The sequence below is a fragment of the Festucalex cinctus genome, chromosome 8, assembly GCF_051991245.1.
Source record: "Festucalex cinctus isolate MCC-2025b chromosome 8, RoL_Fcin_1.0, whole genome shotgun sequence".
Lineage (NCBI taxonomy): Eukaryota > Metazoa > Chordata > Actinopteri > Syngnathiformes > Syngnathidae > Festucalex > Festucalex cinctus.
The window spans coordinates 15,170,983-15,315,161 of record NC_135418.1 but is presented as its reverse complement, the minus strand read 5'-3'; the positions used below and the strand labels follow the sequence as shown (position 1 = coordinate 15,315,161).

Genomic DNA, 144,179 nt, shown 5'->3' with positions numbered 1-144,179 from the left:
AGAGAAAATGTGGTCACCTGCTTGCTTTTTACATCTCAAAAATAGTTCTGAATTTAGGTCCATGTTATCTCATTCCAAATAAAAAATGCTTATTCATTTATTCATTCAACCTTACATGATAGTGATATTTATCGAAGTGCTTACCTGAGTCCACCATGATATCCTCATCCTCTCCCGACCCATCTTCGTCCCTGAACACCACCTGCTTGCCCTGACGGAACACCGTTCTGCTTCCAGAAAGGCCCTCTACCTTCTGAACCTTGACCACTCCTTCTTCCAGGTCCCGTCCATCCCATTGGCTCCGCTCCTCCTGTCGCTCCTCTTTGCACTGGGACGTGCTTGTGACGCGCTGTGGATGGAGCGGGATGCTGAAGTCGTCATCCGGCTCCTCTTTTATAGGCAAGTCGCCGAAGGGGAATGGAGGCGGCAGTGACGACTCGGGCGACTTGGCTAGCCCATGTTCCTCGCCGGCCTGAAACTCCCTCTCCTTTCTTCTCTTTTTCTTCTTCAGCTTCTCGGCTTTCCTACGATCCTCTGGATGCAGGCCGGTGAACGTGTGCTACACGAAAGATCAATTTGGTCAAATTTAGAGGACATGCAGACATGGAGCAATACAGTGATCGAGCTAGCTATGTAGCTATCTAGCTATGTAGATACTAGCTAGCTAGTTATGTAGATAGCTACAGCTACATAGCAAGCAATGTATCTAGCTAGCTCTGTAGCTAGCTAGCTAAGAGCAAAAAGGTTCCCCATCCCTGTTTTACACTACAAGCTCAACTCACATCTTTCTTAATGTGACTGGACAGTGTGGCCCCCAGCTCTGGATGGTTTCTGCTCCTGTCCAGGGGGACCATGAAGGGGTGTTGGGGACAAGACGGCGATGGCCCCGGGGTCCAGCCATCGCTATCAACTGTGCTTCCGGTGCTGTTGGGAGGGCTGGAAGTACTGCGCAGTGAAGAGTTCTGTAAACAATAAAACACTTGGATGATTTTTTTTCTTTTCCGAGTAGGTACAGGGGCCCCTTGGTTAGCAACGGTCCTGAAATACAAGTTTGTGCAGCAGCGTAGGAATACAGGATTTCATTCCATGACTAAGCTTCTAACTCGATTGAGTCATATCAGATCAATTTGCCCTAATGAAATAAACAGAAATGTCATTAATCCATTCTAGCCATGTTGCTGTGAAGACTGAATTACACTATTAAATACACTAGAATAAGACTTACCTCTTGGGGGTATGGGATGTAACCAGCATATGCCAAAACAAATGTACAAAACTGGTTAAAATCTTCCACTGTCCTTTTCCTCTTCCTGTAGGGTGGACTGAAACCCTGGAACACAGAAACATGAGTTAGCTCCAGTGGTGAGAAGTAATTCACTTACAGGCAGTGTGGTGGCCTCGTTATCAAGTTTTCATGCGCTTGTGTTTTGTCATCATTATCCTTTTTCAACAGCTGCATAAGTTATTAAGTTGCATAATAAAAAAATAAATTTAAAAAAAGATTTACAGAGACAGGTAATATCAACTGCGGTTGAAATCTTGGATCTTCTGAGGCAGAAAAACAGCGTCAGCAGCGATATGGAGGAATGTGAACCAGGGAACAATAACAATGACAGCAACAGATTTGTGCAATTAAGATAAATGTGTAGCGTCTTCTGACAGCCTAAACACCCTAAGTTTCACAAATTCTCAGTTTAATTTGAAGGTGAGGGGAAAAAAAATCATACAAGGTGAATTTCTTCAGTGATCACTAGCCAATTTAACATTTTTACTCTGTTTACAACATTGCGAAAGTTGAGCTTTTATTTTGGAGAGCAATATTTAAATTATTATTTTTATGTTTTAGAAATTGTTCCATCTCAGCTATTTTATTGTTCGACATTTCAAGTTGAAAGTGGGTATAGCACAATGGTTGACTGTACAAAACCATTTTAACTTGTGTGAAAATGCAATACATTCTGTACTTTTTTTTTTTTTTTTTTTAATTCAAGAGCGAATCGGTGCTTCTACTTTTTTTCTTTTTCTTATTTTGAAGTTCTGCATTGGTAGAGTGCGGGTACTATGGTTAGTCTGGTTGCTCCGATCTACAATTTCTGAGGTTCCACTATACTACCTCTCATCAAGCTCCTTGGTCTTGAATGTGCGCGAGACACTTGTGAGAATGAACATTTGAGCAACAGTCATCCGAAAAGATAAGACAACATGACGACAACGTGCTTTGGTTGAACATAAATGTACCGTTGGGGGTAAATCGGGTTTATTTGCCTTTTAAGTGTCTTACGATCAGTGCTTCCAACCCCCCCACTTACAAACGTAACTGTCAGAGAAAACAAATGCGGGCTAGCAATGGACGGTCAGCAGTTAACAGACGGCTGTGCAGCCTAGCTACGGCTAGTAAGTAACGGTGGAGAGTCAAGCGTAACAAAGCAATGTTGGAGGATTTTTTTTCTTCCCAAAAAGTATCACATTCACATTGGCTGTCGAAACAAGTAGCGATCGTTTGTTTTCGAAAACACTTTCTAATCGGGTGTCGCTACCATTACGTTTTGCTAGCATACATTAGCATGTTAGCAATGATGATGATGATGATGATGATGGAATGTTTTCGAATCGATTGAACGTTAACAATCTGTCCAGAGTATTTTCAGGAGTAAAATGGGGTTTGTCGCGCGTATACAAAGACGCACTTACAAGTGTTAAAGTCGACGGACGTTGGGTGCGAATGCAGAAATCACCGTCAGCAAGTTATCACATTCATGTTACTACGTTATTTCAGAGAATTTACAGGCTAGCAGTGCGGTGACAAGCAACCAGCAAGTTGACAATCGCTTGCGTCGTTAGCGATAAAGCAAAAACAACCCGACAGACCAACGATGACTTATTGAGATAATCTGTCACTTACCTCCGACTGGAAAGCAGGAGACGTCGACGGCTTTATGTCGCCCATCTTCTCGGAGTGTTGTTAGGACTATTGACAGGCGACGCTGCTGTGGCGTACAGAGTCGGTGCCACTGTTTAATCGCCGAAGCTAACGTAACGTACGTTACTTTGGAAAAGCTCGAAGCCTACGTGAATGCTCGAATGGGACCCGGGCCAGATAAACGTTTAAAATCGTTCCCTAAGCACAATACAGTGTGCCCATGGACGCGTCCCGTAATGTCTTCTTCTTATCAGTTAAAATGAAATGTGGAGGGGGGAGCGGTTCGGTTCGCCTTGCGGCTGTCACCAGCAGCAGCCTACTCGCCTGCCCCCTGCACGCTCTTCTTCGCTTCATTTCAGGAAACGTGTTGGTTGGTTGTTAAACGGCGTGACTCACGGGCGCCCTCTTTAGTACAGTACCGTATTAGGCATTCCAACATGATGATGAAGATGTGTCGGCCCAGTTAAGACGCTCCAGCGTTAATTGGATTATATATCTAAGTTACTTTCTCAGCTTCCCTAAGTATTGGTCAAACCCCTCTTTAGCCCCAGGAGAGAGAGAAAAAAAAATCCTGGAGCCATTCCTGCTTATTTCACTGAGGGTCAGAGACAGAAACATGGAAGACATTTGCTCACCACAAATCAATCTATGTATCAGTTACTGTTTTTATTTTCACTGGCAATTAAAAAAAACAAAAAACAAAAAAAATCACCCACACACACCCACACAAGTAGGTGAATATGACTAGGTTTAGAATCCTTCTGTAAACAGAGAATGCTCCTTTAACCCCTGCAAAGATATTACTTGGGGCCTTCAGTGTGACCATTGTTATAATTGAACAGACCATTAACTAGGGTGATTCCACCTGACCCAACTGTCAGTGGCAAGCAGAGGCCTTTCCATTTGACTGTTGTCATGCACCCCAAGAGGGATCCGCAAAATCAAAGTATGGGACTTTTAAAAATGTTTCGCGGGCAACAATATGGTTTTGTTGTTGTTGCTTGTAACGGCCATCCTGCATATCAATCGGTCATTCACTCATCTTTTGGCAAATCAGCATGTTTAGGGTCACTCTTCCTGTGGAATGAGGTGATCTTTGGGAGGAGAGGTCAGGACATTGTGAAGTCAGACAGTGGGTGATGCCTCAAATATCTGTAGAGAATGCTTTTTTACAGTTGTTTGACATCCCCCCATCTCTTATAAATCTCATTACACTACATTGCGTAAACCTCTTGGGATTTTGTACTTGGGGTGAACCAGTTTTTATTAATCCTGAATCAATTGTGAATAGAAAATTGATTCAGGATTAATAACCAGATCCTGAAAAAAGGCTTTTCTAGACGAAGAGCACTAATGTTTCTTGAAGTGATGTTGATCAATCATTTATTTTTCATATTGTGTGATTCGTATCTATTTAGCTACGTTGCTTCCAATCATGACAGAAGAATCATTATTTATACATGTTCATGATGATAGTACCACAAGGCAAATTGCGTTCAAACAATTGTATAATGGCCATATACAATCAAAAGTACTAGTTAATACAAAGTGCCACGCGATCTGTATAGTTTGGGCTGTAAAATGACTGGTATACAGACCCACATCATGTGGTATCGTCATCGATGCTCCGTTTCCACATCCAATATGGCGGCGATATAAACGTACGAGTGTACACTAAAAGAGGTGCTTATTCATGTTTGTTTATAGTCTCGCATTTACAAATTTGAAGCAGATGTATGAAAACATCACAAAGGTGCATATTACAGATGTATGAAAACATCACAAAGGTGCATATTAAAGCGCCTTTTCATTAATTATATAAACCAACAAACATTTAAAAAAAAAAATCAGAATGACCAACCGGAAATATAAGGACTTCCTTTTTCCGGTTTAGCTTTCTCTTCTTCTCCGTTCTTTTTGTCGACGTTGCTTGCTGTCAGTGTAAAAATATATAATAATAATGCAAATGTCATAGTTATATATTTCATTGTTCCGTTCCGACATGTCGTCTGTCGGTCTCCTGCACTCGTTTCAGAGCCGAATAACCGAACGCTTCACCAGCGTCGCCATGGAGATATTTCAAGAAGTGGCGCATGTTGTAAAAGGATACCAAGAGGAAAACGACCGTCTGCGATCCTTACTGAACAATGTGATAAACGCGCAGATGAATTCACCCAAGATTGGTTTGTAAAACTCTACTCACAAATTACTCGCAATACTTTAATTTAGACAGCGTTTATACATTCGTTTATAACAATTGTGTGCGGATTTTCATGAAAATTAATTTGTACATGTTTGTAATGTGTTGTGTATCTTAATTTTAAAGGGGAAATGAAAATGTTACTGTATGAAAAGCAGTGTAGGGATTTTAAAAACAATGGACTAATTATGACTATCTCCATCATATCCAGTCATCCAATCAGCAGGAGATGTTTTATTTGTTGTTACCAATATTCAGTCAAACCAGATACAATTTAGAAAATACAGTGGGGGGCATCCATTTGGTACCTTGGCATAATCTGGAGTCGTTCAGAATCAAAATGTATCCAATAACATGACAAAAACATTCCATATTTGAGTGAAATAAACCAGAGAAGCTGATTAAATGTATTAATGTGTGCAGATAGTTACAGACATGTTGTGCTAGCCCAGGTTGGCTGTACAAAGTCTTGCTTTCCAATGAAGAGGACAGAACAATTTGATGTCATCGAGGGCTTACTTGAGTTTCCTTTGGATGACACATTTTAAATCTGACTGGTTAAAGAAATAGTCCCATTGTTAGTATATTTCAATTTATATTGACCAGATTTACTAATTCAGATGGCTCTGAGTATCTTCGATTGACATGGCAACACATAAAGGCTAGAGTAGAGTGTTGGGAATAAAGTAAACTAATTTAAAGGAACAACTATTATAATTTAGGCTGTAAATGTAGTTCAATCCTTCTGATAGTGTTTAGACCAGTGTTTAGAAGGCCTATCTGGCCATCATGTCCAACACTGACTTAAATATATATATATATATATATATATATATATATATATATATATATATATGTATATATATATATATATATATATATATATATATATGTATATGTATATATGTATGTATGTTTTCTGTCCCTCAATAGATCACGGACGATTCACTAGACCAACTACAGCTCTCAGAGAACAGGCAGCTGGGCTGAACACTCCTATGGAAACAGAATTACAACAATTTGCAAAAGTACAAAAAATGGAACAAACTGAGGTACTGGAGCCAATGGCCAATATACATGAAGAAGACAAAAAATATATGTCAGAACTACTGGCAAATACACCAAAAGAGGAGCAAACGGAAATATCAGTGTCCTATGCAATGGAAGTATCAGAGCGGCTGGCCAATGAACAAGAAATTGATTATACTGGACGGTTGGCAGCGGAACAAGACAGCAGACTGGAAAATGGCATCACAATGGATTGTCTTAAATGTGATTCCAAAGAAGGAGGCACTGGAAGGCATGACGTCGCTACGTCACTCCAGGATGAAGGAATCACAAACCGAGGCCTGGGATTTCACGAATCTCTAAAACACTCATACAAAAAGGTAAACTTGGCTTTATTCAGCTCCTTTTCCATTACAAAATAGTTGCTCCATATTTGGCATGGGAGAAAACAAATTGCTGTTTGCATGTATTTTCTGATATGATATTAAGTTGAAGTGTTGTCTTTTTGTGTTATTCACATCCTAAATGTCAACACAGAAGTGCATCCGGGAAGACAAGCCAAAGAGGAAAAACGTCATGACGACCATCGCATTGAAAAAGGAACTTATCGCCAAGTGGGAGTGTGGTACACGTGTCTCTGATTTGGCTGTTCAGTACAATATGGCCAAGTCGACGATATCAACTATATTGAAGAGGAAAGAAGCCATCAAAGCTGCGGATGTGGCAAAAGGGGTAAAGACACTTAGCAGCAGAAGAACCGATAAAGTGGAAGAAGTGGAAAAAGTTCTGCTTGAGTGGATTACCCATAAACAATTGCGGGGCGACACTGTGTCAGAGACCCTAATTTGTGACAAGGCAAGGGAGCTCCATAATGCCCTCACCCGAGACAACCCTGGGGGAAGTGCGGAGGAATTCAAGGCTAGCAAGGGATGGTTTTGCAAATTTAAAAAGAGAAGTGGAATCCACGGGGTGCTAAGACCTAGGGAGGCGGCCAGGGCTGGAAAAGAAGACACCGAGAGATTTGAGGATGAATTTCAAAACTCTTGCGGTAGCCAGGGTTTTCTCCCCTAGCAAGTGTTTGCGAACAGACCTGAATCTCAAATAGGAGCGACATCGTATGGGAGAAAACACCTCTCCAGGACACAAGCCGATGGACGTTGGGCTAACTGCTGCTCTGGCGTGATGACAGTTGGAACTGCAAAATCAAACCACCGCTTTTGTAACATTGCAAAAACCTAAGAAATATAATTAGTGAACAAAAATGATTGGTGTCATATTGAGACCAGATCCCAAAGCTTGAGTTGCCAGGTAGCTCTTTAAGGAGAACATGAACATCTTCACTTTTCACTTCCACTTTGTGTTGATCTCAGGTAGAAACATAACTCTTTAAGGCCAAATACAATATTGCTCAGGATGCATTTAAACTGATACTAGTATCGATGACTGCGCCAATACTGTATTTCCTTCACTCATACTTGTAAAAAATGTTTTCATACTACAACATCGTGTCAGTCATGTGGCGGTACTGTATGACAACACTTTTAGCTGACTGGAAATTCAAGAAAATGAATGTTGAGGTGGACAAAGACGACGTTGAGAATTGGATGACGAGCACCAACAAACTGCAGGGTCTTGGAAGGAAGCAGCTGAGAGAAGTGTAAGAAGATGAGGATGCAGAACTCAAGGAGATGTTGGGGTACTACTGTATATTTGGTCTTTTTATTTATTTATTTATTTATTTTTTTGGTGCACCCTTACGTTGTTGTTGCACCTCTCTGTGCACCGTTATCACTCTTCAGAGTTGAAGGTTACATTCTTCACATTTAGACTGTTTCAGGGTAACAAAGTATATTTAATAACTTAATATAAGTTAAAATTGGTGGTGCACGTGCCTCTCTTTACGGAGGTACAACACTGTGATTTCAACATGGATTGATAGGTAATAAATGAAAAGTTTGACTGCATATGTAATACATTGAGCTTTGAGAACGGGTTGGTAACGTTAGTATCACTATACACATATACAACTTGCTGCATCAAGTAATCATTTCCCTCAATTTTCTTTGTCTTTCACATGCATTATTACAAAAACAAAAACCCCATGGTAAGAATGGTGCAAAATGGATCCAGCACAGCAGACATAAAAGTGTTTTTCCTCATGTTTTTAACCACGTGGACTGTTTTCTTTCAGGATGAAGCCCTACAACTCTTGTTGCTGCAACACCTAAGGAGGATAAAATGGTTGCCTGCCCAACTTTCTGGACTGGTGCATGTCAGCTGTTCCAGTCTTCAGAGCTTCCTAGACTGTTTTCTCCTAAAAACAAAATCATATTACCGGTAGGTTAATTTACAGCTAGTTTGTGCTGACCCAAGATCTGGATTTGCTCTCTGTGTTAAAAAGTTGTTGGGCACTGCTCCTCAAGAATGGGTGAACACATTTTGCTGTAAATTGGACATAAGAAAAACTAAGTAGCTACATGACCTTTCTTCATGTACATAATTTATATATACTGTGTATGCACATAACAGTATATATCCAAGAGTTAATTTACCAGGATGAAATGTTTTTTTATATGTTGTTTTGCACTATTTAGTACTACCAGTTATCGGCAGTTGGATTAGCATGTTTGCTAAATATTTAGTTCAGCCCGAAAAAAAACAAAAACAGACATTTGTATTTGTATGTAAGATGTATGTTGATATTTTAATATTTAACTTTATTTAGCATTTAGAGTCAACATTTATATTTAGATATATATTGACCATGTACGTGTAAAATACAATATTTGGATGTACTGTTTAAGTTGACAAATATTTCATGTAAATGTGCAAAACAGCAAGGACGGCGCTACACTGGTGCGAGGGAGTACCAAAGCTCAGTCAGAAATCTGTGTAGCCACAGTTAAGCCTCTCCAGCTTTTTCATTTTATATTTTAAAACTTAAAACACTATTTATTGATTTTAGTTAAAACAAAAAACAATGTAACGTTCACAAGTACCAAATCTGTTCCAATCCCCGCTTGTGTGTTTGTGCTGTCCGGCCTGTAACTTTGCCAGTCATTGCCATGTAGCGTATATTACTAATTTCCACTATTAATAATTTAAGTGATTTTGTCATTATATGAAACCATATTGGATTAGGATGCCTTTATTATCATTATGATACACAGGTACAACACAATTGTGGACGTTTGTTGTACTTTTGTATAATGACAATATAGGCATCCTCATCCAATATGGTTTCATATGACAGAGTTGGCAGTGCATAGTTGTTTTTGTTAATTATGCTTATCGAATAAATACACTTTCCTGTTTTGGTTGTATTTGGTTAATGTTAGGCACATGGGCATCTGACCTTTGCATGGGACATTTTTACCATTGCCTTAGGGCAGTGCTTCACAAATTGTGCGCCACCCCACCCCTCGCCCCCAGGGTGGCGCGAGGCTTCGTCTAGGGGGGCGCGTTTGACCTCGGGGAAACACGCTTTTTTATTTTATTTTATTTTTTTACTGTCTGAGAATAAAGTGGTGCAATTGCACCTCCACTACGTTAGGGGGCAGTGGCGCTCTAATTGGCAGAATGTGCGCAGGAAGCATTCGCTCGGTGGTGTAGGGGTTTTGTTTGCACTGAGCATACGCGCTTTGCACACAGCATAGAGTACGAGTACGAGTACGAAGTGTAGGCACAAAGTGTAGCAGACCCTCAAGTGACACCATGAAAAAATATTTAACAGGGATGAGAAGACAGGCTGAGAGAGATGGACATAAAGAGACAAACGAAAGTCGCCCGAAAGCTAAGACGAGAAAATTTGACGAAGTGTAGGGGGGGGGGGGGTGAAAATAATTGAGAAGCACTGCCTTAGAGTCACTTAGGCTGAACTATTTTGTTGAATATTGGCCAAATGCAGTTCTCTGTGTACCCTGCGATTGGCTGGCAACCAGTCCAGGGTGTCCCCCGCCTACTGCCCAGAGCCAGCTGAGATCCAGAGCCAACTGAGATGGGCGCCAGCTCCCCCCGCGACCCTTGTGAGGAATAAGCGGTCAAGAAGATGATTGAATGAACGATATGGAATGTTCATGTTTTGCTTTTCCCTCACTAACAGGCTACGAAAATCTGCACTTGTATATTTTAACTAGAAAACATTTTTTTTTTAATTATCACTTTTTTTTTCATTTTCTTATTTGTTTTGGTTTATGTTTGTATATGCTATCCATCCATCTAATCTCTGTACCGCTCAATAATAATAATAAATTAAAATGATATTGACACTAGGTGTTAATTTTTTTTTTTAGCTTCTCCTAAAACTGTCACATCTTTTGAGCATGTTATTTTTGGTTATTTTGTAAAAAGTGGTAAAGAGGACAAAGAACGTTTTGTGGTAAATCGCGGGGGTCGTGCAGGGAATACAAGGCTACTTAACCGGAAATGGGGGTCGTTCCTTTTCCGGGTTCTCTTTTCGTTTCGTGTCGTCGTCGATGTTGTTCTAGCTCTGTGGATGCAAAACGATAAACAGTTGTTGTTGTATTGCATTTCATTGCTCCGACATGTCGACCACCGTCAACCAAATGCAAGCCTTCCAGATCCATTTAACCAAACGTTTTGCTAGCTTCGCCATGGAGATATTTCAAGAAGTGGCGCACATTGTGAAAGGATACCAAGAGGAGAACGAATGTCTGCGGTCCTTACTGAACGATGAGATCAAACCACCACGGTGGAATATAGGTTTGTAACTTCACTTTTAACAGTCACATTAAGCTTTTGAATAATTGAACGAATATTATTAACTATAATAGTCCAGAAAGTGATCGTTTTTCAAATTTCTAATCAATGTTTGTAAACCCAAAAACAGTATTATAAATCACGAAGTAAAAACATGAACTTTGAAAATATGTGCAAATGCTGCATTCGATGATGTTCAGAAGCCGGATTTATCCGAGTTGTTTTTCCCAGTTTTGACCTGCAAGCCTATGAGGTGAAAGTAAACAACCAAATTGGGTGGTAGTGATAAACTGTTTTTTATTTTGGTCCTAAAACTCATTTTGACCTCCAGCAAACTCGCTTTCTTGCAATTTTGCTTCATTTATTGTTTTTATCTCATTTCATAAGCATTTCATTAAAGGTCAGTAGTTCACCGTATAATGCTGCGTTCGAGGATGGTTGGAGACTTTTCCCAGTTCAAACCAGGACGTGTGTACGGGAACGCTCCCCCTGAACTCGGAAATTCCACTTGCGAAGTCGGAAAAAAACGACCCCGACCTCACCGACGGACTATAATGTGACGTCACTCTGAATGGCAAAACACAATTTACTCGAGCTAGAGTATAAAACTAGATAGCTTTCTTCGTTTTGTTTTTTGTAATCACTCACTCACTCACTCACTCACTCAAGCTTACATCTCGTAAGCCACACATGGTCTCCCAGGCGGAGAAGTGAACCCACAGGTCCTACACCAACCGGCACCGCAGGAAAGTGAGGGTTCAACTCCTCCACCTGGAGCCCAGCTTTTTTCATTCATAAATATTCGACATAACTCCACTTAACTGCCAGTATTGCCGCTATCTCTCTGCATGAAATTATACGGTCAACTACTATGTAATGTAGTAACTATGTAACTATGTAATGCTTATGAAATAAGATTACAACAATAAATGAAGCAAAATTGCAAAAAGGTAAGTTTTCTGGAGGTCAAAATGAGTGTTGAGGACTAAAATAAAAAACAATTTATCACTATCCGCCATTTTGGTTGTTTACTTTCGCCTGGAACGCTTTCACGTCGGAACTGGGAAAAAACAACTCTGATATATGCGACTTCCGACCATCGTCGAATGCAGCATTTTTTTCACGACTTCTCAAGTGTCCGAGTTCAAGGGGGCGTTCACGTACACGCTTCCTGGTTTGAGCTCAGAAAAGTTCGACTTCCCGACCATCCTCGAATGCAGCATATACACGGTACACCCCATGGACCAGAACATTACCTATGTCTGCACAATCTTGGGGTCCAAATACAATAAATAATTGTATCAAATTTTACATGTTCAACTACACAGTCTAATACATTGAATCTATTAGGAAATCATGAATTGTATCAAAATTCTAATGCTCAGATTTTATAATAGTTTAAATTAAAAAAAATAATAATAATCTCTTTTATGACACCTGAAAGAATACACTCAAGTCACATCTTGCAGCTCTGTTGTGATGGTGCTTGAAATGCAAAATCATAATACAATTAAGTGATAGAAGACTAGTGAAATAATCAGTTATTAAAGTAAACATTTACAGCATTACAGAATCTGTATTTTCATTTGAGTTCACCTCATTAACAAGATTTTGAATTGCTTGTCAATTAGTGTGCAGATCAGTGCATGTGTGCATATGCAAAAGACACAAAAAGACAATTAAACAAGAATGCCACTTATCAGAAGCTATCACTGATAGCTAATGCTGACTCATTGCAGCTTTGCTTACCTTTTGTCTCAGACATAATTTCAGACAGTGTAGTCTATATAAAAGTGACAGATCGTTTCCTATCCTGCCAAGCCACAGGGAGTGAACTTGGGCATTTGTTTTTATTTTTGGACAGCACCATTACCAAAATTCAGATTGGCTCACTCACACAAAATAGGCAACTCACACTTCTTTATTTTCACACGTGATGAGGTGGGCAGGCACTCCAGGGACCCAACTACATACAAGCAATTTAGAAAGTCCCCCCCCACCCCACCCCCGCCCACACGCATATGTTGTGTATTTGAAATGATAACTTTTGTGTGTCTGTTTTTTTTTTTATTTACTTTGTAATGGTCCAAATGTAAAGTGATATGTTTTCTTTTTCCCAAAAGATCACAATAGGTTGGCACAAATAGCTACGGCTGCCAGAGAACAAGCACCTGAGGTGAACATTCCTGTGGTGATGGGAGCAGAGCCAAGCGCCAAAAGGTCTGAAATGGAGGATACTCAGCTACTGGCTAGTGTGAGTGAAGAGTCTGTTTTGCAGCCATTTGATAATACAACTAAAGAGGAAAAAACGGAAGTGTCCGTGTCATCGGCAATGGAAGTATCAGAGCCATTGGCTGGGATGGAGCAAACAGGAGTGTCGGAGCCGCCTGCATTTAAACGAGCTATGCCATTGCCTGATAGACCGAGACACAAGCAAACAAAAGTGTCACAACCAGTGGCCAATGAAGCTAATGAGCAGCAAATAGAACACAATCGAAGCTTGGCACTCGAACAAGAGAGCGGAACAGACGATGGCTTCATGAATTCGGATTGTCCAAAAAGTGAACTAGAAGAACCAGACACGATTGCACTTCAGACTTTGCCTTTTGTTGACTTCTATCAAGCCAAGGAATTTTCTCAGCCAAGCACTAGTTGGGAAATCACAAACCAAGACTTTCCACTTCAAGAGCGTCCGAAAGTATCCCCCAAAAAGGTAAACTTTCAAAACTTTCAGTTTGTTTTTGAGATTACTTAAAACAAGAATGTAAGTTTTGTACGGATTTCAAATGTGAAAAAAAAAAAAAGTCTTAAAATGAAAAAAATGAACACATTTAACTACTGTACATCAGACATATTTCCATCCTTCAAATGGTCTTAAGCACAAAGAAGTGGTTTGCTCACACTTTCCCCGCACTCTTTCCGACATACAGTGGATATAAAAAGTCTACACACCCTTTGCACAAATGCCAGGTTTTTCTTTCTGATATTTAAAATGAAACCAAGATATAGCAGTTGAAAACTTTCAACACTAAGGTGAAAAGAATATTTTGAAGAGGTGAAGTTAAAATGAACATCTGAAATAATGTGGTTGTACACACTCTTGTAACTGGGATGCGGCTGTGTTAGAATCAACCAGTCACATTCAAATGTATGCCATCAAACATTCTGAAAACGACAACGTCCCAGTTAAGAGGTGTGCACACTTGTACAACCTACTTTATCGTAGTTGTTCTTTTTTTTTTTTAAATCTGCCAATTGAGTAGCCAGAAAGGATGAGGTCTTTTGAATAACAGGCAGGACCAGTAGTGCAAGATATGTCACAGCTTCATTGGCCACTTCTACAAGGAGGGGTAGACAACTCAAACAAGCTGCTGCATTTCCGGTCAGGAGAATGATTCAGTGGCCACTTATGATATTTCATTTTATATGTTGCTGGATGTCTCGGCTTGTAAAGCATCTATTCAAGGCAGGTGTTGCAGATTTGAAACAACTAAATGCGAATCGCCAAATTAATCCACATTCATATTTATTTATTTTTTAAGCCGTTTTCTTTACTCAGAAGTACCAATGCAGATCTTTGTTGTGCATTGGCAACAAACCGTTTCCCACTAGCTCACGTGATGGCGAGCTCTCTCACTTTCAGCATGCCTGCTTTGGTTTCACTGAAATGGATTTTCTCTGCATCAGTTTCATGTAAGTATCACGACCAATCTCCTTTATATTGAATCCAATACTGCATAAGATAAATAATGAATCATGAAAATATAGAGATACAGTATAGGCCAATTTGTAGATTGTCTCTCTAGGTTTTCCTCCAGGGGAAGTTCTATTTCATCGTTGCAGATCTGCAACACATGGCCGGACATGTACTAATAGATGCCACATGCTTTATCTACTAGTTTGCCTGTATTTTGAGCAACAGTCTATACTAGGGTTATTTTCCTACAAGCAGTTTTTCTATTACTTTGAGGTGTAATTGAGGATATTTCTATTCTGGAAAATGACACAATTTGGAGTGAAGTTATACACTATCAGAGGCATATTTTATCAACCGCTATGGCATAATACGATGTTCATTTCACTGTGCTGTTAGCAAAACTGATTAGCCTAAATTACATGGCACATAGCACAATATATTAGTATAGATTTTTGTTGGACTGAAAACCTTTTTAGAAAACTATCTCAATACTGTCTTTGCAGGATGTGCGGTGAGTTATGGCGGGCCGACGAAGATTTTATTCAGTCAAGGAAGCCACTGAAATGGTTTGCCTTCCGGATGGGGCTTTATCTGAGACATAATCCATTTTAGACAATGAAATTGGTGATCCAGATTTGAGGAAACTCCTAAAGGATACGAGTTTGACTTAAGCCTTGATGATGATGAGCCCCTTGTTGCAAGAGCTAATCCAAACAACCTTGATGTTGAAATTCGGAACATAAATGCAGACAACTGAAGTCCCAGATTATGATAAAAGTCAGCTAAATTCAACAAAGAGTTTTCTTGGAGGCAGAAAAAAAACCCAGCAGCTGACATAGACTCTTCATTTCAAGGACATGCATTCTCACCTCCACCAGACGAAATACCAAGTCCAAAGTGATGTTTTGATCAGTTCATGGATGAATCCGTGTTTGAACTTATTTCTTACCCTGAACTTATTGTGTAACTGAAGAAAATTGGCATTCTAACAGTTGCTACCACCAATCGTAATCGACTCCGTGGGTGTAGGCTCAAAAGTGACAAGGAACTTTTCAAAGGCTGGGTGTGGTGCGTATGAAGTGAAATATGAAATGACAGGTATGATGACAAGGCAGTGTTATTGGCATCATCCTTCATTGGCCCTGATAGATGCAGAAGGTGGTTGAAAGAGAAGGAGGAGTATGTGGAAGTGGACAGACCCCACATTGTCAGTGTGTACAACAACAACATGGGAGGAGTTGACTTGGCGGCCATGTTTGCACCTCTCTCTCACATTGGAATCCACCCACATTGTTGGTATCTGCACATTTTGTAGTACTGGATCGACCTATCACTGGTCAATGCCTACCGCCGTCATCTCACTCAGAAACGGGAGAAGAAATATATGTTGGTGCTTGACTTCCGTGCTCAAGTTGCAGATGCCCTCATCTAGGTTGGCAAACGGGCCGACTTGTACAGCAAGAAAAGGGGACGATTGTCATTGGAAAATACACCAGAACGGTGTCAAGCTGCCCCACATTCACTTCAAAGGATCATTACGCCATCGGTTGACGTCACACTAGACCGATTTGAAGGACAAAAATTGTTTTTGCACTGCAACATATATTTGTATGCAGTGAACCCACACTAATTGCATGGGATAGGACTGCAAATAGTGAAACTGCACGTAACTTGAAATGCACAATTTTGATGCTGTATATGTGCCGAAACACAGAAAAAGCTGGATGAATGGGGATAGATAAATTGATTGATTGAAGGAATTGCTAGTTTCATGGGGTAAGCTGCTCACCCCAGACAGCTATAGACAGACAACATTGACACAAGTAATATTTGCAGCAGGAGCTTCAAGGGGTGTGCCAAAAAATCGATTCATAAAAGAATCGAGATTCTCATTTATTAAGATTCAGAATTGATGTTCAATATCCAGAAATTGATTTTATTTAAATTAGAAATGAAGAAGGGAAAAGGCAGTTGTAGCCCACATGCTGTTTTTGTGGAAAAAGGCACTTAACAATACAAAATTAATAAATGTTGAAACAAAAAAAGACACTTTAATGTCTCTATTTGTCATTTTGTCTTGCAAAGCAGACTGGAGTAAATCATGACAATTGTTTTTGTATATCTAAATTGAAACAAATCATTTTTAAATCAAATAGTTTTGAATCGAAAATCATTTGAATCGAGAATCGATTCCGAATCGAATCATAGACCCAAAAATCATAATCGAATCGTTAGACAGTCAAAGTTTCCCAGCCCTAGTAGCTTCACAAAAACACACGCACGCACATGGTAAAAGGACTGCTTTTTATATAGTGCTTTAACTACACCATATGGTGAACAAAGCGCTGCCAGGTCCACTGGGAGCAAATCAGGGTTCAGTGCCTTGCTCAAGGACACTTCGACATGGTCACCAGGGATGAGGATCGAACCCACAAGCTCATGAATGGGAGACGGCCACTCAACCATTAAGCCATGCTGCCACATACTAAACTACACGCAAAAACTGTCCTAGTGACGTATGCTAGTTACAATTTAACCATTTTTATTGTTAATGTGGCGTTTAAATATAGTATTTTCACGACTATAAGGCGCCCTTAAAAAATGGAGAGCGCGCCTGATAATGAGGTACGCCTTTTGTGTGCACTGAGTTCCAAAATCTGCTGTTGCTGTTGTTGTTGTAATTGGGTAAGCGCTCTGCTTGACTGGCTGTGTGGGAGTATTTCCCTCCGCACTTAATGTATCCATTGTAAGGTGTCTGTGTGTCCAGAAAATTGCTTTATAAATCTGATGCATTATTAATATTATTAATATTATTATATACAGGAAGAGTGGACCAGGCTGAGGACATGTGGACATTATGAGAACGAGTCACCTGAAAGAGGACAGTATGCAGACGCTCAAGACATGCCCCAAGTAGGTATTTAGTGTCCGTATGTGCATTGTGCAAAACATCGGTTTGGTTAACGATCCTTAAAAATGGCACCTACACTGCAAAAAAGCCATACTAAAAATAAGCAAAAATGTCTTCAAAATGTTTCACGATATGCACATGAAATTTTATTGTTGCATGGCTGGGTAATAATGTGAAATGTGCTTGGAAACAAAAACAGCTGTTTTCAAACTTTAATTAGCATCTTATTACCTAATTTCTCAATTGACAAGTTGTGTAATTGGTTATCCTCTTAATATTAGCTGCAATGTGTTAGTAAGAAAAGAGATATTTTTCTTAATTTTAGATACATTTTCTAATGCAGTCTTTTTCAAGATTTTTCATGATGGGAAAAAAATGTGTTTTTTTTTATTTTTTATTTTTTATTTTACTTTCTTAAAAATCATTAATCTTTTTTTTTTTTTTTCCAGTGTATGAAGAGACACGCTTATGAAGCACAGTTTAAACTGGAAGCTATCAGTTACGCGGATGAACATGGGAATCGAGCAGCCGCGAGACAATTCAAGGTCAACGAATCCATGGTTCGCAAGTGGAGGAAACTGGAAAGCGAGCTTCGCCAAACAAAGAAGACAAAGCTGAGTTTCCGCGGAAACAAGGCGAGATGGCCTGTGTTGGAAAACCAACTCAAGCAATGGATTCATGATCAAAGAACAGCTGGCAAAAGAGTCTCTGCAGTCAACATTCGACTGAGGGCAATAATGCTGGCCAACGAACTGAAAATCGAACATTTTAAAGGAGGCCCGTCTTGGTGCTTTCGCTTTATGAGACGGCACCATATAACCATCAGAGCAAAGACTAAGCAGCAACTTCCGGAGGATTACAAGGAGAAGCTGGCTATCTTCCGCTCCAACTGCAGGAAAACGATTGCCAAGAAACACATCCAGCCCAAACATATCATCAACATGGACGAGGTGCCGCTCATGTTCGACATCCCGGTGAAACACACTCTAAAGATGGAGACCAGCACGGTAGAGATATGCACAACAGGGCACAAGAAGACTGCTTTTACTGTTGTGCTTGGTTGCCATGCTAATGGACAAAAACTGCCACCTATGGTGATTTTTAAGAGGAAGTCACAGCCTAAAGAAAAATTTCCAGCCGGAGTCATTGTTAAGGCCAATGAAAAAGGCTGGATGGATGAGGAGAAAATGAAAGAGTGGCTGAGTGAGGTGTATATAAAGATACCGGATAGGTTTCCCCAATCATTACCGTCCCTGTTGATCTGTGACTCCATGCGTGCCCATCTCACAGCCGTTGTGAAAAACCAAGTGCGGAAAATGAACTCGGATCTTGTCATCATTCCGGAAGGCTCGGGGAAGGAAATCCAACCGCTGGACATCGGGGTAAACAGGGCTTTCAAAGTGAAGTTTCGAGCGGCGTGGGAGCGCTGGATGACAGATGGCGACAACAGCAAGACTGTGGGCCAGCGCCGAGTGACTTATGCCACCATTTGTGAATGGATTGTGGATGCTTGGGCTGACGTGTCTGCTTGCACTATCGTTCGAGCTTTCGCAAAAGCCGGCATCATATCTGAGGAGCCGCAAGTCAGTGAGACTGACTCTGACAATGACGAGAGGGAACCTGGCTTGTTTGATGAAGAATTTTCCCAGCTGCTTATTTCGGATACAGAAGATGAGAACTTTGAGGGATTTATGGATGAGGATTGATCAAAAGTAACAAGTACATTGTTAAATACTTCAAGAAAGTACAACCGAACTCACTGTTTACATTGTTAAATACTTCAATAAAATTCAACTGAACTCAGTTTTGCTCCCTCTGCCTTTTTTTGAAAACGTAAGCTAGAATGCATGCTAGCATATATTTTAGTGTGAAAGCATGCTACGGTAGGTTTTTAGCTAGCGTATGTTTTACCATGCCTACGCCCAATAATATGTATACTTAAGTATGTGTTAAACGCAGAAATAGCACCCGTAACTGAGACTGCGCCATTTAATACGATGCACCTTATGGTCGAGAAAATAAGGCAGTAAAACTATAAGGTGGTTTGTGACTGGAGGGGTAACAATTGACTTATGTTGGCCAGGAAGGTAGCGTGACCATACGTCCCCACTTTATCGGATCTCTAAGATTCATATAGGACACATATTTTGGTTTCTAAACAGCGTATATCGCCAAACGCTTCCCACGGCACCTACAAAATAAGCGTATCTCAAAAAAAAGGTAATTGGACAGGGGTGTGTAGACTCATATCTGCTGTATGACCCACTGTGTGATATGCCTGGCACATGCACATGAAAGGGTGTGACAAAAGATAAATACCTTTACATAATTGTGCAGAATCTTTCAGCCTTTGTATCTGTCAGGTCATGGCAGCTTAGAAATAAAAGAGGAGGGTGTCTTGGAATATGAAGATAATTTACAAATCAATTTGGAATACAGGATTCTGGTTCTGAAAGTGAAATTTGAAGATTCACTCGGCTTTCACTTGGAACGTACGCCACAAGGAGCACCAAAGCCCAAGAGCCAGTCATTGGAATGATCTCATCTTCATTCCACTCACTTCCTAACAACACAGATGTTCTTGGATGTGCAAAATTTGTCTTGATGGTCAAGCGATCAAGTTATCGTTTGACTAATGGTTGGACTACTGAATCTGGGTATGACCAGTCATAAGTTTTTGATAAAGCAGTAAAAAGAGAAGAACAGTATGTATTTTGTATGCCAATTTTGGCAACCTCATGCATGTTGGTGTCTACAAGCCAAGAAGAGCATTTTCATTTGATAAGATGACCATGAATCAAGGCAGGGGACAAGTTGGCAACAATATGCACTTTGTGGGACCATTGGTTATATGCCCTCAAAACAGGAAGCTATGGCATCAAAATCTGAGCTCCCTTTGATGACTTGCAGTATACCAATTATACAGGGAAGCCATAAGGACGAGGCGTTTTGAAAACGGGACACTGCTAGTGCAAGATATGTCAAGGATTTGCTGGCAATTTGTACGACCTGGGACAGGAGCTTCTCAAAATAAATTTGGATATGGTTGAAAATCTTGGGTGTGAAGAAAAGGCCAGTATATTCCTCCAACTTTATGTTCAGAGCCAACACTGTCCTAGTTGTAGAGGTCATACTTGACTACATGACCGAGAGAAGAGACATGCATAGACATGCTAGCATGCTAATTCCTTTAAAAGAAGACATCTCGGATGCCACTTTTTTTTCTGGATGTCTTGTCTTGTAAAGCATATACAGTCTGGATGGGAAATAACCAAGACTGGAACCAAAGGAAGCTCCAAAGAAGAATCCTTTTCATTGAGGAGCTAGAACACCACACTTTGAAAGCCTAGCACCTCTAGCCACAGTGAAGCAATTGGTAAAGACTGCACGCCTCAAATTTCTGACGTAAGTGTTGCGGTTGCGTTTTGTGTGTATGTGTGCGTGTGTTGGGGGGTCAGAAGTAAATTTGAAAAAATCCTGATCTGTCCTTATCTTTTTTAATTCTAGGTTGCAGCCGTCGGAAAGAGGAAACGCTGCGAGGTGTGTGGACCACTAAAGGACACAAAGACACAAACCACATGCAGAAACTGCCAAAAGTACATCTGTGGTGCACATACGGCCAAATTTTGTGATGAATGTGTTTTTCTGCATATCATAACATAAAGTGGTTGATTGCTGTATTTCAAGTTGATAAATCAGACAATAAATCTTAAATTAATTGACATTGTCTAACTTCATTCCCCCCTCCAACCCCATAGAATGGATTTTTATTTTTTTTTAAACATCAATGGTAATTTTTTAAACAACAGAACAATTAGATTGTAAAAGTCAACCCAAAGATGTTCCATGCACTCCCACTAGTCTAAACATGTCATTCAGATTAATATTTTGTTTGTGGAATATGAACTAGGCAGCAAAATTCACCCCTTTTTTTTCTCCCCGATGGTGGCCATTTTGCTACTTGTCTACAGAAAATGACATCACAGCTGCTCAAAGGTCAGGTAATGATAGATAGATAGATACTTTATTAATCCCCGTAAGGGGAAATTTAGTTGTCAGCAATAGCATCAGGAAAATAAATAATAAAAAATAAACTATATAATAATAATAATTATAAATATATTATAATTTTAATAATTATTATAAATATAATCATTATAATTATATATAATTATTATAATAATTAATATAATAATTAATAATAATTATAATTATAAATAATACTAAAAATAAACAATAAAAACATGACCAATCAGGGCTCAGCTTGAGAAATGTCACATGACCGAACTCAAACAGTTGTGCCGTGATTGGTTGTTACCTGAGCCCTCATGAGCTGTGATGCCATTTTCAGCCAACAGTAAGGGGCAAAATTGACACGTTTTGGGTTGACTTCCTTAAATACATTTTCCAAGGGCTCTAAAAAACACAGCGTACTCTTTGAAGTCCAATTTACGGGGTCAATAAACTAAGTATACAAGTTGAAGGTTGGACAAAAATCCAAAAACCTCACTGTTTACTTGCATGCCCAAATATACTGAGGTATGACCTCGTTTCATTGACCACCTTAAGGATAAATACTAAAAAAAAAAAAAAATTGTTGGTTTTCTTTTCATGATCTTTTTGTGTGTGATACCTATCTCACATGTCAGGATGACAAGCCAAAGAGGAAAACTGTGATGACAACCATAGCACTGAAAAAGGAACTTATTGCCAAGTGGGAGAGAGGTGCACGCGTGTCTGACCTGGCTGTTCAGTACAATATGGCCAAGTCGACGGTATCAACCATATTGAAGAGAAAAGAAGCCATCAAAGCTGCTGATGTGGCAAAAGGGGTGAAAACACTTAGTAGCAGAAGAACTGATAAGGTGGAAGAAGTGGAAAAAGTTCTCCTTGAGTGGATTACTCATAAACAGTTGAGGGGCGACACTGTGTCAGAGACTCTCATTTGTGACAAGGCAAGGGAGCTCCATAATGCCCTCACCCGAGACAACCCTGGGGGAAGTGCGGAGGAATTCAAGGCAAGTAAGGGATGGTTTGTCAATTTTAAGGAGAGAAGTGGCATTCATGGGGTGTTAAGACCTCGGGAGGCGGCCAGGGCTGGAAAGGAAGACACCAAGAGATTTGAGGATCAATTTCAAAACACTGTAGACATCCAGGCTTTTCTCCCCTAACGAGTGTTTGTGAAAAGACCAGAAAGAGCATTTTTGGATCACCTACTGTTTGAGCATTATAGAAAAAGTCTTGACAAATATGAAGAACAGAATATCATCTTCCTGGAGAAAATATGGCCAGCCTCTGTGGCACCAAGAGCTCTCGAAGACTTTTGACACTTGAGCATGTTCTGTAGTGGAAGAGATTCCGTCACTGGGGCAATTCATGGACGTAGAGGTGGACAACAATGTTGACGGGTTGGAACTTTGTGAGGATGCATAGAAAGGATGAAAGTGCAACATTCCCACTGCAGATATCAAAGGACTGTGGAACCCTTGCACCTTCCTGTATCCCATCATCATTCCTCAAACTTGAGGTTGAGTACATTTTTCTGTTTTTACGTTTGACCATTTACTGTTAATCTTGACTCAAGTTTAAATGTTTGCCTCACTATAGGGGCACTAGAATGATGTCATTTCTCCTATCCAATCAACAAAAGGTAGATAAGTTATACTTGTTATGAAATTGCATTATACAATTGTGTCATTAATGCTCACTGTTTTGAAAACATAAGAATACTTGAATTGTATGACAAATTTTCCGGTAAAAATTTAGATGCTTGAATTATCTCAAATGATGTTACGAGATGCATACTGTATACTGCACAAAATTAAAACATTGGTGGTTAGTAAATAAATCTTAATTATTCTATGATGGCTAAATTTGCTCCTCTGTGAATTTATTTCTTATGGAAAAATTACCTTGAAATCCCAAATTTACAGATTGCCCATTGCACAAAAAAATAAATCAATATATATATATATATATATATATATATATATATATATATATATATATATATATATATATATATATATATATATATATATATATATATATATATATATATATATATATATATAAATGATATGCTGCAATTATTGGTTGGCGACCAGTTCAGGGTGTACCCCGCCTACTGCCCAGTAGTTTTTTTGTTTTGTTTTTTGCTCAGATGAGACGTGCCTGGGAACCTACATGATTTGTTTCGTTTTCCTACACTTACCGGACAGGGTCAGTTGTACCAACTTCGCCCAGATAATAAGCTAATGACTCTTGCTATCCCTAACTAGCATCTGTTCATTTGTAATTGTGTCCATCACCTGAGGAATGTGAGGATCTGATAAGGGTGTGCATGAGAGATTAGTGAATAGGTAGGCTAATGACATGTATTTCAAAATGCAAAAAGTGCAATGCACCAAAGAGGCGGGATTAGTTAGCATTCTTCACTCTATTGTCGCTATTGTTCTGTAAATGCAGCTCTTCACTGAACTGCTTTGCAGTGTCAAGGGCCTGTTCAGGATATCATTGATGATCTATACATCTATGGGGTGTGTCTATATGCCACGGAAGAGGCGGGACTGTTTTTGCACATCAGTTTATTTCCGGTTCGGTTTGCGACGTGTGGGCTGCGTCAAAAATACTTGTGCTTCCGACTTTGTGCCCCTCGGTTGCGCGTTCGCAACCTGGTCCGGAAACAAACTGATGTGCAAAATCACGTCCCGCCTCTTCCGTGGCATATACCCCATAGAAAACTTGATCCAGACTTTTCTAAAGAGCAGAGGCTTTCCAATGTAGCACAATATGGCTGCTCAAAATTACAGGTCTAAAGTGGTCAAAAGGGGGAAACAGCTGGTGACCATGGAAATTCGCAGTACTGTGTATGTATATTTATGGGGCTAGTTCAGGATACACTTGATACTCAGTCAAATGAATTTTGGAAAAAAAACAACCTTACAAATTTAACTTTGACCTATACAAAGTGAGCACTTGAGTCGACTGAGTTCCACGTGTAACAATTTTTATCATTTGTAATTTCACTCTATTTTTCTGGCATGGTAGATAATTCCAAGTTTACTGGCAAAAACTTTTATTTCCAAATAGTGTTACATATGCATTTTTACTTTTCATATCTTTGCAAGTGTGCAGCTGTAGAAAGTGCAAAGTCACTTTCAATTTTGTTTTCACAATTTTTCACTTTTTGTTTTAGGTTAATGTCCAACCAGCCAATCAGGTGGCAGCACAAGATGGTGATGAATGGGGCCATCAAATTAGCAAGCCAATAATTGTCTGCCTGAATCGTCCAAGTGCCAATTTGCATGTCAACTCGGGTACTCGTTGACATAACAAAAGCGCCTGAGTTTCGGGTCAACTGACCATCTCTGGTGTAAGTACCATCGGGCCCATCCTCGGTAGACCTGGTTTAACTCTATAAAGCCTGAACCATGAAATAGATTAGAACAATTCTGATTATTATTTAAGTATTTATTGGTCCTTTTGGGGAAAGAAAGTTTTTTTGAAAATCAACTTCCACATATGATTTCTGATTTGTGTCATATTTGATACAGCTGGTCACAATGCTTTGGATTTGTACATTTATAACTGTCAAAAATATAATAATAAACAGACACATCAAACATTAGTATTTCCAAAAATCAGAAAGAACATTTCCCACTATTACCAATAGGTGTCTCCTTTCTCAATTGGCGTGATCTTGCAAGGTCATTGGAAAAGCCGTCAGCTGGGTGATACTGCCCTCTAATGGATTATCCTTGCAATGCATGTCAGTTCATATACGTCAGGGTTTTCATGGGGAAAAATATGTAGCTACTCATGAAATAGAGGGTTCAAAATGTCTTGTATTTAATATACGTTTTGGTTTTATAGGGTTATCACATAATAGCAAAGTTCGGCCTGCAGCCCATATGTTTGACTGGCCCTCGCAGACTTTATCAAGTCAAAATAAAGTATGCATTACTTTTATTTTGATATGTGTATGTGCGTGGACAGTAGAGGGAAGAAGCAAATTTGTCTCGTTAATGATTCGGGAGTCCGAAGAGTGACTGAGTTAATGATTTGTGCAATGTCAACACACTTTAAAATACAGTACAGTACAGGTGAAAAAACACAAGAGGTTCTTTTTTTATGTTAAAATTTGTAGATATATCATTTTAATGTAACCGAGTTTTTAAGTTTTTTTTTTTTTTTTTAAATTAAATACCTTTTTATTTCGTAGTTGTAACACCATAGCACAACACATACACGAATAGCAGCTCAATAAAACAAACAATTGCTTTGTAAAAAGTCAAACTCATGTTTAACACAATTGATTTTAGGATGTTGGTGTCGTTCTAAACAACAGTTTGTTTCCTCACATGGCAATTTATTTCCCATGAATCCACACTGGATAGAAAATCACTCTTGGAGGGAAGGTTTCTCTTTTTTTTTTTTTCTTTTTTTTTTTTTTAACTGGCGGCAATGGGCTTCCATACCATAGTCATAAGACATAGGCGCAAAAACATATATTTTTGGCACTCATGGAACCCCATATGAAACCTCACAAACAGCTCATAAATCTAGTTTTAATCCAACATGATGGAAAGGTGAGTCACGAGTGAGTCATGATTTTATTAGTTCACAATTTTACAAGATAATAGGTGTATTTTTCCAAGAAACAAATAGTTTACATATTTTTAAAGCTAAATTACCTGATAAGAAAAATAATATAACATAAATGATTTAAATAAATAAATAAATATTGTAGTTTCTAAATCTGCTACTGTGACTAAAACTCATATAACAATACAGTATATTATCCTGATGTTAAAGATATGCACTTTACGCTGTTTCAAGTGGGATTACATTGTATTTAAAATCAACAGCAATATTGTTACATTTGCAGATGCAAATAAATAAATAATCTAAATAGTTAATTCTATTTTTTAATCAAGGTAATTGCACACCCCAAATACGAGACGTTATTGTTATTGTGAACAGTTTTTTTTTCCCTCCCACCCGGAAGTACCAAGGGAAGTGAAAACGTGAGTGGAAATGATTCTCCCAATGATGGCGTTTCCCTTATACTCCCCAGGAGGTCGCTGCACTGCACAAGCAAAAGTCGGTTGATTTGTCCAGAATCAGGTGACGCAAAGCGGACACGATCTATTTGAGAGTGGCCACAAGATAAACAGCTTTGCCAGGATCCTTTTCGTGTATGACAGGCTGACAGCAACAGTGCCACTTTTTTTTTTTTTTTTTTTTTTTTTGCGCCTGTGCACCCTGAGTAGCGGTTGTTTTGAAACAGCCCACGCTCTTCAACTCGTTAGCTTTCCTTTTTATTTTTCAATTTATGTTTTAATGTAATTTCAACACTTGTTTTTGTCATAATGGCTGTAAACAAAACGTACCTGAGTGTCGGCTATGCTTCGTTCGGGTTGCTGATAGGGGTGTCTGCATTTCTAGTGTGGAACGTCGTGTACAGACAGCCGTGGACAGCAGCCATGGGAGGACTGTCAGGTAAAGTGGAGCGGTGAACCTTTGCCACGAGAAGCGTGCTCGTTCCAAGTCAACAAACGGACTTCTTCCGTGTTTTACATACCAAGAAACCTGAGCCATGAATGAATTTCTGCTCCATAAATGTTTACCATACTACTCATATGCACGTAACCGAGCGCGCACACGTATATTTAAATTATGAGACCACAAATTTGTCATTTTTTCCCCTAACAATTTAATCCTGGGGTGAATTTAAATTTTCATCAAGCAAAACCTGCTGTTCCTACTAAAATATCTTACGGATTTAACAATATCTAAAGCTCACGGTTCAGCTTTATCACGGTATTGATCTCAAGGTATATGATAATTATTTAATTATTAATTTTCAAGTCAAGCAAGACGTCATAACAGAGAGACATGCTTCTTTTTTTTTAATCAATTTGATAAATTTAAGTTGGTGGAAAACAATATAGGCTAATTCATTAATTGATTTAATATTTATGGAAGTTTTTTTTAACTGATGTATATTTTAAAAATAAATGTTATCAATATTTGTTAAAATATGCTGTTTTTTTTATTTGGGTTGCTGTTTTTCATATAAAATTGATTTAGGTAAAACAACTGTAGTAGGTCACGATAGGCGCAACCACTTCGAAGTCATTTTGTTTGCACAGGTGAATGCATGAATGGCACCTTTTGAGCTTTTAGATTAGGTTTATAAATGCTTCGCTGAAAATTCTGCTATCTACATGTAATAGGCGTCACTGTGGTGTAATCCACTTCACTTAATGTATCATTTCTGTATCTTTTAACCCTTCCCCCAAGAAAAACCGTGAGCCCTAGATTTGGCAAAGCCTCACAGTAAATAAAAAAGAAGTGTGCTTAACTGACTCAACTTGTGGAAACCTGTTGAGTCATGGTGTGATCAAGGGTGAAAAATCTCCAAATCTTGCTGCTCTTATGCAAGAGCAGTTAAAAAGCTGTGTCTTCAGTTTGTCCTACTATTGTACAGCACTGTTGATTTTATCCTATCATAGCCACTTCAGTAATGAAATTTCGCAAAACACGATGTCGCCATTGGACTTTTTGTTTATCACAAACCTTCAAATGTGCTTTTCAATAGAGCTACTGTAAGGAACTAATTACTCGGAACGACTCATTTCGCTAGATTGCATGGCACTTATTGCTGACTCATTGTGTGGGGAAGCAATCGAGGCAAAAACTGATTGTATAACTTGGCTGCAACCTGCAATGATGCTTTTGATTCAGTCAAGAGACAAAATGGACACCACCTGACTAGCAGCAAAGAATGGTATCATCAAAAGTTAAAATGAACTGATAGATATTTATTATAAATATAGAGTGCTGTGATTAATAGATTTTTGCACTTACAGAGAAGGGGGAAAAAAATCGTCAGTGTTGCCAAATAAGCAAGATTATCAATGCCGCTCATCACTATTAACAGTTGAACTCCTGCTATTCACATTAGTTAAGGACTAAGACCTGCTATAAATTAATTTCACCCCCAACAAGTGTTTGCACTTGCATATCGATGCCACAAGATGGCAGCAACTACTTAATTCATGCACATAATCATACGCCTGTTACATGAATTAGCTTGAGCTAATTGATCGTCAATATAGTATTATAGTATATAGCCTAAATAACCTGCTAGCACTTGAAAGGTAATGACCAATCACAACTCATCTTGCAAATGTCAAATGAACAAACTCAGAAAACAGGTGACGCGTGATTGGTCGTTATCTGAGCCCTGACCAACTGCTATGTCATTTTCAGTCCACAACAAGTGACAAAATGGCCGCCCCCTGCGATGGACTTTTCATTTTGTATTTGTGTGTTTCGTTTCCTGTCCTCCAGGTGTTCTGGCACTGTGGACCCTAATCACCCACATCATGTACCTGCAGGACCACTGGCGGACCTGGCTGAAAGGACTCAAGTTGTTCTTTTTCATCGGCATATTCTTCTCTGTGCTCGCCGTCATTGCTTTTATCACCTTCCTGTCAATTGCCATCCGTAACGAGGAGTGTGAGTACGCAATTGTTGTTCATGTAGTGAAGGAGGATAGTGGAGTATGTAATGTGCCTCTCACCTGCAGCCCTGACGGACCCTCGCAGTCTCTACCTGTCTTGCGTTTGGAGCTTCATGAGCCTCAAGTGGTCCTCCCTTCTCGCTCTGTCGTCCCACCGTTACCGCAAAGAGTTCGCCGATATCAGTATCCTCAACGACTTCTGAAGGCCGTTAACACGCTTCCATCTTCTTATCCTGGTGGGCCGATGTGATGGATAGCTTTTTTTTAAGGAGTTACCCAGGGTATAGATCAACTTTAACTCCAGTTCACTTGTTCCTTTTTAAAAAATAAGGCTGTTGAGAATAAATTAAAACAATGTCATGTAATAAATATTATAAATTTAGGCAAGTGTAGGTCAGTGCTTCATATAGTTCCCATGCTGACCTTGATGACTGATCACTAATGTATAGACAGACATACAATTTTGACATAATACATCCAGTGTGTCTATCAACTGAGTCTCCTCAGCACGTTAACTGTAATTGCAGTTTCACGTGATGGCCAGTAGGGGGCCTTACCACTCCAGCAATACTTTTGATATGCTAACTTGCTGATATGTGTATTTGTGGAGGTCATTTTCGTGTTGTTTCATAATCAAATGATAAATGAGGTATGCCAAGACATTTTCTTTACATTTTCCCCAGATTTGTTTTATTATGTGGCTTAACCTATATGACATATAATGACATTGGACTATGACTGCTGTGTCATGTAAGAGCTGGGCATGTTTTTTTTGTTTTTTTAAATGATTTATTTCATAGGTTCCTTATTATATATAGCTAATATAAAATGAACATGATCGTTGCTGATAATTAGAGATTAGAGATTATTTTGCTCTTTTCACCATGTGAAAATGTACGTATGTGTTTGAAGGATGCATTAATAAAATGCTTTTTGTAAACAAGACCTCTGTGTGAAATCTGAAACACAAACAATAAAACACTTCCCCTTTTTACTCACAGGGAATATTTCACAGTTTCTGTTCCTGCAAAATATTTCACTGCTGTGTACTTTAGCAAAGGACTAAAATTTATTTTGGAAGGGGTAGAGGAGTCAGCTGTAAGCAAAGGTCACTTTTGGGTATTAGCAGCGGGATTTGCACCAATGAGACTGTTTGCCCAGCGGCCTGAAAAACATTTCTGAACAAAAACAACCCACAGCATCGCGGAAGCAACAATAAATGCAGGCCAATAACCTGCGCTTTGAAGTCAGCCAATTATGCCATCCATATTTTGATTGTGTCCCTCAAAGGGGAGCTGCCGGCAGCTTGCTGCTTTTTCCTTTGCAGCTACTTTTTTTTGTAGTTGATGTGAAAAAGATGCCTTCACTGTGTGACAATACGTATGTCCACTGTTTGTTTGTGATAAACATTCTTGATTCTTCACTATGTTTTTTTGTCCTAATTGCATTCAACTAGCGTGTCTGTCAGCTCCCACAGGCTGCTTGCATCTTGGTAATTGCAATGTTGTGGTCAAATCACCATAGTAACATTTTTAGCTGAGTCTTATAAACTTCGACATTAGGAAACTGAAAAACTACCCGTCTCAGTTTCCACTGAGTGAGATGGGGGTTTGGAACCAAATGAGCCCTATTAACTTTATATACTAGCCTGTAAAGTGTGTGCGTGTGTAGATGTCATGTAAAGAGGGGAGGGGTCTCATTTTATTCAATTATGGGACCCCTTTCTACACAAATCAGAGAAGGAAGTAGTCTCAAAGTATTAAATGCAGTCTGGCAGAGTGTGGTGAGACTGGGTGTTTATAGTTTAGACTTTCAAATATCTTAAATATCCTGTACATTAAAAAGCTGTTAAGGTACGGCTTTTTAACAACAGGCAAAAATATTGTTTTGCAGACCAAGTACACAGCTGCAGGATGTACTTAAGTACTGTACACGCACTTCCACATTCAAGACAGGAGAACGGTCCATACACTACACAGCAGGGGTCCTCCGAGGACCATGGTACATTGATCGCATGGAATTATATACGATATATGAGATTAAAATACAAATTATGAGCATCTGTGTTTTTTTTTATATAATTTTCTCTGAGGTTGTATTTGTTTATATAATTGGATATACTGTACAGCCCATGTGATGAAGTTTCTAAAAACAAAAGAACAATTGTAAAAAGCACCAAAACATGAAACCCTCCAGTGCTCATAATTGCCATGTCCTCGAAAGACTTGAAATGGTAGGAAAAAGGTTTCACAGTGTTGCATTAGATGAATGAAACACATCAATCAAGTTCCCTCCCAAGTCTAGTACGTCTTAACTTAACTGGGATTCAGAAGTTGATGCTACGAGTGAAAGGTTCGCTTATTATGTGATCATTGAAAGCAAAAAATCCAAAAACCCAAAACAAAAATAAAGGAAGAAGACAGATTTAAAAAAAAAAAAAAAAAAAAAAAAAAGAATGAAAAAAAGAGGAAGAAAGAAAGAAAAGCTCACATCTTGAACTGTTAGAGAACCAGATGGCCTCTTTGACATAAAGAAACTGCTTTGGCATTTTAAGACAGTGGTCCCGGAATGATTTCCGAGGAACTTCCGGAGATTGAGGTGGAGAGCCAGCAGATAGGGGCCTCAAATTTACTGTATGTTTGCAGATCTTTGTGTCGCTTATGACCAGTGATGGGAAGTAATTGGGAAGTAACCAAGTACAACTACTTTGTTACTGTACTTGAGCAGATTTTTACCATTGCATAAAAGCCTAATCACATGCTTTGTAGTTATGCTGTTCTTTGAAAGTTAACAACCTTGAGAATCACTCCTTTATCTAATGTAAAAACTCACATATGGGTAAGTTGTATCTTTACATTTTTTGTTAGTCAGCCCACAACATAAGCAAAGCATGGGAAAATGTTTTGTTAGCATAAAAGGCTAAGCTAATGCTAGCTAGTTATAGTTTTTTCGGACGTGCAGTATTAAAGTTAACAACTTTTATCACTCCTTTATCTAATCTGAAAACTCACATTATGGGTAAGAGATGTATTTTTATATTTTTTTGTTAGTCAGTCCACAACATTAGCAAAGCATGGGAACATGTTTTGATAGCATAAAGGCCTAAGCTAATGCGAGCTAGTTATAGTTTTTTAGTACGAGCAGTATGAAAGGTAACTTTTATCAGTTCTTTATCTAATCTGAAAACTCACATACCAGTAAGGTGTATTTTATTTTATTTTTTAGATTTCTTTTTATTTGTTAGTCAGTTCACAACATTACTAAGATATGGCAACAAATTGCTTTTAAAAGTATGAGCTAGCGCCAGCTAGTTATATTTTCTAAGTATGAGCACTAAAAAGATAAATCTTTTGTGTGCTGAGAAGTTTTCACTTTTTAAGTTATCAAAATGTGTATTGTACATAACTGGCATTAAAAATGATTTTGTATTTATGTAATCTGTCCCATGTAGCTGGGACTCGGCCCTCTTTGTCATCGTCTCTACTGCGTCTGAATGCTTTGCCTTTGGGACCATGGCGCGCTTGCATCTGAAACATTTTAGGGAGACACATATTTGCCGTTTGCAGCGAATACAAAGGGATCTGCCATGACAGGGTGCGTTTGATGTGGCTTCACAGGGGGAACCAGAACCAGAGCGAGGGATTCGAAAAGCCATGAAGAAATGTTAGCGCTATGTAACTTTGGTAAGATCACCTAATCTAATGGAAGTAGGGATTGATTCGATGTGAAGGCGAACTCCTTTGAAGCGGGGCCGCCGAGCTCTGTTGACGTTCCTAATGCAATGGCTCTGTTGTAGAAACGCGGCATTCCTCTGCAGCTCGCACACAAGACGCTGTTTGACTGTACGTCTGAGTCAGGGAGGATGCGTGACAGTGTCAGATCCTGCAGATCCCAAGTGGACGTTGATTCCCTTCACTTGTATTTGAAGTGTGAGATTACAGATATTGCTCACGTGGAGTTGGGGTCTGGGGTTCCCAACAAAGGTTTTTCATCACCCCATGAAAGCAAGATATCGAGATAGAAGATCATCCCATATTTTTTATTTGTTAAAAAAGGAAGTTAAAAAGTGAATCATGTGTAAGATCTTTTCTCTTTGAGGCTGCAGAATTGGGTTTATGTGAATCATGGCATCAATCAAAACATGGGAACATTTGGAGCGTGGAGATTATGTTTTTGTGGCTGTAGTCAGCGATGAGGTCACCAAGGGCCTCAGTACAGTGTAATCTCAAAATTTGAAGAGCCCTGAGGTCACACACTTAAAAAAAAAAAAAAGTCTAAAGTTGAAAGAAATTGAGCTTTGTCTTCACGTTTTATGGTCATCATAACGTGCAAGAATTAAGCACAGTAACTCCTCTTTTGCTTTTACGTTGGCTTGTTTGTGTGTTTATTTGTGTGATTTTTTTGTGCACCACTGATTGTACATTTTGAAAAAACAAAATTTCAATTAGTATCCTCCTCTAAAATGGAAAGGAAAGGTGAAAAGTCAGTTTTGTATGTCATATTTCACACAGAAAGTAACTCAATGTGCTTCACATTTCGCTGACATCTGGCCAAAACCTCCTAAGTCACAATTTGGCTTTTTTTTTCTTTTCTTTAATCTATATTGATGGTCAGCCTACACGTGTGGGTGTTATTTTAACAAATTGTTGACTAATCTAAAGTGTTGAGAATGGCTTGCTTTCTTTGATGATGTAATGTTAATTGTTGAACAAACATGACGTTTTTGGGGTCTCCTGAAGGCTTCGGCGCGACGCCAACGATTTACAGAACACCATTTCAAGGCAAAATACAGCAACTAAAGGCAAAATAATGACATTTAAAAAAAAGATTAATTTAAATAATTAAGAAGAAAAGTAGCAAAATAAAAAGTAATTTACTAAAATTGCTAAAGAATGTACTGTACAGGGCCAAAGCATGATTTTGGATAAAATAATTATAAAAAGACCTTTGTCATAGGTATGGGGGGGAGGGGGAGGGGGGCGTTTTAAAGTATTTACAGTACATCTAGGGCTAAGTTTAGTTCTGTTGGCAGTTTATTCAATTTGCATGCAGCATAACAGCTAAATGCTGATGCACCATGTTTGTTTGAATTCTGTGCCTTACTGGGTTTAAAATGTACATTTTGTTTATGTATTATTTATTTTTTTAATGGCAAGTGAGATATAGGGTGGCCATAAAGGTTTAAAAAGAAAACATTTTTTTGTGTCGAACATGAACTTCAAGCCAGTTAATTACTAATTTCTCATATGTTTCAACTGTCATGTTGACGATGTTAGCAAAACGAGTAGTGAGCATACATGAAAAATCAGTTTTGTTTTTCATTCATTATTTCAAATGAATGAAAAAAAAAGTACACAGGCCTGGACGTTTTCACTGTTTTACATCAGGCATCATGAACTTACATTACACCTGTTATGCAATGTGACATATTATTTTCAAGATTTTTCTAAAGCAACAATGTAGAGACCTGAAAACGCACACAGAGGCCATATGGTCACCGTGTCTGCTGACTCATTGCAAGCTTTTGAACAGAAATTGAACAGACTGCAATGAATTTCAGCTGCTGACTCAGCGGTGAGAATGACTTTCGTATGCTGACATGCTATAAATAGTCGTGCTTCACGCCTGATGTGCAAAAACATTTTTGTTTTGCACCTTTGTCCTCTTTGTATGTCAACATGAGCAACTAAGATGTCGATACAAATTCTGATGTTCATTTATCTCTCGTTTCAACCCACAATGACTAATTTTCAAGAATTCGGGTCACTTGAAGGTTCCTATCAACACTCGGAGCTCGTATGTGTTTCACATTAGCACATGCACACAAAGACCATATGACCTCGTGGTTACACATGTGGACATGATGCAGCATGTCCACGCAACCTTCTTCCTGGTCACGCTCTCTTTGATAGCCACGTAAACAGAATCATTTTCCATCCTTGTTTAATTAGGCTTTTATTATTGATCATTGGACATTTCCATTCAATTGTCAATTCAAATTTTTATTTCACTCTTTAAAAGAAAAAGAAAGGAAAGGAAGGAAAAAAGTAAAACTTGTGATATCTGTCCTTGGTCAACACACACACAAAAAAAGATCAACACAAAACGACTGACAAAATGTAACAATTCTACAAAATAATTCAACAGCATGTAGTTGTGCTGTACATATTTTTTTCCAGTAACTGTGCTTTTATATTTAAAAAAAAAAATACAAATAGACTGAGATGATTTTGTTATACACTCCAGATTTTCCAAAAACTGACACATTGAGCTCAAATACATCTTTGTTTTTATTTTGTTCTATAAGTAGTTTTGGAAAAAATATCTTCCTGTTAATTTGTACTCACTTTCCCTTTTTTTTTTTTTTTTTTTTTTTTTTTATTTGAATTGCATGTTAAGTTGTAAAATTTCATGATGGGCGTTATACATTATTTTGAGGCGGTTGAACTCCATCAATTCATTAAAGTTGAACTATTTTAGCTGTATAAATATTGGATTAGTGTGGTCTCTGTATCCACATCCGAAAACGACACAAATAGCACGTTTCTGTCGAAGAAAGATGGGTTGATGTAGGTTTTGCCAGCACAACCCCACACTACAATGCAATAGGTCTGGTATGGAACAATCCAATAAATAAATAAATTAATTAATTAATAATAATAATAATAATAATAATAATAATAATAATAATAATAATAATAATAATAATAATAATAATTAATAATACTTGCAATTGGCTGGCCACCAGTCAAGGGTGTCCCCCGCCTACTGCCCAGAGCCAGCTGAGATAGGCTCCAGCACCCCCGTGACCCTTGTGAGGAATAAGCGGTCAAGAAAATGGATGGATGGATGGATAATAATAATAATAATAATAATAATAATAAGAAGAAGAATGCATCAGATGTATTTCGTTTTAGAATAAAAATAATATTTTTAAAAAGTTATTTTATTTGTAGTGTATGTGGCGGCAAGATGGATGATTGGTTAGCCCTTTTTGCTATTTTTTTTGGGTTAAAATTGTATTTTTTTTTCCCCACAATGCATTTCAATAGCCGTCAATTATATGCGGGTCTCTCGCCCTGGGTGCTATCCCGTCCACTGTTTTACATTTTTTAAGTGCCCAATCAGGAAAACACAGCCGTTGCTTGGATGTTATCCATCCCTGTGCTAGACGGCATCTTATCTGGATTTTTGCTTTGACATACGGCGATCCATTCTTTGCATTACTTTAGGTGTAACGATACATGATGATCAGCGGTGACTTTCGCAACTTTACTTCCAAGTGAAACTTGCAGCTAAAACTTGCCCACAATGGATTTCCACTTGTCACCATCATGCAGTCTAAAAATGTCCAAAAGTGTGTCATGGATTCGACCCCAGCCCGGCCCGACGCAGCATGCCGCGGTTCTGTCTCAGCTGTGAGCTCCAGCGGGACGGACCCCTGAACTTAAACAGTGTAATCAGAGCCGGGGCAGGATATTAGCTAAATTACACATGAAAGCTGGGATATTTGAAGGAAGCCTGTGCACTAAATATTATGATAAATTATAGCCTAATGCAAGAAGATAAGGCGCAGCTACAGAAGAATAATATAGGCAGGCAGGCAGCAGGGGAGCAGGCTGTTTTTTGAAGAGATGCTGCGACTCTATACATGAGAATAACGTCGACAAACATTTGTGAAAGCAATCTCACCTCAGGGTCCACTTGGTGGCTGCCTTGGAGCTTGTGATCTTATCGCATGATTCTCAACAGATGGAGCGTTGCTGATGTTTTTCACTCAATTGTCACTGTTAGACTATACAACAGTTGAATTTTATTTTTTTAATTTCTTGAAAACAATGATGCATACCAATACATCCTAATAGGTAAACATTACTTAAATATGTAAAATTCATCCCCAGCCCTTGTTACCGGACTACTGGTCAATTAATTTATCGTTGTTTGATGGCTCTCTGCATCATTTGCACAGCTGTCATTTGGTTGGTACTACAGCACAAATAAATGGTACACTTACATTCCATAAAGTCACTCTAAGTCCTTGTGGGTTTTACATACTTGGCCAATTAAGATGCTTTTGCTATTGATTGTGACTTTGTCGAAGTGTTCTTGAGCAAGACGCTGAACCAAAGTTGGACCTGATGCTGTGTCATCAGTAAGTACCGGTAAATGAAAAGGCAAAAGGCAGTGTTGAAGCTAACCATTTTTTGCTAATGAATATTTAGGAATCTTCAATCGATACCACTCTTTTACAGACCGATATGAGTATGAGTACTGAACTCTTGCATATTCACTGATACCGATACCAAATACCGATACCACTATGACTTTTCATACATAAACCCCGCCCCCCAAATACAATAATAGATAATTTTACAGAAAGACCTTAGAATTGTAAACAATTAACAACAAATTTCTATTCTTCTAACTTCTAATTTCTAGTTCCTGATCGTAAAATGGCCATAAAGGCCCTCGTGAGTAACGATACCTGGTACTTGGTAGCAGTACTCACCCATCCCTATTAATTTTGAGTAATGATTATTAAGCAAACTTTATTCACTTGTGTTAATGAAGCAATAAATATCTAAGTTGTTATGAGGGCAAATAACATATCCATTTAATATATAAGTTGTATGAGTTTCTGTACATTTAAATGAATCACTGTAAATGGCTTCCTCAAGCCGCTTGAGTTGAACTAACTCAGCATCTTTTAAAGTGCAGAAAAATGACATTCTGAGACTTTCGTTGATCCAACTTCAGCTTTAGGTGAGTATTTATTTATACTTTTAATTTTAATTTCTACTTTGTATTGTTAATGGAAGTTGTCATGTGTAGTGGTAATTGGAGCTGGTTGTTCCCAATTCAAGTGGACTGTAACATGTAAATAGGGGTTGAGTAGACTTAATACCCTTGCACCGACATTATTATTATTATTATTTTTTTACAAGTTTGAAGTTTACTCATTACTAAGCGCTTGTTTTTTTAAATCTTGTGTTCCAACCTGACATTTCACAGTAAATTCTGGAGAGTAAATTTTACTCTCTATAGAGTCTATTTGGTCCCACTCAGAGTAATTTTTACTCTAATTATTTTTAGTGTGTACGAGAGGATTTGCTTATCCTCTGAAAAAAAAACTATTAAAGATTTTTCACTCAGAAATTCAAAGTACATTTTGTAAGGGGAGATTTTGTCAAAATTTACTAGTGTGTTTACTAAGAAAAGAATAAACGAGGGATGAGGAACAAACTCGCGACTTTCAGCTTGGGAGACCACTCTACCACCTGAGCTATGCCACACTGTTTGCTTATATCTAAAATCTTGGAGTTACCAAGATTCCAGCTGACACGAGCAATATACTAACACATTAGGAGCTACATAGCTCAGGGAGTAGATTGGTTGTCGCCCAACCTGAAGTTGTGGGTTTCTTCCTCAACTCTTGAGTTTATTTTTTGTTTTTGTCTTTTAACTCTCTTCCAGGTGTAAATATCACGCTGTTAAGAGTAAAATGTACTCTATGAGAATTTACTGTGCAAGACTTCGGACCCGGATTATAACAAACACTCTGTGGAGTAGCAAAATGTCCAGCCAACAACAGTCTTCGTATTTTTTTGCATATTTCAGTTTGATAACCATGACTGAGCAGTATGCTAATCTTCTTACAACTTTTTGTTTTTGCACCTTTTAAACGAAAATTGATTTGATAAATCTTTGTCTTCAGCCACACTCAGCATTGACTCAACCTGTTTATCACCCACACCTCCCGTCCTCATTATTAGTTTGCAACAACCCCCCCCCGCCATCCCCCACTTACACTGCACCCTCAGCCTCCCCCACCCGCCATCCTCCTCCCCAGCCACTCTAAGTGGATACCCCACAGGAAGGGCTTCTCCAGGGGGGAAATGGGTACCAGATGTGTGCCTTTGTGCCACTATAGGCTCCTCAGGAGGGATGGAGCCATGGAAGGATGGGTGTGTGGCTGCGAAGGGGTGCGGGGGGGGAGGAGGGCGCGTGTGTGCGCAAACATCAATAACAGCAGCCGAGAGGGCGAAGACTCCCAGCGTGAAGTCAAGGGGGGAGCTTTAGTATCGGTTCCTTTTGGTTGAGGCTGTATGGATTTCTAAACACATCACTTAGGATTGGTCACAGTGTTGCACACCTTCTCTCCGCAATCTCCGACCTTTCGCCATATGATGGTAATTGAATTGACTGCATTATGAACGTAAAGAAAACTGCTTTTCTCTTTTATTTCCCCGGAGTTCTTCAAACGCTTCACCACGGCCGTATTTCATTTCAGAGTCAACCATATGGTGGAGAGCCCAACAGACAATACATATCTCGGCCTTCTTTGATACCTAAGCCCCCCCTGTGTGCATGTGGAAGCCTATATATACACTGATATATATCAATATACCTGTGATCTATTCTCAGCCACAGAAAGGGTTAATTATGACCACTGTGGAAATAAAACAAAGACAAAAGCAGGGCCCAAGTGTTTAGTGAAACATTATGTCAAGGCTCTGACAAGAAAATGAAATGTGCAACATCAATCAGCCGATGAGGACTGAGATCAAACGGGCCTCCACACTCCTGCATCTGGTTCTGTTTGGACAGCCCCCCCCGCCTTTCTTTCCCCATTTTCTCCTTCTCCTCCCGCAAATCTGCGACATTCCTGCTTGGCCCCCTCGCTTTGTTCACTCATGTTTTCCATCACGGTGGCACGACGCCACGCTTTTGCCTTTTGCTAAAAAGGTAAGCGGCGGCAACAATGGCTTTCCGGTCCCGCCACTGTCTCCAGCAGGGCTCCCAATAAAGCCGAATCTAAAAGCAGTTAATCCAAGAGTGGACCAGGCCTGTTTTGTAGCATGTAGCCTCATATAGTTGACTGTCGCTCTGTTTTTGGAGGCCGTGCGAGTTTCAAGTTGATTAAACCCAAATGGGGGCGAGCTTCTTTCCGTTGAATGAAATGTAAACCGGCGCAATCATGGGGCTCATCAAAGATCCTCACACACAATCACACCCGCACTATCGAGGTCCACTTTGAACCCCTTCTGCTCAGATGTCTCTGAGGTCACGTCGGCTTACTTCAACTCAGTTCGGGAAACATGCAAGTGGATGGTGAAGGTGTTGAAATCTCAACGTGCAGTCATTCCATGTTAGTCACTCCGGTTATGACGCAGGAACGTTTAATTGTCATGTAGGGTTGCAAAATTTCTGGGAATTTTCAAATAGGAGTTGATGGGAATTAATCGGAATTTATGGGAATGATTGCAAGTATAGTGTTTCCTCGCTTCAGTCTATCATGGGGTTTTCGTTTGTGACTATAACTTCACGTTTTGCGGGTTTTCTTACTATTTTTCTGTGTGTTGATTTTTTGGAGGGAAAATGTGCTTTACAAAAACCAAGAGCATGTACATTAAAGCGTTTTGCCCTCAAAAAAAGTTCCCAAATTCCATGGGTGTGTTGGGGAATACATTCACTTCTTCACTTAGACCGGCCAGAGGTGCCCTGCGTCACACAGTAAATAGTTGAAGCACCAGACGCTGATTATATAGTCTGTATTCAGAAATTAACGTGAGCCTCTGGCAGCACACGAGGATGACAAAATGTAAACGTTAAAGTTTTTCTTCTTTAGTTTAAAAGCTAGTTGTCATGACTTCTTCTTCTTCTTCTTCTTCTTCTTCTTCTTCTTCTTCTTCTTCTTCTTCTTCTTCTTCTTCTTCTTCTTCTTCTTCTTCTTCTTCTCCTCTTTCTCCTCTTTCTCCTCGTAGAAAAGTCAAACAAAATGTTGGAGTCTAAAACAGCGCTGGCAGCAAATCTCAGGAAGCATGTACACAAGTAAGAGCTTTTTTAGTGGCTTTTTTCTGTTCTAGTTGTCCAATATAATTAATTAAATACACAAATGAATTTTTAATTGAACATCAGTTTCTTATAAATTCCATTCCATCCTCAAGATGACATGTATACACAGTGTATTTGCTCCTTAATTCATGTTCTATCTCCATTATGTATCTGACGGGCATCTTCAAATAATACTTTTGTTATTAAGTGGTTAACTTCTCCTTACACATTCCAGAATGTTTTCAGCCATTCATCAATTTCTCCCCAACTCTGTATCCTTATGACAATGATGGGAAACGGTTGAGGCCTCAAAGCTTTCCATCCATCCATCCATCCATCCATCCATCCATCCATCCATCCATCCATCCATCCATCCATCCATCCATCCATCCATCCATCCATCCATCCATCCATCTAGCCTATCCCAAAACTGGAGCTGAGATTCAAAAACCCAGAGCCATTTGACTGCAAGGCAGATTTGGTTAGCAAATGTTCCACCCTTCCACCATTACACAACATGTTGTCACAGAATGAAGCGGCACTTTGCGTGACCGCCGCCAGTTTGTTAAAAAAAAGTGTCTGCGGATCCACATATTTTTGTTTCTCAAAAGGAGGAAGAGAAACATGTGTTGACTTGAGCCCGAGGACATGGATAGCACAATTAGGTGCTCTCTCACCTCTGCAGTCTCAGGTCATTGGGCCATGGCGGGGTCAAAGGTTGTTCTGTCACTGAGCAGCACAGCTGAGGCGTTGGGTCATCAGTGAAACAAGCACTGCTCAGGTGTTGGAGGTTTTATGGTTCAGCATCTCCAGAGAGGGAATCCTAATGCCAAAAAAGACTTCGGGGAAACTGATTTCTTATTTGCAGGGCGTCATGGTCTGTCATTGTGATATAGCACCAAAAAATTGATCATAACACGCAATGTCTTGTAAATCATGAGTCAGTTTTGCAGTATAGCCAAGGAAATTTAGTTTCAAAACATCATGAGATTCTGACTTGAGTTGCGTTTTTTCCGACTGTTTCTCAAATTCTCAAGAATGTGAGTTTTTCTTGATCCCAAATGTTGGCTTGAAAGTCTTCCCTTCAGTTGACTTTTTGTGTGATCGTGAATGAGACGAGAGCATGCATGTGGACCCAATCTGGAAACCATAAAGCCTCCGTCATCGCTGCAGCATTAAGTCGGGAGTTCTGATTGGCCGAGAGGACCACTTACCCCCATCCACTCGCTGCCCGCCCAGCCGACGCGAACTTCCTGTTTCCCTGCCCTGACCCATCCCCTGGAAGTGTGTTGAGCCAATGAAATGTGCCCGCAGGCCCCAAGTCAGCATTTGGTTATAAAAAGGGCGACGGCAGGGTGGCCTGTCAGATGGTTTGTTGTCGTTCTGTCTGCCAGGTTGCGAAGGGAATGCAAGAGTTGAACAAGCGGGAATTCAAGAACGGCCACCGATGGAGAATCGCTCGTAGGACAAGAAGAAGTTGATTTTGTTTTTTTACAGTTGTCCAAAAGAGAGAAGACAGAGGTTTTTGGAAGGTGGAAGATGAGAGAAGAGGTGTCCTGCACGAACTCCCCTGAAGGAGGTCTGGGGGCCAGCGAAGAAGAACTGGAAAGGGGCTCCAAGAAGAGTCAGCAGTCAGGCCACCGAAAGCGATCGCCTCATCCCAAGAAAGAAAATCTGGCTCAGACGGAGGACAGCGCCGCCGGCAGTCCCACCGGTCTCCTGCCATCCGGGCCCAAGAGGGTGAAAAAGAGCCCCTCGGCCGTTGTGAGCCTGGCCCCGGCCTCGCTGGGCCCGCGACCCGACCAGCCCTTCGAGGACCTCCACTCCCAGCGGGTGATCGCCAACGTGCGGGAGCGCCAGCGCACCCAGTCCCTCAACGACGCCTTCGCCTCGCTGCGCAAGATCATCCCCACGCTGCCTTCGGACAAGCTGAGCAAGATCCAGATCCTGAAACTGGCGTCGCGCTACATCGACTTCCTCTACCAGGTGTTGCAGAGCGACGAGATGGACGCTAAGCTGGCCAGTTGCAACTACCTGGCCCACGAGAGGCTGAGCTACGCCTTCTCCGTCTGGAGGATGGAGGGCGCCTGGGCCATGTCCGCCAGCCACTAGGATCCCCTCACTCCCGTTTTTAGCTTCTCCCTCTCTCTCTCTCTCTCTGTCTCTCTCTCTTGTAAATTTCTTATTTAAATCTTCCTGTCTGACCTCACGTCCTCCATCAATCTGACCCTTTTCACCTTTCCAATCACCGTTGCTTCTACTGCTCCCCTCCTGTTCGTCCCACAGTTTAGGAAGACGCTCCTTTGCTAACCCTCAGGTATAAACACACACACGCAAACGAATCCTCTATGACATCAGTGTACAGGCCCGCATGTTTACGTCTACTTTGTAAACAGCACACAACCGCTTTGGTACGCCAAATTAGTCTTTGAGCTGAACAAATAAATAACGAGGCAGGAAGGAAACGTTTTTTTATTTACGCGTGTTCTGTTTGGGTGAAGCAATCAGTCGCACACATGCGTTTACGTATGCTTGTGTGGTTAGTTTAAGCCTTCAAAGGGGAGACTTTGTATTTACAATCAGAAATCAACTAAAATGTTAGTTTTAGTTTGTCTTCATCAGTCATTAAAAAATCAAAACAATAGTGAGAAATTTGTTACATTTTAGCAAAATGTCATTTGTGGCTTGGTGAATTAAAATAAGCATCTAAAACACGTGGCTTTTCTTTAATCTTTGATTTCAAAAACTACTAAAGGCACACAATTGAAATCAGTATTTTGAACACCATTTTATTTCTCAATATTGATAAGGAAACTATGAAACAAAAGCATAACATCTGGGTCTTTTTTTTTTGTCTGTTTAAATGTATACATTTTTTTGTGATTTGCACCCAAAACTAACTGAAAGTAACTGCTAGAATGGATTAAAACATTGGACCAAAATTAAGGAATTCACAAAAAAAGAAAAAGCACTTTATTATTATTCCATTAACTGCAGATCATCTTCAAATCGCTTGCTTGTCATACAGTTAAAGCACGCGAATGTAAGAGTTCTGCATGCCCCTTTGCCCCTCGCGGGGGATTCAGCATGTCCCATGTTGCGTGTTGTATGTTGTATCCAGTGTCGTGCAATCAGGCGGCGGCGCTCAGGGCCCAGACAAGCAGGAACCTTTAGATTGGAAACACTTGTGAGCTATTTGGAAGGTGTGTGGACTCGGGTGAGGGTCATGCGTGCATGTGCGCTTGTGTGTGTTTGTTGTCAGCTTGCATTAGCAGCGAGAGTGCAGCAACGAGTGTGTGCGGAATTTGTAAACACAGATTGCCTTGTGTATAACGGTGATCAGCAATGTCAATGAAAACACACAAACGTTGATGGATTTGACTGAAGCAAAAAAAAAAAAAAAAAAGCACATGCTTTGAAGCATCAACATGAGAAAAACGCATACTAGCAGACAGTTAGCGCACATGACGATGTCCAGACACAAACGAGCAACCATGTGCTCACTGCAGGTGTTCCCTCACTTATTACCAAATCTCGACGGGCCTCGGCGGCGCGAGAGGAAAGCCGAGGCCGAGCGTCCTTGAACGCAACGCGGTAGTCATTACGATCCACTTTGCCGGCTCTGCTTGCTATCATCCGCTCGGCCTTCACAGACCACCTCGCGACATCGTGGGCCGCAACGGGCCAAATCGTCTCGTCTTGACCTCAGGGCCCACGCGATGGAGCAGATGTGGCTCCAAGCTTATGTTGATCTGACTTGATAAATTGAAGAGAAAATATGCTGGATTCTGAAAGTTTACATTGCAAATGATTGCCTTATGAAGTCTTTAGAAGTTATTAATCTACATCAACACCATCAACGATTGTAGTTTCTTGATTTGACCAGTAGAATCTTTTATCATTTATGACCAAATCTAAAAATGTAGCTAATGTGATCTTAGTCAACCTTACATCGCAAGGATCCATATCTTCAACTGGTTGAGTTCAAATGGACACAACGTGCCCCCTTATAAGGCAGTTGAAGCATGTGATGACTCCCAGCCAATCAGTGCAAAACGAATGCTAATGATGGAAAATGGGGGGAAATATATGACCCGAAAGCAGGGGTCAACGACCTTTTTGAAACTGAGCTCGTTCTTGTTTAGATTAATGCCAAGGGCTACCAGTTTCATACACACGTCTAAAAAAAAACCAGAAGAAGATATATTTAATGATAATTAATTAGACCTATATTTATCAATGTGAAGAAACTGATCATGCGAATTATCATTCAAATGATTACTCACAATAATAATCAACAATAATTTCACAGATAAATATCAACATGCTTAACAATTTATCAATTTATTTATATTTATTTATAATTTATGAGTGTCTAGGAAATCAGAATTGCTCATCTCCGGTGAGCTATATTTAGAACAGGCACCATGTTGGTGACCTCTGCACTCATGGACCACTATGAATATGATGCTAATGATTTAAAAAAAAAAAAAAGTAATGTAATTCATTACAATAATTTTCTGTGATTAATATTGTGTTTCCTAATTTTTCCAATGAGTGAAGTACTACAAAGTTAATAATGCAGCACAAATCATAAATATTGTTGCATTATATTATTTATTTATCAATGTTTTTAGATTGTTTGAATGTTTGAACTGTACACTTGCTTGCAAGAAAAACAGTAAAGCCACAAATTTCATTGTTTTGTTAAGTTTTGGTTTGACAACTTGAGTATGATTTATATTATCCTTGAAGTTAATTGTTTAAAATGAATTTGCATCAAAAACTTCTCACATTTAATTTTTGTCGTCAAAATCTGTATTTACTGAACTATTTTGTTTTGTTGTTTTAAAGTGCGCCAAATTTCTAGGACATCTTTGTCACTCGTCAAAGTAAAGACAACATGGATTCATCCTGATGAGCAAAATGATAGCCTGCATTTTGACGCTGAGTGTGCCTCACTATAATTAAACCGAACTCGGCAGTTTATGGTACACTCACGCACACACATAAGGGCCAGAGCCAGAGGAGATAGAAGCGAAGAGCATTTTGATGATAGTTTATACAGAACGAGGACGATTGTTTTTTTTCCTTCACAAACATCTCATTTTCCAAGTGTCACACTGTGCATGTTGTGTGTGCGGGAGTGCGCACGTGTGTAATGTACAGTTTGGCCCGAGCTGTTGGACGCTCTTCAGTTCATCATAAATCTCTGGTTGCTCCTTTGGGCTGATCTGAGAGCAGCTGTGGCTCATTTTTAAAAGCTTCATGCGCAACTTGCGGTTTCTGATACTGCCCTTTATTTTTAGACACACACTCAAAATGGTAAATTTGTGTGTTGACTACACACATGCCGCTATCCAGAAGTGTCGTGTGTGTTTTGTTGTGTGCATGCAGCTGTAGGGATGGTGACGCATGTCCGCTTGTTTGACACGTTGGCACGCAAACGCCACGTCAGTGAAGACGTATTATTGTTTGTCACATCAGGGTCTCTATCTGTCTATCTTTCTATCTATCTATCTATCTATCTATCTATCTATCTATCTATCTATCTATCTATCTATCTATCTATCTATCTATCTATCTATCTATCTATCTATCTATCTATCTATCTATCTATCTTTCTGGCTAGCTAGCTAGCTAGCTAGCTACATAGCTACTATTCAGCTATCTATCTGTAAGGTCAGTTGGTCTGTTGACTTGTCTCTCTAATGATTAAATACAAAAAGTAGCTTCACTTAAGTTCACATGTACTCTGCTGAAATAATGTTTGGTATTATTCATAATTTGTCTTCTATTATCTCAATTATTATTATTATTTAAGAACAATGTCCATCAGTGTGAAATTGACATTTTTTGAAATTGTTTGAAAAATTATCACTATGTGCCAAGACACATAGTGATAACCCTATTTAAGAATGAATAAATGGCTTAAATAAAATATGAATTTAAGCAAGTTGATAAAATTTCAAGTGTTTATTTCCAGTGATTAATTGTATCAGTATTAAACCTTTCTGACAAAGTGTATAAAAATTAATAATAAGTTGCTAAAATCTGTTATAAAAACATGAATTTAAAAGTAAAATAAAAATACAAATTGAAAACCAAAAATATTTCCTCTCCCATGTGCATGTCCCTTGCTTTACAAAATGATACCTGTCAAAAAAGGAATTAGGACAAAAGTCTTGTTGTGGGTTGTTGAAGATGTTATTTAGGAAGAAGTGGAAACGTCTCGATTAAGTGTGTAAAAGTGCAGCACACAAAGTGCAAATAAATTACGTGTTCAATATGTTGACATCACCGAGTATGTTGAGCCGTCTCTCTATTTCTCTGCAGAAAGCCAACAAGTGGAAAATTCTGTCTGACAACGATGCAATGTTCCCGCTTCAACCGTCATCCTAACTTTCTTTTGGGGTCAATTTTTCCCCCTCCATTGGAGCTGTGCTTGACATGTGACACTGAGACGTACTTCTCCAACTTGACTCTGAACTGAGGAGACGTGACAGTCCAGAAGTGGATGCTTTTCCAAATGATGGTTTCAGCCACAAACAGCTGGCCTGCAGTGACAATCAAACAAGATGGCTGCCCGTAAGCGCTTCTGACGCGGGCACGGCTGATGAATGTTTACAGCTAAAATGCTAATAAGCTAATTACTTTGGCTCTCAAGGGCCTCGCTCACGGGAAGAGTCAAATCTGATTTGGCTCCTCAGTCATTGGACCACTTTTCGCATCTGATTTTCCTTTGTAAATACTATGAACTGCTTCCAACTTTTACACATGCAGAAGCATTTCTTCTTCTGTAGATGCTGTGCTGCGTTATACTGTAATGCAAGAACATATGAGTGATGTATTTCTGGCATTTCTTGAGGCAAACGTGTTGTAAAATGTGTGTTGATCAGGAATCACTGCGAAAGTGCAGAAGTTGCTCTTCAATTTGTGGAGTTTTGCATCTGCGAGTGATAATCTTTGTTGTCTCAGCTCCTGTGGCCAATAAACCTTTTTTTGTAGAGACTGCTGCATCTGTTGGTGTATATCGTCTTTCGGGGAAAATAAGTTCTAATTTTGTTTACATTTATCTTTTTAAAAGTCATTAACCTAGCCAGCTAAAATTGAATACTTGTTTATGTAACACTATTTGTAATGGATAGCAAAGTATGGTGGTTAGTCTCACTGAGAGGTTCTGGGTTTGAATTCTGAATTAATTAAAATACATTTTTTTTGGAAGATTTAATTTTACTAAAACTTTTTTTGGGATTGCTGAATACTGTGTATACAGATGACGGATGTTGAGGTGCTAAAATAAATCAAAGGTGAATGTATTATCCAAAATACTAATTATCACATTCACCTCACAAAATGTTTATTTTAGAACTTTTTTTTCTTTTTTTTTTTAATGATTGCTGCATAATTATATGAATAGATGTAAATAACAGATATCGTCAAACGGAGATCTTCTTCTTGACCCCTGATTAGTGCAAAGGACCACCAGTTTGACCAAAAGTTTTGACATAAAGTTTCTAAGTTTTTAAAATGGTAAATGATTAAGAATACCTAATATTAATATATGTGCAGACACTTATAATGTTAATGATTATCAATAATTATGATTAAACAATGCACAAAACAGGTATGTATAGCTTTATTTCTATCAATCTCTGCAATTGATTGTTTCTAGAACATTCCAAGGAAATTCCAATGTCACATCACTGTTGAGTTATTTCTATTTTTAGGCTACTTATGTGGTCCTCGGGGACCACCTGGTGCTTGCGGGCACCACACTGGCGACTACTGTAAATTAAATTAATATATCTTATTTATTACTATATATAAATTATCATATTGATTAATATTTTTAATTCATTTTGTTATTAATTAAAATACAATTAAAAAGTGGTTCTTTGAAAGGATTTAGCAGAGATCAAGGACACAAAAAGACACAATTTTTTAAAATGAATATAATTCTTTTTTCAACAGTTAAAGATGAAAAATGAGACAATCAAAAAGGCATCATGGCAACGTGTCTTTCACGTAGCTTGGTCAGATATTTCATTTCAACATTTGGTCTCTTTAAGTAAGCACATGGGGGAGTTTTTTTTTTTTTTCTTTTCGTCATGTACAAAAATAAGCTTTCATTAAGACAACAGGTGAGTAAGATATGTCAGATGCAAAGTACAAGGTCAACATCATTGATCGGCCAGCTCGCCGTTGTTTGTTTTCACATTAGTGATGGCTTGACAGCTTTCTTGGCTGCATTGAACTACCAGATATTATAATAAAGGGCAAACGCAAGGTATAAAAAAAACAAACATTGCGCAGTCACATACAAGAGCACCTCAAAGAATGTTATGTATAAATAAAAACAATTACAAAGCCCTTTCTTTGAGTTGGGATTTTCTTTTTTTTTCTTTTTTTTCAACATTTCGGGGATGTTAAAAATTAAAGACGACATTCAAAAAATTCATGTGCTCAACTTGAGTAACAAGGTTCAGTTGCGAGCATGAGTCAGTTGAATCACAAAGGCCTTCTGTGCCATCGTTAGTGAGGGTATTAAGTACATATTTCAAAATACAGCAGGAATGCTCATCCACAGGTACAAAAAAAAAACAAAGTTCCACTTGACAACATCAAGTCCTTGTGACCCCCGTCCAGGAGGGAATGTGCACTGTGGACTCCTGACAACATGACATCAATCATCTTCAATTGGTCATGCCGCTCTGAGGCTTGTCTCGTGTCTAAAGAAGTCCTTGCAGATTATGATGCAATAAAAAAAAAAAGAAAAGAAAAATCACCTTTGTCATAAAATAAGCTGTCTGAATATCTGAGTACAAACAGACTCGAACTGTCCACATGCGACAGTATATAGTGCAAAATGAATCATTTCTTTTGGTTAGTCATCGTAAGTGGATGTCTGCTCTCCTTCACAGGCACATTTATGTGAGTGTGCTTCCATTAAGGAACGTGAGAAGGTCGTCCGCTTCCAAAGATTCCCTCTTCATGTGGAATGACTTTTCTCTGGCGTTTTTGCTGCATTTTTCCTGATTTAACAAGAAAAAATGTTGAGTCATTTGATTCAGCACACTACAAACTAGCACAGTGAACAACCACCTAGTTTACAACTACAGTATTCTCACAAAAACTAACCTACTTGCATTTATTTGCGTATTTTTGTGTTCTTACTGTAGTGCCATAAAATGGCATCCAAACAGATACAAACAGCGGCGTGAGTTAAGATTTAAGTACAGATCCAAAAGGCAAACGAGACAACTTGTGGAGTTCACATTGGAGAAAGTAGGATGGTAAACATCTCAAGATGATGCAGAGAAAGGTCCAGATCGCTTTGGCAGAAGTAAAAGTTAACAGCTGAACAGCTGGTAAACTGCTTATATTAAGTAACTACAGTCGTTTTTGTGATCTTTGCACTACTGAGTCAAAAATTAGTGTGTCAAGTCTTTTTTTTTTTCTTTTTTTTTTCTTTTTTTTTTTTAACAAGCTGGAAAAATGTTAAACTTAAAACCATAAATTAGTTAAAAGAAATGCGATATTTTATCAACATAAGTATAGTATCCTCCTACATTCTAGGCCAGCCGAGTGCATCTTCCCGTCACATGTTGTTTGACTAAGTGGTAAGTGGATATGTGGCAAATGTCTTAACTTCTACCTCTCAATATCAACACATTATTATAATTTAGCAGGGTTCATTTCTGTTGAATTTAACCATACGTCACTGTTCAGGTTTTTAGCTAGGCATTAGCTATTTTATTTTATTTTTTTTGAGCTAGGAAACATTAACTCATTTGCTCCCAAAAACGTATAAATATGTTTATTTAAATGTTTCAAGTGTCCAAAAGACGTATTTATACGTTTTTTTTCTGTTTTGTTTTGTTTTTTTTAATGCAAAGGTTCAACACACATACACACACACACACACACACACACACACACACACACACACACACACACACACACATTTCTTTTACTTGCGCATGCGCAAGTCAATACCATGTTTTTAGCATTTAGCCTACAAGTACTTTTGAACATATTTGGAAATAATTATCCATCCATCTATCCATCCATTTTCTTGACCGCTTATTCCTCACAAGGGTCGCGGGGGGTGCTGGAGCCTATCTCAAGCTGGCTTTGGGGAGTACGCGGGGTACACCCTGGACTGGTCGCCAGCCAATCGCAGAGCACGGAAATAATTATGTACATTTAAACTTTTAGGCCAGTGGTGGGCAAACACGGTCCTCAAGCGTCAGAGTCCTGCGGGTTTTGGATGTTGCCCTTCTCCAACACAGCTGGTATATGATAAGCTCATCAGCAAACTCTGCATAAGCCTGAAGAGGGAAACCTCCAAAACCTGCAGGACTCCATCACTCGAGGAATGAGTTTGCCCAGCCCTGGTATAGGCTATGCAAGTACTTATGTAAGTACGTTCAAACATATTTGCTTATTTCCGGAAGTTCTGTGAACATTTGGCGAACCTGTCAGAGGCGCCGACTCCCATGGAAAGCGAGGCGATGGCGTCGACGGCGTCGCTGTCCGAGTCTCGCCTCAGCCACCGCCTCTGTGCCTGCAGGTAGGACAGCTCCACGCTGGCGGCCGAGTCCTTCACGCTCTGCCAGTAGTCACCTGACGGGGAGGGGAGGGGGAGCAAGATGAACGTCGTGTTGGCGGCGAAGGCTGTCATCTGCTGTTTAATGTCACGCCATCAAAACAGCCCGCGGTCTAAATATCCTTGTTGATAACATCAGAAATGTAAACTGAAAGGGCGTGTGACACACATTGAGAGGAAGTTTCAATCAGGCCAATGTGTTGCGAGAATACAACTCCCATATATTTCTCCGCAGGCCGAAATCATAGGCTTAACATTCTTGTGGCTTTGCAAATATTTTTAATTAATCTAATTTGCTTGGGATAACATTTGTGCGCAATCAGGAGGGGATGTTGCGAAGGTCGTGTGCCAGAGAAGTGTTTGAAGATAATTGGAGCCAGGGCGGCCTTGTGTGTGCGTGGGTGCGTGCGTGTGTGTGGGATGGCTGGAGGGATGAGCGCCGGGGGTGTAAAGGAGGAGAGGTGACCAGAGAGCAGCATTGATGAGGAGGAAGAAAAAGAAGGTGAGCACCTCCAAAGGTTCAATTACAGACTATCAAAATGGAACTACGCCGGGATGCTTTTCCACCTTTTATTTGTTCAATTTCCCAAAGGAAATAACGGAAATGAATCCATTCCTGGCTTAAACTGTTACCATTATAAAATGGTCTACAAGCTGTACATACAGGAAATGTTTGATGTAACATTTCCACATTATAAAATGTTACACAAGTGAAAAAAAAATTGTAATTGTGACTGTATTGAAGTAGATGAGTAATATGTTGTGTCAAAAAAAAATTAGCCATCACTGGCCATATATTGTACGTCTAGATTGATTTTAAATTTCCACTGCAACCCAAGGAATATCAACCAATCAGAGAAAATGTTTTTATTGTCTTTACGGGCACTTTCAGCTTTTTCCACACTCCCTTAGCTTCAACCTTGGGTCGTCATGGTAATGTAATCCAACATTTTGGCCCAGTATTACCGAATATCCTGTTGATCAGTTGCATGACATTAGCAAAACGAGAAATGGGGATTGGAAGATAAATAAACATACAGTGATCTATTTATTTATGTTATTATTCACAATATTATATAAGGATGGGCAAGTATCAATACCAGTTATTATTATTATTATTATTTACTTATTTATTGTTGTCAAGGAATGATCAGGAATGAGAAATGAGAAGAATAAAATATTAATTAATTTCATGCAATTTTAAGGAACAATTCTATATTGAGAGATATAGATCTCACTCTAAAATAATCTCGGTGGCTACTCAAGATTTGAGTACTACTTATACTGTTATATCAATCTGGAAAAAAAAGTGGTATCGAATATATATATTTTTATTATTATTATTATTATTAATATTATTATTATATTGATAGTGTTAATTGAGTCCTAACGATATTATATTTATAACATGTATAATGCATTAAGCTAATTAAAAAATAAAAATAAAATCTGAATAGACTGTTTTCTTCCATGCCCCACTTAAAGGTGCATAAACATGCTCAACATAACTTTGGGAAACTTTTTAAAACTGCATTTAGCTATTAGTATATTCCAAAATGAGGGGAAAAAATGAAAATGAATGCTGTACAAAAACAGGAAGTGTCTTTGTTTCCCCTGTCGATGCTCCCAGCTGCGTTGTGTTGTCATTTTTGCTCACCTTGAACTTGGATGACACTCAGTAGTGACTGCACAGCGTTATCGCAAGGCTTTTGGTCCAATACGGATTGGGACAAAGGCTCCACCTGAGGTCCAACAAGGAGGCAGAGGTGAGATGATGGTACGTGGAGGCACATATACGCACACGTGCTCACCTCCATTCCCAGCAATGCGCTGACGCAGGCTTCAGATGCGTCACAGATGGCCTTGAGGTCTTGGCCCCCCTCCAGAGCCAGAACCACGCGACCCCCAGCTAGTGACATCAGCTGTCGAGTAAGGAACCCAAAACCTGGTAGGACCCAAGCACACACACAAAGTTGAAATTCAGATCACGTTCGTGCTTCCGTCATGGTGAACGCACGGCCGACGGAGTCTTACACTTAGCTGTGACCTTGTAGCCTCCCAATGGCGGCGAGTGGCCTTCGACTGCATCGAATCCGGCCGAGACCAGCACCACGTCAGGGGAAAACTCGTGGCCGATGGGCATCACCACCGATCTGGTAAACAGAAACATGATGACTTCATATGTACCTTCAGTGAGCCTGCTTGGAGTTACAATGAACACCTGAAATCTTAGTTTCTTTAATAAAATACGAGCTGCCATTGTGAAGACAAGGAGGCTAACGTTTGCTAAAGCTAACATTCAGCCCTGACTGCCTGCAATGTAGTGCAGCGTGGAATTTTGGACGATTTTGACGCTATATTAGTTTTGTTCGGTCTTCGGTCTTTGTTAGTTGAAAGACAGACTATTGTTAGGCAGGTTCTGACAGGTCCGTCACGTTTCTCAATGTCTGATAAAAGGTGTGACTTTTTTTTTTCAATTTTTTTTTACACATAAAACATGAACATTTGTGCTCATAGTGTAAAACAAGGGCGCACAAGCAATAGCAAGCATTGTATTCTAAAGCTACGGTTACACTATGTGCGGTGAGCAGGGCTATAATTGTTTTTGATTGATTTTTCATTATTTGTCTTTTTTGTTCGTTTTAACTTTTGTTTTTTAAAATTCAATCATTTTTAGTTAGTTTTTAGAGAAATTTTGTTTTATTTTTATTTTTTCAAAAAAGCTTTGTATTAGTTAATTTTTATTAGTGTGTGTGGGGAGCAGGACTATAACTGTTTTGGATTTTTCATTATTTAGTCTTTTTTGTTCATTTTGACTTTTGTTTTTTAAAATTCAATTAGATTTATTTATTTATTTATTTATTATTTTTATTTTTTTAGAAAAAGTGTGGTTTTAGTTCATTTTTATTAGTTTTAGTATTAGTTATATATTTTTTTAATACATGGAGAGGAAGATAACAAAAAAGGTCACAAGTGTGATAAAGTAAACTGCAATTCTCAAATGACTTTTTGACCTCAGAGGTGACGCAGAATTGCTAACTGCACTTTCACCATGAGAATTAATATTTGAAAATGTGACTTGGAAGGTGCATCAATCCTCATTCGTCAAAGTTAAAGAAATGTATTTTATTTATTTATTTATTTTTTTATATGTTTGACACTGGAACATATTTCTACTTCCTTCATTTCCTATGGGAGAATATGTTTTCAATTTTGAAAAACAAAATCTGTTGTTGCCAGCAGCCCAGATCTGATAGTGTTGGACCTTTGAGATTTCACTCTACATGACAAACTCAACAAACATGAAAAACAATAGTGATGATAAAATGCAACTGAGCTCCATGGATAAAGCATCTGACATTTCACTGCACAATGTGTCAATTTGAAAACACAGTTTCATGATAGAAATTTGACAAGTGTCATATGTTTTGAATGGACTGGTGGTTCCGGGTGAGAGCACGTGCAAACAGAGCACAAGTGAAAACAACGTGCGAGCGAAGGTCTGTGTCACAAACAGGTAGAAATGAGACACCCGGTGCACTCCAGGGAGAACACTTTCCTTGGTTCCTACTTCCTTTCCTCGTCGGTTGCCAAAGCGCACATGCCGCGTTTGATTCTCTCCCTCTTTCGGCGGCAGTTCAAAGGCGTTTGTGTACGTCTGGTTCCTATTAGGAGCTCGTCCCTCTTCTCACGTCACTGACAGCCACCCATCTGGGATCCATTGGGCCTAATTACGCCGCCTTTGGATTCTCTAACAATTGCGCCCCCCACTTCTTCTCCCTCTCTCCTCCTCTGTATTCTTCTCTCCTCCACCACACTTTGGGATGTCAGTAGCCCGGGAAAGATGAACACGCAGCGCTACTGGCCAGTAGAATGACCTTAAATATGGACCACCGTCGTGATCCGCCAAACATACACAACACATCATGACACCTCACCTCAGTGCAACTGAGCTTTTGCTTGATTGCACTTGAGTCTCAGCACCACTGGGAACCACAAGCCTGTCACATACAAGCAGCCAAAAACAGACACACATCACCAGCGACCCGAGTCTGGCTCGCTTTTCCCTCCATCCTGAGGAGAGTCCGGAACACGCTGTCATCCAAACAATGGATTCAAATTAAACTACGCAAACTGGCAGCGCACCGACAGCATAAACAGGAACTTATGATGCATTAAATTGTGTCCATTTCGTGCGTTATGCCTTTCGTTGCACTAATCACCTAATGAGAACAAATGCAGAGAGACATTAAGCAATTTAGCAGGATTTACTCTTTGAAGTTTGTGAAGAATGTCTAATGTTGCCCACTTCTTGTCTTAATTACAAATGTTAAAATGACTGTAATCATGATGCTGTTCCAGCACAATTGAATGTAGGTAAGTTACAGTAATTGATCAACTGATTGACTGCAGCCAGCAGTGAGCTAGCTAGGTAGCTCGCTATCAATCTATCTAGCTTAGTTTTTGCCATGTGTCTGTCAATCACACAGTTGTCATAGTGATTCATACGGTAAAACGATCAAAAATTTAACTGTTAAATTTAACTGTTAAATGATTTCCTCTTTACTTCCAAATTCACATTTGCATTCTCATTCACATCTAATCAGTAGCAGGCAATAGACATTGACCGGAACTAGAACTACTTCTTGCTTTTGCATCTAATAATCATGGGAAATGTAGTCCCACTGTGGTCACCACTCGCCGGTCAGACAACGCAAGTTGAGCTTTCTAGCTGTATATGGTCCATGCTCCATGCTCCATGAAGCAGCCCTGTCCCAAGATGGCCACTGACGTTTCTTGACATTGGCACACAGTGTGGACAAGACATCAACTGTTTATATATATGTCCATGACCCTCAACAGGACAAGTGGTATGGATGGATGGATGGATGGATGGATGGATGGAAAGAAATACGTTCCAGATAGCTAGCTAGCTAGTTAATGCTAAATGCTATGTTGGTTGACAGTTGCACTGTCAATGCACTCACCATTATCCAAACTTTTTTGCTTTGTCCCTACAGCAATTGCAAGCTGGCTGTGCTGTGCTCGCACCGGTCACGCATTGTAACATTGGAGATATCCCCTTGGCGTTATTTGTCCATTTTCTGGCTTTTCTATTTTTCATCAAAGAAAAAGCATTGGGGAAAAATACTAGGGAGATGACACGAATTTGGTGATTGTTAAAACATGTAGAGACAAAATGGCACCATCCTGAGGTTTCTAGATTAGTGTAAATGAGAGATTGAGATTTAAACTAAACTCTTGTGATTGTGCCATTTTTGGACTCATAGACACCCACTATAATTCGTAATTTTTGATGCACTGTACACTTGATGTGTTATCATGCAATTCCCATGTTTACCCAATTTATCCTTTCAGTAGGACCTAAACTAAAGGTGGAAAATGTAAAATGTGAGTTGAGAGTCATAAAAGCCATAATCCACCAGGTGGCCCTAGAGAGCTAATTATCATGTTTGCTTGAGCTGACTTTGCCACGTGACATATCTTTTTATTGCAGTAATCCAATGAAGAAAATTGAATATGTAGGTTGGCTATTGCCAACTTAAAAAGGACGTTGACCAGGCTTCCACCTTGACTCCTTCTAGCAGTATTCTGCACAATTACAACACTAGTTTAAAACATTCAGAAACATCAGTTTAAACATAATAATTTGATTAAAATTTAATCAAAATATTGATGGTTGTGTACCCAATTCAGACCACTATACACTCATATTTTAGTGGTACATGGCACAATATCTTTCATATTGATGGTGCCTGCCACTGGTCCTCTCTCCAATGCTGATCCAAAGACATAAATGTGGCTGAGTTGCGTCAGACAATTCAACTGGCGTAAAAATTGTGTCAAACAAATCATGCGAGGGACTCACTAATGTGGCAAACTTGGATAGGAGGAGCCGATATAGCAATATAGACAGAAATATCCATCGCTATTAGGCAATGAATGCATATTTGCCTGTCAGAGAAAACCCAGTATGTTGACCAGTGCAAACAACAATTGGTTTGGAATGCTATTACTGTTTTGATTGTGAGCAACTACCACATGTACAAAGGATTTATTGTATATACATGTATGTGTTTGCTTTTTTTAATTTTTTAATTTTATTTTATTTTTTTTAGCCATTATAACGTTTTCATGAAAAGCATGGCCAAATGGTTGGAAATGGTGTCATGTAAAGTTCCCCAGAGGCTCTGGTACAGCCACCAGGAAACTTTCCTCCCATAGAATCACATAAAAGTGCAAATACTGTAAAGATTGTGGTTAGCAAAGGAAGTTTTACACATGAAAACGCTTCTCGTTTCCCGATACTGGGTGAAAAACCAAAACCAAAAGGCTGCTCCGGAAAGAACCACCAGTTGTTCCTTAATTACCATTCTAAACTCTAGTAAACACTGGACTTAGTGTTTCAAAGCCGGCATACCAGGCCTATGGCTTCTTCTTCTTTTTTTTTTTTTTTTTTTTTTAAATCATTACGGGTAACCTCATTAGCATTTTCCCTTGACGAGGGGCCCACCCACCAAGTGAGCGGGATGTTGATCTGAAATACGGTTTCATCATCTGGTGGTGAGCCACTAGTGGAAACATTTCACTGTATTGAGCTGAACAAACAAAATTATTACAGGAAAAATAAAATAAATCAAAGAAAATAGGAGGTGAGTGACAGCCAAAAACTTATCGTATAACGTATATCACGTATATACGTTTTATAGTGTGTTATATGCTATAAGATATGTACTTTTTATTAAATAAAATTTGTATCTACCAACATCTTTTGGTGAAATGACCAAAAGTCTTTTCATGGCCATGAATACATTTATAGAATTGTATTTATTTATTTATTTATTTATTTATAACACCATTTAGAATGTACATGCAGTACATTTTTGTCATAAAAGCTCAAGTGGACTGGGCATCTTTAATGTATGAATAATTTTCTAATCTGTGGTCATTCATTTTCTGCACCACTTATCCTTACTAGAGTTGAAGTAAAATAATTATAAATTAATATAAATTAATGTAAATTATACAATAATTTATAAGAAAGAGTAAAATTAATTTCAACTATACCACAAATATTTTCAATCCAGACACTATTTTATAGTTGACAAATGCATGCATAACATTTAAAAAATATATAAGATAATAAACAATGTGGCAAAAAAAAAATACTGATAAGCTCTATTCCAAGGCTTATGTAAAGCATTGATGGAGTCAATAGTTATTTTTACCTGAATGCCGCCAAGTACTCCGCATCACCCATGGGAGGGTTCAAACCACCTGTCCAGCCAATGTTCACATTGAAACCCTCGCCTGCCCCTTCACCAACCTGGAATAGCAAAAGGAGGGCAAATATTCATTCAAATGTGCACTTTCCATTGCTGCATCCTCCAACATTACAGTTAAGGGAGCTCCTTTGACCTCACATATTAAGGGGGACTGAAAGGGAACTGAGGCCCAGTTTTGGAAAGAAGGTCTACGGATTCCTCGTTCTCTTTGTAGTCCTGCTAACAGCCATTTAGCCCTCCTCTCAGCCTTTTGCCCATCAGTCAATGTGTCAGTTTGAAGGGAGCGTGCGGAGGCTGATTGACACCCTCCTGGCAACAAGGCGTGGCAATGTGTGTGCGTGCGTACGGCCGCAAGAGGAAGAAAGAATGCTGATGAGCGTTGCAGAGCGCCTGACTCCATTCTTCTCTCAGAGGACGGGATGTTCACAGGGCAAACACAAAACACATGAGGCCGTCCATCCTCTGCCAACTGGTAATGTACTCGCTTGCGCGCGCACGCACGCACACACGCACGCGCCCAGTCGCGCAATTCCTACTATTGCTGCAAGTATCTTGTGCACTCGTCTGTTCTGTCTTCCTTTCATGTTGAAAGGGTTGCTGGAATCGATTAGGACTTTGCTGGTTACTGTGTGGTACACGGCACTCTGCGTTATGACGATGACATCACAACCTTACCCCATGGTGAGTTATATACCTACACGGGGGGACAGTGAGACTCCAGCGGTTTACCGCACAGCTAAACAGAGGTTGAAGGGCCACTTAAGGCGAAACCACATCCAAGTCAACCGATTGTTTTATGTACCGTCCTCGTCAGGGGAATTTATGGGAAAACATTGACCATTTACCCTCATTATTAGGGCGGGGGATGGGTGAAAAAGATGAAGGAATGTGTGGGATTTCATGGGTTGTGAATCATGGGTACATTGGGACATGTCTAATCGCTATGCTTGAGTTTGGGGAAGACCACAGGCAGATTTCAAGGTGTCTCCATCTCTTGTACACTCGAAAAACACTTGGGTAAAAAAAAACAAAAAAAAAAACAAATTGGGTCAAGAATGGACTGACCCAACTTTTTCAGATATTTGAGCCGGAGAGTTGAGTGACATTAAATTATTAACCCACAAAGCAACCCAATTTTTGGGGTTATTCATTTGACCCAACTTTTTGGGTTAATTGAATAACTCAAATGAATTGGGTTAAAAATGAACCGACCCAGATTTTAACAAAAACGTTTTGAGTTATTTAACCCAAAAGTTGGGTCAAAAATATGGGTTGCTTTGTAGGTTATTAATTAAACCCAACTTTGTGGGTTAATTGAATAACCCAATTGAATTGGGTCAAAAATGAACTGACCCAACTTTTTCAGTTATTTAACACAAAACCTTTATAGATAATTTAACCCAAAAGTTAGGTTTAAAAAATTGGGTTGATTTGTGGGTTATTAATTAAACCCAACTTTTTGGGTTAATTGAATAACCCAATTGAAGTGGGACAAAAATGAACCAACCCAACTTTTTCAGTTATTTAACACAAAGTCTTTTTGAATTATTTAGCCCAAAAGTTGGGTCAAAAATGTGTGTTGCTTTGTAAGTTATTAATTAAGCCCAACTTTTTGGGTTAATTGAATAACCCCATTGAATTGGGTCAAAAATGAACCAACCCAACTTTTTGAGTTATTGAACCCGAAAAGTTGTGTGAAATTAAATTAATAACCCACAAAGCAAACAATTTATATGGGTTGTTTTGTGTGTTATTCTTTTGACCCAACCTTTTTGGGTAAATTGAATAACCAAAAAAGGTGGGTCGTTTCCTTTTTGTGTCCTAATTTGTGTTCTTTTTTTTTTTTTACCCTGTTTTTGGACTTGTGAAAACACAGACTTTAAAAAAGTCATTGGCAGTGGCAATGCAAGTGCATGAATATTTAGCCAACAACAACAATTACGGTACATTTAATTTTGCCTGTGGGTCACAGGTGTTTAACTTGTCCACTATCACTTTACACACTGGCAGCATTCCTTGATACAATGAATGAAGCTGGCAAATGAACAGGTCGGTTTCTACGCCTCCTTTTCTATTCTCTTTCACATCTGACAGTTATTATTTGTGAATGACAACTGGATACCTCATTAGGATGTCCACCGCCAGGGAAGAAGTTGCCGTTGTCGTAGCGATGTAGCGAGATATACAGGACGCTTGGGTCGTTGTAGAAGGCTTCCTGGGTACCGTTGCCATGGTGAACATCCTGTGCATGGATGGTGACAGAAGAATTTAAAGGATCATACCATGCATTCCAGACATAACCCAAATGTAAGACTTGTGCGGTTAAACTGAGTGATATCGACGTCAACATTTCTGAAAAAGCAAGTTGAAATTGTCATTTGCGCCGTTGTGGGCGTCAACACAGCTGACTTGGGTTATCCCATTAAATTCAGTGCCAGAGATCAGTATGCACAAAGTACGCTTATAAGGAAACGCTCCACTTGCGAGTGATGTTAAGTTGGCTACTTTGAAGTGGGTACATAGACAGCTTAAGTAACTAAGTATATTAAAGATGATGATAATAATTCTGTATTTAATAAATTAATTTCTACAATGATTCAGAGGTTTTAATGCATGCTCTTGTCATATTTATGAATGAAACACGTATCAGCAGTGTCTGACTGTGCTTCAAATAAATCCAGCAAATTCACATTACACCACCTGCGCCACAATTTAGACCTGCTTTTCGCTGGTCGATTCACCCAGCAAGGCACAGCGTGCAAAGCAAAACTCCCACACACAAGAAACTAGACTCGACCCAGCACAAAACTGAAGCTCCGCCGAGTGCACGTGAGCCTGTCGACAAAAATGGAGCTCATGATATTAGCTTGTGTTCGTTCACTACTCTAACAACTGATACCAATTGTGTACATAAGTTTCTCCCTGCCCATGAAGGAAGGAGTGACGCTGGTCCTGCTGTAGCGCCTCACCCAGTCCACGATGAGGATTTTGCCAACGTTGAGTTTCTGTTGGAGTTGCTTGGCAGCGATGGCCACCGAGTTGAAGAAACAGAAACCCCTGTGGACAAACAGGAAGGCCATATGTGTTTATGAGGATATCATCAGCATATTAATATCAAACAACCACCATATGGACTGTCGGGACATCTAAAACAAGTCATGTGGTGCTTATTGGACACAGGTTGGGACAGTCACAGCAGAGACAGCCTTTGACACGCTAACGTGTAAATATTTTTGGAACAAATGCTTTTTGTGTGATGAGGAAAATGTTTTTATATGACAATGTCACGCTGATTCTATAATCTTGAAACAGAAAAAAAAAAAAAAAAAGCAGATTATGTGACAAAGTGAAACACACGCTTATCATAAAACGCTCAAGCCAAAAGATTTACAGAGGATTTCTGACAGGATGTGATGAGGAATGAGCGCAGAATGTGTCGATCCTCACTTTAGTGGAAAAAAATGGTGATGTGTGAAAAACAATGGAGGAACGTTAGCGTCAGCACTGGTTGTAAACTGTGTGAGTGTGTAGGTGAAGGATATAGTGTATATACAGTCTTCTCATAAAAAAATGGATATCCCATAAATAAGCTGGTGACATGCACTGCTGAAGACACACACAAACAAGTCCCAGCTGAATGTGGCCGCATGGCTAAATGCTTCCAATCAAAGACTGTCACAGATTCACGCCCACCCATAGAGCGCACAACCAACCACACACATGCTCCATACTGCTTGCGCCCGCTTTTGAACATTGAGTCAACAGTATAGTACTAGTTAACACGTTAAGAGATGCTTTGAAAAAAGTAAAATAGTGCACTTACAGAGGGGAAGAATGTGTGGCATGGTGCCCGGGCGGCCTCACCACTGCAAAACCGTTCTGAAAAAGACGAAGAAAAAAAATTCAACACCTTATGTGCCAAACAGCACTGAAAAGATTCACATCCGTGATTTGCGTATTTCCACCTGAAGGGGCTGTTGGAGATATCTTCAGATAAAGACTGACAAACGCATGAAAACAAACAATAATGTTTATTTGACCTTGGAATTAATACATGCAAACAAGCAACTGCATATTGAGTGGCAAAACAAATTTTTGAATTATTTAATAAATATGCATTAATATAAATATTAGCAAATCTCATGTTACTTCTCACTGTGCTTGATTATAAAAGGTTAACGAACACCAAGTGTGTGCATTATAGCACTTAAGTCCATCAGCACCTATATGAAAAAACAAACAAACGATATTTTGTGCATCCAAGGGTGACTACATTTTTTTACTTTACTTAATTTTATTATACAGTAAAATCATGGCATGAACAGTAGGAACATTAAACATTAAAGTGGAGATAGGCTGATATGTTTTTTTTTTTTTTTTTCCAGGACCAATACCGATTATTAGTTGTCAAGGAGGCCGATAATCAATATTTGGAGCCGACTTTCATGTCCACGCAAAAGGAAAATATTGGCGTAAAAAAAAAAAAAAAAAATACAAACTCCAACTCTTAACTTGGTTGATTTTTTTAAAATGCATTTGTTTATCAAACAACATGCAGTGTAAGATTTGCATAAAATTGTTTTCCTTATTTTATTTTATTTTTTTTAATTATTATTTTAGTTAATAGACATATATGTTTTAAAATTCTAGCAAAAGGTTACGGGACCTCTCAGGGTCATTAGCATGTATGTATAAATAAATAAATAAATAAATAAATAAATAAATAAATAAAAAGAAAGCCCCCTATTGTTTTCCAAAGTAATGTTTTCAAAAATTTCAAAATATCTAGAATGTAAAATTTTTACTTATTTTTTAATTTCAAACAAAAACAGAAAGTGCAATTCCAAGGGTCAGCAGCATTTATTATTAAGTTTACTAAAAATTTTAATAAATATTTCCCTGAAGTTATGTTAAAACTTTTCAGTTTGCGTATGAAATTATAAATAAAAAAAAAAAAAAAAGATTTTGAATTAGAACTGCAACTCTTGTCAAAGACCTTTTTTTTTTTTTTTAAACCAAATAATTTCCCATAAATGGTTCCACTATAAATGCCTGGATACTGGCTAAACAATAATTTAAAAGATGGAATTTTAACCCAAGGACAAGACCTGAATTTGATATCTTAGGGAGTATTATGACCAATTACTTAGTCATGGGACAAAAGTAAAAATGTAAACGCAGTGTGCGGATTTAGACGCCAGATCTAGGATTCCTCGTTTAAATACACGATACCCAGTTTAACTGCAGCTTTGAAATCCCTGCAATAAATGTCAGCGTTGCCAATTTATTCTGCAATGAATGAAGACGCACCTTCAGCTCTCCCTGCGCCACCTTCAATGCCATGTCGATGACACAGCCGGCAGCAATACGAGAGGCTGCTGCCGTGTGAAGCTCATTCCAGATTGTGTCAATATCCACCTGTCAGCAAAATAACAATCATTAAATCAACATGTAGATCGAGCTTTAAGTATAACAATATACATAGAAATGTCATATTTAATTCATTTACAAAGATTAGTTTTTTTCTTTTGGTTACTTTTAGGTTAGGAATTTGCCTTGAAGTTGGATCTGACTTTTCATCTCTTCTGCTGTTGACCACTGCAGATTTAAATCTAAAGGAAAAATTGACTCAAATCTTCAGCCACTTTCTATAGGACTTATTTTGAAGTCTCATGTCTGGCAGTGTCCCACAGTGGAACAATGAATTCAGAGGAATTTCTTTTATCACAGACGTTGCCATCTTGTTCCAATAACTGCGCAGGCAAAGTCATGAGCCGGAAATCCAGGCAGATCAGTCGCCTTATCAACTGACACCCAGCCCCCGCTCTCCTACTCTCCTTTCAAATAAATGCCTTTTTCTTTTTTTTCAGATAGTATGTTGACTGTTCCACAGACATTTTTTTTTTCAGGAACATTTTTACCAAAAAGAAGTATAATTTGCACAATTGTAGCTTTATACAAATTAGCGTCCGGTTTTAAAGCCCATTCTTTAAAGGGGAAGTCAACCTTAAACATTTCTTGACAGTAATATATGTGACCTCACTAATCTAAAAATGACATTCTGATTAATATTACATGTGTGGAATATGAGTTAAACAGCAAAGCTGTTTTAATCAATATCAGAAGGCGGCCATTTTGCCACTTGCTGTCGACTTAAAATGATATCAAAGTTGCTCATGTCTAAGGTATCAACCAATCACAGCTCAGCTTCAGAAAACAGGTGAGCTGTGATTGGTCGTTGCCTGAGCCCTGAGCAACTGCGAAGTGGCAAAATGGCCGCCCTCTGAGATGGATAAAAAAAATGGCTGGATTTTGCTACATATCTCATATTCCACTAACACAATATTAACCAGAATACCATATTTAGACTAGTGGGGCTGCATAGAGCACATTTTTTGTCAATAATTTTTTGGGGGTTTGACTTCAGCTTTAAAACTGCACTATATGAAGGTACATCGGCTTAAATAAATAATGTTAAAATAATGATGTTATATTTAATATATTTACAGTGATGAAATTAAAGATGTGTTCAAATTTCTGAATGGTGTTTGAAAAATGTGAGATACACAAAGCAGTTGGACTCACCCCCACTCCTCCACATGGTAACATTACAAATATACGTTGACCCAAGATTCCTGTAGAAGGAAATTGATCACATTATTATTTTTTATTTGAATTATCCTTTATGTCAGTGATGATGTAGGCCACTTTGGTTTATTCTGTTTTTCTTGAATGTGGTCTCTAAATAATTTGGATTGGATGGAATGATACCAATTAATGTGTGTAACACTTACGGGCCAACTTGGGGTTGTCGAGCTTGAGGCGGTGCAGAGGGTTGGTGCCGTACCGGAGCACGTGTTTCTCTGAATGGACAGATTGCAGCTCTTCTAAAGTGGCCTTCCTGCTTCGAAGATGCTACACGCATACAAGCAAAAATATCCACATGGAGATGGGTGAAAAATGGGAATGAAACAAAACGCCGGCCAATGACGGCAAACATCAAATACCTCACACTGGCTCCGCAGGCCTCTTTCATGCAGCCGCGACCAAATGCTCTGGATTCTCCCGGGATGCTCCGGGTGGCAGCTGTTGTCCCCGCAGGTGCACTGGTGCTTTTGCATCTGAGCATCATAAACTATACCTGCACAGAAAATTGCATTTGAACCCATTCCAGAGAAGCAGTGGGTGGCCGCATCACTTTCGACTCACAATCTAATTACACTTCACGTCAAAATACACAAGCTGTCGCTTGTGAGTAAAAGCGACCAGCTACTTCAATTTTGTCAAGATTCTATCCCACGTCTCTCCTGTCTGATCGCTTTTTATTTGTTGCAGTTACAGCGGGGTCATAAAAGCCAAATAAATGCCAGTCGCAGCTCCCAGACTCCCGGGGTTGGATTTCTAGCATGTCAGCATGGTGAGTGCTTTCCACCTTCCGATTGACCACAAACCCGCGCCAGTTCCTCGCCAAAGCCACTTCAATGCACATGTGCAAGTCACAGGACAATAAACATGGCACAGCCGAGTTGGACTTGCTGTGAGGTAGGCTTGATTCTCACAGTTTTGGCAGCAGGACATTAACAGCCTTGAAACAAAACCACCATTCAAGAGTTTTTAACTGGGAACTGTTTTAGAGGTGTTGAATCTGTCAATGGTCATTTTTGAAACATTAAATCAGGCTGCAGAAGAACTGCGGTGGGTTCAAGAACATTTTTGAAAAGGTTGTTTTAATGGGATGGGCGAGTACAGATACCAGGTATCGGTATCAGGCTTCTTTCAAGGTATCGGTACTTGCGGTATCGGCCGCCCTCTTTAGAAATTAGAAAATTGCCATTAATTTCATTTAATTGAAGGAAAAATGCTACTTTGGGATTAGTTATTTCTTTGAAATTAACTGCAATTGTCTTTTTGGGAAATTTCATGTATCAAAAGTGGTATTGGTACTTGGTATCAGTATCGGTAACTAGTATGAATTGAATACTTAAATTGCTATCAGTCTAAAAAAAAAAAAAAAGTGGTATCAAACATTCCCACTCAAAAAGGAAATATTGACAGTCATAGAAAGAAAAAAAAGTTTTGTGTTTTTTGCTTTTTGCTTTGTTTCTGTGCAACTTACCAGTAGTGAAGCGGAGTTTGACATCTGGAGCAGGACTGGACATAGAAACGGGTACGGTGGTGGATGCATTCGGAGGCAGGGAGGTGGAGGCCGGAGAGGACTGGGTTCGGAGCAAAGGCTGGTGAGGCCACATCAGGATGGGCACGTTAGGCGAGTCCATGTGAAACCCCGATCGATGGACCAACTGCCGCTGTGATTCCCACGTGAAGCGTTAAAAATATAAGAATAGGACAGTAACATACATGAAAGACCAAATTTTAAATCAAATTGCACTCATCTGGATCCTACAACTATGCTTGACAATGTCTGTCTTTAAAATCTATCTAAAAGGGTTGACAGATGTTTTTAAAGCTATGGCGCCCCCTACTGTTAAAACAAATGTTCGTGGAGGTACAGTGAATTTAGTTTAACAGTCCAGAAAGATGTCCATCCTTTGCTTTGTATTTTCTTTATCAAGTAATTTTTGATTGAGAAATGTTTTAAATTATGCAATGCTATTTCTGGAGAAATTGCATGTAAAGGCTGAGAGGTTGAAGGAAAAATTGTGGAATCGTTTGTGGAATGATATTGAATGATATGCTGAAATTTTAATCGTTGGAATTGTTAAAAAAATTAAATAAAATGTAGAACATAGGAAGAGGAAAAAATGTAATTGTTTCTTTTATTTTGAAATTGGATAAGCAACATATGGATAAGATGAATAATTTAAAGGTGGAAAAGTTTGAATCGGTTAAAACATGTAGAAATTAGAAGAGGAAAACAAAAATATATTTTGCATTATTTATTTATAATATTTTTTTGAGGGGGAAACTGGAGTGGAGATAAATTGGACAGTTTAAAGTTGAAATTGTTTGACTTGGCCAAATGTAGAAATTAGAGGAGAAACTAGAATTATTATTATTATTATTATTATTATTATTATTATTATTATTATTATTGTATTTATTTATTTATTACGCTGTTCACTTAATTTGAACAACACAAAATTGGGATGGCTGGAATCGGCAAAAAACAAACAAACAAAAAACAAACAAACAAACAAACAAACAAAAAACAAACGTAGAAATAAGACCCAAAAAAAAAAAAAAGTCTTTTTTTTTTTTTTTAGCTTTTATTTTGAAATTTTGAAAAGAAAAATGCAGTAGGGATAAGATGAACAGTCTAAAAGTTGGTATGGCTCGAATCAATCCAAAAATGTAGAAAATATAGGGGTGGGGGGGAAACTGATTTGACATCTGTGTAAAGGCTCAGCATTCACACAATTCTAAAATTCAATTTTGTATTTCAAACAGGCTATTCCTCCTGACTGTTGTTTAGGGCAGAGAACAAACAGTATTGCTTGTTGTTCTATCTACAGCATTTCAAGCATTAGATAAAAAAAAATAAAAAAAAATCTCAAAATCTCACACCCCAATGAGGCACAGCACAGCATAAACCAAAACATGTTCGACACGTTTCATGGACCTTACCTGACTGATAGAATGCGAGTTCTCAATCAGGCTTTCCCGTGACGAGGTCGTGGACTCTGTGTCATAAACGGAGTCCGTGCTGACAGAGCTCTGTCTCCTGCGATAGCTGTCCTCACAAAACGAGCCCGCTTCGGAGCCGCACACGGACCCAGACTCGGATCCAATTTCCTCCAGGTCCATGTCTTCTGACGGGATCTGGGTCAAATGAGCATTCTTAATGGATAAGTTTATATTTTGTTAAATCATAACATTGTAATAATACAACAGAATTACATCTCAATGAACTCATTTGAGTGTGACATCATGACACGCATGCGTGTGCATCTCTCACCGCTCACCTTACTCAGGAGCGAATTCAACTTAAACCTCTCCAGCCCACTCTTGTGGCTTTGCTGAGTGTGACAGTGCAGGCTGGCATGCAGAGGAAGGGGCGAGTGGCTGTAGGGCGGAGGTTCTGAGCGCGTTCGCTCCAAGGGTTTGTGGGAGGAAAAGATTGTCAGGCCTTCCTTTCGTGTAGGGGAGGTCAAGTGAGGTCGCTGTTGCAGAGGAGGAGGACTCAAACCTTGATCTGTGGATATTGTGCAATAACAACATAGGAGTGGAATTGGAGGAGGGGCAGAAAAAAAAGATGATTAGTTAATGATAAAATGCTGAATTCAGTTACAAAAATGAATTTGCATTAAAGAAAAGGAGACGTCTTAAAAAGTCAAGTTAATGCATTAATACCTAATGGCCACTAGGAGGAGCCCTTGTGTTTATTATTTTACAGTATATTGCAGTTTATAATAGCACAATACAGTACTAAAAAGATAACAAAAAAATATTAAAACTATGTACCTTAAAAAAACTTAACAAATGAATTTACTAATTAATTGAATGTAATTCATCCCTTGCAACTACAAGTACTAGACAAAAAAGAACTGGTCTGTAATAATGACTTCCATAGTTGCTTTTATTATTATTTAATCTTTAAACATTGCTCAAGGTGGTCATGAAGACTAGCTAGCGGGCAAAATGGTTTTACAATCTCATATCTTTTTCAAATAAAAATTACGAAAGAAATGGAATAAAAAATGGAAAAATGGAAAAAGAAAATGTACATGTCAGAGTGAACGTGTGCTACATGATATCTGAATATTGCCAAATGTTGATCAATTTGTTGCAGTATGACGAACTATTTAAGTCATTGATTACTCACAGGAGATGACTTGTGAGTGTACAAGCCCAGTATGTGGTTCCAGTATGAGTACAGGCTGTAGGCCGTGAGCCTGGGCTGCAAAACTTCCATCAAGAGGTAAGTAGACCTGAGGCAGAGCGGATACTGCCAAAGTCCTGGCTACTCGCAGGTCAACCTGGATTGAAAAATAAGAGATGGAAAAGTGAAATGGACTAGCATGGATGTCTAGGGCAAAACAGAATCCGCTTTTATTCTTAGAATATATTCTCAAAACATGCATCTTGCAACAAGCCCAATCACATTTGAGAGTTTGCCTTATTTGCAATTCAATGTCTACTCGGGTATATGGTCACGCTCACCTGTGCAGGAAGCCCTGCAGTGATGTTGGGCCTTGCAGTCGGGTTGGTGGGCAGGGTGAAATTGGCCAATCGGCCATCTTTCAGCAGAAGCCTTTGTGCCTGAATCAGATGAACATATTGATGACACAAATATGTCCGTTTTAATCAGAAGAATAGTTACAAAATGCTGTACATTCATGCTACAAGTAATTTGAGGCCATACTCAGATCATTTGGAGCAATGTACTGTATATGTACCTCTTGAGCAAGTGGGAGGCCTCCATTGTCTGAATGGAGGCTGTCATTGGGAGAGCTACAATCTGATGCTGGGGTGCTGCTGGGAGAAGAGTCTGGAAGATAGAATTCCGATGTTAACTCAGTGTCTGATCTCTCTCTAAATTAGCTGAGATCCACATTAGAAATATAGGTAAACATCAAATAGTGTGTAATAGATAAAGGTCACTGTTGGTGTGGCGGTACATCCGCCTAATATTGGTACAGGCAGTTTCCCCTCGGTGATGGTGTGAATCTAAGTGTGAATGCTCGTTTGTCTATCGTAGGGCCCCATGACAGACTGGCAACCAATGCATGAACCTCACCCGAGGTCAGCTGGAATGACCATAGATATAAACACTAGATGTCTCATGACGTAATCGGCAACGTCGCCATTGGTCAGCCGTCTTAGGACAGGGGACTGCTCTGCTTGGCTGTGCTGTAGTTGACGGATTTAAAAACATATTGGTTTATTACCTACTGAATTAACGTGGCTATGATTCAGGCTGAATTTTTAAATTTACATTTTTGACATAGTTGTTCGTGTCAACTCTCGTGTCATATCTAACAACAAAAATGAAAATGGGCTGAGAATTTCGGACATTTGAGCAATCTGCAGTTCTTTTAAGGTCCGCGCTCCATTGACTGTAATGTTAAGAGTGATCGAGCAGCTCTGTTCCATGATGGCTGCTCACATTTCTTGACATTGGCGCACATTGCGGACGAGACATCTACGGTTTAGATCTATGTCTATGTCAACAGGATAAGTGGTACAGAAGATGGATGGATGGATGGATGGATGGATGGATGGATGGATGGATGGATGGATTAAATAGCAACACATTTTTAAAACATATTTAATCAGAGAAGCACATAAACTTTTCAAGAATTTTTTTGATTCCGAGTCTGTCCTTTTTCTTTGGTAATAATAATAATAATAATAATAATAATAATAATAATAATAATAATACTAATAATAATAATAATAGTAGTAGTAGTATTTCTGTATTTCTGTATTTATTTATTTATTTATTTATGTACTTATTTACAGTAATATTTATAAATTAAATATTAGATTCTTTTATAGGTCAAATTTAAGAACAAAGCAAAAAAAAAACCTGATATGCTAGAAAAAAGTAAAGACATTTTTTTTTTTTAAATCCACGTCAAAAATACATTTAGAGACACATAAAGCCATCTCTGATGTAAATTTGCTGTTGACAAGTGTAGTCTTTTAGTGCAATACTGTACAAAAACAAAGTACTGTACATAAAAGACAAGATCACGAGAATAATAGCATGAAGAGGCTCAACGCAAATACTCTACCAAGAGTTTCTGTCCTGCGCTTGACAGCAGGAGGGGCACTGATCTTTCTCTGCAATGGGTTTGGTCTTGTGCTGATGAGCTTCTTTAACTTCCACTTCAATGTCGGCTCAGACACTGCATGCAAACAAAAAAAAACAAAAAAAAAACAGAAATAAACACGCAAGGAAACACGTGCACAACACAACGCTCGCATGCATGTGTATATATTTAGCCCATGAATTGCAGCCTAAAGAAACGGACGAAAGACGTAGCAAGACCACAGACACGCACAAAGTAAAGCTTTTAACTTAAAAGTGATATTCTTAAAACCAGTTCAAGGGGAACAAAGCAAATATCTGATTCTGAACCATGTCAAGAGAATACAATGTTTAGTTGGCTCAGAATCCAATAGACGCCACCCCACAAATCAATCAATCAATCAATAAATAAATCAACCAGTATCTGGTTCCAAAAAGATGCAAGGCTGCTTTGTATTGTCCTTAGGTCATGAACCAAAAGAAGCACAAGAACAAGATTTGGAATAAGGCAAATAAATAATCCCATTAAAGACGCAGTGTGCTGTAAGAAGCTCTAACCACTCCTCCTGTCATTCTCACGGTGAGACAAACCTGCTCTGGACTCTCACACAGTTCATTTCACACATACCTCAGTCAATGTTATGCAACTGTTTTGGTCTTTGTGTTTCACTGTCACTGTTGTTTTTAGGACTTGAGAGATTTTGTTCTCTTTCTTTCTCTTTCTGGCCCTGCAGGCATGACGTTTCATGACTGGTCTTTATCCTTACCTGTTCACTTTTTCATTCTCTTGTTGCGGTTGACAAAATACAAAGACAGCTATAATGGAAAATCACCAGTCACTTGTTTCACCTGAAGGTGTGAACAAAAGAGGAACAATGACTCACCTGTTCTCCGCAGTTCCTTCCGCTGGATGTCACTGGGTGACGGCTGAGACTTTGGGGACATGTCTGGAAGCGGGTGCCTTGGTAACCAAAACAAATTCAGTTCAACAAATATACAGTAATAGGACTTTTTTTTTTCTTTTAATTTTGTTAGGACAAACCCGTATCCTGGTGTAGGGCTGCTGTGTTTGGGGGTGACCCTGTCATGGGTGGGCTGGTTCTTCATAATTAAGTGCTCTCTGAGTTTCTGCCTCACCAGTGGACTGGCTACAGCACCTGCAGGGCAACATCAGCACAGCAAGTCGGAATGAGTAGCAGCTTCATTTCATAAGTAGCGCGCCACCTGACCCATGGAACTGCAACATGGGCGTCTTCCATTCGTCCAGTGGTAAATCATAAGTTAAGCACTTCTGCTACTACTGCATATATTTCTCTCCTTTTGAAATTGTGCACCCTTCAAAATTGTACCACCAGGCCAACCACACTCCCTTTCCTGCCACACTTCTCCACTACGCAACATTACAAGTAAAATTGACAAATCGAGTACAATCTGTCATGTTTCTTTGAACAAAGTTGTCTTCCTGTATGGGGTACAGCTTGAGCTACTTCCTGAAACAATCTGGCTGGTTTGACATAGTTTTTTTTTTTTTTTTTTTTTTTGCATTCACGCAATTTCCTTGGAATCGGAGAACAAAATGGTTACAGGACTGCTGGAAATCCCCTTTTCATTGAAACATACAGAAATCTATGAGTCAGATAAAGATGTCAACAATCTTACCAGAATAGAATAGAACACTATTACTAAATATTGTACGCGAGACACTCACTTTGTTCATTTTTACTCTTTCGTATTAGCTGCTGTAGCTCTTCTTGCTTCTCAGCCTCCATCTCTCTTTGCCTTTGTTCAGTGTTATACTGAAAGAAGAAGAATGATGATGAAAGCAACTATGCAAATTTGCAATTTGACTCCAGCACCAATGAGAAGTCCATGAAAAACAACGGCACTCCAAAACAATAACGAGGTTTGTGCATTTGGACATACCTGCAACTGTTGGTAAGGGAATTGGGAGCAGGGCTGAGAGTTAAAGGGTCCCAGGAATACGGGCCGGTGAGGGGCCAGCATAGCCGAATCTTGGCCTGGATGACCCAATCTCTGGGAGACGCTTAGGTCCATGGACTGCTCCCCACTTTTGGGTAGTGAAGGACCTTTGCTGATGGCATCCACTATAGAGTGGAACAGAAATGATCAATATCATATTATTATTATTATTATTATTATTAGTAGTAGTAGTAGTATGTAAAAGCCAAGTATATATATACTATATTATTTATTACGAATAACAAGTGTATAAATCCTCATTAAGTCTAATAATATATTAGATAACCGAATACTATATTTAGCGAAATTTACAAATCATGAAACCCTTTCTTTTGATATTTTGATGTTGTAATAGAAATAAAAGGGTAGTAAGATAAAAGTTTATACTTCTTCCTACTCCTTTTTGAACATGTATGTCTAACTTATTACCATGATGACTGCCTTACTTTATATCTGTTGTTGCTTAATAAGTTTTGTTTCTTGTTTTCTTCAATTTCTTTGTTTCCTTATTATTATTTTTACTTTTTTTTCTGTTTACAAGTTTTTTTCCATTATATATATATATATACAGTGTTCCCTCGTTTTCCGCTGGGGTTAGGTTCCAAAAAATACCCGCAATAAATGAAATCCGAGAAGTAGTTTGCTTTATGTTTTACAACTCTGTAAATGTTTTATGTTTTATTTAAATGTAAATGTTTTAAGGCTCTAAAATCCCCGACCGCACAATTTATACACTTTTCTCATTGAGGCATTTACATGTTCTCACATTTCTCTCTTGTTCAAACATTAACAATGTTCAAACCTTCATAAATTTTATAAAATGGGTATATTACAGTAAAAAATATGCAAAATTGCACTTAAAAAAAAATCCGCGTTACAGCGAGACCGCGAAAAGTGAACCGCGTTATATCGAGGGAAGACTGTATATATATTTATACATATATATATATTATTATTATTATTATTATTATCCTGATTTTTTTATGCATATTCAAAATAAAAATTCTAAATCAAATCAAAATCAAAGAGAAGGACATTATTTATTTACTAATAGGCAAACAAGTACATGTAGACTTATAGCATCAGATGAATAAATAGGCTTTAAAACAGGGGTCTCAAAGCTGTGGCCTTGGGGCCATTTATGGCCTGCCGGATGATATTTTGTGGCCCCTTAATGTAAGAAATGGAACTTGTGACTGAGGCCATGTACACACATAGCAGGGTGTTTTTAAAAACGGATATTTCCCCACTCCTTGTGTAGAAATAAATTCCGTCACGTTTATAGAAAAGAAAACATCCACAGCTAACCACATTAATACGTTTTTAAATACATTCATAATAACAATGCCAGACCTTGAGGTGGCAGCAGTTCCCCAAATCCTATCCAATCAGAATAAGCTTCTGTCTGGCGACGTCACTTCCACAAATTGGACCGACAATGATGTGCATGCCAAGCCTCTAGGCGGCAGTAGTTAGCCAAATACTGCTTGTTTCTTGACGTCACGTCCACCATATGTCGCACAAGCATGGACTATTAGCGCACACAAGACATTTCTTTTTTCTTTTTTTCTTTTTTTTTTTTTTAAATAAAAATAAATAAATAAATACATGTGGATGACGGGGCAAAATGCAGAAAAATATCTCCAATTTGCAAAACCCCCGGCTACGTGTAGACAGGGGCTGAAAAATATAGGCATCAATTAATCATGAAGAAATACAGTATGTTGATTAAGCAGAATTGATCATTTGAGTCTTAAAGTAATTGTGAAAAAGTGGAGAGCACGACTTGGCTGCCAACACTTTTAAATGGGGAAGGAGCAACATGACATCAGCTGTGGGAAGTTGAGTGAGTTGCATATGGAAGTGGGAAATGTACCCAGCCTATATGCCTGGCGCATGCATATGACTGTTACCGACAATATTGCTCAATATTGTCATAAGAGAGCCAATCTTTTTACAGATATACAATAGTGGTAAATATTCTATTACTGAAATGAAAAAGACAAAAAAAAATACTCTACATAAAAAACTCAAACAACAGAAAAAGTATCTTTTTTCCCAAGGTGGACTACATCCTGGACTGACCACTAGTCAATCACAGGGGCACCTGTGGATGAATGAACTATAATAATACGACTGCATGGAACTTGGAAGTCAGCTCTGTGAACCTCGACACAACCAATGGACAACAGTATAAAGCAAACATCCAAAGATTCCCGTAAATGTCTCTCTTCACAGCATTAGATTTCAGGGTCACATGCAGGTCCATTTGGGTCCAGTTCCTAACAGTCAGACTGACTCACAGTGAAATCATCATCTCTGTGAGGGTGTTTCGCGTTTGCTATAGTCCCTCCCACACTGCTTGCATGCAGTCGAATAATAAAGGGAGTTAATGAGACCAGTAGGATTTACAGTACATGCTAATGCACATTTAAGCATTGTGGTTTCACTTCTGCTCTTGCAATTCACATGAGCAACAGGAGTGCAGTGAGAAAAAATGTGGGGAATTTATTTCTATCATTTGAATCTGTGAGGAATTTAATCAATAATAAAAAGAGGTTGTCACATCTGCCTCAAATTCAAAAGGGTTCCGGTTCATATTGCAAGTTCAGCCGATCTGTGTGTGGGCTTTGAATGCTTTTCGCGTGCTTCCAATAATGTAATGTGGGTTTGAATGATGACCGTTCAAGTTGTAGCCCGCCTCTTATTTGCTGAACACGATAAGCAGGAGAAAAGAGATGGCTAAAAAGATCATCTCATTCAAAATCACTGACTGTAATAATAGCTTGTCACGCAACACAAGGAGGTCATGTGGTGTACAAGGAAATAATGTAATAATAGAAACAAAGAGGCAAGTCATTAGTGTGGGCGGGGGTAGCAGGAATTACCTGCATGAACGCATGTAATCTGTTTTTAAATGTTTTAGGTAAGTGCTTCTTAATTATTTTCTGTTACACCCCCAGTAATTAGAAAACATTACATGCCCCCAAACTCTCCTACAAATAAAATGATTTGTCTATAAAATTGTCTGAAGTACACGTATTAACATTAAAGAAAAAAAGAAGTATAGATGAAATTATAACAAATAATAACTTTATTAACATTGTTGTTGTTTTTTTTGTTTTTTTGTTTGTTTTTTTGTTTTTGTTTTTTTGGTCTCTCCCTGCCTTTTTCATTCCTGTTAACTATTTATCCAACAAGAAGAACCTAGACAGGGGTGGCCTCGAGAGCCTCAACCCAGCTGGTTTTCCATGTTTCTTTCCACTAACACACCTGGTTCATGATCAGGATCGTTATCAGACTTCTGCAAAGGTGATCAAAGGTTGCTGATGAGCTGATCATTAGATTCAGCTGCACCGAAGGAGGGAGACATGGAAAACAGGCTGGATAGCGGCTCTCGGGGACCCAACTTGGCACACTGACAATGAGAGCGCCACTGCCACCTACAGTAGTGGATGTTCAATTACACTTTATTGCAAGGAGAGAGAGAGAGAGAGAGAGAGAGAGAGAGAGAGAGAGAGAGAGAGAGAGAGAGAGAGAGAGAGAGAGAGAGAGAGAGAGAGAGAGAGAGAGAGAGAGAGAGAGAGAGAGAGAGAGGCTTGATCCTGGAAACAAACATTGCTTCTTGGAAAATAATAATAAAAATAATAATAATAATAATAATAATAACGGAAAGAAAACACTGAAAAGGCTTTTTTCTGTCAAAATGATGCTAAGGAACATGGATTTGTTTGATGACTGACGCGACTAAGTAAGCAAGTGTCAAATAAATCTTCACCGCCTATGCCAAGCTTCTTTTTATTGACTCATGTTTGATGTTCAGTGGTGTATTGAGTGATTGCTTATCAGTTACAAGGAGGAAACATGATGTACTGGCAGTAATCCAATTGAGTATTTTAACACAGTAAGCAGTCAGGTACCTTACTGTCATAGCGTGTGGAAAAACCATACATTCAAAAACATACGTCCTCCCCGTCCCAAAAAATATATTATATACACTTCATTAGATACACCCGCACAATATACCTTTGATTGCCAGTCAACAAGGTATTAATTCAACAAAAAAGGTTGTTTAGAAAACAGTTATCAGTTTAAAATGATAAAGATGAAAGAGAATATCATTATTTTTGCCATGATAAGATCTTGAAGCGTTTTATGAATAACCATAACGGTATGTAGAAATGATCTGTGCGAGTAGTTTCTCTCTCTTCTCCTTTTGAGCATTGTGGTACTAAAAATAAACGGGAGACAAACTTCTGGTTTCTGTAATGGCATATTTGTTTCACAACCATCCATCCTCTTTCTGTGGGCCTTCTGCACGCCACACACACATACACAGACACTTGCGCACTTCCTGTATCTAAAGTTAGTCTGCACCATAACATCCTCTTGGTTCATTTAGGCAAGCAGAAGCTGCTATTTTGGTTGAATAGATTTACTGGCGCATTGCTGCAGCTTGAGAGTGCAGATGTCTGTCAGCTGTATTTAGATCCACATTGTGGCCTATAAATTTGGCTTTGTTTATTGTTGGGTTGAAGTGAATGCCACTGTGTTATTGGATGGAGTTCAGTCAGTAAGTCACGCTTTAGGATAAGTGAGAGTTACTATTTGTGTGCATACAGTCTGCACTGTATTATACTTGCGCTTTGAACCTGCTTGGATTAGCAACCCTGCAGTGAGAATGTATGAGTGATATGATGACAACTTGATGCATGCAATCCCTTGAAAGAAACACACTCAGTTAGATCTCAAGGCTCGAATTATAGCGGTTTCGCATCACAGTTTGCGGGTCAACATTGGCAATTTGTGCCTCAAATGACAAAATTGAAAATCACAGATTTTGAAATTGTTTCGAATCAAGCAAACAACTGGGCTATAGTACGCATGTTAACATTGCCACAACACGCTCTGTGCTACTTACGCGGATGTTACGCCACAACCAGCTAGCTAGCAACAAGCGTCACTGGCTAATAGTGTGGCTAAAAACAACGCAACCTGCTGCCGAGTTAGTAATCATCACCTCCATTGTTCTCGCAAAGGCGTGATGAGGAAACATGGAGAAGCCATGCTAATTGCTAAGCTAACATAAGTCTGACACAGCTAGCACATTTAACAACGGAATTAAGTGCTTGTCATGATTGATTCCACTTTTCACACGTGTCTGACTCTGGCTGGAACCACTTTAACACAGAGAACATCCAACTGAACGACAAAATAACTGGCAAATTAATAAGGGATGATATATTCGCTAAACAGAAATGGAAATTAATTAGGGTATGTTACACCGAACATCAGCCAGGAGGTGTGGCCTTTAAGAATACAAATATATTATAATATAAAATGTTTATAATGTTCTCAAATTATATTACAGTAGATCCTCTTTTTATTTTTTTTTTTATTTTTTGCATTGCTTTTGGGCAAGAAAAAACAGTTTGCTTTTTTTCTTAGAAGAAGAGAAAAGAAAAGACAGTTTGTTATTATACACTAGGTGACTTTAAGAAATAAAAACTTTTTTTTTTTTAAAAGAAAAACAGTTGTTCATTCAATTGCTCATAAAAGCTTTGCTTCAGGATTATTAAGATGTAAATAAATAAATACATACATGCATACATAAAAAATATGCCCTACAAAATTAGAAAGTTGCTTCTCCATTGAGGTCATTGACTTGGATACACTTCATTGATGCATCTTCTGCACATTTTACTTTCCATGCTCTTGGTGAGCCGACGTCTTGGGCGAAAAGCAGACCTGACACCGACTTGAGTGTCAGTCATCTTATACAGGCAACCAACCATCCACATCATCACTGAGTGGGAATTAAACCCACACGGTCAGTGGAATGTACCACTACATCATCAGTGACCTCATGCATCTTATGAGGTCCACAAAAAGAGCTCAATCCAAATCAACAGCCATATCAAAATGAGGTAATATTTGAAACAGACTTCCACAAACCTACAGTCACGATAATAATGATGATACCCCTCAAATGACTACATTTCTTGCATCTTATTGGCTTGTGAAAGTTTACTTGCGTCACCATAATGCCCACTTTTAGTATAGTTCCTCTACTTGCCACCTATCTCTCCGTTTCCCGCCCACCCCTCTACTCTTACGTTGAGAGGAATGCACAGCTGTCGGGGACATTCTGTCCCTCTGCTTCCGAGCAGCTGGAGTATCAATCTCCAAATGTGTGCATCCATACGTGTGTGTTCTTGTGTATGTGTGTGTCCACCCTATGCCTGCCAAGATATTAATAGCTTGCAGTTGCTTCTTTTGAGTGTACACAGCAGGTCTTTGTGTTTGCATATGTAGGATCGGAGAGTGCAACAGTTGAAGGTGCATGTGCATGAGCAATGTTGTATGTCTGTGTAAAATAGCGCCCTTAATAGAAGCCCTTTGTTTCTTTTGAAGGGAGCAGTCTTTTGCTAAGTGTGTGTTTCAGTCCATGCAGCCACTGCTGATTATTTTTAGCGTCACCTGTTGTTGCAGAGAGCAATCAAGCAAGTGTATGTGATGACGTATTAATAGCAGTAGGCAGTGCATTTGTTGTTATGATGGTGTGGCATCAAGTGCATTTAAAAGCAAATGCCCCCACAAGTGGTTGTATTGTTTGTGAGTTTTAGCCACGCAGTTATGAATAAATTTGTTCTGAATTAGGGTCCCGTATTAGCCGTAAAAAAGCCCCGTAAAATCATTCTCAATTCTTACACTAAATGCAGCAAACGGTAAATTTGCCATTTTTGGACCACGGCTGCTCCCGTAGGTTGACAAGTGACAAGGAAGTTGCTCGTAGCCAATAAAATGAGTCGTGACGTTATATGTGGAGATCTTGCAAGGTAGAGAGGCAACTAATTAAAAAAATAATAATAATAATTTAGGCCCATGATTTAGAGGGACCCTTCCGTTAATCCATTTCAAATATGGATAGCAAACTGAAACGTCCTCAATCAACATCAGTGGCAGAACTACATGATAGCAGGAGTCGGGCCGAAGTCAAAATTCCAGGGCCGAATTTTTGTGCCAGTCCATCCCTGGGTAAAGATGTTTGTTTGTGCCCCCCCCCCACCCCAAGATGGCATTTTCATCCGTTGCTGTGATTAGTCAAAACAAACAAGATGCCACATCGTCAAATCAGCTCAAAATATTGTATAGATTTTCCCGCCTTTCCTGAGCAAATCAACGTGAAGCAGTCTCAGATTGATATTGTGAAGAACTCCCTTAAGTGAGTCACAATTATCAACTGGCCCGGTAATATTTTTGCACGATTAACCTTTTTTTAAGACACAATAATTTAAATAGGCCTACATGATTTCCTGAATCTAGTGGAAGTCAAGACAGAAAAACAAAACAAAAAAACGTGGTTGGACGCATATGTGAAATATGAATTCACATGTCAAAGCAAAAGTGAAGTGAACTATAATCTTTTCATAGCTCACATGCTGTGTGCGGTCTGCAGTCCCTGCCACGTTCTTCAACTGACATGAGTCACAAGTCTCCTGATTTTCTGTCCTTCGGGCTGTGCAGGGTAAGCAAGGTAAGGTTCTGTCAGCTAGTGTGAGCGTGATACAATGTCACAAGCTAGCATGCTCTTTAGGAGGTTGAAATTGATTTTTCACAACAGACAGACTGTTGATTGTTAAAAGAGTATCTTTATTTTTTTACCACCGTCATCCTCAGTGGATGTGCTGTTTACATGAGACTGTTTTTAACTAAAAACAGATGAAAATTGTTATTTGGGCTATTTGTTTACACAGAGCATTTATAGAACCTGGAAACACCAACTAGTAAACCAGACTTGCATAAAATTAAATACATTTTTTTTAGACCGATACCAATACCAGTTACAGATACCACTAGTAAATAAAATTCCCCCCACAACAAATGATTTTAAAGAAAGACCTACCCTAATATTGTAATTTTCCTTCAAATTGCATCAAATTTATGGCAATTTTAATTTCCTCTAATTTCTAATTTCCAGTTCCTGATTGTAAAACGGCCACTAGAGGGAGGCCCATACAGGTATCAGCCATCGTCACTAGTACCGATACCTTAAAATAAGGCTGGTATCGGCACCCAGACCTTCATAAAATATTATAAAATGATAGCAGGTGAGAGATTAAACTGGGCACGTGCGAGTAAGTCATAATCAAAACAAAAATGGGAGTAATGTTTACGTTCATTTACAACACTGCTGCATCCTGTGGAGAAACATTTATACAGTATGCCTACAAAGTGTTTAGAGTTTGATAGTGTTGGCAGCTGTACGTGAAACATTTAAAAAAAAAAAAAAAAAAAAGTACTCCTTGAATTTCAGAAGTTTGGCACTGAGATTAAAATGCATTTTACCTGTATTGAATTTCACACCAGGTCACTAGGTCAATTAACATTAGGTTAATTGACTGGTAGTTTTGGCCGTTAAAAAAAAAAAAAAAAAAAAGCTGCTGACTTTGTTCGAACTGTGTTGTTATTGCTCATTCGTCTCATTTTGTTTCCCGCACACAATACACAAGTAGTCCTATTTCTGTGTATTGAGGAGTGTATCACAGTCATATGAGTTGAAATCTTAAATCAGGAACAGGAAATGTGATCTTGGGCTGTGGCCTGTCCAGAACACTGTGCTTATTGTCAGCACGCTGCTGTGGATTACATTGGCAAACACTGGAGACTTGTAAAGGTTCTTTCCTGGGTATAGGTTGCAATAGCCTACAAATGGATACCCTGCAATGACTATCTGAGGTTGACATTTGACTTCACTATCAAGCATTTTGCAGTTCACTGGACAAATACATTTGGAACAGGTGACAATGTGCAGAATATTGCAAGAGTGGTCGGCGTGAAAGAATTACAGCTGAGGATGACACAGGAAGTCGTGCATTAATTTCAGTAAAGATCAGCAGCATTGCAGTTGAAGGTTGCCTCAAAGTTGCCACTGATAGAACTATGACAAGTAACATGTCCGATTTACCCTTTGACCACAAAGTTCATTACCCATTTCATGTAAGATAGCATTCAAAACTAGACTAAGTGCAATTTCTGGAGAAATTGTGTGGGAATGCTGAAAGCTGAATGTTCAGATTTGAATATATGAGGATTGCTTATGAAGTAAATTGAAAAATAAATTATGAAATGATGACCTCCTGGTGGTTACTGGACAATGCACTTTACCAATTGTGCCAACGAGCAGCATCAAACACCTGGTAACGATAAGTGTTATGTATGGAAGTGGGCGTGAAAAGTGTCACTTAGAAATAGTTCAATGTCTATCCCATTGAAAATGAATGGGGAAAAGTTGATACTCAACGTGAAATTGTGCGGATACTGTCAGTAATGTGAAATCAGATGATATATATATACCCCGGGAGGCGTGAATTTTTGAAGCAATTTGAAATTTGAACAGTGTAAATCGGAAGTATTAGATGGCAGTTGTCACATGGCAAAAAGGTGTGGAGAATAAAAATCACAATAACATATGTGGGAATGCTTCAGCATTCCCACAACCAGTACAGATCTTACACAGATGAAATTGATTACATTTTTTTCCTGAGTTTTGTAATAACTAAATTAAGAGATTAATATCCCTTTGTTGGTGAAAATCAACATTTCATTCGTAAAGGCATATAAAGTGGGCAAAAATGTTACAGCAACAGAGCCATGAGGATATTGCAAAGGATACGCAGCATCCGTCATTCATTAGTTCAACTTGAGCGGCTTGTAGGATGACAGGAAATATTTTATTCTACAGTATATAAATAAATATAAACTGCAAGAGACATGCATTTTAACTGAAAACTCTCGTTTGTCTGTAAGGTGTGGATGTGAGTCTATAATATCGCTATTGTTCTGTTGTGTTCATTTGGTCCAACTTATTTTATAATAAATATCCATCGCAGTACAAACAATCATCACAAAACTCGCTTTTTTCACGTCAAAATTGTTCCGGCATAAAGAAGAAGAAGAAGAAGAAGAAGAAGAAGAAGAAGAAGAAGAAGAAGAAGAAGAAGAAGAAGAAGAAGAAGAAGAAGAAGAAGAAGAAGAAGAAGAAGAAGAAGAAGAATGATGTACACTAAAATACAGTTTTATCTAATGTACTATTGCCAATTTCTTATCTTTAGCCACATGAGGCCTCTTCTAAGAAACAACCCTTGAGGCTACCACAACTTGTAAAGTTAAAAGGACAACAAACAATTCAGGTAAGGTGACACCCTTCGTGTTGAATAAAAAGACTGGTTATTATTCGTTTCCAGCCTTTCACAACACACTGGCAGATACTGTATCAACCAGCCATTCAAAGGACTAATGATATCTTCTATTAATGAGAGATAAACACATGATCTGAGAAACTTGAGAGGCAAAAGAAAGCAAGACTGTAGAGTCAAATCCTTGGACAAGCACAACATGAAACAAATGTAAGTTGAATCCCTGTAATAGCACCCAAACGATGACCTCATCCATCCAAAGACGGACACAACATCGCAAATATTCCATGAACTGTTGCTTAGTGGGTGTAGATTTCTTCATGCACGTTAGCGTGCATCGATACTATGTACATGTGCATATTTTCATTTTAAGGGGCTTTAGAGTGTGACATGTGAAAGCTTTTGTCATATTAATGTAAATACATTCAACACAGCTGACCTTAACTTCTGACATCACACAACCAAACATCTGTTGCCTAGCACAAATCATTTCAATTTTGTTATGAGTCCAACAAGGGGGGGGAAGTCACATTCACAGTATTTCTGATTTTTGTCACCTAGCATTTGAATATTAGTAAGTAATGTTTTAATATATGCAGTACATACATGATGTACTTTTCCTTCTTGACCTCCATTCTTCCTTCCCTCATTTACTTCCGTCTTCCTTCACTGAATGTTTTTCTACTTTCCTTACTTCCTATCTTTGCTCCTTTTCCCCTTCAATGTCCGCTCTTTCATCCATCAGGTTTTTATTTTGCATCCTTCCTTCCTCTGCTCAATTTGTCATTTTGTCTTCTTCCTTCCCATCACATCTGTTGTTTATTCATTCGTCCTTTCCAAGTGTACTTTCCTCCTTCCTTCTAGCGACTAGCCTTAAACCTGCTTTTCTACCTTCCTTCCTTATCTCCTTCCACCTCAGACCTTGCTAATTTCCTCTTTCCTTTCTTCACTTCTACCTTCCTTTCTGCTTTCCCTCCTCCGTTCCCCTTCCTTCCCTCTAACCAGCATCCTTCCTTTGTTAAAAAACATGTTTCTACTTTCCTTCCTTCCTTTAATGCCCGATTTCTACAGCACGACAATCCACTTTTCAAAAACTCTAAATATGTGCTATTATTCATGATAAACTCTATGGCTACTCTATCGGTCTATGAATATTTGGGCAGAGAATAATTGTTGGTTCTGGTTCTATACATTGAATTTTAAATGAAACAATTCAGATGCAGCTTGAATACAGACTTTCAGCTTTACATTAGTGGGTTGAAGAAAAGATTGCGTAAAATTGTGAAGAACAGAAGAACCTTCTTTTCATGGGTAGTAATTGGACAAATTAAAGTACTAATTTCTAATATTTGTTTGAAAATCCTTTTCCGTTTCCTGCTTTTTTTGTTTTTTATAATGCTCTGCCGCAGCAGCTTTCACTTGTTGGTTGGCCTTTCTGTCTGACGCTTATAATGCGTGCTCAATTAAGTTGAGATCGGGAGTCGGAATTGGCCATTCAAGAATATTCCACTTTATATATATATATATATATAGCTTTTAATAAAATGCTGGGTCACTTGGGCTGTATAATTCATTGACCATCTGAATTGAAAAAAATGCCCCCAAACCAGTTTGGATGCATGCCAACACATTGCATCACATTTGGTAAGATTTGGATCATGAGCTCTACCACATTCTTTACACTTTTTTTTCTTACCATCATCCAAAGAATGTTCTTCCAGAACTGTACTGTGATATTTTTTTGTTGTTCGATTGTTTTATCAAACTCTATTCTAGAGTTCTATTCTTGAGGCTTGGAAATGATTCTTTATGTTCCGTGAAGGTCCAAGTCGATTTGCACTGCTGAGTTCACTCCTTCTTTCTTTCTTTCTTTCTTTCTCAGGATGTTAACAAACTGTAATTAGCACACTGATAGTGTAGCACTTTCAAGGATGCAAACCCCCAAGTAAAGGATGGCTTGTTTCGCCTCCATGAAGATCCCCTTTGACCTCATGTTTGTTGTCACAACAAAACATTCCAAATGCAAGCACCACACCTCTTATCAACTCCAGGCCTTTTGTCTGCTTAATTGGTAATTGCCCAAACCTGCCCATGAAATGACCTATGAGTCAATTGCCTAATTACCCTTGGTCCCTTTTTAAAAGTGGGTGGCTGATGTTAAGGTGCTGTTACTCATTCACTTGCATTTCCTTCATCCAATTTGAATTTGGATGTCCTCAAAAGAACGCTGAGAGCCTGCATTTTATGTCCATGTCAGTTATATAGCTATAATTGAAATAAGTTTGATTAAGGTAAAAATAACAACTTGTGTCAATATACAAATATATTTAGACCTTTTTTCCATTAGACAGCTTCCAGTGGCCATGTGACCATTTCAAGCTTGCACGAGGACATAGCTAAATTTTTAGCGTTCCCAATTTATCTACGTTGTTGTATACAACTCCATTGTTATATTGGTGAGTTTATTGAGTGAAGACAGAGCTCATGTTACATTGATAGACTTTATAAGCATTTCCCAGAAAGCTTAGAGTTAGAAAATAAGCATTGCCTACCTTTATGAAGATGACAGCTCAAACCAGTCCAGCCATTTGCACTTTTGCATGAGGCGGAACGATGAGCGTATTTAAGGTAAGAGTATCATGTCACACAACAGAAACAAAAGGAAATGTTAACCTTATTATCCTTGTTGCTAAATGAAATGGTTGTCGTTTACTAACTGCCTTAACAGGTTAGTCCAACGCGGTTACTGCTAATTTAGAGTCCAATTTACTGACTAAATTGTTGTTAGAAACGTGTCAGCAGTCGCTGAAAAGTGTTCCTAAACACTCACATGCCGTCTCACCTTGAGTGTGACACCACTGGGAGGGCTTAAAGTGTGAGACTAGGGATCAAATTGCATGGGTGCGTAGTGCATGGGTAAAGTTGATAAACTCGTAGGCTGTTGTTTTTGTTGTTTCAAAATAGAAACGCCTTTTCAGAATAATTAAGTACACACCTACTTGGCAGATTATGGTGTGTTCACAATGATGTCATTGGACTGGGTAAGTCAGTGTACTTTAGGAATTGTGCAGCCAGTGTAAACTGAAAGCATTTCTCAAGCAGTAGCATTTGGTTACCTAACTGTAGAGTGCAAAGAGTACAATATTTGAAGGAAGGCCTTTATTTGTACAAATGAGCAAGGTTACTGCTGTCCCGCTCATTATGTCAAACTGTTTATGTAGGAGAAGCAGCTTGGTCCCATCTCTTCGCGAGTTTGGGGGGGAACCCTGTAGTAAAACACTCAATGGATGATGTTCTGCTTTTAACTCATTTGCTCCCAAAAACGTATAAATACGTTCTATTTTAAATATTATCATGCTCCCAAAGACGTGTTTATACTTTTTTTTTTTTTTTATGTCAGAGCATTCAAAAGGCTTTGATGCAGCCTCTGAACTGAAGAGAATGTTTGAAGCAATGGCAGTTATTACAAAAATGGCCAGCAGTGGGAAGCAGAGTATAAGAGATCAACCAGGGCCATGCTGAAACAAGCTATTTCCCCAGTTTTTGTGAATAATTATGCAACTTAGCTATATTCTAATGCTAATTGCTGCAAAACCGAAACAGATAGAAATATCCTTTTTTTTTCCTGATGAAAGACGAGACTCTAATCTTTCTTTTGATAGAGGTTCCATGTTTTTATAGCAATAGATCACAATATTCTGTCAAATCAGTCAAAATCCAATGAAACAGTCGGGAGCAAAAGGGGTTGCTTCAGTGAAAATAGCTGGGAGTGAATGAGTTAATATTGTGACATTATGACGACAATATATTGTAGCAGTTTTAATATCACGATATCACAATATTGCCATTATTCTTAAGTCCTTATGTATAGTCATATTTGTACATTATCTGGTATGACCTGAAACAAATTAATTTTGTCCAACAAATATACTATATTTTCATAATAATTTTACCTGTGTGACTAGCTAGCTAGTTTGGTTTTTAGATGGCTAATTTAGTTGGCCACAAATGTTCACATCACTGTAACCCACAAACAATGGACAACAGCGAACTGAGCGAGTATTTCATTTCATTTGACCCAGACTGACCCCGAACATCACAAGGTGAACCATTGTGCAGTTCAATTGCTTTACGGGAAAAATGATAGCTCGAGTTAGAAAACCTCATTGTCTCAACAGCTCGTCCTTCCAATCATGAGGTCGACTGACTGTGGCCCGAATAATTGGAGATACTGTATGTTCGAGTAAATTGAATTTCATGGCAACTCTTCCAAATTGAACGATAATTGTTTGACACTGAGCATGATGTTTTTCTGCTTTTTGGGTTTGGTAGCTGTTGATTTATGTGAAAGCTGAAAGTGAAATATAAAGAATATGTTTTTTTAAGGCCTAACTATTTCTTTAAGGCATTCAAATAGGCTGAGTTTGCAAATAATCTCTAAGAGGAGAGAATAGACATATGGAACACGTGGTGGGTACGACTTCAAGGTGGAGTTTTGTGGCCAGTAGGGCTTACTCTTCTTCGAGTCACAGGAAGCCAGTAGGAATGGGAGGAATGCAGTCAGGCAATACGTTGATGGAGGGAGCAGTGCTTGAAGGGCAGATTGCCAGAAAGCGTGATAGAAGAACACTGAGTAGCTAAGAGGATAATAGTAAAACATGGAGTAATTAAGCATGCCTCGACAAATCGCACTCTTAAAATAAACTGTTGGTGGATGCCTTGGTGGTTGCCAGCAGAACATTTTTTTTTTTCTGTGTGTGTGTATAATGTGCGACAAATGCAAAGGATATGTGACTGACTGCATGGTAATGTTGAAGCATGAAGGCTTTTCGAGCCCCAAAAGCCTTTCCACGCCCAATGGCAAAACAAAATAAAGCAAGCCGCGGGGAGGGGAGATAATACTCGACGCTCGTCTTGTTTCTCTGGAAACTGACTGTGAGGATGGAAAGAGTCACTTTTAGCTCTTCGCCTCTTTAAGTAGATCTGCATTGTGGCCAACCCCTCAAAAATCTGAACAAACATTTGATGACATGCTAACCTATTTAACTGTAAAATTGCATGAATCTTGATTCAATCTGAAAAGCAGTCAAAGATCCACAGCGCAAATATAATGGATAAAATCATATACCAGTAGCATATACACGAGTGTACCATCTTATTATCCACATTGAGGCTTGGATGATCGTGTAAACAGAGATGAGTGTGGAAAAGGTACAATTATATCTTTGACATTTATGATATGTCCAAGTTTCCTTGACTGGACAGAAAAAAAAGATCTACAAATATTTAGTTCAATGGCTTCCACCATGACAAAATCCTTCTGACAGATTTGTGCAATTAGACCTCCCTTGGCAGCCACATTCAAATGAGATCAGATTCCTGTAATGAAGCTTTTTTCCACCAGGGGGTGGTACTTTAATAAGTACCATCATCTTTTATGATATTTTCCTGAACTGAACAGACACAGAATCAGATTGTTTATGTCATAACCCGAAATCCTTCAATTTTTGTTTCATTACCGTGGTCATGTGACTTCAGACTGCTATTATAAGGGGTGCTCTTCAGACCATGCATACTTATAGCCACTTGGTCCACCATCTACAGCTAATTATACTAATTTATTTCTAGTCTTCCAAACAAAATTGACTGAAGAAGACAGTTAAATATGTGTTACTTATTTGAGATATTTGTGCATTGGGATAAAAGTGTGCAACTTTAAAACTAAAACACACTCTAACCCTTCCACTGGTGTTAAAGTGCCCTTCGCAAAATACTTGTATGAGTCAGAGGTTATGCCCTCCAGGGCTACGTCCACCTGACTGGTCTCTTAACCTGCTGCTCTCTGACCTTTGCAAACCAAACAATTGTACTGGGTGCCCACGATGTTTCTTTACAATTAAAAAAAAAATGAAATAATATGTTTGTTAACAAAGGCAGTTGATGAGATATCTTAACCAGATTTAAGTTTAGCGTTTTTAGTCATATTCACATTTTGTTTCAGATACTGTATTGATGGATGGAAAACTGATGTTGAGCCTGAGCCTATCCTATAGCAAACATGGCAAGAAATCGAGTAACGTCTTGATATGCTTCATGGAAATAATCGTGCCCATAAAGAGATCTATTAAAGGAAGTAAAACAAAACAAAAAAACACATTAAAATAAAATAAATCCAGTTAAAATATCTCATCAACTGCCTTTGCAATAAATTATTTTAATTGTGAAGAGACTGTGGACACCCTTTATTACTAAACAGAGGTTAGCATTTTACAATTTATTAATTTTTTTATTTTTTATTTTTTTGCATTATTCGTCAGGTCACTGGGTACCCGTCCATCATCCTCGCTCCGTCGTTTTTTGTTTTTTCAAGCCGAACCAAACTGTAATTGTCAGTCTGTCAGTCCATCATGCTAGTTTCAGTAGTATTCAGTAGTTGAATAACCACAACATAAACAATACACATTCATATGAAACACATCATTAAACTAATTCTGCCCGCGACCCTTGTGAGGAAAAAGCGGTCAAGAAAATGGATGGATGGCTGAAATGTGACTAATATGCACATCCCTGAAATGACACACATGCACACGGAGCATGACGTCAAATGACGAACATTACGTTTTCCCCCTTTTGATGACATTTAGATTGGCTTGAAACAGGAGTTCAGAACATTCAGAGAAAGACTATCCCATTTCATTAAAAATATTGCTCAAATAAAATTTGCATGAATCCACAGTCAATTAAAATAAGCAAATAAAATCAAATGCTCATCAATCTCATTACAGAAATGTCTCCAACTCATGTTGATACATTTCACCGCAGTTGGATTTCAAAAGCTAAAACGGTTTATATTTTTATAGCTGTTATTATTATAATTCTGTTTTAGTCATTTGGTAGAGTTCCACCAGGTGATGGCGGTGAGGTGATGCATGATACCACAGAACTGTGATCAGTTATTCTTAGCATGCTATATGGTGGAAATGTGATTTATAAGGCAGGGGGGGGGGGGGGGGCTGGCTTCCATAAAAAAAATATATATTCATCTGGAAAAACAATATGCAGGATAACTCAATCCTGTTTTTAATGGTCCTTGCTTGAAAGATGAGGTATCTGGTGTTCTGTACTCCCAGCCTCTTTCCGGCCTTAAACTGTACAGCCTCCATGTTTTCATCCCTATATGTCTGTCTCCCTCAGCACTGCATCGCATTAATGTTCTGTTTCTCATTTTTAGCAATGATTTGAGTGGACACTCTCTGAGGTGGGTGGGTCTGTTTCCAATTTTCTACCCTTCCCCGTCCTATGGGACATCACTTCCAAAACCAAAACAAATGCAACCAATACACAAAAGTAATTCTATCTGTGATAAAAACTCATTTCACAAAGTTTCTCACATCAGCAAGACAGCCACTTCCACTATGAGCATAAACGTCATTGGAAATATACTGGAGAATTAGCATCATATAGTTGAACAAAACAAACAAACAATTGTGTAATATTTCCTACCAGCTTCGAGGTTCCTCGCGTCAAGTCAATGAGTGAGAGCTCGTGTGAGAAGCCAGATCCCGCTTTGACAGGGGAGTTGTGCTGAAGCGCACTGACTCAACCGCTCGCTTGACTCAACTGGCTCTCAAAAGTCTTCATGTGAGCGCAACGAGCTCTTCTCTCGCCCTCTCTCGTCGTCGAATCACTCCCTTCAGCTCACTTTTTTTTTTGTTCAGACGCCACAGTTGCTCTGACGTAGCAACCTCCCGTAACTTGTTAGTGCCGCCCAGAAGCCGCACAGAGGTCGTGCGTTTCTTTGCGTGTGCGTGTGTTGCAGAGCGCTACAGATTGTGCTTGTGTCTGACAGACAATAGCAGGAAGTGTTTATTTAGTACTCACAAAGCACAGAGGATGGAACAACAGGGCTGAGCATTACCTGAGTTGAGAGTTTTTACAGTCACGTACAGTACAGTATATCCAAATTTGGAAAATCATCTTCAGTATAATGTTCAATTTAATTCAAATTGATTTCACTCTTAAAAAAAAAAAAAATGAAGGGAGACAGAAAGATGTAAAACTGTTCGACAAACTGACTTTGAGTTGAAATGTGTTCTACGTTTGGAAAAATAAACCGTTCCTCTTAATTTGTATTCCACTTTCCTTTTTTTTTTTTTTTTTTTAATTAGATTTTTATGTTAATTGGTAAAATTTCATGATGGGCTTTATACATTATTTTAAGGAGCTTAAACTCCATCAATTCATTAAATTTGAAAGTTTTTAGTTGTATAAATATTGGATTAGTGTGGTCTTTGCATCCACATCAGAAAATGACACGAATAGCACGTTTCTGTAGATGAATGATGGGTTCAGTGTAGGTTTTGCCAGCACACCCCCACACTTCAATGCAACAGGTCAGGTATGGAACAATCAATCAATTATAGAAATAATAACAACGCATTCTTGTTCAATGATTCTTTAACCTTGTGTAAAACAGCTACAGTTTGGGATACCTTACATTTAACATGTTCCATATGTTCTATTTGTCTATAAATGTTCATCAATAATAATAGCTATAAACTTAATTTAATTAGTCTCATCTATTTCTATTCCCTGCACTGTCAGTGTTGCTTCAACATCTATATTTCTACAACTGAAAATCATAAATCTAGTTTTACTTATATTTATAGACAATCTGTTGGCATTGAACCACTTCATCATATTCTTAAACTCTTTCTCTATCACTTGCAATACATTATATATATTTCTCCCACCATAAAATAAACTGGTGTCATCTGCAAACAAAATACATTTTAACCATTTTCACATAAATAACAAAACGTACTGGCTCCGGAATTAATCCCTGGGGCACCCCGCAAGTTACTTAACTGTGTTTTGATTGCCTACTATTGAATTCAACATATTGTTTTCTATCTTTTTTTTTTTTTTTTTTTTAAATAACTGCTAGTGCTGGTTGATCATCTGGCCCACTCTAGTTTGAGTTTGTGACACCAGTTTTGGTACTTTTCGGATAGACCTTGTATCTATAAACAGGTGTGTGCAGGCTACTGAAGCAGAGTTGGTTGTAAAGGCACATCAAGGATTAGACACACTACCAAAACAGTTTTGTGGTGGAGATGTATTATCTGAGTAGAGATACTTTACAAAAACAATGCCATAAAGCCAGCTGTTAACTGAGCATTCAACATGATTACTTGCACATGGCCACTTATTTATTCTTGAAAATTGCATTTCAGCCTAAGGGAAATGAAAATGGGAAAAACAATGCTGGGGATTTAGCGGTAGCACGCACATTATTACTGTTAATCATAATTTAATTGTATTGTCATGTCTAAAAGCCTACAAAAGATCTTTTCATTTGGCTTGAACAATTACGTGAAATAGTTGGTCTTCTTTTCTTTCTGTTTCTGTCTGATATACGGTATAGCTTAGATTATTTTCAAAGTTGTGTTTTCATATCTACTTGAATGTACAACAATAAGCGATACATTCATTCATCAATTTCATGCTGCTAATGTCATTGGCCTACATTTTATTTGTATTTCAAACTTGAATGACCAAATCAAGTTAGAAACGAACTGTCATCAGTGGCACTGCATCTCTTATTGGCGCTTCCTGAAAGTTAGCCGTCTCACTTGACAATAACAACAACAAAACGGGGTATGTGTGCTTTAAAAATACCACAGCATCTTATAATATCACAGGTGGTACAATATTCGTCTACTTGCTATATTTTGTTCTGGATGTTATGTCATTTGTGTACGAATATTTGTTTTGCTTGCCGACATGTGATACAAGCTAAATGCTAACATGTGCTGGCTAACATAAGCCCCGCATGGCCCTGATATCGCATTACACCACACACAAGGTCAGTTTGACTCAATTTTCAGAAAAGGATGTTGTTCATGCCTACAATCTCAACAATAAAACAAACATTTCATTTAAAATGTGATTAATTTACATAATGGTTAATACAAAGACAATATTAACATAATAATGGCTTTTTTCAGCAGGAACTAAACTAGCTATTTGCTTTTTTTGAAAAATAGTTGCTTGAGGGTCACGAAATTTGTTAAACGTAGCGGCAAAATTAGCAAGTTTGCAGCAATGACTTTTTAGGAAAACTAACATTTTTTCTGTTTGCAGCCGCACTGTTGTTGGTGTAAGCAGTTCCCTTTGAATTCGAGTAGTCACACACAAAAAACAAAGATTAAAAAAAAAAAAAAAAAAAAAGTCCGGACAAATAAACTTGAATGAATCGATTATTCACGCAGCTCTAGTTTGACCTTTAAATTGTTCTGCATGGAAATTAAGAGAAACATCGATTGGTAGAATGAAATTCTCTCAAATTCCGTTGACGTTTGAATCCCGCAGAATAATTGATCTTTGTCAATGAAACACAAGTCCCCATATGACCTACTACCAGATTAGCCATGTTAGTTGAATTAACCTGTTGATCTTTTTCTGAGTGATTGTATGCGTCTCCTGTCTGTTGAAGAGAAATGTGACTGAGAAGGTCAGCAAGAGCCGTGACCTCGGCTGCTGTGTGGTCTGCAACTCCGCTAGCTGCCATGGATCAACCTTGTGGTTCAAATGGAACTTCATCCTTTGGGAAAACACACTGACCAAAGGAAACTCATGTTTGGGGGTCATGGGCCTTTGTATTCTTGAAGAGTGAGAGAGACTTTCTTGGTCACAGTTCTCAAACGTAATTTTTGAAGAATACTGTTGGATTAAAAAAAAAAAAAAAAAAAAAAAAATATATATATATATATATATATATATATATATTTGGTACAGTATATTTAGCAGATGAATGGACTGCAACATTGTGACAGTTATTTTTGGATGTTAAAGTAGCGGGATTTCCCAGAATCTCCACTTTTCAGGACAAAAACAGCAAAAGATGTCAATGTTGATGTACAATGGGATCGCCATCATCTGGAAACATGTGGAAAGGTAGAGCTGAAATGAGACCTTAAAGTTCAAGAGGAGACAAAGTACAAAATGTTTTAATTGGGAAATTACTTTCAAGAAGGAGATACCATAATATCCTGTCAGATTTTGTTTTCCTTTTTCTGTGATGAGTCATGCAGCAGAGCCAAAATTCTCTGTGTACAGTACATTGACTAAATAAATAAATAAATAAATAAATAAATACATAAATAAATAAATAAATAAAAATCTGTTACTGTGGATTTGGAGCAGATTGCATTACTTTTAATTTTAGGTTAACCCATTATATTGATCCAGCAGATTGGGTTAACTGAAGAGCTGAAACATGTCACCATTTTCAACAGTTTTGGTGCACTCATGTTGAAGTAAATTTAATGTCATTTTCCAAAACAAATGATTGATGGAGGTTTGCTGTCTCAGTGGGTAACACTACTGACTTGGGACATGGGGATAGGGTCTTACGTCTGGGTCAGGGTGAGTAGTAACATCCAGTTGAGTCCGTAGGCAAGAGTCTTTCAGAAGCCAGGGGTGTCCAAACCCTTTCCTCCAAGGACCACAGACAGAAAGGTCAAAGGATTCAAGGGCCACGTTGAAAATTAGCCATTCAAGCATTTGCATATTGTTTATATATTAGTATTTTATTTTTGGCTGCCTGAACGGCATCTATGTGTATAAGGAAAATAGTTTAAGATTTTACCAGTGGTCTAGAACCTGGCACCCACCCGAAAATATCCGCCTTTGCAATGAATAACAGCTGAAACAGGAGCAATCTGTCGCAAACTCACCATTTTACAAGCAGTTACTTGGGAATCATCCATGTGATATTTTCACCATTCAGACACAGCAAAAAGGGGAGGAAACCATTTCAGCGAAATATTTAATGATATATTCACTACTGTGTTATAAAGAGAAATGCTACTAGTTTAGTTCATTCGTATATTTAGAAAAGCTCTACATCTATATAAAATAGTGTTGTTCCATTACCGATACTGGTATCGGCAGAGGCCCCGATACTGCATTAAAACAGTGGTATCGGTGAGTACTAACAAGTAACATGCCGATACCATTAATTCCAACACTAATATAGGACTTTGAATGCAGCGTCTCGTGTCTTGCTTGTGCACGACATTCACTGATATATGACATGTTCATTGCATGCCAATCTAAGATATCCTATTGGCCCTCGAATGCTCTCAACCAATGGCAGGACAGCTTTTTCATATTGAGAAAAAAAAAAATCTTAGGTATCTGTATGGTATTGGCATCGGCCGATACGGCAAAGCTGGGTATCGGAATCGATATCGGGGGCCAAGAAACGGTATCGGAACAACACTAATATAAAACTTTAAAAAAAAAATATATATATATATATATATAAAACAAATTTAGTAGCAGCAAATATGTATGCCGTGGACCTGCCCAGATCGAGGTGTACTGCCCGTATTTTTAACTCATCAGTATGTGTAGTTAATTTTTACCCTTTGTTGTATCAAAATCGGTGTGCAGGATCAAATCTTCAACCCAATGTGCTGGGTATAAATAACCCGGCATTGGTTCAGTCCCTTTTGACCTAGCACTGAGGCTAGTTAGCGAGCTATTTTACCCAGTTTTTTCACTTCTAACCCAGCAGTTTTAGAGTGTGGAAATTGGGACCGAAGAGGTGACAATTGCATGCAATTATGAGTAGCATTTTGACACAAGCGCTGATCAAGTCAAATGGTTGGATGGAAAGTGTTGACACACTTTACCCCAGTTAGACCTTCCGTGATGGTGTGAAATGAAAATAGATTTGTCATTGTTCCCCCATTTAAATGTGTCATCCTTAAAACAAAGCAATGTCCTTTTGCCTACGTGGCTTGGTGACCTCTTGAAGGGACGCGGTCACACACTTTCCAGAATGTGAGACTCCAATCAGGCTGAATGGCCAGCCGACCTCTGTCTACAGGAAGGGAGAGTTTCCTGAGAGGTCATGCTTTTTCCAGCCAGACCAAACACTGCCTAATTGCTTTGTTGTTCATCGGGCCGTGCCTGTTTTTGCGTCGCACTTTTCCTTTGTTTAGCATTCCCAAGTATATTACCTGCAGCAGTGGCCAAAAAGGTGGGGAGGAGGAGGGAAGTCTGAGGAGCGGGACACAGAGGGAGGAAGGGAGAATATAAAGGCATGCCTCCGACTCTCCTTTTCCTCTCTCAAGCTATAAATAGCAAATGTAGGAAGGTGCTGATGGGAGGACCTGAATGAACAGGGGTAATTGGTGAGAGAAAAACAGCTGGGGGAGAGTGTTTTTTTTTGGGAGATGGCGGCCTGCCATGCAGCTGTACTCTGTCCTTCAGGCTCCGACTCCCCCTTACATTATTACATCGGCCCTTTCTTTCTCTCACACACATATGCTAAGCAGGAAGGAGAGTCATGGGCCCCTGACAACCCTGAAGAAGCACAGAATGTGCAATATGAGGCAAGAGAACAGCTGTAGAGCGGGAGAACGGCCAGTCCAGGGGCGGGGGTCAGTCCATTCACAGAAGAGGTACAGCTGAAGAGAGATGGAGGGGGGAAACAGTTCAGAGAACCTTTCTGGAAGTGGACTCAACAAATGCATTACATTTATTAAATCAAGCCCAGAATGTCCTGGCTGGGACGGCGGAGGCCCAACAGATGTGTCAGCTGTTGCTGCAGAACCGATAGGCTTATGATGGTTGGGTCTCTTATTATGTGGGCTCCCGGTGGCCAAACGACCTTGGGAACTCGGACGGAGGCTGAAAAAAATGATGCGATGGAAACACGATAAGGTCACCCTGGTACATAAAATACAGTAAACAGACCCTCCATTGCAGGTTCCGGGTTCGCAGTGTCCCTGGATCGCGGATTTTGAGGATCACGTCAGCCGGAACCATGGACATGTCCTTTTCATGAATTCTTTTCTCGAGTGACGCTCGCATGTGGGGGATTTCCGTGCTGTTTTCAGCACCGCCACCTGGCGGTCGGGAGGGATGAAATAGAACAACTACGGTACTATGTTGTTTTAAATCTCATCTATTCTGGGTGCAATTCTATTCTTGACCACTAGATGATGGTACACAACTTATTCTGAGATGGTGTAAATTTGGAAGGAGAAGAAGAAGCATATAATGTGGAAGTCATACACAGTTTTCTTTCTTTTTTTCACTTTATTGAACATTTACTGTATATACTTGCTAATTCTTGTACTAATTAATTAATTAATTTATTTATTTAACTGTTTTATTGCCAAACGTTATCCGACAGTGCCAGACAATTTCGAGCAATTTCCACTCATCTTTTAAGGTAAACAGAATATTGTGTGCTATGACGACATAAACATGGTGGATAGTATATGAAAGATTGGATTTCATCCTTTCATTAGAAAAAGAAAATATGTTTCTACCTTATTCCGTTCTTTTGTGATCACCATTTGAAAATAATTGGAGTGACATCAAGCAAAAATGGAAAAAAGGAGAAAAGAAGCTTTTTGTGAAAATACATTTTCTGCACAACAGTGACTTTGACACTAATATTTTTTGTTTAGTGAGATGCAATGCTGCCATCTGCTGGCCATAGTTAGGGGGTGTTTTAGGATTCCACAAACCCCATTCACAAACCACTGCCGCACAAAATGTTGCACTGCCCGCTGAAAGACCAAAAAAACAAACAAACCGTAGTTAACGTCAATTAACGTTTTTGGCGGCATTCATCGGGATTTTAGCATACGCCATTAAACGTTTTTGGCGGTAAAAGAGTTAATCATTCAAATTTGACAGGGTTGGTAGAGCAGTTTCTCTATGGTGTGCCAAATGTATTTATACTTTTTCTTTACATGGACTCTATGAAATACTATTAGCGTCACCGTTAGTTTACTGAGACATTCCACCAGTTTGTTTTGTAGGAATATGCACATTTTTTCACAGTGTAAATTATCTAGTTGCCACAACTCAACTCATAACATCATTGATATGCGCATTAGACTGATCAAATCCAACGTGATCAAAATGATTCTTAATCATCATCAACAATTTAGTTAAACTGATCACACCTGAATCTTCTGCACATGCACTGAGGAGCATTTTGTGAAATCCCCTCCTTCACAGATGAAAACCCACTTTCTTTGTGGTTGGACATCATACATGTTGCAGCATTTGACGCCTTTGTGTTTGTGAGAGCACCTGTACTGTCTGTCTTGTGACCATAATAGCGGAGCATATTCCTGCATACTAAACACCACAGCCTGCCCACTGGTTTCCGTTTGTCACTTTACAGTAAATTTTCAGTCTTGTGTGAAAGTCTTAGACTGATTGTCATGAACTCGCCGTTTTTGAGATCCAAATATCAAATCAACTCAAACTTTGTTTATATAGCTCTGTCATACATAAAAAGGCAACGCAAAGTGCTTTGCAATTGAAACATTCATAAGTAAACATCCCCACGAGAACGCTTTACACACACAACTATGTAAAAAAAAAAAAATCATGGCAAGGCACAGAGAAACCATGTGAGGAAAAGCACCCAAGAGGATCTCAAAAGACGCTAAAAACTAAACGACAGTAAGAATAATAGCTTAAAAGTAAAAAAAAAGATCACTTAAAAAGCAAACTAAAAAGGTGTGTCTTGAGCCTCCTTTTGAAAATATCAACATTCTCTGTGGGCCTGCTATCCTCTGGCAGGCTATTCTAGAGTTTAGTTTAGTTTAGTTTAGTTTAGTTTAGCTTATCTTAGCTTAGCTTAGCTTAGCTTAGCTTAGCTTAGTTTATTTAGCACAATTTAAAAACAGTGCAAGGAAGGAATGAAGCCGAAATGGCTCATACAAGATTCCATTCCATCCTCAAAGGGTCATTCCAAATTTGAACAAATGATTCTAGTTAGACAATAAAATCTATCTAAACAAGAGAACAAAGTAAATTGAATTAATTAAGGAAAGAAAGAAAGAATGAACAGTGAACAAGAGGTGCATACAGTAAAAATGAATTTAAGATTTCATTATAAGTAGACAGAGGGAGATGTAAAATAATTATACTCAAGATAAGAGTAAATTTAGCTTCAATAATCTTTTAAAAGCAGTGTAAAAGGACATATTTTTCAACGATGTATCCAAGTCATTCCAAAATTTAGGACGTCTCAATGCAATATTGTTCTGATAGTGTGATGTTCGACATGTGGGCAAATGGAAATTACAATCATTCCTAGCAGAATACTGGTGAAAATCATAAGAAAAGGCAAATAAATGGTGAGAGATCTTGTTTGTTATAGACATACTTGTGCATAAGTAAGCAAAAATGTAAGTGATTTAGCTTATGAAATGGCAGTATGGAATATTTTTGGAAGAGAGGTAAAGAAGGTTCACGAGGGCTGGATAGAGAAATTATTGAGTTAAGGACAATAATGGCTGCTCTTACCCTAATACTTAAAAGGATCTGCGAGGGTTGATAGGACAAAAGCAGGCCAGATAATAAGGTGGCCCAAGGCAACTTAGAAAAACAGTTTAAAATCAATTCTAAAATGCACAGGGAGCCAATGCAGCGATTTTAAAATTGGTGTAATGTATAAACATCAAACAAAGTATTCATAGACAAAGCAATGCACTAAAATGGTGGCAAAATGTAACATCTTGTTTCTTATCTGCAGTCTGTCTTCATTGTATGTAGGCCACAAAGGCGGACCACAGACCCCACAAGGAGGTCTGCAGGTGTCTCCCTGCCTCCAGGTGCAAACAAAGTATAGCTACTAAGACAAAAAAAAAAAAGTAAAATAACACGACACACATACATACATATGGAAAACCAGATTCTATCTGTCAGACAGTGAATGTGGCACACAGCCTGGAAGCATATATATATATATTTATATATATATATATATATATATATATATATATATATATATATATATATATATATATATATATATATATATATATACCACAACACACATCCACCCACCAACATCACATTTACCTAAAATGACCTACTTTGCACTACCCACTCAAGTAGAAAACAATCACACAGCAATTTTTCCAAATGAAATTTCTAATTGGGTTTGTCCACATTTTGGTGGATTTGTCATTTGTAGTAATTTGGTCTGAGTTCAATATACAGCACATGTGCGTGTGATCGCAGTCCAATATAAGATGTTCAACAGGCAGGAAACCACAGAAACACTTGCTTTGAGCTTCATACAAACGCACACAGACACTATTGTATATACACGACATTTGATGTACTGTATACGTTAGACCACTGTGAACGTTGAACGGTTAACAAAAGCACACAAAATAAATAAGTGGCATGTCATATTTGTGTTTATTTATCTAATGTCTTAAACAATATTAGCAAGTGGACTGTTTCTTTAATAAAACCAACCTCGACTGTTATGACAAGTTTGCTCTACATGATTTACTTGGTTGTTACAAAGTTTTCAAAAACAATTTCCAGTTTAATACATTTTGTAGAAACTTTATTTGCATGTATGCCGCCATTGTTTACGTCACAATGCATTCTGGGTAGTGTACTAGTGATGTACGATAACAGCAAATGAAAACAATTGCGACTATGCTAGCATCAACGAAAAATGAGTCAAAATGCCACATTGCGCCACTTTTCAATGTCATTTTTGATCAAAGGGGAATAAAGAAAACGAGATATTCCTCCATTGTTAAAGAAAGAGTTAAAGAAATATGTGGGAGGATGCAGTTGGGAGCGTCCGCCTACTCCGCACCGTACTCTTGTTACTAACCAGAATGCATTGCAACATAAACAACAATGCAAATAAAGTCTCCACAAAATGCATTAAACTTTTACAAATTTTTAAAAATGTGTCTCAGTTATGTTAGTAACAACCAAATAAATCATATAGACCAAACATGTTGGGGTTCCTTTTAACCAATCAGATTTCAAATATGTCCTACCCAGGCCAGTGGATGTTTTTTTTCTGTCCTTTGATTGGGTGGTCAGAGCAAAACTGAGTATATCTATTGTATGTAAAATAAATAAATAAATAAATAAATAAACAAAAATCTTAAATGTTTTTGTCATATTAGATAAACATTGATTATGAACTTCTCCAGATGATGTACATGGCACTGTTGTTATATTATACACTTACATTGTGTTTTTGTCTAGCATAAATAGTTAGATAAGTCCCTACTGAATATAAGGGTACCACATACACGGCCCACCACTGATATAGTTTCAGTATCATCTTCAATCAGGATTCTTTTTTCATTTGTTCTTCTACCAACCCCCCCCCCCCCCCCCCCCTTTTTTTTTTTTTTTTTTACTTTGCTGTTTATAAGAATCGTAATTCTAAGATGGAAAAGCAGAACAGGATTCACATTCTACATAAACCTTGTCATATGCAAATGTATAGCACCGTTAAGTTCTATCAACTCAAATGTGGAGTTCTGGAACTATTTTGTCCCTTATTGTACATGATTTCACTGTAAAAACAGACACTACTGAGAAGATGGTCAGGTATGAAGTTGTTCTTTCCATTCATCTATTTACTTTACTCATATTGTGAGAGAAACCCAATGAGGACCTCTCAACGGGATAGTTTCAGATTTATTTATTTTTTATTTTTTTTATTTTTTTTTATGTGGCAGATTGAGCAAAACATTCCAAACGTTTCTGATCAGGGTGGATCCATTCACTGGCCATTTAAAGACAAACTACACATTTTTGTTAGCGTGTGCTACTATTTCGTTCACACACTTCAAACTGGAACAATGCGCAGTAAAAAAAAAAAAAAAAAAAAAAAAAAAAATCAGTTTATTATACGCTTTCATCCGCACTGAAGGCAGACAGCTGCTAAAATACTACACTATAGTCTGCGAATAGAATGAAAACAACATTCTGAGTTCAAACTCCGTCGCATGGGAACACCTTGGAAAAGTTCCACCCAAACCCTATAGTGCGTTTAATGTCATCTGGGCCGTTATAGAACCCACATGGCTGAAGTGGATAGAAAGTGAGTAAACACATTCTTATGTTTGTCTGTGTGTACTGTAGATGGAGGAAATGTTTGCTCGCTGTTACTGCAGCCATTATTTACCAAGGAGAACGTTTCACATACAGCACATCTAATGCTGTTTTTGTCTCACCCAGAAAATGAGGAGGGACGACGTGAGAACAATCTTCAACTCAAGATTAAAAAAAAATAATAATAAAATAAAAAATAAAAAATCATATGTGAGAATCGTAGTAAATGTACATTAATGGACTAATGAGGTTAGGGGTCGTCTGTTAAAGTACTTGTAGTAGTACTTTTTTTTCATGGCCTAAAAACACCCAATACATGAGTACAAAAATATTGATATAATTTTACATTATTAATATAAGATTTCTCATCAGACATTAAACAACATTGACTTTCGTTGGAAAACTTTGTAAAGAATTTGACCAATTTGCACTTCATTTCTCAGTCTGCGATGGTCACTGTAAAAAAAAAACTTTTTTTACTTGTTGAATTAAAATGTGACAAAATATTAAACATTTCTTAACACATAGCTGATGTAGTATGAATGAGCCCATTTATGCCTTTGCCTTAAAAGGGGATTTTAAAAAGTCTTCAGTTTGGCCTAAATAAATCAACACTTTGCCTTTAACAGCACAATATTTATTTAGTTTTTTTTCCCCTCTTTTTTTCTTTTCTTTTTTTTTTTTTAAATTAAAACTGAGCTGGGGAAAAAAAAGTAATTTGAATACCAAACACCAACTGCTTGTCCTCATGGTCTGTTTGAAAAACGTAATTGTAAATATTTGATGTAGTAGATGTATTCGAATTAATAATTTGAAGCAACATTTATGAATGAATGTGACTTATCATATCCCACATTCAAAAGACGACTATTTGTTGGAATGTGGAAGCTGATGCTCGAGTACCTGTAGAAAGTTAGAATATTAAAAAAAAAATTCCATAAAGGAAGATCAGCATTCCGATTTCAATGATAAATGCATCATTTCCCGCATCCCAACACTCCATGTGTGCATTCTGAGAATCGTGAGAAAGTGATGTCCTCGCAGAGGAGAGGACCATCACGCGTTCCTCACATTCTGGACCAAAACCACATGGTTGCTTTAGCTCTAATGACATTTGGATGACTCGCATAAAAAGGGCATCCAACTTCCAATTTGAGCGGGCACGCAATCAATGGACACGCCGTGCGGAAAAAAAGGTCAATCTGTGCTTCGCATTTCTAATGTGACCCAAATTGTTTTGTTTCCCCCTTTTTTTCCCCACATTATCTTTTCATGTTTGGCTGTTTAGTTTGAAATCAAACTCTCGACTATCTTCCTCTCACACACAAGCTTGTTATTACTGGAAAGCAACAACCGCAAGTGCCATATCCAACAGTCATATCTCAAACCGGGATTATAAAATAAAACACGCTCATTTCCACAGAGGTGCAGTCAAAATATCTTGTACTGTTACAGTTGAAGATGCTACTTCATGTGGCAATTTTCTTATGACTACATGTCGCTACAACGTTTTGAGACGCTTAAAGCCACTCGTGGCTGGAATATATGCATCTAGCTTGTGTTTTGATATCCTTATCACTGGTGATGTTGCCATGGCCACCAGCTAGCTCGCAAGCTAACATGCTTTGTGGCGCTCCTCAATGGGCCATGTGATCGTCGTGGTTTACTTCCTCGCTTGGGAATTTAAATACAAATAGTGAGCTGTTCCTTAAATTGTGATATCCGAGGAAGATATATTTTCAGGGTGTAGGTATACTTCAAAAGCTGATATTGTCAGATAATGTTGCTAGCTGTCAAAATGGGCAATTCAGGACTGCGTAGTCCTCAATCTCATCACGTTTTGTTTTGAGCAAATATGTTCACATGCGTAATGTATTTAGAAACAAATGCAAAATTCACTTCATAAAATGTTATTCACAATTCTGAAATTACATCACAAGTCAAAGTGGGGTCTTTAGCTGGATTCACTTGGAGTGTCCCAGTTCCGCCCTCAAAGTGTTTGAGGAAAATTAAACAACAAAGATGGATGATTCCGATAAATTGTTTGTTCTGGTTAACACAGTCATTCCAAATCACATTGTGTCATGTGAACATATGTCTTGTATTTACATTTACCTGACACATTCCGAGTAGGATAAATCAGATTTTCCCACTTCCCTTGAAAGCAGCATTTATCCTTTGTGAAACTACACTCTCCGCTCATTGAAAAGCATTGGACTTTGGACCCTTGTAATTTGATTTGTGAGGATTACTTTGATTTGAAAACATGATAAAATGTTGTTTGACTACTATAACAATCTTCCTGGTTTGTATGAAATGAAATGAAGCGCTGCATTGTAGAAATAGCAGAAATGGCCGGCTGTTCGGAATTGTCAGCACTCACAAACAAAATCTGCTAAACCGCAGTATGATTGTGTTTCTCTTCTATTGTTTCTGTTGCACGCTTTGTGTGACTTCAGAGGTGTATTTTTCTTAAAATGTTTGTATAAACGCTGCTATTTGACTTGCCCACAATATGCCACGCTTCGTTTACATGAAGTTCTGTTGTCCACCATCCTCGGCCACTTGCTGACCGTGACATACCGGAACAATGCCTGAGATAGCCGTTAGTGGCTGATTCTTCTTACATATGGACGCGAACGTGCTCTCAGTTATCCATCCTGCGTCAAAGCATTGGGTGTACTGTTTCTTCTCGCTCTGCTGGGACGCAAGGCTGCCAGAACGTGCTCACCTAAGGGGTGTCGCTGCAACCAGAGCCTCTCTTTTCCTTCACCTAACCTCATGCGCAGATGCAACGGTTTGAGCAGACCGCAAGGAGCGTGAGCTTATCAGCAGGCAAAACAAGTGCTTCTGCGCCGCACCAGGCGTGACAATTAACTGTCGAGCTGGGACTGAATTTCTCTGATAACCTTTTATTTGTTGCCCCTGTACGAGACTCTACGTGCAATCTCGCCCTTTCCACGGCCTGCCCAGAGATGTGCAATAGTGATGAGCTCAAATCTCATCCGGCATATTGTACACGCGTCAGATGTGTCTTGATACAAGCCTTCAGTGTGCCACCACAACTTTGTGGTCACGCTGTCCGCCAGCGCCTAACTGATGCTAACTGCTCCTGACCGGCCTGTCACAGGTCATCAGGTCAGACAGTGATGGGCTGTTTGACTCACTGGGAAAGACAGACACTGACCTCTGGTGGATAACTGGTAAACTGCATTTATTTAAAGCAATTCATCCACCCCGGCCAGACGTTTCTGAAACCGAGAATTTACATCAATAGCCCTGTAATATTTCTAACACAAATTTAGCCATTGCTTCTCCTGAAATTGGGTAATTGCAATATTTCTTTTTTTAAATTGATATTAAATAATTGCTGACTTAATTTGTTGTAAATATGCACAGGTACAATGAACAATTAAAAAATAAAATTACATAATTAATACTTTACATATACATTACTTCTTAAAAACATATTTTATACCTTATCCTCAAATAAACTGGCACATTTGGCCACTTTCAAAATTAAATTGAATTAAGTGAAAGCTGGCCACTGATGAGAATGGCTTTTGATGAGTGATGACTCCATTTTGTTTTATTTTTTTGTCTCTAAAGATGATACCAGGGCTATTTGCAACACTTGTGGACATTGAATTTCATCTAAGCGGGAAAACTTCCCATATGCTGAAATGTATTATCATATACATCAATGACATATCATTTGCATGATTCATGGATAAGAAATTGAATCGAAAACGGAACAACCTAAACTAATGAAATAATCTAATCATGAAATGCTTCCTAATGAAATGAGATCATAACCCAAAAAGAGAGAAAGTATAATTTCAGTATAATTTTTTGTGACAGTGGTGGTATTTCTAATGTAAAATAAGTGCTTTGGTTCAAATTAGGTTGGTGTTGTGGATTGTCCCTCAAAGATAGCACACAGAAGCACACTGCACTGTACAAGTGTTTATTTTTGATTTGCAAAACATTGGACAAAATAATATTACATAAACACAAACTTATAATAGAAAAGAGATCTTTGAGGAAAAAAAAAAGACAGAAGATAAAATTGCAATTACAATAACATTTAGGTGATTTAAATCTTTCCGATAACTAGAGCCAAGCGTGACCTATACATTAGGCCTTTTGTGGCAAATAGATTCAATCAGTATGCGCGCATTATATGAGATTATATGAAGTGCTTTTGTTGGTTTAGGCATTTTTAATTGAACGTGGCATAATTTGGCTTCATAGTGACGGATTAGAATTCAACGCCAAATTCATAAGTACTACGTCATAAGTCAGATACTCTCCCAGTCACACATGAAGCTGGGGAACTTGGTGTCCCTGCAGTAAAAAGGTCATATGGCACACAGCTCAGGGTACAAGTCGCCATGGCAACAATCTTCCTTTTTATATTTAAAAAAACAAAAAAAACAAAAACAAAACTCATATTTCATTCAGTGTTTACCTGAAGCAGTTTGACATGAGTACAAAAAGTGATCTCTCTCCAATGAGTACCACTACGTTCCTATTGGGGGCAGTGGGGGATGAGGGCGACACTTTGGACCACGCCCACATTGTGTAGTGTCATTAACTTGGTGATGCTTGAAGATTAAAAAAAAAAAAAAAAAAAAAAAAAGCAGCATTGCGTCAAGTGTAATTGTGTACTGAAGATGTCGCCTCTCCTAATTCCCCTCGTCGGACCTAACATGGGCCGGGAATGACACAGGTAAGGAAGTAGACAGACAGAAGATGTGAGGAGAAACAACTATAGAGCTTAAATTATGCATATGGTACCAAGTGGGGCTGACACGCCTCTCATTGCTCCCTCAGCCACGAGAGTCCCTCCGGATACTTCCCTAATAAGTTACATCGCCTCCACAAAAGGTCCTCTCCAAGGTTTGCCTTTACAAACTTAAAAAAAAAAAAAAAAAAAAAAAAAAAGTCTACACACCAGCTAAAAATGACTTTTTTGTGATGTAAAAAATAACTTTTTCCACTTTCATTGCCTGTAGGAAATTGTTGAGATTGCAGGCCGAGTACTTGCCAGAAATTGCTGCAGCTCCTTTCGACATCATATGGTTGAATACATTTTCATGTTACAAATGGGCATGCGGCTGTGTACAAACTTAACCAGCATTTCAAATGTCAAAAATGTCCAAGGCAACATGTAACATGGAACACAGAGAAGTTGAGAAAATATGGCACCACTGATGTTTAAGAAGACTGGACAAGAAAACCGCAACTATGAAGGAGTTCCAGGAATTTCTGGCAAGTCATGGCTGCATCTTACATGACAACAATTGTCATATTCTTCAAATGGTTTTCCTTTCACGAAAAACAAAAGAAAACATCATCCATCCATTAGGATTAGCTGACTTTAGGCAAGAGGTGATCATGTTAAAATTTTTTTTTTTTTTTTTTTTTTTGGGATGTCATAAAAATCTGGTTTCTTAAATAAAGTGTGTAGACCTTTTTTAAATTCCACTCTCTAAATATGCCAAGGACAATGTAGTAGAGAAGAGTATAACATATTTCGAGCCAATGTGTGCAGGCACAAGATTGAATAAAAACACTCCTGGTATTTTGTGCGTTGGGGGGGGGCAATGCTTGGTATGAGAAGACAACTGTACAACGAGAAACAGACAAACAAACAAACAAAAACTAGGAACGACTTCATTAGCTGGACTCTCCCATAATTTGTGAGATATCTCTGAGGTAATCATTGAAGTATGACTCATTAGACAGCAATAAATACCAACATGAATACAAACATTACAAAAGTAAAAACTGAAGCAAATGCTAAAGCAAAACAATTTGAGCTAAGAGGTAGTTTATTTTATTTTATTTTTTTTATTTTTTTTTAGGTTGACTATGGTGTACATCCATTGTGGACACTATTCATCTTAAGAACTACATTAAGTTGATTCCATTACAATCCCTGTCGTAAAGGCGGGAAGGGAAACTCGAGAGAACATGTGGGCGGGGAGACGGCTAGCAAATATCTGCTCTATGGACAGGAATTGTAATGGCAACTGTCATACGAACAAACTTTGAAAAGAGGAAAAAAACAAAAAAACAAATGGAACTATAAAGCTTGCTGGTGATAGTGTACCATGACGTGTAGATTACAGGTATTACGATATGTCGCCAATGTTGAACAGAGCGCTAATATCAACAAAGACTGGCACATACAATCTGTGCTGGATCGCCAATGCAGTAGAATTTACAAGGTCCAGTCTTCCAACAAGCACCACAATGTTAAAAACCTTTGAAGCAGCTTTTTATGGTGAAAACAAACAGGAAAACCTTGTGTTGACATAAGTGGCTCTATGATATGTACAATGTCGTAGTAATAAACTCCAACTTCTACGTTACTTTCGTCCTCTAGTATTTTCCTTTTCAGCTCAGAAATCCTCACCGAAGAACTCTCGGACCCTGTTCTCGTGTGGAGGGAAGTCTCCCTGTGGCACTTACACAACCCACAAAAATCTATACTTGGATTACGCATTACGACCAAGAAGTATTACGACTGCACTGAAAAGAAAAACAGCAGGAACATCATACGAAAGTCCTCAAGTTATGTGAATAAAGTTGGTTGGAATTTTGTGAATGAAATACACCAAAAAAATACCACAAGAAGCTAAAAGCAACAGTCTCAAACTTTATTTCTCCGTTGCAATCGGCGATATTAACTCATTCAAACCCAAAAACGTGTAAACATGTTTTTTTTAATACTTTGTCTTTCACTCCCAAAAACATATTTAGATGTTTTTTTAAATGTTTTTTTTTTTTTATTTTTATGTAAGAGCATACATTTGATGCAGGTTCTGACATGAAGAGGTGGCATAAAGCAATGGTAGTTATTACAAAAAATGGCCAGCAGGTGGCAGCAGAGTATTAGCGATCAGCCAGGGCCATGTTGCAACAAGCTCTTTTTGCCAGTGTTTTCACCAGGAATGTGAATATTGATGAAACATAGCTATATTCTAATGCCAATTGCTGCAAAACAGAAACAGATAAAAATGTACTTTTTTTTTTTCCTGATGAAAGAAGAGACTATAATCTTTTTTTTGGTAACTTCATGTTTTTATAGCAACAGAACACAATATTCTGTGGGCTTTACTGCAAAATCAGTCCAAATCCAGTAAAACGAAGCTAAAGGGGGTTGCTTCAGTCAAAATGGCTGGGAGTGAATGAGTTAACAATTAACATTTTGCGCCCAATGAAGGGGAAGTCAACCTTAAAAATTTCTTGACAATGTTATTTGTGGCCTCAGTAGTCTAAACATGACATTCTGATTAATATTACATTTATCGAATTTGAGTTATGAAATCCAGCCATTTTTATCCATCTCAGGGGGCGGTCGGTCATTTTCCCACTTGCAGTAACTCAGGTTCAGTTAACTCTTTGACTGCCAAAGACGTTTCATGATGATTAGTAAAATTCCAATGAATGGAATGCGATCTTTCATTTCGTAGCCACATTGTATATGTAGTAAAGGCAAACAATATTCTTTTTGCCTTGAAAGATGAGTTAAAATGCTCAAAAGCAGCTGGCACTGTGGATTTTTTTGTTTTGTTTTTATAACGCCTGGCAGTGCTCAGCTTGAGAAAACAGGCGGGTTGTAATTGGTCATTGCCAGAGCAACTGTGATGTCATCTTCAGTCGACAACAAGTGGCAAAATGACTGCCTTCTGATACTTGTAAAAACAGTTGGATTTTGCTGCTTAACTCTTTCTCCATTAATGCAATATTAACCAGAATACCATATTTAGACTAGTGGGGCTGCATAGAACATAATAATTGGCAATAATATTTTGTAAGACTTTGTTCCCATAAAAATAGTTATTCTTCCTCAAAGCTTCTTTGTAAAATGAATCCTGTAATATTTCCACTTTCGACTATTCTCACCATATTTTTTTTTTCCTCTTTTCAGTGCTGCCCTAATACTACTTAGTACTGATCAACACTGCATTACTCTCTTTAAAGAAATCGCTACAACCCCAGAACCAGAGCTATACGGTATGGAGAAAACCTTCAAAAGGTCAGTGTTGTGTGTGTTTAAAAAAAACAAAGCAAAAAACAAAAAAACAACAAAAACAAAAAAACAAGCACAGCATATGTCCACTAGCTGTCCTGATATTTTGATGCATACGAGTGGTACTGCTGAAAGATTCTCATTCCTCACGTCTGTGGACATGAACGTACTTCGTATGTTTGCATACTGTACTGGATAGCTTAATGAAATTCTAGAAAGAAAACCAAAAGTCATTCCATTATATCTATATACACTATATCCCCTATTTGGTTGTATTGGCACAATAGTAGAAGTTAGACTGAAGCCACAGTGACAGAGAATGAAAGTCCTGCTGGTGAGTCAGATTTGGCTGCACAGTTTAAAGCGACAATGCTCTCAGATGAGGAACAAGGAGCAGCACGATGCGCCCTGAGATGATGTCAGTGGAAGCGTCATAAGATCTGGCACGGGAAGCCTGCATAGCCAATCACAGAAACTACTTTTGCAGATGATACATGTCGCAGCAGCCACGAGAAAAGTCTACACTTCGACCAATGAACGTGTCGGTTGACAGATATTAGAAGCAACACCAGCAATGGGAGCAAACGGGAGACAAAAACCTATCAAAAGATCAGTTGTCATTTGTTGAGAGCAATGTAGCACCAAATAGTGCGGCCTCTTAAGTACTTCCTCCATTTTTAGGGGTTGATAAGCAAATCGGAAAGATCACGTTGGACTTCTCAAGCGAACAGTCCGCTGACGACGGGACATGAACAACCGGAAATTGGTCAGATACTCAAATGACCAAATACTACTACGGTGGTAAGTTTACAGCGGTGGTGAATGCCAAATGATCCCATTAGAGTATAATCAAACTCAGTCGTTCCAAACCAAGACAAGTGAGAGTTAATCACAATAATATTCAAAATGGCAATATTGTATATTGCATATTTTTATACAATTTAAATACTATTTCGAATGCTTTACATTTAAATATTTCATCTGCACTAAAATTTGTTTTATACCCTGTTACAAAGTTATTTTTCTTTGCAGTATATGTCCTAAATGGGACAAAAGACAAAATACATAAAAGATGTTTGTTTTTTTTCTTGTAAAATTACAATTTTGAGTGTGGGGGCAATCCTAATAATCAGATTTTTTTTTTTTCTTGTAAAACAAGGTATTAATTTAAAACGTTAGGGCTTCATTTTTGTAATACTCCTACTTTAACTTTGTTTTTTCTTTCAAATGTACAACTTCATTCTTATTTTACAATGGAAAGTTGAAAAAAAAAATCACTTGTATTATAAGACAAATTATCTTTGTTTTTCCTACTAGCATTTCATTATCATCAGCCTCCCAACATTAGAACTCTGTTCTTATTTTAGTGTTAAAATTAGTGTATTTTTGCAAACCATCATTTTTAACCAGCTTATTTAATATTATTTACAGTTAACACATTTTTTTAAAGATCAAAATTCACAACTTTAATTGAAATTCCGGTATGAATACTTTATAGCAGAAACAGAACTTCCACTTTTGTTTAAGTACGTCATTGCATCTGTGGTTACCCTAAACTTGACATTATGTACTGCATATGTAGTCTTTACACCATACAGCCACTAGAGGGCTGAACAGCACACAAGCCATCTGGAGGTGCCCACCAACCACACCGGCACCACCCTCGCCCCCAGACATTCTAGAACATGAATTCTGTGAAGCTCTTTTTGTTTTCGAAGTAATGAAGTGAAATGAAGAAATAAAAATTCTGGAGCAATTATATCCATTCTTACGCCAATTCCAAGTAAGGTATACTACAATATATTAACAAGTCAGGTCTCTTACTTGGAGCCTTAATTCACTCTTCCAGTTAGATTTGGCATGTAGCCCTTTAAAATCTGTGATATATATAGCATATAGGCTCGATAAATGGTAATACAACAGTGCTTATGATACACATGGTAGCAATGAACTATTTACAAGGAATAAACTCTATTACTAGAAGCTTTAGGAAAACAAAACTAAAGAGTAACAAGCCATGATGTTGGCTCGGTTTGATTGACAGTTTGCATAAAAAAAAAAAAAAAAGTAGCTAACACATTTAGTGGCTGATTCTCACCTCCAAAAACCAGGCAAACCAAAATCCAATCTGCCAAATGACAGACTACACTCTGCAATTTCAAGCTAAATACTGACCGTTTTCCTTCATGGGCTGTGAGGCTAGTCAGAAAAATGTTAGCATATCGCGCGGCCGCATGCCAGAGAGCAGCAAGATGGTTTTCCGAGACGGTAGAGGACCAAACCTTTGGTGAGAGATGAACGGTTGGTAGACTGTATATAAATATACACTGCCTTGTAGAGAAGCAGATGACCATTAAAATAACATAAAGTAATGCAGAGGCACTGATTTCATCAGATAAAATGTCATCCGTACGGTCTCTAAAGCATCCACAGAGGTGATAGAAATACAAAACAACCCCGGTAAAAAAAAGAGGTAGCTCAACGGAATGGCTAAATGAATAACTGAGTGTGTTTGTTGTTGTGCACTGTGTACGTACACAATATGTCCAGGCATTTGAAGCAGCGTTGATTTAAATAGACAAAAAAACACCGTAAAGAGGCAGAAGTATGCTTAGCTTAAGTTGTACTGAATGTAGTTCCCTTGTTTACTGTCGCTGAAACATCTGCTTACTCTCCATATAGACTCTTGAAAGAGACACAAACATACTTGACGTCCATCCAGGTCATCGTCGTCGTCAGCAGCAGCTTCGATACCCGCATGGGCCTCGTCTGCCATTAGGAGACCTCGCTGCCAAACACCTCCAGCACCAGCGGGGTGAGCTGCATGCTGTGCTCGGGCTGGAATGAGAGTGAGCGGTACTGCTTGGAGTGCTCCTCGTTGAGGCTGCGCAGGTCGGCCAGCTTCTGAATCATCTTGGCGTAGAGCAGGCTTCCTCCGGGGTGGTTGAGCTGGATGTAGGCCTGAAGGGTTTCGGACAGGCGGTCTTGGAGGGCTTCGATCCGAGCGTGGTCCTGCACACCTGGGCGGTCTGTGGCGGGAGAGGAGGGGTCGGTGTTTTGACGTGTGGATGTTTAAATGAGGGTCTTATATATTGAATATCCTTTCTTGCAGAAGTGGCAATTTCAGGTCCGCCAAGGAAAAATCCCTGCCACTGTTTGGCTTTAGCCCCAGATGCTAGGCTCTAGCTAGCTCCCATGGTGCTCGTTTAGTGCTAGGAAGTTAGCAAGGTAGCAGAGGTGGCAAATTCAGGTCCAGAAAGTAAAAACCCTGCCACAGTTTGGCTTTAGCCCCTGATGCTAGCTAGCTAGAGAGTTAGCTAGCTAGCAGACTTGGCAAATTCAGGCACAGAAAGTAAAAACCCGGCCACAGTTTGACTTTAGCCCCTGATGCTAGCTTCTAGGGAGTTAGCATCAGGGGCTAAAGCCAATTCAGGTCCAGAAAGTAAAAACCCTGCCATAGTTTGACTTCCTAGATGCTAGCTAACTAGCCAGCTAGCATCAGGGGCTAAAGCCAAACTGTGGCAGGGTTTTTACTTTCTGGACCTGAATTTGCCACCTCTGCGACATATATAACGTATGCGTTAAGTTTTGCTCGGAACACCATGACAAGACATGAGACTCTTGCATTCAAGTTTCAAATCACATAAAATGGAGATAAATATTTATTTAATACCTCTGCTGAATTTACTAGTTTGCTCATTCTAAATCCTTCAAGTTTTGAGGAAAGAGGATTGACTATAGGCCACTGCGGGACCTTAATTTTTTTTCATCTTGAGCCACTCCTTTGCTGCCCTGGCAGTATGGTTTGGGTCACTGTCATGCTGGAAGAAACATCTACAGCCCAGCTCTGTTCATTGCCTGCTCAATGTGGTGAAGCCCTGTACCAATCGCAGAAAAACAGCCCCAAAACGATTCCAAATGGACTGATGGCAAACAGCTCAACTTTGGTTTCCTCTGACCGCATTTTCTCCAAGTCTTCTGAGTCACAAAGATGACCACTAGCATACTCAAGTGAAGGAAGTCAACCCAACATTTTCCTTAATAGTAATATCTCACATGTGCCTCAACTAGTCTAAACAAAGCATTTTGATAAATATTTAGTTTGTGGAATTTGAATTAATCAGCAAAATCCACCTGTTTTTATCCATTTCAGGGAGCAGCCATTTTCCTACTTTCTGTCAACTGAAAATGACATCATACTGTAGCTGCTCAGGGCTCAAGTAACGACCAATCACAGCTCAGCTTCAGAAGAACAGGTGAACCGTGATTGGTCAGTCTCCTGTGTCCTGAGCAACTGTGATGTCATTTTCAGTCGACGGCAAGTGGCAGTACAAAACAAATTGGCCGCCCCCTGAGATGGATTAAAACAAGTGCATTTAACTAAAATTTCACAAACACAATATTAACTTATTTGCTACCAAAAACATGTATATATATAAAACGTTTTATTTTAGATGTTTTAATGTCCCAAAGGCGTATTTATACTTTTTTTTTAATTTTTTATGCTAGTCTTTGATGCGGCTGCAAAGACTGATTGCATGGGAGTTATTACACAAACAGCCAGCAGGTGGCAGCAGAGCAAAGGAGATCAACTAGTGCCATGTTGAAAAATAGCTCAATTACTCACAATTCTAAATAAATTTGTCAATAATTGATTAAACTTTGCTATATTCTAATGATAATTGCTGCAAAACGGAAACGGATAGAAATTACTTTTTTTCCTTATGAAAGATGACTCTTTCTTTTGGTAAGTTCCATGTTTTTATAGCAATAGAACACAATATTCTGTGGGCCTTGAAAATCAGTCAAATTCCAGTAAAACAGCCGGGAGCGAACGGGATTGCTTCTGTGAAAATGGCTGGGAGCGAATGAGTTAATCAGAATACTGTATTTACATTTTACTGTTAAGAACATTTTTGGGTTGACTTCACTTTTAAGGCAAGCCTGTACAGTAGTACATTTACTTCTAGCGCAGGGGGACCTTGTGGGCACTGCAAGATTTTAGTCTATGTGGGTGTGGTGTGTTCTCAATGTTGTTGCCATAATAAGGTTCTGCCGTGTACACCCGACAGCAGAAAAAAATTCACTGAGCTCCAGACTGAGGGCAATTCTACTTTGGCAACAATAATAAAACAACAATAAACAATACATTTACAGTACATTATCTAGCAGCATCTTTCTTAATTATAGGACAACTTAATACAGCTGCGCAGTTGCTGGTTGAGTATATGAATCCTCATATTGTCAAATACAACTAGTTAGACACATGTTTGCCTGTCAAAATATAAATGCTACTTGTTGTTACACTTCTATTTGAAGTAGTTAAACTGCAGAACATTTGCTAACCTGTCTTCTTTCAACTCTTGCATGACGCCGCTGCGCCAGCAAGCTGTTTTGCAAGCTGTTCCCTCCTGTGGTCTGTGTGGCTTTGCAGATCTAAATTGTAGTATCTCTCGAACTTTGGAAGTGAATGCTTGTGGCCACATCTTTCTCTCTCCAAAGGAATGGAAAGTATTGTGACTTCGCCTTTGCTTTTACTAGCTGCTTCCGGCATTCTTTTGCTATACTGGGAGTGTGCTGTAACAAACGTATGAGAAATGCAATTTTTTTTTTTTTATTGTGTCGCCTAGAAGTGACATCATGGAGCAGCATCTGTGTACAAGTCACCGCTAGTCAGTTGGTATGCACACACGATAGACGACAAAAGCGTTTCGCCTTTTTCGTTTGCATTTGTGTCTAGTAAGGCAACCAAGATCACCGTTCAGTGTCCGTCCAGCTAACAGTGAGCAACATTCCGTACCTGGAGACAGCAAGCAGATGGCCATCAGCAGTACGTGTTCTTCCTCGTGGAGGCTGAGCTTCTTGAGGCCCACCTGGAACTTAACCAGCGGCTCCAGCAGCTCCAGAGTGTGGCCCGCTAAAGCACAACAGATGCAACATGGCACATTATGATTTTGCTCCATCTGGAGAGATTCCGAGTAATAGCATTAATATAGTGTTGTCACTATCGAATATTTTTTAGAGTCAATTAATCTATCGATTGATTAATTTTAATTTTGAATTCAAGTGACGTACAAAAGGATTTGTATACTTGATTAGTTTATTAACCATTGTATTTGTGCCGCAATATATATATATATATATATATATATATATATATTAGTGCTGCACAATATATCGAAAAAATATCGATATCGCGATATTGGCCCTTGCAAAATGCATATCGCAAAGGCATGCAATAAGTTTTATACAGAATTTTATGCTTTTTATATGAATTTCACCAGTCAGATGTTAACTAAAATGTGCATCGCCATCCAATATTTGAAAATTATCAAGACATAATTACAATTAATTAACTAAGATTACATTAAGGTTGCTTATTTTGTCGCATGAAAAATGTTTTTCTTTCATTAGATAATAAAAATGTAATTTCTTTAGGTACATGTTGAATATCGCAATAATATCGATATCGCTACGTTCGGCAACTATATCGGTATATTGCATGTTTTTCCAATATCGTGCAGCCCTAATATATATATATATATATATATATATATATATATATATTGCCTTGCGATTGGCTGGCAACCAGTCCAGGGTGTCCCCTGCCTACTGCCCAGCCAGCTGAGATAGGCGCCAGCAACCCCCGCGACCCTTGTGAGGAATAAGCGGTCAAGAAAATGGATGGATGGATGGATGGATATATATATATATATATATATATATATATATATATATATATATATATATATATATATATAGAGAGAGAGAGAGAAAGAGATGTTTGTAAATGTCTTATTTTGATTAAAATCAAAAGTTATGGACAATTTTAAATAATGAAAAAAAAAATGACTCCAAACAATTACTCGGTTAGTAAAATTGTTGTCGATTAATTTAACTCATTTGCTCCCAAAAATGTCCAAATATGTTCTATTTTAAATGTATTAAATGTCCCAAAGACGTATTTATACGTTTTTGTTTTTTGTTTTTTTATGCTAGAGCACACAGAAGGCTTTGATGCCTCTCAACTGCAGATGAATGGGTGAAAAAAATGGTAGTGATTACAAAATTGTAGTGATTACGGCCAGCAGGTGGCAGCAGAGTATAAGAGATCAAACAGGGCCATGATGAAAACAAAGCTATTTCACAACAATTCAAAGCAGATTTGTACATAATGATGAAACTTAGCTATATTCTAATGCTTATTGCTTTAAAACGGAAACAGATAGAAATGTACTTTTTGTTCCTGATAAAAGAAGAGACTTTAATCTTTCTTTTGGTAGGTTTCATGTTTTTATAGCAACAGAACACAATATTCTGCGGGCCTTGAAAAATCACTCAAAATCCAGTAACATAGCCGGAAGGAAAGGGGGTTGCTTCAGTGAAAATGGATGAATGAGTTAATAATCAATTACTCGATTCATTTCGACAGCTCTACATTAATATGACCAGACGTACAGTTTGCAGTGGTTTAAAATGACACTATATCTCATTGTAGTGGTATTGAAGTATCGAGATCATTTAGTGGAGACAGTTCCCATAGGTACTAAAATGAGCCATCGGGCAAAGACAAATAACGGCAGCGTGGCGTCGAATGTACATGTGGTAGCATTTAGACTGACCTTTGGTGACATCACTGATCTGGTACTTAAAGTCCGGCGCACCGCAGCTCCAGGACATGTCTTCCAGGTTGAAGCTCTGATTTGAGCGCAGCATGATCACCTCAATGGCACTCGACTTCAGCAAGGCGATCTGATCCTCTGCAGTCAACTCTCTGCAGGAGATGATGCTAATATGTTAGCAAACTGCCGCTGTTGCACAAAATTTCAAGTAATTGATCTAATGATGTCACATTTTAGTTTGATGATACATATGCATACATCATGTTTCATACTTACCAATACCTGTGGTATTTACTTGCATAATAACTGTATTTCAGAAGTGTGTCATGGGGTGTGCATTGTAGAAGAAGGCATCAACATGGTGAGTTCAAGCATCGTCAATAAGAACACTGCCTCTAGCAAGGTTAGTTAGAATGGAAATAAAATGAGAATCTACGAAGTCCAGACTTAAGTGGGAAAAGCATAGGCAAACAAACATTCCATAAGTAATCTAACCACATCCATCACTTGTAGCCAATGGCAATGACAACTTTCAGGAAATACATTGCTCGTTTTAGCCCCGACCTTTTGGACGACCCCAAGACGTGACACATTTCTTCCTGCCAACAGGCAGTTTGTAATGTGTGACAAAATGGTGGTGGAAAGGATAGTCTTCAATCATTAAAATATTGCAGTCCATGTCACTGAATGACAGGAGACTGCAGAACCTTGAACTCATAAAATATTGTCGGAGTGCGAACAGTTTCCATACTGTAGAGGTCATCAACTTGGTAATAGGGAACAAAAACAAGAAACTGCTACACAGACCAAAATGTGGATTTAAAATAGAAAGCGGTGCCGGTGTGACGCCAACAAGTCATCCAATTGCAGTTTTTTTAATGCATTGGCTGACCTGTTATTCGGATGTGAGCATTTTTTTCCATTCCCTCAATTAAGTGCTCCAAGTTTTCCCCGTTTGTGAGTCAGCTGCTTTTTTTTTTTGTTTTATTGCAGGGATGGTGGGGGGGGGGGGGGGATGCACTCACTAAACTTTGTTGCATATCCATTCTTGTACCTTTTTGAGACTGCAAGATAGAACACAAAAAACAAACAAAAAAAAAAAAAATACGGTATACTGGTTGATTTCTACATTGTTTCAATTTCAACCCCAATTGGAAATGATTTAATCTGCAGGGGTTGTTTTGTCACCATGTCTGGTTTAAATACTTTGATGTTCAACATAAAAATCCATTTGCTTTTCGTCAATAAGATCATATGCAAAAAAAATATATAATAGGTATATATAATTGATGTACTGATATGTCATGAAGTGCATTGCTCAATTGGTATTGTAATGTCAATTTCTGACTTTGTGGTTATCAATACCACTTTCCATTTTACCATCACCATTATCCTTGTCTGCCTTGGTGGCATCATGTTTTACTCAAGTGAGAGTACTGTTATTTTACAATAATATGGCTCAAGTAAACATTTTTTTTCTTCTTACAAATACCGTACTTATTTGAGTAAAAGTTAATAAATATTTGGTGCGACAACGTGGACATTCTGAGAAAGACGTCTGACAGCGCGTTATTCTTTTTCATAATCTGCAAAGTAAACAGATTGAAGGTAAGGCCAGGGGTGTTGTGCTTCCTCTGACTAAGAGGCGAATGTTGTTTCCTGTGTTGTTTCTGCCATGCTTCACATAAATTAGTCACATGGAAAACTTTGCTTGTGTGTGGGCTGGACCGTGGAGGATTAGTGGGTGGTCATGTGGTTCCATTTCATTGTTAAAATGGAGTCAATCGTCACTAGTGGGTTACCCGAGGCACAAGTCTCTCTAGCAAACCAATATAAACAGATCACACAAACAAAACAGATGGATAAATAAGCAGAACGAAGCTCAATTTCACAAGGTAAAATTGTGTTTCTTCACTAAAATGTACTGTATGTTGCATTTGGACTACTCCGACAAATACAACTTGCAAACATGACCCCTGTGAGACTGCAGGAGAATGAACATGTACCTGAAGCCCGGGATCATCTTTGCGAAGCCGATGACCTTCTGAATGCTGTAGGACACCAGGTCGGCCAGGTGGGGCAGCATGGAGAAGCTGGAGGCTTCCTCTTCACTGGAATCAGGGCTGCTGCCCTGCTCCTGATACATCATCATCAAGTTGTTCAAGTTCATTTTAGCGTCGACCGATTCTGCAACAAAAGAAAAAAAAAATCTATGAATTCAAATACTAAGATAATTGAATGGGCAGCAGCCACCAGCGGAAAGTGGATGAAAACACGTGAAGCTCTTCGACAGCACCGGGGTTATTTTGGGTCATTTGCTGGCGCTGCGTGTAGGCTATGTGACCGTGCGTCTCGCTGTGTGCACTGCATTAGTGACAGATGCATTCATGAACTCATGTTTACAAGCGAGCGTCAGGTGTCTGCGGGGTAGGAGGCCTTCAAAGGATTTCCTCGGCATTCTCAGTAAAGCAGTACAAACAAATTATACAAACTGACAAAAATAAGCTGGCTTTGAGTCAATTATAAATACTCCTCTTTTCTAAACAGATTGTGTAATTCGAAACGCAGGCTCACGTGTCCTTCTCGATGTAACCTTTTAAAAATAACATTTGCTTCTAAAGGCAACCGCGCTGGAAGGTCTATTTGAATGATTTCAGCCAGCGGCCAATGTTGATCTTGAGCGAGCCTCTCACCCGGAGAGTGACTGAAGGAATCCGAGGAGGCGTCCGACAGAGAGTGGAGGGAAGCGGCTCTGCTGGCGCTGCGCGTCACTGGCCCTTCGCGCACAGGAGGCTACAAGTGGAGACAAAGAGCATGGCGGGATGTTACAGATTTATTGAATGAACAAATGGGTAACATGGGGATGACAACTGGATTTCTATCGCAGATGACAAGTGATTACGTGGCATTTATGTTAACACAAACACTCAGCGTGATAATTATGAGGTCAGCTGTTACGACTACGTTGGCCTTGCAGCATTAACAAGGCGAGTGATCCAGATGCTTTACATCGACCCATGCCCAGCACCATTTATTTTTCAAACTTTTTTTTTCTTTTTTTTTTAACAGTAAAGATGTGTTCTCATCGTGATTTTCCCTTCTATCTTTGAAGATGTGTGAGTCATGTATCTTGACTTGTCATCGAGTTATTTCAAGACGAGACCTATCTAACCTCTGATTGACTAGTGGCTGTTAATTTGATTGATACTATCTTTTGATACGCTATGGTCTGGATTCAAGAAAGACCAAAAATATTTTACATCGGAAATCTGATACTATGCCGGAGGACTTTAAACCCTGTGGACAGTAGTACTTTACAAGCCACTTTTATCATTCATCATCATTATCATAGTGACCGTTGTTGTTACCCGTTTTATGATGTTTGTGCTGCTAGTACAGGCAAAGAAAAATACACAGTGGGTTTCCGTTTGTTGTTGTAGCCTTTTATATTTTATTAATCGACCACTCCGCAGGCCGCAACCCCCCAGTACCGGTACGTTAATGTGATAAAACTTTTTTTTTTTTTTTGCATATTATTGAAATTAATTATTATTTTTTCTTTTTTAAATGAAAACAATTCATTCCCTTGCCCTCCGATTTCCTAAAAAATCTTGATCAGTCCTGTCAAAGGCTAAAAAGCCAAAAATATACTTAAAAAAAGAAATAAAACTGAAAAATTCTAGTACACACTGTCACACTTTTAATGTCTTTCATGTCATTATTTTATATTTAAGGCTTCCGTCTTGTAAAAAAAATAATAATAATAATCAATATTGAATCAATTTTCCTTTTTGAGCCTGATATCGATTCATAAAACCATGACTCAATTATTTTAATATCTTCTTTTCTCATAAATTCTTAAGAAAATAGTATTTTAAAAGCAATTTTTTTGTATCGTACCCTTCTTGAAATTTACTGTTCACATAAATTTAAAAGAATTTTCTTACATTACTGACCTATTACACTTTAACACAATTGAGAATCTTTTTAATTTATATTTCAAACTACATTACATTACATTAAATTTTAATTATGAAAATATTTTAATCTTATCCTTGCTGATGTCAATGTTTCTGTAACACTTCAGTGATGACGTGTTACTTTTATTAATAAACTAAACCAGTTACTCCTCCACAAAATTTAAATTGTATATTTGTGGAGGGTTTTTTTTGGTTTTTTTTTTTATCATGTCCTTGACATTTAAGAAAAAATGATGTTCCACAATTAATCTATCGGACTGAAGTGAAGTGATTCAAATAGGGAAAATCTAAATTGAATTGAACTGAACTTGTGAATCAAAATCAAATCGGTTGAGGAAATTAGAATCAATACCCAGTCCTACCTTGTAAAAATAGTTAGTGTAATACTGATTTTACAACTGTTTTAATGTAGTTTCGTGATAGACTACGTTGTAGTCCCACTTGCGACAAATTCTAGTGACACCGCCGTCGTGGGAACGCAACCGTGTCATTAAAAGGACAGGACACCCTACATTTAGTTTGCTACATGGTGGCTGGTGTTAGCAAAACATTGTCCCGTTTGTTGTTGGATTGCAGAATGTCACACAAACCCGAAAGCGGCAGAAGTCCGAGTAGGAGTCGTCGAATGTTTTGTGGTGCGCCTCCACCAGCGTGGCGATGACTTGACTCTGTTCGTCGGTGAGCCGAGGTCGCCGCGCCTCCCTCTCCGCTTCGCGTTGGGCCTCCTCGTCCTTTCGCCGCTGAATGAGGTCCTTCTTCCTCTGCACTTCCTCGTCTGTTAAGATGACTGAGGCGGGGGAGGCGTGCAAAGGAACACATTTGACCATTTAATTTTATTAATTAACGTAATCTATAGAAAGAAGGTCATCGCATCTTTGCATAATGTATTTTGCATTGTGATGATAGCTATGTCAATATAGCACTGGGCGGGGGTGTTGTTGTTCTCCGGAGGAAGAGAATGGGAGGGGACCAGTGCACATAGAGACCCCTGCTGCACTGGATGGACAAGTGAGAACATTGTCTTTGTTGTGTGGGCTCCTTGTTGTTCCAGCCACTGAATTAGCTCACAGAGAGCCAGAGAGAGCCAGAGTAAGCGAGCTGGCTGTCAATAACATACTGCTGTTTTTTGAAACACAACATAACAGAGGTACCGGCCTAACCAAAGCTATCCATCTTGTGGAAATCCCCGCTAATGAACTTAGCTGAAACTGGGAGGTTTTGGGATAAAAGTGGCTTGTGGACAATGGGCGGATATGAGGAAACAAATATTCCGTTTACTTCTATTCACACACTCTACATACAAAACAAAAGGAGGGAAAAAAAATGTACGGAACAGCAGGTGTTTGAACTTCAGCTGGAGAATAATTAGTCTTTACAATGCGGGCTGACTCCACTAGTTCAAAGTAAACATGTCAACACTCTAATGGGGGCAAAAACCTAGCGATACTTGACCTTAGTCCAAATATTAGGTAATATTTGAAAGCCATCTCGTGACCCCTCACACACCTGATAGTCCACTTACTAAGGAGAGTAGTAGTATAACAAACAATGGCCCGGCAAGGCTTATATCAAGCCGGGACTAGGCCTAAATCAGAATACTAAAGATGGGTCATTTTAGTGGCTTAAATTTGTCTTGGTTGGTCCTAGACTATGGAGTAGGGATGCACGATAATGCTATTTTCAACCGATACCGATAAAACAATAATTTAGAAAGTGCCGATGTCGATAACCAATAAGTAAGCAGATAATCGTTTGCAAAATTAACTTGAATACAAAATACTTTGGAGTCCTACTATAAGGCTAACGTGTACAAACACATTGAAGCATTGTGGAAAGCACCATGAAGCTGAATTTTATTGATATCTCTGCTTCAAAGACAACCAGTAACTCATTGAGTTTGCCAAACAAAACAACCATGTTTAAAATAAATGCAACAAAAATATATTATATAGTATTCCAACAATATTTATGGTTGATTTTCACATTACAGGATAATTTACAGTAATCCCGTGTATAATAAACACAAAATCACCCTTAAAAAGTTTTTCTTTTTTTCTCTGTACCCGTGCTGGCATCCTTTTATATTATGCTATAAGATTTACTTCTTTCTGTCCCCCTTCATTCATTTTTTTAAAGAAAGAAAGAAAGAAAGAAAGAAAGAAAGAAAGAAAGAAAGAAAGAAAGAAAGAAAGAAAGAAAGAAAGAAAGAAAGAAAGTTTCTATAACATCTAGGTACAGGTACACGACTATAAAAATGTTAAAAATATTTTGGATCATTTTACATGGGGAAAAATGTCCTACTCACGGGATTTTACATTAAATACTATATTTGTTTTTTTTCCTGTTAGGTAACGCTTGTTGCATTTCAAAGTCAAGTGCTATTGAACAAGGCATCCCAAATAATCAAAGAACTGCTACATTCTCCCAGAGTACAAATAGTACAAAAAATAACTGGGAAAAACAAACAAACAAACAAAAAAAAAACATCATGTTACACTTACTATGCATGCAACTGATTTTACATTTACTACTGAAATGATCAGAAAGAAATTTTCTGCTGGTTATGTTTCAAAATGTTGTCAAAATGATCTAATAATTGGCCTGGGGAAGGTGCCCACCTATTTAGGACATCTGCCGTATAGATGGCTTGGTTTTATTGAGGACTATAGAGTTAATCCATACAATTCAGTTGGACGGCCTGTAATTTTGACAGTATTAGATGACGCAACCTTTTTATCCCAATTCAAACTGAGGTCATGCTGCAAAGCGCCAAGGCACAATAACCAGTGTCAACATTTACAGTTTAGTGTGGCGCAAAATTGAGAACAACACCTTGCAACTATCTGGGTCAGCAGCCATACTTACACTCTTTCATCATGCCAATGTCCACACAGCGTTTGAGCCGGCATGCCTGGCAGTGGCGCCTGTTGTCCTTGGTGATGGTGCAACTGCCATTAAAGGGACACGTGAAGGAGGCCTTGCGCTTCATACTGCGCCTAAATCGAGCAAAAACGTTGTTTTTTTTTGTTATTACAGCTTATGCAACAAACCGCTGTGGGATGATATTATTTAACACTCCAGGCATTCTACGAAAATGCAAACCGTGCTTGTCTGAACATGTTGGATATTAAAGAACTAAACAGACAAAGCAAGGTGAACGTTTGACACTAATCATCAGCATTTGACTTTCAAATCATAAACGGCACAAAAGTGCGGGCGGCTACCAAGAAATGTAGTAGTGCTGGGTATGTCTTGCCAGAGGGTGATGCAAAATGCCATGTACCGTACTGAGGAGAGCTCATGGTAGGGGGCGTAGTTATGCATCATGACAGATCTTATCAGTGCCCCCTGCTCACTCAAACTGAGTAGTGAATCCCATTGAAACTAACTTATAGCACTAGCTCGTACAAGACTGTAAACAGAAAAGGTGATGGTTTTCAAATTGGACCAAAGAGAAAACAATCACAGGATTAAAGTAAGTTATTTTAAACTGAAATGGAAAACTTTCCATGGGTTGATACTAGGGGTGTGCCGAAAAAAAAGAAAAAAAAAAAAAAGATTCTCATAAGAATCACAATTCTCATATAGTATAATTCAGAATCAATTTTAAATGTCCTAAAATCTATTTTATTTAAATTATTTTATACTGTCTTGCTGCGGCACAGTGGGGATGAGTGGTTAGCACGTCTGCCTCCCAGTATTGAGGCAGGCTCCGGCCTTCCTGGGTGGAGTTTGCATGTTCTCCCCGTGCCTGCGTGGGTCTTCTCCGGGTACTCCGGTCTCCTCCCACATTCCAAAGACATGCATGGCAGGTTAATTGGGCGCTCGGAATTGTCCCTAGGTGTGCTGATGGATGGATACACGGTACTGTCTTGCCCTTGTTTGTTGTGTACTGGGAACAGCGTTCATATATTGTACCCGATTTGGCCACTTAGGGGAAGTGTGGATCCGTGCATTCTGATGCAGTTATTAGACAGTAGAAGAAAAAAAAGGTTATGCCAATAAAAGTTGATTTTTTTTCAGCGTAGGAAGAGCATATGCCGTGAGTAATGTTAAGATCCTTCTCTGTATACATTCCTGAAGCGTTTTGCATGACTAGCCGTTCTTTTGAGAGCTAAAAGTGCCGCGAGTAACACGCTAATAAGCATTAGCGAGTTAGACTGGAGTAGATCGTGATTTGCTCAGCTATAAAATGAAGCAGAAATCATTATCAATCAAATCATTTTAAATCGAAAATGGATTCCGAATTGAATCGCAGACTCAAAATTCGGAATCAAATTGAATCGTGAGATAGTCATAGATTCCCACCACTAGTTGATACGCGAGTCAGTGTAGGCTACACTCTGATATGCTTGACTGAAGTAAGTGACTTTGTAAACGTATCATGAAGATTAAGTGCAATGTAAGTGCACTTCCACCCATCCATTTTCTTAACCGCTTGCTCCTCACAAGGGGCGCGGGGGTGCTGGAGCCTATTCCAGCTGGCTTTGGGCAGTAGGCGGGGTACACTCTGAACTGGTTGCCAGCCAATTGCAGGGCACACAGAAGCTAACAACCATCCACACGCACAAACACACCTCGGGACAATTCGGAGCGCCCAATTAACCTGCCATGCATTTCTTTGGAATGTGGGAAGAGACCGGGGTACCCGGAGAAGACCCACACAGGCACGGGGAGAACATGCTAGACAGCTCTAGTTACCATTCAAATGGGATAAATTGTATTTTAAATTTGTTGGATAGGTTAAAGCGTACGGTGAAAAAAAAAAAAAAAAGACAAATAAACCATGAATTATTATAAGAGGCATCTTATTAATCTACATCAAGTTGTTCACTTACTGAACACTTTGAGTTGCAGTTTAAGCATTCACGACCACAATTTATGTAAACACAAGTTTGTAAATCACAAGTCAGATTACAATAATACTGCAAACGTATCTGTGACTTTATCACTTCAACTTTTCATGTTTCAGGAAACAATGAAACGTTATTGTTGACTGGACTTTTTAAGCATTGAACTTATCAAGAGACTACATAAATAAATAAAACATACATACGTACAGCAGCTTACATTAAAAAAAAAAAAAAAAAAGCCTGCCAACCAACCGAAATGAAAAATTGCACCCTTCACTATTTGAAAATTGCATTAATCACAATGTTGATTAGAGTTTAATTAATTGTTCAGCCCTCCTACAAACACAGTTTCGGTTCAATTAAGGTCAGGTAGAGGCCAGATGAGCAAAGAGGAGGCAGAATGTTTAGCAATAATAACACACCCCTCTAAACCATTTCATTCTTGTGCAAAATATATCCATAATAAAAATGAGAATGATTTTATTTACTGCACTTGCCAGGGCAGGAATATTAATATTAATAAGCTGTACCTGCTGCTTGGTATTAGTGTTCACACAGCGTGTACGCCAATGCTGTTTTGAACGTGTTCTTATGTAACTGAACCGCGTGTGTGTGCGCGCACGTGTGTATGTGTGCGCATGTGAGTGGGAGGTCGCGTTACATAGGCAGGACCTGTGTATGCATACTAATGCCTATGTGAAGCCATTCCTGTTTTCCAACAGGATGGGAAAAAAACAGTCTCACAAGCACACACGCTAATCGCATGTTCATGAGTACGTGGCCCATGTGCGTCCGTCCGCTTACATCAACTGATCGGCATGTTTGCGACGTCGCCGGCCATTGGCGCAGTACCTGAAAAAACCCTTGCAGCCCTCGCAGGTCATGGCGTTGAAGTGAAAGCCGGTGGCTTTGTCGCCACACACGCCGCAGATTCGAGGCACATTCCTGTCGAACTCATCAGGGGCCGGGGTGGATGTACTCACAACAGTGGGCTCCATTACTGAAAACATAGTGAGCGATCAGATGGAAAATGTGAGAAGTAGAGGGGGAAAAAAAAAAAAAAGAGAAAAAAAACTAAGAGGTTTTAACCAACTGCTGGATATTCCCATTTTTACCACAAAGGATAGGCCATGTTATGACAGTAAAAGGTGTAACTTTGTGATTAAATTCTCACAAACGTAAACAGTCTCAGACCAGCAACCAGCATCGCTGGATACAAAACATGTATTATTAATCAGATAGTCCGATTGAATATTTGTTTAAAAGGGATACTTCACTTATTTAGCCCATTATAGCAATAAAAAGTTAATATTTTGCCTATAATTAATATGATACTTTCATTATTTTTCACGTACAATTAGTACTTTTAAAAACACATTTTGCACCTGTTTTCTAGATTTGGTCATGTGACATTCACAAGCTGAGCTGTGATTGGTTACCTGAACCCTTGTGATGTCATTTTCAGTCGGCAGCAAGTTGCAAAATGTGTTTTTAAAGGTACTAATTGTACAAGAAAAATAATGTAAATATCAAATGTATTATTGGCAAAATATTAAATAAGTAAAGTATCCCTTTAAAAAGAAAATAGCAGTAGTTGCTGATCAAATGATTTCTTTCTCAGAAACAAATGTTTGCAAACTGCTCATATTGACGATGGTGTTAATGTGCCAGAATATTCCGTTTATTTAATTTCTTGTTTGTGAAAGGTGTAACTTGACACTAGAAACTCCTAAAAGTCTTCGAAGAAAACAGAAATTAGCAGCCTTATTCTGGGAAGATTTTGTCTACATAAAATAATTCGATGTATAATTTTAAATTCATGTGAAGAGTAAATTTCAAGAAAACAGTAAAATAAAAAAATGGCCTTTAAAATTCTATCTTATGGATTTATGGAAAAAAAGATATTAAAATAATCAACTCATCGCTTTATGAATCGATATCAGGCTCAGCCCTATTAGTAATATTATCGATTAATTTGATAATCTCTATGTACACACACACACACATGCACACAAATAACCACACAATCTGCTGTCTATGTGTTGACAAATTCCTGTCACGTTTCTTCCCTGCAAAACAGATGTCCCTTCCAAAAGGACAGAATTTAAAATTCCAGTTTGTCCTTTGTGAGGTGAACTCAGTCTTTATAACTACTGGAAAGTATTGAGTGCAATACGCAACAGGTGAAAAAAAAAATCATGTTCAAAATGTGCGCTATATTTGGTTGCTCTCAGCGCTAGGGCATCTCTTTCAGTAAATAGCCTTGTGAAGAGGACAAAAAGGCATGTCACCACGAGGCCAGCATCCTCATTAACAAATACGCACTGTCCTTTCCACAAAGCGCCTTTCTTACCATTTTCTTTGCTTCTGCTGCACAGTGAAAGTGGGCCAGATGGCGGGAGGAAATGGCGAGTCAAGGGAAAGGAGTGGAACCAAACTAGATACAAACGTCAACAAAGTCACAAATCAACCGCGGGGCAGTTTGGTTGGGGGAGCGCCCACATGAATAATTAAAATGTTTGGACCCGATCGCGCCATTATCGACTAATGTTCTTTCAACTTATGAATATCAACAGAACATACCGGTATTTTGAAGTTTGCTCTTATACCACGCCCATGCTGACATGTTGATCAAACCGTAAAAAGGAGTACCACAATACTTGCATACATAAACTGCCTTGCTGCTATGCAACAAGTTGCTGTCGTGTATCACAGCATCACAAACTTAAACATATCAACAACAATAACGGCAGTGCGGCGAGAAAGGCACCGCTTTGACCTTGTATCAGCTACAAGCAAATATTTGTCTGGGGGAAGGAGCAAAAACATCCAACAGAACTAGAATGACAATAGACTATTGACAAACTGTTGATGGAAAAAGCCTGTTTGGCCTCCTGAAAACATGCGCTCAGGCCAGTTAATGGAGAGAAAACACAAATCTGACTTTCTAATTATACAGGAAGGAGAATAGCAGACACGATGGTTCAATATGTTGAAACAAATTCAGTTCACAATGGCAAGGTGGCGTACTAATCTTATTTTACACACTTCTCTACACGTGTTTTCATCCTAGCCACCCATGTTCACCAAGTTTCAAGAACAAAGGTCAACAGAAGCAGGAACATAATCGGCCACGTTGCAGAGATTTTAAGGTCATCTTTTCACAGTGGGATATATGTCACGTAAGACTTGAAAAACAAACCCACTACTAGATGCAAAAGTTAGAACAAAGTTTATCGAAGGCCACGTAACGATTGGCAGTTGGGTCACTACTTCAACAAGGAGACTGGCAATGCATTTCAAGCAAGAGTTCTGATTAAAAAAATAATAATAATGCACTATGCACTAATACGCGACTTTGGGGATTATACACGGATGTGTGTTGTTCACGGATTTCCAGGACTCAATTGACCAAAAATGACCACGCAAAATGGGTGGTTTTAAAACACCACAGCAGAGCTACAATGCTTCAAACAACACATGCATCTTTTACAATGACATGCTACACTGAAATAGTTCATCTCCCTACATAATAAATTCAATCATATTCAAGTCCACTACTCCTAGTAGGCACCCTCATTCACCTTCCAATAACACTGACTAATGAGTGAAATCTGCCCTCTGTGCTTTCATTGAGCCTTGACAGGCCATTACACTCAATGCACGCTTGTATTGAGAGGGGCTCTAAATAATTCATCAGGTTATTAGAGCAGATCTGCACTCATTCCTGTTTTCAGGCACGTAATACAAGCAACAGCTTGGAGCGATGCTTTTCCGCTGACTTACCACTCTTGAATAATATGCATTGTGTTTCCGACTATCGGCAGCATCAATCACACTTGTGGTGTCAGACTAAACACGACGTTCACAGAGCCATTTGTTGGTGTGCTGCCCAGATATGTTTTGGGGGGGTTTCCCTCCACCTGCTGGCTGGCTTGTAGAAACTGTCATGTCACTTACTGAATTGGATATTTGGATGTGCTGTAGTGTCAGTGTGTATGCTTGGATGGTAAAAAAAAAAAAAGAGCTAAATGATGTTTTGTGGTTTCATAATGTTTTAATCATTAATCATCAGTCATTCAGGACGATTACGATTTGATTCTAATAAACCCATCAAACAATATTTAAAGGTGTTTCTTCAAAAATAATTCATGTGTAAAATGCTCAGATAACAATAATATACACTGATACTAAATCTGTTTTAATATAAATGTATTATTCATAATTTGTGCTTAAATGCCACAATTAAGTAGCAGGGATATAACGATAATGGCAACATCGTGATATTGTGATATTAAAACTTCCACAATATTGTCGTCGTCATGTTCACAATATTTAAAAGGAACACATCTGTTTAAAAAGTGAGGTTGTTTTCCATTTGTGCAGTTCTAGCACCCTCTAGTGGCTAGTTTATTAGTGCAATTTCATTTTCATTAGGGATGTTTTGGCCTTCTTTGTTTAAAATCTATGCTAATTGTCAGATGAAGGGGAACCTAATTTGCTTGTGAAGCGATCAAAGTGTGCCTGCATTAGCAAGTATGTGCCTCAATATTGTTATTAGAGATTGTAGGTGGTTTATATGCATTGCTGTTATGTATAAAAGCACAATATTGTGTTTTTGTTTTTTTTTACAATATTGTGATCTTTTTTAAATATCGCCAACCCCCCCACAATATCGTGATAATTATCGCATCGTGACCTTCATATCGTGATAATATCGTGACGTTTGGATATCGTTACATCCCTATTAAGTAGTTGTTAGCTTTTGTGAACAATCATGTCTTGTAAAGCACCCATCCAGCATTCTGCCACTTGTGCAAAATTGCAACTCACAATGACATTTGGACGTAACAGAACCTAAGAACAACAGCTTTTAATAATTCAGAAGACAAAATTTGATTTCACGGTTTATAAATTTTCAGTAATTCAATGTTTAAAATGAGGATTAATCGCATTAATTCGATTTATTGCCCAGCCTTAGTTTGGCAGTAGGGGAATGAATGCCCTTGTAATCTATAGCACCAATCCAAACTGCATTTAGTGCATTACTGTACTAACCACAGGTAAATTCAAATCTCGCTTCCTTATTTTGCAGCAATCTCTTTGCAGTCACAAATGAATAAGAACATATTGAATAATATCAAATCAAGAGAATGTTGAGATGTCAAGCTCTCTAAAGCTTACTGTGTCGCTGAGGAGACAACATGCAGCCCTGTAATAAACGGACAGAATTATACATCACGTCAAATGGAGAGCCACATGACAAGTGTTATACCAACTGAACATTTATGACTGCTATACAGTACAGTTTATGCCAAATTATCAAATACTCTTGACTATTTAAAGTTGCGATTTACTAATTTGTGCTCTCTTTCCCAAAACACTGGTCAGAGTACAAGATTGATTTCATAGCGCTGCCCCCAGGTGACCCATTATATACCAAGTAAGCGCAAACATATCCACCAGTAGTGATGTGTGCGGAAAAGTCATGACAAATATTTATCGGCATATTTAAAGCTGAGGTTGAGCGCGAGCCCACTTGCTTTTTGCCTTGTGCAATCCTCACACGACGTTGCCACTGACAACCTCACATCGTTCCAACACTGCCGTTGTTACAAACATTTCTCATCTCCTTCCCTCTGAATGGCCGTTTGCCGCAGTCAGAGAGGCGAAGCATCAACCCACAGGAAAGCGTAGTAAGCGCGGCGCAGGAGGAGAGAGGGATTTACGAGAGAAGCAGGCCGTAGAAGGGAGGAGTGGAGGGGGCGCGGGAGCGATGGAAGCAAGGAAAGTATACATAGATAGATAGACAGATCCAGCGAATGAGGGAGGGAGTGACCTCGTTGTGACTTTCTGGGTCACGTAGCCCAAGTGTGCCCTTCCGCAGCTAGAAAGGGAGGACTAGTATTAAGCGCTGGCACAGGGACATGGACCAGACAGGGCATCAACACAAAAATGACTGTTTGAGAAATCTAAAAAGCGGGCTAAATATACACATTCATGGGACACTTGAATTACAGGCTAAATATAAAAGTGTCTCATCCCTCCTGGCTCCTCATCTTGGAAAGCATCACGGTGGGGAGAAAAAAAAAAGAAAAAAAAAAGTGATTTACTTTGCTTGGTGTAGTCACATTTTAGTACATTTGTCTATTTAAGAACAACTGACACTAGATGAAAGACATTCATCTACTGGAAATCTATCAGGACAATATATAATATTTCTTAACCAGTTAGGCAACAAACCCACAATTTAAGATTGGTCAAGCTACTTGGACAAATAAATAGTGGCCTCTGCTCTGCTGTAATTGATGACATGCCCAAATTACTCATTGGGTGTGTCCATTTGTTAATAAATCCCTTTAAGCCCTAAGCTATTTTTCAGGCTTTAGCTCGAAAATTACATACCCAAACTAAAATTAGGATATGTCTTCAACCACAAGGTCTATTTGAATAATTCTCATGTCATAATAAAGGGAACACTTGTAATATGATTTTTTCTATATTTGATAATTAAATTAGTTGGCGTTTGAGCTGTGTTCGGTGCATGTAAAAATGGCTTATATATTCATGTAGACCCGGTTCTGCAGTTTAATTTGATGTGCGACATCATTATATTCTTTCATGATTAGTGCATTGCTTCACACAATTTCTTCTTCAAAATCGGAGAGGACTCAACTAGGGGGCGCTAGGGCTTGGGTTACAAAAAAAAAAAAAACCCTGCTCATCAAAATATTTGTGTGTGTGCTTTTGGGATTTTTTTTTAACAGTTCCTCTGACAGTTTGTTTTGAAAAATAGCATGGCAATACAGATTAAATGGTCTAACAGATCATAAATAGCCCACAGGCTGTATGGTCACAAACCTGACTGATGTAAGTATTAAACCATTGCGGTTAGTAGTACCCCATTATGAGGGTGCCAGTGGTACAGAGCGGGTATTTCAGAAAGGATGTTCAACACACTGTTAGTACTCTTCTGAAATATATTTAAAAAAAAAAACTCTAAACAGCTGATCTGAATTGTTTCAATTCACTCGTAGCACGTTTACCTTGAGGTAAGCTTGTGCACAGCCACAACAAAAAGACATCATCAATGACACCTCAATGCCGATTCACCATGGTAACAGAGAGAAACACGTCAAGTTACTTTTTCCCATTTGGAAATGGAGGTGCTAATGCGGGTATGTAGTGAGGACTAGTGACTATGAAAATATTTTCTGTTAAAAACAGTTCTCTTGGTTGATTCCGATCGCGTGGATTATTTTTTTTCAATTTTAGAGTTAAATTAGTGTTTTGTTTTGTTTTTTATTACTGATCAATCAGATTAAAACTCTTTGACTGCCATAGACGTTTCATGATGATTAGTAAAATTCCAATGAATGGAGTGAGATCTTTCATTGAGTAGCCACATTGTATATGTAATAAAGGCAAACAATATTCTTTTTGCCTTGAAAGATGAGTTAAAATGCTCAAAAGCGGCTGGCACTGTGGATTTTTTTTTGTTTTGTTTTTATAACGCCTGGCAGTCAAAGAGTTAAAAAAAATATTCTATCCAATTCTCCTTTCTTTTTAAACATTTTTTGCAGAAAATAAACAAACATGATTTTGTTACTTTTATGTTACTTGTTTTGTTTTATTTTATTGTTAATAAAGGTGGCCCAACATGATAACTTTTTAGATGATTATAAGTCTACAGTGGTTCAAATCAAGCAAACATTTTTATTCTTGATAGATAGTATTTTATTCTTGTCTTGAGAAAAAAAAAAATCTGATCTTTTACAGCTGATACCGATAAGCTGACAATGACATGACGTGAATGGGCCTGATTTCTGAGAACATGATCAGATCGGAACAACTAATTTATAATTGCTTTGTCTTGCTTTGTTGCCTGCAACAAGGTCATCATTGCAAATGACAATCTGTTTTGAACTACCACATCTGGATAAATAAATTAATAAATACACTAACTTATCTTTGCCACAAATCTAGATTTTTGTGTAACTGATTCACAGACCAAAATGAAATGTTTAATGAATTAAACCATGAATAAATATGATAAATTACCCATTTTATGAAAAACAGCTACATTAATACTAGACATATAATAAGACTCTTGACAAAGTAGCTCAGCAGGCCAGATTAAAGAATCAAACAAACCGTTTGTACCTTTGACCAACCCTGAATTCAACTTATCTCAGTCTGAGAGGCAATGTGTCATTCACAATTTAATACAACATAAAATATGAGTACAGATGAATGATTTGCACATCAGCCACTTGCAATCCTGCCCGAGGAATTCATCTTTTATTTTTCTTTCAGGTTTGTCCTGAGAGATGATCACCATTCCAGTTAACAGATGTTTAACAGAGACCTCCCGCCGGTCGACAAACTGCCGCTTTTATGCAATATGCTCTCCATCACCAATCATATGCGCAATGCACAAAGTATTCACCGACGTCAGTGCAAGGTTTCCATGTGTGAGATTAAGATGTACAGCAGGAGCATCAATTCAATCAAATTAATTAACCTGGAAAAGCTGGCATATAATTTTACTGTACATTTAGTTGGGCCTCGGTGAAGAAACAGACAAGTCACGTTTGCTTCAGGTGAGAGCAGACTAATATAAAGTTAAGTTGGTTTACCATGCTGATGACTGGTTCCCAATTTCTCTTACCCGTCCATCTGGGCTGGATAATTCAGACTTCAGAGTTTTTACATATCCTACTTTGTAGAATACCACCTTGATCATTTATCTTTGCGCGTGTGTAAACACAAACGGTGATTCAAGTGCCCTGTGAGGCTTTGCGGTAATGGGGCAGTAATATGTCCACGATTCCGATGGTGCAAAGCTTTTAAGCCACATAATGTATGCTAATATGAAGAAACATTTCAGTGTGATGACACTGCATGATGAGCATTATCTATAAACACATTTCATTGGCTTATTTCTGTTGTGTGTTTGCAGTGACTCCAGTCCCGTTACACTCTTCCTTTAACTCTTTGACCGCCAAAAACGTTTAATAACGATTCGTGAAATCACGATATATGCCGCCATAAACATTAAATGACATCAACTACGTTTTTTTGTTGTTTTTTGTTTTTTTTTTTGTTTTTAATCAATGGGCAGTGCAACATCTAAGTGCAGCGCTGCCTGGTCAATTGGTTGTGGAATCAAAAACACTCACTAACTATGGCCAGAAGATGGCAGCATCTTTTCAATGGACTGCTGGTGTATGAAATTACAATAAAACATGACGGAATCTGATGAAATAGAACTTTTTCAAGGATGATGTGAATGATCAAAGCTTTTTTTTTTTTTATATAACGAGTGGCAGTAAAAGAGTGAATAATAACCCCGTAATTTTCCACAACCATAATGGAATACGCGTTACATGCAGGCAATAAATCTTTTAAAAAACGAATATTGGCAATATTGGGCTTTGTAAGGCCATGTAAACAGTAATAAGGACCTTGAGAAAGAAAGTGCAACAACCTTGACCAGAAATCGCTTTAACTGCACAAAGACATGAGGGCGACGGAGGGTAGAATGGTAAATTCAAAAATGAAAAATAAAGAATTCTGGCATCACAGCTCAAGAATGTCAGCAATGAACTTTGAAACCACATCGCAACACATGAGTCAGACAGAATCTCACCCGGTCCTAAAACAGGAGCGAAAGCTGTGGAAAGAAGCCCTCTCTTGACAGTCTAATGAGCATCCTCCGTGTCTACATCACGTGAGCGATTCCGCAAATGGTGCTAAAAGTGTTGCAAACAGCCAAAAAAAAAAAAAAAAAAAGTCCTCCAGAAGTTGGGGAATAAGAGAAAAATATACAGGAAAAAAGAAGCGAGGAAGTTGTGGAAAGACAACGAAGGAAAACGTAGGTTGAAATGTTTGCGCGCATACTTCGGGTGGGTCACTGCGAGTACAGAAGATACATAAAACAAATCAGATCTGGAATGACCCGGGCTGCTCAGAAAGGGGGCCACAATGGAAACATATGGGCACATGTTGTCACATGTTGCAGCACAGCCGCCGCAAGAAAACAAGCAGCGGGCGGGATGACGTGGGCATATTTACAATGATAAAAGTTCATGCTTAGAGTGTCTGTGGAGAACACATGAATGAAGGAGAACAATTGGAGCAAACGACAACAACAACGTCGATAAAGAGGCTTGCAATGCAGCAAAACAACTGGAGGGGCCGACTAGTCCAGTCCTGTCCCTTCTCTTCCTAGGCTCATGTGCCCTCCCCTCTGCAGGTCTATCTCATGCTTTTTTTTTTTTTCCCTGCGATCACAGGGAGTATGTTACAACAGCGGTAACAGCACATGACAAGGTGACCTGTGCCCCACACAGGATGGGCTAAACTGGGGTGGGAGTGGGAGGAGGGGGGGTGGTCCCGTGTCAAACTCTATGGTCTATCGCTCCCCTACCCAGGCCCCTGCTGCTGGACAGCAAAGGGAAAGAGAGGTTGTGGCGGCGGCCTGCCCCCTTATGCTGGGCCCCTTGCTGGACTCTAGAGAGGGGGAAAGGCAGGGAGAAGCCCACTCAAACACACGCACACGCACACACCGAGAGTCCTGTTTATGTCTGTGCTGAATTTGACAGGGAATGCGCATTCTCAAGCACACACACGGTCATGCGCCGAGAGATAACTGGACACAACCGGATCGGCAACAAACGTGCGAGAAAGGATCAGAAATATGCTCAAGCCAATCTTACGTAACCATCAAAAACGCTCCTTAAAAATGTCAATGATTATGAATGATGACCTGTCGGGTTGAACATAAATCGAATATTCAAGCCGAATAACTCTGGAAAAGATCATTATAAAATAATTACCATAAAATCCAGTGAAAAACATGCACCTTGTAAAATACGGGGAAAAAAAATAAGCAGTTTTTTTCCCCCTGTATTTGTGTACAAATATGGTCCTCCAATTTTCTGGTATATCAGAGTGACTACTAATATGAATGAAGATTTAAAAAAAACAACATATAAATAAAGTGGAAATGCTTTCAAATCCAGGTTAGAAACTATTCTCCTTTCCCATATCAATGACTAAGACCTTTTTAAGTATTCTTAACATTATTAATTTTTAATCGTGTTGTTGCACTGTACACTCTTTGTAATTTTAAGCTATTTTTTCATTACTTTAATTTGCTTTTAAATCTCTAACGCTATTTGTAACTGCTTTTAAATGTAATTTAATTACAATTAATTAGTATTATTATTCTTTTGTACAACTCCTCAGTATTTTTTAGTTTCTTATTAAGCCCACTGTACAAATAACCCCTTGATTTGAGAAAAATGTTTTGCCCCGTCCAGAAAAAAACGAGTGTAATCCACAGTAATTCATTTGCTTATAGCATAGTTGCCCATGTCATTTTTGAAAGTTTTTGGAAAAATAAGAAAAAAGTTGGGGGGGTTTCGCAAGTACAACCTTAACTTCATTATTTTTCATATTCATATTTTTTTCCACTTGCTGTCATATTAAGATGCCATCACCTGTGCTCAGGAAGTAGGTTACGACCAATCATGGCTCAGTTTGCTAATCGAACCCAGAAAACAGGTGAACCATGACTGGTCGTTACCTACTTCCTCAGCACAGGTGATGTCATCTTCAGTTGACGGCATGTGGAAAATTTTGTTTTTAAAGGTATTACTTGTACATTCAAAAATAATTAAATTATCAAATTCATTCTGGACAAAATATTAATTTTTTACTGCTGAAAACGGCTCAATGAGTCAAGTATGCCATTAAACTGCATTAAACTCTCCAAGTGTACCAAATCCTTTCACTTGTGCCACATATGTTCCCTTCTAAGAAGTACTCCTTCTGCTTGAGTTGCTCTCCATCTCAACAAATCTAACCTGTGTGATGTGTTTGGCCTAGAAAACTTCAGTCGCAGGAGTTAACTGAGGACCTGCAGACATCACGGTGAATTTACCACTTCATTAGTTGCAAAGGCAAGCGAGCATTAAGGGTGGAAACCTCTGGGTACCTCACGATAAGATACAAGATGCGATACAAGGCTCACGATAGCGATTATCTCACGATATGACGATACCACGATTATCAATGTATTGGTCAGGTAATAAATCCACGATAATCTACATTAAAACTATTCAAGACATAGACTTATGTTTTTTTTTTTTCAATTAGAAAATAGTTTGTTTTTGTACCATCACTGAAACACAATATTAAAACTGGTGTCTTCTTCACAGTAAGTACTTTAGTGTATTTTTTTTTAAACAAATACAAATGTCTTCTTAACAGAGACCACTTTCTGTCCAATTTGTGTCAATTATTTCATTTTATAAACTGTGACATTTTTTTTGTGCAACATTGCAAAAGTAAATAAATAAATTACTTAAATATTAAATCCCATTAAATCAATATTAATATTCCTCAGAAATTGTGTGCTTCAAAAAGTGTAAACATAAAATGTGTTTCAAAATGTTAAAAGTGAAGATATAATACACATTTTTCATAAAAACGTATACAAAACTGAGTCAGTTGCTGGACAGAAAAATGTCTTCCACAAGTAAACGAAAGCTCATGAGTCTTCTTCACCTGAAGATTTCCGTACATTTCCCCGCCATTCTTATGACGTGAGGCCCGCCAAGTAATTGCTCAATAAATAATGAACAATGGAGCCGTCATAGTGGCTTTATATTAACTACAAATATCGCGGTACTTGTGTACGCGTATCAATAATCTATCGGGAGACGAAGTATCATGATTTATCGAGATATCGATATATCGTCACACTCCTAGAGAACATATGTGGCGTGTACATATACAAGTGGCTCTTAATGGTTAAGTACAACGGCCTCTTTCGCTATACATTACATGTGAGGAGGAAGCCACCAATTACAACATCACGAAAGGAGGAAAGGGGAGGGAATCTCCATGTATGGATAACTAATGGACTGCACCATCCCCAACAAACACACACATCTCCATAAACAACATGATGCAACTGCATTTAATCAGGTAAAAGATCCTTTACGTAAATTCACTTTGACGGATTACAGTTGGTTCGCCACTTGTTACAACGATATAGAAAAATACATTTTCAGCATATTTGTCATATGATTTCAATACGGAACGTTTGTCAGTGTTGATTGAGACTGCTATATTGTTGGAGAGGAAGATGCCGGTCATCATTTTTCCAAACTCAGGAAATGAAGTGGCCGATAGCAAAACATTGCGGATGCTATAAACGGGCAGAATACTAAGTGATAAATAAAGCACAATCAATGGAAAGAATAGTAACAGGGACAATTAGTGGCTTAATGGGCAGTGCGGGAGGAGGAGGTTGGGTTTAGATGAAGTTTTTCTCACCATTTTAACATGATAAAGTGGTTCAGTGCTCATTGACGAAATGAGATTCTTGGATATATGAACAAACACACATTGAATATACGAAAATTATAACAAAATAATGTGGACATCACAATGATTAAGACTATGTGGAAATCACGCATTTCAATTAAACTAAAACTTTTTCACATAATTGATTATTTCCCATTGTTCGGTGGTGAAATGTAGTCACACCCTACCTCCTTGCGATGATTATGCATAACCACGGCACAATACATCCATCAACAGTAAAAGACAGCGTAATGATTGACTATTGAGGGGATTTTGAAGAGTTTTTAAGAGTTATTTTGCAAAACACACAATTCAGTATTACTTCCTTGATAGTCAATTCCTAGCACACTATTTCTTCCAAATGTCCATTTTACTTGGAGATGTATGCCTAGTAATATAATATATATGTAAGTGTGACATTACATTACAGGATTGTTTGAACCTTCGGGGTATGTTTTTATTTTTTCCCCAGGAGTGGGCATTTTCACAGCATACAAATGGCTCACCTGAGGATTTGGCATGCCCTTGAAGACTGGCTGAGACTTGAAAGCTTTCCTCCGTTTATCCCAAGATGTTAATCCTGTTCAAAAGAAAAGCAAAAAGGCATGTGGCAAGTTAGTGAAGGGGGCCTTAACCCTCGGACCTGACCTACAATTGACGTTTATATAACACAGAAATATTATCAACCCGGTGTTAATCACCAAACGGCCAATCCTGTCATCCGAAGTTGCGCAACGTTATTGATACATCGACAAGGTTATAAAACGTACTGGCGTCAAAAGCTGTCGTAAAGAAGAGCCATTTCAATAAGTGATAGTCTGGACTTTTGCACGTTGCTCTTTTGCAATGCGAGTTTTTCCATACCTCAGTTTAAATCAACTTTCCCTCCATTATGACCCGAGTTGCATTTGATCTCCTTCACACGCCGTCTTCGAGCGTGTCCACTCCCACTTCGACCCGGAGCGTTTCATAGTGCCCGAACGGTTGTTTCGTTGATCTTTATGAATGTGGGGTGGACGTCGTACGCCCTTCCAGACGTCGGGCTCAGACACACGCGGCGGCGCTGGTAGTGGCTAACGTTTAGCGTGTTTAGCAGGCTGGCTTTCACCCTCAAACGCGGCACAACTTCGGGCAGCTTGTTAAGCGCAACAACGGCCGAGCGAGTCAAACAGTCGGCGGGAAAGCTGTTCGCGCGCCATGAGAAAACACAAACGCCCTAACATTTGTATTAGAAATTCACACCTACTGTAGTACGACGGCATATATCCTTGGCTCTTCAGTAACCAAATAGATGGCCATTACTTTTTGTTATGCACCGCCTCCTCCTCGGAGCCTCTACGGGAAAGAGGGATTTCCACCCCGCCCACGTACTATGTGTAGCCAATCAGGTGTGAGCTCCGCGGATCGGCCCTGAACTGGTTGGTGACACGACTGCTTAGCAGTGCGCCGATTGGCCCGTCTTGATGTCCGTCACGCAAACATCCAGCCCTTGAAACAGGGGTGTGTCGTGACGTCAGAGGTAACGAAGAGGTAAACAACTTTGACCGCGTGAGCTTAAAGCAACATGGTTTTGCCTCCAATGTGTGTGCGTGAAACACTGGAGAGACCCCCGGTGCGGGGATTATCGCGACATCATTAGCAACAATGTTCCGTCTCAACTGGCGGAGATTGTGAAATTTAGGCCATGTGTTTTCTCTGCACCCAGAGAGTCTTTGTTTGTAAAACGACGGGTGTTCGTTGTGTGAACACGTAAACATAATTGCACTCTTGTTCCCTGTCGAAATCGCTATGTACAAATCGCGCAATTAGATGCACATGCTCACCCTGTTTTGTTTAATGCGTCTCGCCTCATTGTTTGACGTCCTCAGAATGTGTGCGGTGAGGCGTGCGGAGACGAGGGGTGTGTCTACTCTGCAGTGTTCTGGTAGGCTGCAAGGCGATGCCGCCGCTCTGGGCAGTGTGTTGCCATACATTTGTAATGCAAAGCACACCGTGCGCATTGGAAATAGATGACTAAACAACGCCGATGCATAATATTGATGTTCTCTCCGCGTTTTCCTTGAGTAAATATCGAATCCGCTGCTCTTCCACGCTTCCCTCGTTCACATGGCATTTGTACGTCCGCTGTCGTGTTGCACATGGGAGCTATGGTGCATGGAGGAAATGGTGGTACAGTGTGTGCGTGTGTGGTGTTAAGGCCAGTGGAGGAGGCCGACGTGAAGGTCAGGGGTGTGTCTGCAATAAAAACACTGTAAAGGGGGACAGATAGGAAGGGGAGAGGGAAAGAGGGAGAAGGGCCCCATCCGGCTTCATATATCCTCTCCCAACTCAAATTGTTTTTGGACTCCTGCTGCAGGCCCAGTCGAAACTGCATCTGCAAATTCCACGAGTTTAAAAGCTTTATGCACATACTTCACTCAAATCTGTTTCACATGCATTCGTCTAATTAGAAATATTATTTAAATGAGGTTTCGAAGTCAATCGATGAAGTGTGGATTTTCACTCATTTGTTCTCAGTCCAAACAGTCACCATAAGACTGTCATTGAATTTACACGCAATTTCTTAAAACATTTGTAAATGTTAGACACGAGTGAAACTAAAATGGAGTAAACGAGTAAAACAGCCTACCGGTACTCTCTGATGCCTGAGGGCAACACAAAACAGAGGCAACAGGGTAGTTGTTTATAAACTTTTTCTAAGTATTGTCAGGATGAATAACACTTTGTGATATTAAATGAGTTGTAATGCACAAATTAAAGTGGAAGTCCAAAAAAAAAGAGAAAAAAACAAAACTGAGCCACTCAAAAGTGGAAGTCCATTTAAAAACATAAATGTTCTATGTGGACCCACTAGTCTAAACACGATACAATATTGTGATAAGAGCTGTTTTTATCACCTCAGGAGGCGGCCATTTTGCCACTTGCTTTCAACTGAAAAATGACATCACAATGCCCGCCCTAAAGGCTCAGTTTGCAACGTCACATGACCACACCCAGAAAACAGGTAGTAATAATAAGACATTTAATTTGGAATGCGCTTTACATTTCAAGTAAATCTCAAAGTGCTACAGTTGGGGGTTAAAAACGAATTACAGTAAAAATATAGCAATGGTTAAAAAAGCACAATAAAATATAGCAGAGTTAAAACAACAACAAGATTAGAACAGTTTAAAATTCAAGTATTCATTAAACGAGGTCGAGTAGGCCTACGAGGTGAGCCGTGGTTGGTTCTTATTACCTGAGCCCACAGGCACTGTGATGTCATTTTCAGTCAACAAAAAGTGGTAAAATGGCCGCCTAAGATGGATAAAAATGGGATTTTGCTGCTTAATTCATATTCCGCAAATGCAACATTAAACTGAATGCTGTGTTTACACTAGTGGGGGGCACATAAAACACATTATTGTAATTTTTTATTTTTTTATTTTATTTTTTTAGTACTGCAGCTAGACTCTCTTTCCAATGTCATAGTAATAAGCTTATCCACATGCGTCTCTCAAATCTGTTGCATCGTTATTAATTCAATTAGGGGGGAAATTGCAACAATGGAAGCATTCTAACAGGAAATCATAACCTATTTGTTAGAAGGTTCAAACTGTCACCATCATAAAACTTTTTTTTTTTTTTATACTATTTTAACACCTATAAATACACAAGATGAAGCTAAAGTGAAGGGAAAGGAAACAAAATACCTTTCTGTGGTGAGATCACAAAAAGCCAAAGAAAAA

At 38.7% G+C, this 144,179-nt stretch overlaps 6 protein-coding genes and 1 long non-coding RNA gene across 11 annotated transcripts in view; 3 read left to right on the top strand and 4 right to left on the bottom strand.

The window, feature by feature from the left end:
* The window catches only part of phf13 (PHD finger protein 13), a 5,426-nt gene extending 2,041 nt beyond the window's left edge, over window positions 1-3,385 (bottom strand). The window contains exons 1-4 of the mRNA XM_077530358.1: window positions 2,903-3,385; window positions 1,226-1,330; window positions 783-962; window positions 145-559 (exon numbers count right to left, since the gene is read on the bottom strand). Coding sequence (XP_077386484.1) covers window positions 145-559; window positions 783-962; window positions 1,226-1,330; window positions 2,903-2,947 — 745 coding nt within the window. The 5' untranslated portion in view covers window positions 2,948-3,385. The remainder of the gene's footprint in view (window positions 1-144; window positions 560-782; window positions 963-1,225; window positions 1,331-2,902) is intronic.
* A 1,397-nt stretch (window positions 3,386-4,782) lies between these two features.
* LOC144024353 (uncharacterized) lies at window positions 4,783-10,396 on the top strand. Of its 2 annotated transcripts, XM_077530590.1 has the most exons (5): window positions 4,783-5,103; window positions 6,054-6,508; window positions 6,666-7,824; window positions 8,320-8,465; window positions 10,070-10,396. In XM_077530590.1, exons 1-3 carry the CDS (start codon window positions 4,923-4,925, stop codon window positions 7,197-7,199), a joined length of 1,170 nt encoding a protein of 389 aa, XP_077386716.1. In that variant the 5' UTR covers window positions 4,783-4,922; the 3' UTR covers window positions 7,200-7,824; window positions 8,320-8,465; window positions 10,070-10,396. The 2 variants fall into 2 exon arrangements, with proteins under 2 accessions (XP_077386716.1, XP_077386715.1); XM_077530589.1 differs by having other exon boundaries at window positions 8,320-10,396.
* A 16,281-nt stretch (window positions 10,397-26,677) lies between these two features.
* slc48a1b (solute carrier family 48 member 1b) lies at window positions 26,678-29,931 on the top strand. The gene is made up of 3 exons (XM_077529968.1): window positions 26,678-26,959; window positions 28,817-28,984; window positions 29,055-29,931. Exons 1-3 carry the CDS (start codon window positions 26,830-26,832, stop codon window positions 29,189-29,191), a joined length of 435 nt encoding a protein of 144 aa, XP_077386094.1. The 5' UTR covers window positions 26,678-26,829; the 3' UTR covers window positions 29,192-29,931.
* Window positions 29,932-42,214: 12,283 nt separating this feature from the next.
* LOC144023920 (twist-related protein 2-like) lies at window positions 42,215-47,832 on the top strand. The gene is made up of 2 exons (XM_077529869.1): window positions 42,215-43,140; window positions 47,160-47,832. Exon 1 carries the CDS (start codon window positions 42,363-42,365, stop codon window positions 42,933-42,935), a length of 573 nt encoding a protein of 190 aa, XP_077385995.1. The 5' UTR covers window positions 42,215-42,362; the 3' UTR covers window positions 42,936-43,140; window positions 47,160-47,832.
* Window positions 47,833-48,841: 1,009 nt separating this feature from the next.
* LOC144023918 (histone deacetylase 7-like) lies at window positions 48,842-91,377 on the bottom strand. Of its 2 annotated transcripts, none has more exons than XM_077529865.1 (25): window positions 91,140-91,377; window positions 73,381-73,562; window positions 73,166-73,253; window positions 72,500-72,614; window positions 72,342-72,418; window positions 71,441-71,554; window positions 70,100-70,191; window positions 69,864-69,962; window positions 69,526-69,679; window positions 68,666-68,895; window positions 68,328-68,522; window positions 66,859-67,048; window positions 65,750-65,883; window positions 65,537-65,657; window positions 65,328-65,377; window positions 64,053-64,160; window positions 62,566-62,621; window positions 61,712-61,799; window positions 60,865-60,984; window positions 58,686-58,783; window positions 53,470-53,588; window positions 53,247-53,380; window positions 53,093-53,177; window positions 51,305-51,452; window positions 48,842-49,858 (listed from the first exon to the last, which is right to left on the bottom strand). In XM_077529865.1, exons 2-25 carry the CDS (start codon window positions 73,510-73,512, stop codon window positions 49,816-49,818), a joined length of 2,790 nt encoding a protein of 929 aa, XP_077385991.1. In that variant the 5' UTR covers window positions 73,513-73,562; window positions 91,140-91,377; the 3' UTR covers window positions 48,842-49,815. The 2 variants fall into 2 exon arrangements, with proteins under 2 accessions (XP_077385991.1, XP_077385992.1); XM_077529866.1 differs by lacking the exon at window positions 91,140-91,377 and adding an exon at window positions 86,189-86,509.
* A 15,146-nt stretch (window positions 91,378-106,523) lies between these two features.
* LOC144023662 (vitamin D3 receptor B) lies at window positions 106,524-142,613 on the bottom strand. 3 transcript variants are annotated; one of them, XM_077529356.1, is made up of 10 exons: window positions 142,275-142,613; window positions 140,958-141,031; window positions 127,924-128,071; window positions 125,084-125,214; window positions 122,809-123,005; window positions 120,932-121,031; window positions 120,245-120,425; window positions 118,239-118,390; window positions 116,417-116,533; window positions 106,524-113,645 (listed from the first exon to the last, which is right to left on the bottom strand). In XM_077529356.1, the coding sequence occupies exons 3-10, from the start codon at window positions 128,067-128,069 to the stop codon at window positions 113,392-113,394; spliced, it is 1,278 nt and encodes a 425-aa protein (XP_077385482.1). In that variant the 5' UTR covers window positions 128,070-128,071; window positions 140,958-141,031; window positions 142,275-142,613; the 3' UTR covers window positions 106,524-113,391. The 3 variants fall into 3 exon arrangements, with proteins under 3 accessions (XP_077385482.1, XP_077385480.1, XP_077385481.1); XM_077529354.1 differs by lacking the exon at window positions 142,275-142,613 and adding an exon at window positions 141,698-141,783; XM_077529355.1 differs by lacking the exon at window positions 142,275-142,613 and adding an exon at window positions 141,316-141,680.
* Window positions 142,614-142,968: 355 nt separating this feature from the next.
* The window catches only part of LOC144024106 (uncharacterized), a 3,194-nt gene continuing 1,983 nt past the window's right edge, over window positions 142,969-144,179 (bottom strand). Inside the window, exon 3 of the long non-coding RNA XR_013284671.1 lies at window positions 142,969-144,179. This exon is cut by the window's right edge and continues 419 nt beyond it. This is a non-coding gene — a long non-coding RNA (uncharacterized LOC144024106).

Coding starts and splice junctions, on each gene's coding strand:
- LOC144023920 (XM_077529869.1), top strand. CDS start 42,363: ATGAGAGAAGAGGTGTCCTGCACGAACTCCCCTGAAGGAGGTCTGGGG.
- LOC144023662 (XM_077529356.1), bottom strand. CDS start 128,069: ATGGAGCCCACTGTTGTGAGTACATCCACCCCGGCCCCTGATGAGTTC. Junction 116,534..118,238: donor GATCAGTGATGTCACCAAAG/GTCAGTCTAAAT, acceptor GTTGTGCTTTAG/CGGGCCACACTCTGGAGCTG. Junction 113,646..116,416: donor CATCTGCTTGCTGTCTCCAG/GTACGGAATGTT, acceptor CTCCCGCCACAG/ACCGCCCAGGTGTGCAGGAC.
- LOC144024353 (XM_077530590.1), top strand. CDS start 4,923: ATGTCGTCTGTCGGTCTCCTGCACTCGTTTCAGAGCCGAATAACCGAA. Junction 5,104..6,053: donor GATGAATTCACCCAAGATTG/GTTTGTAAAACT, acceptor GTCCCTCAATAG/ATCACGGACGATTCACTAGA. Junction 6,509..6,665: donor TAAAACACTCATACAAAAAG/GTAAACTTGGCT, acceptor ATGTCAACACAG/AAGTGCATCCGGGAAGACAA.
- slc48a1b (XM_077529968.1), top strand. CDS start 26,830: ATGGCTGTAAACAAAACGTACCTGAGTGTCGGCTATGCTTCGTTCGGG. Junction 26,960..28,816: donor AGCCATGGGAGGACTGTCAG/GTAAAGTGGAGC, acceptor CCTGTCCTCCAG/GTGTTCTGGCACTGTGGACC. Junction 28,985..29,054: donor TGCCATCCGTAACGAGGAGT/GTGAGTACGCAA, acceptor TCTCACCTGCAG/CCCTGACGGACCCTCGCAGT.
- LOC144023918 (XM_077529865.1), bottom strand. CDS start 73,512: ATGGACCTAAGCGTCTCCCAGAGATTGGGTCATCCAGGCCAAGATTCG. Junction 68,896..69,525: donor ACACTCACAAGTCATCTCCT/GTGAGTAATCAA, acceptor CAATATCCACAG/ATCAAGGTTTGAGTCCTCCT. Junction 53,178..53,246: donor GCGCATTGCTGGGAATGGAG/GTGAGCACGTGT, acceptor GTTGGACCTCAG/GTGGAGCCTTTGTCCCAATC.